This window comes from Bubalus bubalis, chromosome 3 (genome assembly GCF_019923935.1).
Source record: "Bubalus bubalis isolate 160015118507 breed Murrah chromosome 3, NDDB_SH_1, whole genome shotgun sequence".
NCBI lineage: Eukaryota > Metazoa > Chordata > Mammalia > Artiodactyla > Bovidae > Bubalus > Bubalus bubalis.
The window spans coordinates 14444699-14588877 of NC_059159.1; the positions used below are offsets into that span (position 1 = coordinate 14444699).

Here is a 144179-nt window from a genome sequence, read left to right on the forward strand (position 1 = left end):
GTTCCCTGACCAGGGATCAAACCCATGCTGCCTGCATTGGAAATGGAGTCTTAACCACTAGATGGCCAGGGAAGTCCCTAAGGGAAGGTTTAAATCTGGAATCCTCAGACTCGGAGCTCTGCGCTGGAACATGACAGTGTAAAGAGAGCCGGCTCTAGCTCCGGCCTGGCCCCTTCCCACCCAGGCTCTGATCTGCGCCCTAAGGAACCTGACAGACACATAGACAGCCCCTGCCTGCGTGGCCAAGTGTCGTCCCTCAGCCCCCACAGACAGCTCCCTTGGCTTGAGTCCAGGAGTGCTCACATCCTCACGGTGGTCTACCCTTGGGAGGACGAGCTGGGAAAGAGACTTGCATAGGCCCTGGGAGGTGGGTTCTGATCTGATGGGGTAGGGAATTCAGGTCTAGGAACCTAGAGTGAGGTACAGAAAAGTAGAGATACAAGGTCCAGGCAGGCATCCCTATGGCTTATGGAAGGCTTATTGGAAAGCGCATGGCTGAGAAGAATCCAGGTAGAGCCTTCCGAAACACAAGACTGGGACAGGAGCCGCTCTTGCCCCCAATAGAGAAATCTAGATTCACCAAGCGTTAGCAGTAAGGCATTCAACAGCCAAGCAGGAAGGTACCGGTGTTAGAAGTGAGTTTTTATTTAAATGATTTTAAAAAGCACAAGAAAATCAAGAGACCCCAGCAGCTTCAAGAGATGCAGGACTTCCCTGGTGGTGGAGTGGGTAAGAATCCGCCTGCTAATGCACGGTACACATGTTCGATCCCTGGTCCGGGAGGATTCCACATGCCGTGGGGCAACTAAGCCCAGTTCACCCCAACTACTGAGCCTTTGTGCTGCAGCCACTGAAGCCCACGTGCAGAGAGCCTGTGCTCCACAAACAAGAGAAGTCACTGCACTGAGAAGCTCGTGCACTGCAATGAAGAGTAGCCCCCACTTGCTGCAACTAGAAAAAGCCCATGCGCAGCAATGAAGACCCAGCATGGTCAAAATAAATGAATATATAAAAACAGTGCTTAAAAAAAGAAAGTGAAAACAAAGAGAGTTACAAATTCTAATGTGATTGCTAAGAACCTGAGCAGGAAACAGAGTCAGTTCAGGAAGTCTTACTAAAGGTCTCTTCCTGCCCCACTCTCTAGGTTTTTCTATGGTTCCTTTATGGCAGAAAGCAGCCCCATCAGAGCGAATGGACCCTACAGAAGAAAAAGTACTTAGAAGCAGGTGGGCAAAGTGGGAAATGGTGGACAGAGGAGAGGCTGCAGTTTCTGGAAGTAAATCTAGACCCTGTTGAACGAATTCAGGTAGCCCTTACCTGTTGAGGGTATGGTGACAGGTTTACTGTATTTTGCATGGTCAGGCAATCTGTTTTTAGCTTTACACCTGTACTCTTTCACTTCCACAGTGTTACTCTTGGTTATGTTAAATTCAGCAGGCTTCCTTACATCCTTGGAAATAACTGGTGATATGGTGATGTTTTTTTCAAAAAAAATATAATCGATGGGCAGAGAGCCGTTGAATGAGATGCAGCGTAGCGTTATATATCGGTCTGTTTTTGTTTGAATGACGCTAATGTTCAGCACTGGTGCAGTCACTGGGTCTAAAAAAATGAAAGTGCACATTAAATGGCTGAGCAGATTGGGTTCCCTCACTCAGTCCACAAACATGGATGGAAATCCTACTCTATTCCTGTCTGTTCACCCGAAGATGGACAACACCGCTCTTGTGAAGTCAAGCTGCTCGCAAGAAACTCCATGGGGAAAGATCAATAGGTATGTGGTTAACCCCATGTATCCTGGTATGAACCAGGCCCTGAGAAAGCCCGAGAGGGGAGAGCGTCTCTCTGCTTTGAGGAGCTGGAGTACAAACTTGCCTTTTATCAGAATTCACTATTTGTTTGTGGTTGATGGTATAATTTTGTCAAAGATCCAGCTCCAAGTATGTAGTTAAGAGGTGCTTTTAGTCCCAATCCTTGTAAGATAACAGTGTCTTTTTTTTAATCAAGAAAGTCTAAAAATATCATCTTTTCTCACAGTACTGTCATTTATAGAATTCAGCTGTACAATTATCTTCTAGTTCCTCCCCGAAACGGGAAGTAACCCTGATAAATAGAGTTAAGAGAAATTCTTGACCAGAAACGAGTGAATCTGGTGGGCTCTGTCAGATCATACCATACTTCATGGGAGAATCCAGCTCTGTAATTTGTTATATAGTTCTTTAATGAAACAGGATTATAGGGAAAGAAAGATAATCGTTGAGTATCCTTCATGTGTTGGGGTCACTACCCACATTACCTTGGTTCACTTCACAACAGCACACAAGGTGGACAGCATTATGCCCATTCTGCAGATGAGTCCATTGAAATTCAGAGGCCACATACCTAATAAATGGCAGAGCCAGGGCCAGCTCCCAAGCAGATACTTTTGTTTTTAACAATAGTGTGCCAATTTAATAACTGGGTGCAGAAACAATGAAACATGTTTCATTGTTTAAGTCAAAGGAAAGAAACTAACAAATTAGCGTCTTCTTGCTCCATCCCTCCCTCCCCTGAGCAGGAATCCCGGTGGCAGCATCCTTGACAGAGTGGTACCCAGGGATGGGAGCCTCAGAGAGCAACTTTGTTTGGGAATAGCATCAATAGACTGTTCTTCCTACGAAAAACTGAAATCTACTTCCTGCAATTTTCAGGAATTGACATATTCATGATGGAGCAGAGAGCATGGACTTCTCTCTGAGATAAGATGATTCAAACTAGAATAAGGGTTGATATCTAAATTTAGTGGAAAGATGTAAACTTCCCTCAGAGTTTGTAAAAGGACTGGTAAAGGGCATCACAGCATCATTGTGATTAAGGGAAGGGAGTTGTAACTCTTCCATAAATCAGTTGTTTTTTAAATTAAAGGAGTCCTTTAAGGCTCATTCAGATGCCACCTTCCCCATAAAACTTTTCCTAAACCCTCCAGGCGAAAGTTCTCCCTCTTCTGTCTCCTGCAGCACTTGATCCCATCCTCATACTAATATTTCTGCCCCTTATTTCATGATCCACTTGAATGTCTCCTGGCCACCTCAAACATAACCTTTTGAAACTGAACTCTAGTTAATCTGCTAGTTAATGAATCAATCGCTAGGTAGATAAACATTATTAAAATTATATTCTTTTTAAAAATGTTTTTATTCATTCAGTCATTCATTTAGTTCTTTTGTGCTAAGAACAGTTAACATGAGATCTACCTTCCTTTTTTTTCTTTTTTTTTTAAACGATTTTTTAACTGGGTCACAGATGATTTACAATGTGTTAGTTTCTGCTGTACAGCAAACTGAATCAGTTATACGTATATATACATCCACTCTCTCAGTTGCCATATAGGTCATTACAGAGTATTGAGTAGGGTTCCCTGTGCTATACAGTAGATTCTTTTTTTCTTTTTTTTAAATTGGAGTATAGTTGCTTTACAACGTGTTATTTTCTGCTGTACAATGAAGTGACTCAGCTATATGTACACATACAGCCCCTCCCTCTTGGACCTCCCTTCTAACACACCCCCATCCCTGAGCACTGAGCTGAGCTCCCTGTGCTATAAAGCAGGTTCCCACTAGCTATCTGTTTCACATGTGGCAGAGCACATACCATCAATCCCAATATCTCAGTTCATCCCACCCCTGCCATATTCACACATCTGTTCCCCGTGTCTCAGTCTCTACTCCTGCCCTGCAAATAGGTTCATTTGTACCATTTTTCTAGATTCCACACATATGCAGTAATACATGATTTTTTTTTTTCCTCTTTCTGACTTTACTCTGTATGACAGACTCTAGGTCCATCCATGTCTCACACCGGTCAGAATGGCCATCATCAAAAACTCTACAAACAATAGGGACTTCTCTGCTGATCCAATGGTTAAGAATCTACCTTAAAAAAAAAAAAAAAAAGAATCTACCTTGCAAAGCAGGGGACATGGATTCAATCCCTGGTTGAAGAACTAAGATTCCATGTGCTACCAGGCCACTGAGCCCAGGAGCCCAACTACTGAACCCCAGGGCTCTGGAACCTGTGCGCCACAGTGAAGGATCCTGCACGATGCAACAAGGACCCCATGTGCTGCAACTAAGGCCTGATGCAGCCAAATACATAAATAAGTACTTTTTTAAAAAAGTCTACGGGGACGACAGAGGATGAGACAGCTGGATGGCATCACTGACTCGATGGACGTGAGTCTGGGTGAACTCCGGGAGTTGGTGATGGACAGGGAGGCCTGGTGTGCTGCGATTCATGGGGTCGCAAAGAGTCGGACATGACTGAGCGACTGAACTGAACTGAACTACAAATGATAAATGCTGGAGAGGGTGTGGAGAAAAGGGAACCCTCTTGCACTGTTGGTGGGAATGTAAATTAATACAGCCACTATGGAGAACAGTATGGAGTTTGCTCAAAAAACTAGGAATAGAATTACCATATGACCCAGCAATCCCACTACTGGACATATCTGGAGAAAACCATAATTCAAAAAGACATGTGTACCCCAATGTTCATTGTAGTACTATTTACAATAGCCAGGACGTGGAAGCAGCTGATAGGTCTAATGACAGGTGAATGGATAAAGAAGATGTGGTACATATATACAATGGGATATTGCTCAGTCATAAAAATGAATGAAACTGGGTCATTTGTAGAGATTTACCTTTTTAAAGTTTTAAGTGCATAGTACAGCATTGTTAACTCTAACCAAAGTTTTATACCCATTGAACAACTTCTATTTTTGCCCCTTTCAGTAAACGACACCACTCCTTGTCCATCAGCTGATCACAGTAGACACCTGAGAGTCATTCTTGACTCCTTCCTCACCTTTACTACCTATGATTCCAAACCTAATCACTCAGCAAGTCCTGTTGTTTCTCCCTCCAAAGTCTGTTCTGACCCCGTCCACTCCTCTCCATCTCCCCACTGTTTATCTCCTGGATGACTGCAGAAGCCTCCCAGCCAATCCCCAACCTCTACCCTTGCCCTGCCCCACCCAGGAAGAATTAAGTTCAAAGATGATAAATGGGGTCATAGGCCTGACTTGGCTCTCCCCTCCCCTTTCCAGTCTCACCTGAGCTCACCGTCCCCTCATCTGACCTCCAGCCATACCAGTGGCGTATTACACCCTTCCCAACAGCCAAGTTCTTCCTCAAGGTGGAGCCCCCAGCACAGGGTATTATCCCTTGACTAGAGCCTTCTTTCTCTCACTGTAGCAAATCATTGCTCATCCTTCAGGGGTCCCCTGAAATGCCATCCCCTTAGAAAGTCCTTCCATAATTATCTTATCTGGGCTTCGGAGGTGGCAATAGGGGTAAAGAACCCATCTGCCGGGACTTCCCTAGTGGTCCAGAGGCTAAGACTCTAGGGGTCCAACCCCTGGTCAGGGAACTAGATCTCCATATGCCACAACTAAGACTCCTGGGCAGCCAAAAAACAGAACCCGTCTGCCAATGCAGGAGACATTAAGAGATGTAGGTTTGATCCCTGGGTCGGGAAGATTCCCCTGGAGGAGGACATGGCAACCCACCCCAGTATTCTTGCCTGGAGAATCTCCATGGACAGAGGAACCTGGCGGGCTACAGTTGATAGTCGAGTTGGACACGACTGAATTGACTTAGCATGCACACAACTACCCTATCTAAGGAAGTCACTCCCCATTCACCACCCACTCCCCAACTTTTCTCCATCACTGTGCCAGTTTCTTTTTCTTTATAACCATAAACACAGTTTGTGATTATGAATTTATTTGACTGGGTATTTGGGTTTCATGCCTCCTCAATTAGACTATAAGCTCCACCAAGGCAGGAACTAATGTATATCCAGGGCTTGGCACACTGGGGATATCATTAAATATTTGATGAGTGGATCAAAGAATGAATCTGTGTTCAAGGCTCATATCCCTTACTGAGTTGGGAACAAGACCTTGATTTAGGTATCATCGAAACTCTGGCAGCATGCAAGACAGTTATTCACATGGGGTAGGCACTCAATAGATGTTCAGTTTAGTTCAGTTCAGTCACTCAGTCGTGTTCAACTCTCTGCAACCCCATGAATCACAGCACGCCAGGCCTCCCTGTCCACCACCAACTCCCGAAGTTCACCCAAACTCATGTCCGTCGAGTCGGTGATGCCATCCAGCCATCTCATCCTCTGTCGTCCCCTTCTCCTCCTGCTCCCAATCCCTCCCAGCATCAGGGTCTTTTCCAATAAGTCAACTCTTCGCACGAGGTGGCCAAAGTATTGGAATTTCAGCCTCAGCATCAGTCCTTCCAATGAACACCCTGGACTGGTCTCCTTTAGAATGGACTGGTTGGATCTCCTTGCAGTCCAAGGGACTCTCAAGAGTCTTCTCCGATACCACAGTTTGGAAGCATCAATTCTTTGGCGCTCAGCTTTCTTCACAGTCCAACTCTCACATCCATACATGACCACTGGAAAAACCATAGCCTTGACTAGACGGACCTTTGTTGGTAAATTAATATCTCTGTTTTGAATATGCTACCTAGGTTGGTCATAACTCTCCTAGTCTGACCTAAATGAAGATGATACAGGTTTATAATCTATAAAAAAATTCTACCAGGCAGTGTAATCACTGCTGGAGACACATTGCAGGAAGCTAATGCATTTACTTTGAAGACAGGATGTGGGAAGACTGTACACCTGTCTGTGGGACAGATGCTCAGGAAATGAGGACTGGGGTTTTTTTTTTGTTTTTTTTTTAAAAACCATTGATTTAAGGCTTCAGCCTTGCACAGGAAGCTAGGGGTATACATGGGTTCCCTGATGCCCCTTGCATTGCTTTTTCTGCAAATCCAGGCTGCCCAGTCCAGCAGGAATCTGACCACCAGAGAATATTATCAGCGAGGACACTGCCCTCACATTATGCGCCACATCCTAGACCTTGTTTACATGGTTGTCTTTTTACATTTCTTTTACAGTTATGGCTTCAATTGAGTTTGTGTTCAAATTTGTCCTAAGATGATTGGTTCTTTCTTTCTTTTTTTTATTTAAATAAAAAAATTTTGGCTGAGCCACACAGCATGTGGGCTCTTAGTTCCCTGACCAGAGAATGAACCTGTGCCCCCTGCACTGAAGGCCTGTAGTCTTAACCACTGTACTGCCAGGGAGGTCCCTGAGATGGCTCTAATCCAGAGTCCATGGCATCCCTTATAGTCTTGTGCAGATGTTTGCTTCGGTAGTCTCCTGAAAACATCTCGGGGAAGGTATCCATCACTATCATTACATTGTTAAAATGGTTATACTCTAAAAAGCTAAGAATCATTGACCTAGAGTAGAGACATCCAATAGAACTTTCTGTGATGATGGATCTGTTCTGTGTCTGTGTTGTCTAATAGAACAGCCACCCCACACTCATGGCTTCTGGGCGCTTGAAGTGTGACTAACAAGATGGAGGAACTGCATTTTTTAAATTTCACCTAATTTTAACTAACTTGAATTGAAACTTAAATAACAACATGTGGCTAGTGGCTACCGTGCTGGAGAGCACAGACCCAGAGAATCACCCAAATACTCGATCAGTAAGCCAGGGGTCCTCTGTTTGGAAGACTCCAGGTACACATATTACCTGAAAACCCTCTCTTCCTCTCCCAGTAGTCCAATATCAAGGTCACTGTCATGGATGAGGCCATTAATGCTAGGCTGTGAGAGGCTTGGGGTGGGAAGATGGGAGAGAAAAATGTAAAAGTGATAAAATGTGGTTGGGGAGTTCCCTGGGGGCCTAGCAGTTAGGATCCTGGGCTTTTACTGCTGTGTCCCGGGTTCAAGCCCTGGTCAGGGAACTGAGATCCCACAAGCTGTGGGTAGAGTGGGGGAAGGGCAGGGAAAGAGGTGGCTAGGTGGAAAGAGTGCTGGCCAAAGGCCATCGTAAAGAGAAGGAGCTGGGGAAAGTCTGAGGCTCTGAAGGCCCTTGCCACAGGGTCCAACACTGATTCCAAGACTTCTTACTTGAATCTTCAGAGAAAAAGTCTCTTTTTGTGTGTATGCCTATATGACAAGAATCCAGAGAAAAGCATTTAGAAAGGATTTCAACAACTTTCTCAATTGTTGATGTAAGACTTTTAGTCTTAGGCCATCAGACTATCATCTGAAATGGCTAAACGTCTTTGGGAGAGAAAGTGAAATGGAATTATTAAGAAACAAATGATCTTGTTTCTTAAACAAGATCTCAGTAACACATATGCTAGGATTTTGAGAGAGTGTTAACCAGCAGAACAGAGAGTCCACCCTAGAACAGGAAATAATCCCCCCAAATCACAGGGCCCCTGAGTAACAAGCGTTTTGCTGCTGCTGCTGCTGTTGCTAAGTCGCTTCAGTCGTGTCCAACTCTGTGCAACCCCATAGACGGCAGCCCATCAGGCTCCACCATCCCTGGGATTCTCCAGGCAAGAACACTGGGTTGCCATTTCCTTCTCCAATGCATGAAAGTGAAAAGTGAAAGTGAAGTCGCTCAGTCGTGTCAGACTCTTAGCGACCCCACGGACTGCAGCCTACCAGGCTCCTCCATCCATGGGATTTTCCAGGCAAGAGTACTGGAGTGGGGTGCCATTGCCTTCTCCGAACAAGTGTTTTACTTACCGGCAAATGTGAAGTTGAATGGAAGACTGTATTTTGAACAGTTAGCAACTTGGACTTTGCATTTGTAGGGACCCAGATCATGGGCTTCTGACACTGTTAGGTTAAAAGTCACGGGTTCATCTTTTCCATCCTGGGTTTGCAGGCATTTCTCACCCCGAAACAAAAAATAGGTGATCTCTAGTGATTTGTTCTGTTGGAAACACGATAGAGATACATTCTGACCCCTCATGACTGTGTCCGTTTGTGAGTACAAACTTGGAGAAGGCAATTCTGGAAAACAAAATAACACAAGAGAAAGTCCTTTTTACCGTCCAATGATAATAACCCCACGGTTGTCAAGCCACATTTTGTGGGTCGAGGTGGCGGAGACCCTCTTTTCCTGGCGAACTTCCCAGAGGTGGGGGGCATTTCTTGCCTGCGCATCCAGGCTGGACAGTGTGTGAGGAAGTCTCCGCACCTTCAGAGGCCTCTCCCAGTGAGAGATGGGTGACCTCACCGAGCTCTTTTGTTCTGGCTTGGAACTTACTGGTCCCTGGTACCAAACAAGGCCACCCTATGACCATATTAGATCGAGACAAAACGACCAGATGACTCCTGTCTAAACACAGATGAGGATGTGAACATCGTCCAAAACACAAAAATGGCCAAATATCCCTCTAAACTGGCTAGTACGGTTGACAGCTGCTTCTTTATCAGTCATGGTTTTTGTCTTGCACTGCTTATCTTTCGGATAAGAATTATTTATTTTATTTTTAATTAATTAATTTATTTTACTTGGTGGATAATTACAATATTGTTATCGTTTTTGCCATGTATCAACATGAATTGGCCAGCACTTATACATGTGTCCCTCTATCCTGAAACGCCCCCCCACCTCCTTCCCCTCCCTATACTTCTAGTTTGTCCCAGAGCCCTGGCTTTGGGGGCTCTGCTTCATGCATCAGTCTCACGCTGGGTATCAGATAAGAATTACTAAGATGCCCAATCGTGTTGTTGTTTCCATTTGCTAAAAGAATCCAATTCAGGGACTTCCCTGGTGGTCCAATGGCTAAGACTCCATGCTCCCAATGCAGGGGCCTGGGTTTGATACCTGGTCAGGTAACTAGATAAATTTAAAAAGAGAGAGAGAGAATCCAATTCAGAGTAAACCCTGCTGCCTCAAATCTTCCTCCAAGTTACCTAACACAAATCTTATTCTGGGATGCCTCTTGCTCGTTCCCATGGTACACATTTTCCCTCAAAACCTAACTTTGTTCAACTACACATGTGTCTCCAATGATCTTTGGCTGAAGGACATTCATATTAATAGTTTTTAATCTCTAAAAAGTAAGGACTCTTTGGTAAAAATAACAATACTATTATCCCACCTGAAAATTAACAATATTTTAAAAATATTACCAGATATCTAGTTACTGTTCAAATTCCCCCAACTGTCTGACTTTTCTTTTAGGATCCATGATGGTCTGTTGTAGTTAGTTGAAATGTTTCTTATGTCTTTTTTCATCGATAGATCTTTCCGTCTCTTTTATTCCCCCGGTACTTTATCTGTTGAAAATAGCAAGTTGTTTGTTCTGAAGTGTTTTCCATGGTCTGGATTTCTTTAATTACATTCCCATGGTGCTCCTTTATCATGTTCTTCTATCTCCTGTCCAGAGGCTTGATGAAATTCAGATTAGCTTTTATTTAGCAAGAATGCAACTTAGAGGGTAGGTGTACTTCCATTAGGAGGCACATAATGTCTGATCATCTCTTTTTTTTGTTTGTTAGCAGGCTTTGATGATGGTTACCCAGAAACATTATTTCATTGAGCTTCTTAGGTGGCACAGTGGTAAAGAATCCATCTGCTTAGGCAGGAGATGCAGATTCGATCTCTGGGTGAAGAAGATGCCCCTGGAGGAGGGCGTGGCAACCCACTCCAGTATTCTTGCCTGGGAAATTCCATGGACAGAGGAGCCTGGTGGGCTACAGTCCATGGGGTCACAAGGAGTCAGACACATGCCTGAGAACACATGTGCACACTGATAATTTCATTAGAGGTTGCAAAATGGGGATATACCAATTCTTTTTCATTTATAACCCATAATTATCTAAAGAGAAATACCCTTGTCAACTCTTTGGTTACACTGTGGATCGGTTTGTCTAGAAAAGGGAGGATAAATACTAGATTCTCTTCTGTTATTGACCAATTTTAAAAAATAATGAGTTGGTTTCCTAGTATCTTAAAACAGTGAGATGTTTCTCCTTTATTATCGTTATTTTTGTTTAAGAATCATTGTGAACTCATAGATGTAAACATATTTGATGTGTCTCAACCTATTACACTATTTAAACTTATTTTATTCTTATAGCCTCTCTAAACGGCCTTCTGACTCTTTTTGCCACAATCCTAGTAATCTCTGATAGATTATGTGTTTGTATTTTATTATTTAAAAATGCCAAGGGAAGAAATAACCCTCATCAGAAAATCTAATGTTAAAATTTAAGATTATAAAAGAATTAAGAGAAATACACAGAAACATTTTTATATCATCTGTTGGAAAAGGTCTTCCAAGTAAGACCGACAAAACAGGAACCATAAAGAAAAGACTGAAAGAAATAACTATTCTAAAACTTTAAACTCTTCCATGGCAAAATTAAGACAAGTGGAAGCCTAGAAGAATGTACTTAAAACATAAATAAGCATCAGATCAGATCAGATCAGATCAGTCGCTCAGTCATGTCCAACTCTTTGCGACCCCATGAATCGCAGCACGCCAGGCCTCCCTGTCCATCACCAACTCCCGGAGTTCACTCAGGCTCACGTCCATCGAGTCAGTGATGCCATCCAGCCATCTCATCCTCTGTCGTCCCCTTCTCCTCCTGCCCCCAATCCCTCCCACCATCAGAGTCTTTTCCAATGAGTCAACTCTTCACATGAGGTGGCCAAAATACTGGAGTTTCAGCTTTAGCACCATTCCTTCCAAAGAAATCCCAGGGTTGATCTCCTTCAGAATGGACTGGTTGGATCTCCTTGCAGTCCAAGGGACTCTCAAGAGTCTTCTCCAGCACCACAGTTCAAAAGCACCAATGCTTCGGCGCTCAGCCTTCTTCACAGTCCAACTCTCACATCCATACATGACCACGGGAAAAACCATAGCCTTGACTAGACGAACCTTTGTTGGCAAAGTAATGTCTCTGCTTTTGAATATGCTATCTAGGTTGGTCATAACTTTCCTTCCAAGGAGTAAGCGTCTTTTAATTTCATGGCTGCAGTCACCATCTGTAGTGATTTTGGAGCCCAGAAAAATAAAGTCTGACACTGTTTCCACTGTTTCCCCACATAGGATTCTTTTAATATACGTAAGATAAACGTGTTAGTCGTTCAGCCATGTCTGACTCTTTGGGACTCCATGGACCTGCCCAGGCTCCTCTGTCCATGGGATTCTCCAGGCAAGAATACTGGAGTGGGTTGCCATTTCCTTATCCAGGGGATCTTCCCAACCCAGGGATGGAACCCAGGTCTCCTGCATTGCAGGCAGATTCTTTACCATCTGAGCTACCAGGGAAGCCCTAATATACATAAACCAATAGCAAGTTAATAAGGAAAAGGCAATCAAATAAATGGTCAAATAATATGAATAGGTAATTCTCTGAAGAAGAAATAGTGTTCGAGGGATGGCTTGGGTGGAGGAGGGGTTTAGACCCCTCAAAAACGCCAGCGATCTACACTTTGATCTGGACAATTAATATATTCTCAGTCTTATGTAAGCTCAGATTCAAGATAAGACCTCACCTCTCTTTGCAGCCAGATCGCCATCCCTAAATGTCTTTTATATGGGCATGCTAGAGCTTTTGTAGTCAGCAAACATGAGAAAGAAGCACAGCTTTATGAGTGACGAGGCAACCACGAACTAAAACAACATTGAGATATTATTTTTGTACTCATCAGATTGACAAAAATTTAAAAAATTGATTGTATCCACTGTCTGAGAGAGGGTGAGAAACTCACACTTAACCCATGTCTGTGGTCAGCGTTGGTGAACATGCACCAGTTCAGTGTGTTAGGAGGGCAACTGAGCATTAGCTGTAACAATTCAAATGGACATGGCCTTCAACACAGCCATTTCACTTCTAGGATTTTATCCTACATGAACTCACACGCTCATGTGTCCACAAAGGACGTTTACTGCAGTATGGTTTCTATGATAAGGCATAAAATAAGGGAATGATGGTTCAATGAATTATGACTAAGTCCTATTGTGAACTGCCATGCAACTGTTGAAAAGAAGGGAGCTAAATCTACAACTTCCTCTTAGAAAGAAGTCTGGGACGTGTTAACTTAAAAAAAAACAGGTCACAGAAGAGTTTGTTTGCTTTGATATTGGAGCGAAAAGGACTGTTAATAGTGGTTGCTTCTGGACACAGAGATGGGGGAGGGACTGAGGGGATCTATTTACAGCAGAACGTTTGTTCACCTTTTACAACGACCTGGGCTACATTTACTCATGGCTCCCCATGCACTCGGCTCTGTGCTGAGGGACAGGGCTTGTCTCAGTCTTCACAACAGCCCTCCCAGGGAGGTGCCTTTATTCCCCCTGCCCCCGACCCGCTTCACAGAGGATAGAAATTAAGCTTAAAGTGGTTTTCGTCATGTGCCCAGACTACCAGCTGGAAAAGGATAGAAACAAGGTTAGGACCGCAACAGCCTGGCTCTATGATGATAAACTGCCTCCCAGGATATGTTTTTAGTGTCACCTGAATTATTTTACAACAATTGTGGGTTGATTTTCTAATTAAAAAACAACAGAGAAAGAAAGAACCATTTCATTGTTTAAAAAAAAAACAAGCTCAACATTTTGTTTCTTAGTTTCAGGAAAGATTCTCTGACTCCCTCCCTAAAATCACTTCATTTTAAACAGTACAAAGTGGAAAAACTCTTCTCTTTGGCTGTTCATCAAAAAGCACAGAAGAACCTGCCCGTGACGGTGCGCGATTAAAGCTGACTGTCTCACCGTTTCGGTGAAAGCGGCTTTAGTACAACAGAGAAGTACGTGAAACTTACCATTTGTTTTTCTTATTCTTTCACAATCCAGTGCAGCCTTTTGAACTGAAAGAGAGAAAAGGAACATGAGAAAACTCTTCTTCCACATGACGTTTTGGTTTGGAGATTCAAGCTTCGAAATGGTAAGTGAGCCTCAGATGTGACAGAAAGAAAAATGCCCCAAAGAACGGCTGGTTTAAATAGCCCCACATTCTCTTGAATGAAATCGGGGAGGAGGGCAAAGGAGTCCTGATGGCCTCCCTGCCTCTCATCAGCGAATCACAGAGAGAACTTCCTCTTTTTTGACGAATTTAAAGAAATTGGAGTTGTGTGGACTAGCCTGATGTGAGAGGGATGGTTGGTGTGACCCTGTGCTCCTCTGTGAGCACATGTAGGCAGAGAGGGATATGGCAGGTTGCCTTTAATTCAGGCTGGCAGGGAAGCGGACTGTGAGAAAAAGAGAAGGTGTGGCTACTATGGGCTTCCCTGGTGGCTCAGTGGTAAAGAACCCACCTGCCAATGCAGGAGACCCGGGTTTGATCCCTGGGTGGGAAAGATCGCCTGGAGTAGGAAATGGCAACCCACTACAGTATTCTTGCCTGGAAAATCCACGGACAGAGTAGCCTGGCAGGCTATATAGTCCATGGGGTCACAAAAGGATCAGACATTACTTAGCAACTAAACAACAACAACATTGTCTTTATGCAAACCCACCTGATCATCTCTTTTTGGATTCAGCCTGGGTCAAAAGGAAGTGAGTGGAAAGTTTGGTTTAGTCTTGGGGAGCAATATTGGCTGTCTAGAGAGAGACACAGAGAAACGTGGCAGGAGAAATCCCTGACTGTGTTAAATACTGGCTTCTAGGCCCTGCTCCAGGCTTCCTGGGGATGAAACCTGGGGCTCTGAATTTTCTCCAGGGCCCCAGCAGCCTCAGTGTGTCTAAATTACAGCCCTGAAGTGGCTTGTGATTCACTTCCACCCAGTCCAGACTTCTCCTGACTCTGCCAAGTGGATGCATCTTTTACTGCCACCAGCGTGAAGTGGGGAGTGGGAAGGGGGTGAGGGGTTCCTGAGTGGCGGGGGCTGTGATTGGGCTGTGCCACTTGGGTTACTGGTTCTTTTTTCTTTTCTTATTGGTGGTTTTTTTTTTTGGCTAAGCTATACAACTTGTGAGATCGTAGTTCCCTGACCAGAGAATGAACCTGCATCCTCCGCAGTGCACGTGCAGAGTCCTAACCACTGGACCGCCAGGGAATTCCCAGGTTACTGACTCTTGTTGCCTGAAGGGTTGACCCTGAAGGCCTCTTGCGTTCTTGTGGACAGGTGCCCTCTCCGTGGGGAAGACACATCCCTGCCTGGGTGCAAGTTCTTCCAAAACATCATCCAGTCTCCAGTATTAACTTGCTCCAGGGGCTCCTTGCTTGGGCTCCCCAGGTTCCCAGCCTGTTGTGGTCAGTCATGCCCAGCCGCACACCACTGGGGGTCTGAACAGAGCCCAGGGCTTGCTGCCATCACCCCCACTTCCTCCCTGTCTGCTGCCACTGTCTGGAAGCAAATCATCTTAGCCCTCAGTTTGTAAAAGAAAAATGCAAAGTTAGCCCTCAGTTTGTAAAAGGCCTTTATTTCCTTCCAATAGTAAAAGTTACTTCTCAGGCACCCACCCTTCCAACAAAGACAGCACTCAGTGACTTCAGATGGCAATATTGGTGGCAATTTCTCTCACTAAAGGAGAGGGAGGGAAAGCAGTTTAATCTCTGGTGGCATAACTCTCAACGCCAGAATTTCTGCTAAAGGGAATCAGAGGTTTTGGTTTTGACATTTCCCACCAGTGTCTTATCCATCCTGGCCTGAGAACTGTCATGCCCAGAAGGATGGGGGCTCTTTTAGAAAAGCTGACGTGTCTGGGGCATTTCTGCATGTGGAACTTTCAGCTCAGGCAGGAAGCCTGCAGACCGCAACAAAAGAAAGCAGATAGCAAAGACAGCAAAGGAAACTGGAGGAAGTTCTTCTTAGGGCTGTTAGTAAACGTTACTAGGAGTACCTTATCGAGGCCCCCCAAAAAGGATCATAGTTTATCAAAGATTACACAACAAATCGGATAGAAAGTCTCAAGTGGAAAAAGAAAAAAGTTCATCCATGGACCTGACGCGTTGCATAGGGCCCAAATCATGACGAATCTGCACTATCATGGTCCACCGAAATTCATCGTATCAATTACCTTTCTAGTTGCGGCACACAGGCTTCTCGTTGCAGTGGCTTCTCTTGAGGCGGTGCACAGGCTCTAGGGCACTCAGGCCCCAGTAGTTGAGGCATGTGGGCTCAGAAGCCGTGGCTCCCCGGCTCTAGAGCACAGGCTCAATGGTTGCGGTGTGCGGGCTTAGTTGCTCTGAGGCATGTAGGATCTTCCTGAATCAGGAATCAAACCTGCATCTCCTACATTGAGAGACAGATTCTTTACCACTGAACCACCTGGGAAGCCCTATACCCAATATTTCTATTATCTTTTATTTCTAAATCACAAAAAATCATTTAATCCATTGGTTTAATTTCATTTATGCTCCCGTGAAAGTGAAAGCGAAAATTGCTCAGTCGTGTCCAGCTCTTTGCAACCACATGGACTACAGTGCATGGAAGTCTCCAGGCCAGAATATGGGAGTGGGTAGCCTTTCCCTTCTCCAGGGGATCTTCCCAACCAAGGGATCGAACCCAGGTCTCCCGTATTGCAGGCGGATTCTTTACCAGCTGAGCCACCAGGGAAGCCCAAGAATATATGCTCCCATATATCTTTACAAATACCATTTAGTAGTGTCAGGATTCTATAAATTTAAATGACTTTAGAATTAAGTTATTTTCATTTTGCCCTCAAATAACAAATGCATTTTAATATTATAATTTATTTTAAGATATTATATTTTTCTCTTGGAATTAACATTTATTTTTGTTTTACTATAAGAAATCATGCCATAGTTCTTCATTTTTATAGTATCTTTCACTTCTCTTTCATTTATTAAATTAATATTATAAATCTAAAAGTATTAAAATCTCCACTTGATAATAAGACTAAATAAATAGATAAATAAATAAATAGATTTATAATAAAAAAATCTCCATGTGAAAAGATGCTAAACATCACTCATCATCAGGGAAACGCAAATCAAAATCACAGTAAAACATCACCTCACACCTGTCATAATGAAAGTGAAAGTCACTCAGTTGTGTCTGACTCTTTGAGACCCCGTGGACTGTATCCTGCCGGATCTCTCTGTCTATGGGATTCTCCAGGCAAGAGTACTGGAGTGGGTTGCCATTTCCTTCTCCAGGGGGTTTTCCCAACCCAGGGACTGAACCTGGGTCTCCTGCATGGCAGGCAAATTCTTTACTGTTTGAGCCATCAGGGAAACTCACGTGTCATAATGGTTGTCATCAAAAAGACAACAAATAACAAGTGTCGGTGAGGATGTGAAGAAAAGGGAACCCTCATGTGCTGTTGTTGGGAATACAGATTGCTGCCGCCACTATGGAAAACAGTATGGTGGTTCCTCAAAAAATTAAAAATAGAACTATCATAGAGATCAGCAACTCCACTTCTGGGGCATTTCTGAAGAAAACAGAACACTAATGTGAAAAGATATAAGCATCCTTATATTCACTGTAGCATTATTTACAACAGCCAAGCTATGGAAACAACCTAAGTCTCCATCAATAGATGAATGGATAAAGAAGATGTAGTATATATATATATATATATACACACACACACATACACACAATGAAATATTACTCACCCACAAAAGAATGAAATCTTGCTGTTTGAGAAAACCTGGATGGACCTAGAGGGTGTTATACTAAGTGAAATAACTTACAGAATATGATAAGTCAATTGCACTTCAAATTAATAAATATTTATTGTATCTATGTAATATAATATAAATATAATGTAATATAAAATATAATAAATAGAAGTATTAAAATTTATCTTAGAATATCCCTAATTAGGGCTCCTCTGGTGGCTCAGACTGTAAAGAATTCTCCTGCAATGTGGGAGACATGGGTTCGATCCCTGGGTTGGGAAGATCCCCTGGAGGGGGGCATGGCAACCCACTCTAGTATTCTTGCCTAGAGAATCCCCATGGACAGAGGAGCCTGGCAGGCTATAGTCCATGGGGTCGCAAAGAGTCGGACACGACTGAGCGACTAAGCACAGCACAACACATCCCTAATTAACCATAAAACTCCCTAAAATATTTACTTTTCCAAATATTTTACCACTTCCATTAAAATGAACATGTAAGAGTTCAAAATTTCCAAACTGCGACTGTTGTACCACAAATTCTCTGTAAAGTCCAGAAGCCTTCCAATTTTCATTGTCTTGATTCTCAAGTCTTGAGACATAATACGTAATTCTCTCTAATGTTTGATGAAAGAAGGTAAATTAAAAGTTTGTCAGAAAAATACTTTAAGATTGACATGATTCACATCTTTTTTTGGGGGGGTCTCAGTTGTGGCACTCAGGATCTTCCATCTTCACTGGGGCATTAGAATCTTTAGCTGCAGCATGTGGCGTCTAATTCCCTTAATTGTAATTGAAACTGGACCTCCTGCCTTGGAGAGAGTCTTAGCTACTGGACCACCCGGGAAGTCCCTCACATCTTTAACCACCTCACCCATCGGTGACTGTGGAGGGTTTGACCCCATCTGTCTGAGGACAGGTTCCTGAGCAATAGAGCCTGAGACAGGCTTCTTGAGTATGTGGTTTATTGAGGGAGTGCTTGAAGGAGAACGGACGGGGATGGGCACATAGAACAGGATGTGGGAAGAAACTAAGCAAAGATAGGGTCCTTCTGAACTTGACCCATTGTCTGCTCCCTTGGGGTGATGTGGGGTGTGAGTTGTGCCCTGGAGTTTGGTCCATCTGGTGGCAAGACACCCGCACCTTCCCTCCACTGTTCAGTCATGGTCATGGGCCTGGGGGGATGTGCCGGGAACCACCCAGGCATCTCTGGATAAGCTATCCCTCAGAGAGGATATGCCGCTCTGCCCAGTCAGTCGTGGAGGGAGGGAGCTAGGCTTCTAGCCTACCACCAAACTAAAGGGTCTAGAAACAGTTTCTAAAATCTTGGCTGACACTCCAGATTTCCCAGACTTTTTCTTTACCCTGCTCTAGTACTCCCACCATGCATAAAACCCAGTAACCATATTTCTCAAGCACTGACAGTAAAATTTGGATATAGTATTTTACATGTTCCTCCCCTTTAAGAGATGAGCAAAAATAAGCAACTATTTTTGAAGACTTGAATATTACATTTTGATTTAAAAATACATGTTAGGAAGTAGTTGAAACTGGGGGGAAATGATGCAGATTTTATTGCCTTAATTTATAAATTTTCAAAATGTGTTTTATTTCAATAGTGACATTTTATAACAAGTGGAGCCATTAATTTAGGTCACAATGATACACACATGCTTTTTTATTCTTTTTTGAAATTCCATTCATTTTATGTCTAAAAATACTTAATTACTTAAAACTATACATTAGATTGTGTTAAAAGTCTGATAGCAGTTTCTGAATATTGTCACTTGTTTCATAGATATAATTTTGATGTTTTAACTTCCAGAATTTTTATTATTCAAATACAGATTTAAGATTTTTTTTTCATTATTTTCCTCACTAGAATTGTAGAATTTATTAGAGCAATGAGCTTTGTCAGAACACGATTACCATTCTGATGAAATATATTTAGTATTTTCAATTTTTTGCATCATAACTTCTGAGCCCCATCTATTCACAGCACAACTTCTGAGTCCTGTTCATGTTTTCTGTTCGAATAATCAAATTGGTTTTCATTCCAGAAATAGAAATCATTTGCTTTATTTTGTACTGCTTTTTGTGCAGTGTAAAAAGACATTCTGGGCTGTTCTGATCTGAGCAGAAGATGTTCTGGGCTGCAGCTCACTATTTCTGATTTGTTCCCATAGATTCTGTACTTGATTGAATGGTGCCCCCTAGACTTCACACCCGCCTAGCACCTTAGAATGTGAGCTTATCTGAAAATCAGATATTTGCAGATTTAATCGGTTAAGATGGCCTGCATGTGCATGTGCCAAGTCGCCTCTGTCGTATCGTACTTTTTGGGACCCCATGGACTGTAGCCAGGCTCCTCTGTCCATGGAATTCTCCAGGCAAGAATACTGGAGTGGGTTGCCATGCCCTCCTCGGGAATCTCCCCAACCCAGGGATCAAACCCGTGTCTCCTGCGGCTCCTGCAATTCAGGTGGATTCTTTAGCGCTTAGACACTGGGGAAGCCAAGATGACGTTGTACCAGGGTCCTTATAAGAAGGCAGCTTTGTGATTCTTTGAAGGGGTTGGAGCTGACAGGGACTTTGATAATTTCCTCTTCTTCTCCAGTTCTCCTGTATCATGATGGCTGGGCTGCTGCTGAGAGGGTTGTCTGTTCCTGGACCCTGGAGTGATGACAAGTGACCTCTCCTCTCCCCTCTCAGGGAGAGCGGTGCTGAGGATTCTGGGAATCCAGACAGTTCCCAGGGCAGTTGTCAGTCTCAACCTCCTTGTTGCTGAGACTTGCTCCACCTGCCCACAGCTGGGAATAGTCGACTTTGGTGTTCATGCAGGGCACCAGCCAGTTGTGGGGGTCACCACTCAGGAACAACACAATGTGAATGGATTCACCAGGGTCTTTTCTACTTGGGTTTGCTGTGCTCTCATCTAGAGTGTTTCAAAGACTGAAGGGAAGGATCTAGCCAGGAACATCTAGCCAAGGGTCAGCCCACCAGATGCGGGCCAGTTCACCCCATCCTCGTAGTAACCCTGTGAGCTGTTCTGTTTCACAGATGGAAAAACTGTTCAGGAACAGAACAAGGTCTCCAGCTGACAGAGGCAGATCTGGGATATTAACCAAGGTGCTTAGGCACACAGAGCTACGCAGGTTGTTGTTGGAAGACTAAACACATTGCCCTTCTCCCTTGCATGATCGGGCTTCCCTTGTGGCTCAGCTAGTAAAGAATCCGCCTGCAATGTAGGAGACCTGGGTTCCATTCCTGGGTTGGGAAGATCCCCTGGAGAAGAGAAAGTCTACCCTTAACTCTAGTATTATGGCCTGGAGAATTCCATGGACTGTATAGTCCATGGGGTTGCAAAGAGTTGGACACGACTGAGCCACTTTCACTTCACTTGCATGATCAGTGAGGGAAACACAGATCCACCCTCAACAGAAATTCACTTTAGTGTATGTTCTAACCTTTATATTCTTGGAAGAAATTTGAAGTGGCTTCTACAACACCAGCTAACACCAGAATTCCTGCATTCACATCCAGACCTATATGTGCAGTCCTAGAAGCTTACCTGAAGCTACAAGTGTCCAGGGGCATCCATGCAGTTTTGCTTGTAATCATGAAAAACTGCAAACACCTAAATGCCTATCAATTGGGAACAGGTTGTTTAAATTATAGGATTTTTTTTGACATTCTGTTATTTTGTTAAACAGCTTTTTGTGTGTGTGTGTGATGTAATTCACATACCATAAAATTTAAAGTTGTTCAGTGTTTTTTTTTTAATATAGTCACAAAGAGTTGCAAACATCACTACATTCTATTAGAACATTTTTATTTTAAAAAATTAATTAATTAATTTTAATTGGAGGCTAATTACTTTGCAATATTGTGGTGGTTTTTGCCATACATTGACATGACTCAGACATGAATGTGCATGTGTTCCCCATCCTGAACCTCCCTTTCACCTCCCTACCCATTACATCCCTCAGGGTCATCCCAGTGCACCAGCCCTGAGCACCCTGCCACATGCATTGAACCTGGACTGGCAATCTATTTCACACATGATAATATACATGTTTCAACACTATTTTCTCAAATCATCTCACCCTCACCTTCTCCCACAGAGTCCAACAGATTGTTCTTTACATCTGTGTCTCTTTTGCTGTCTCACATATAGGGTTATCGTTACCATCTTTCTAAATTCCATATATATGCATTAATATATATATACCTATATATATATGTGTTGGTGTTTTTTTTTTTGTTTTTTTTTTTTTTAACCAGGGGAAAGCGCGAACGCAGTCCCCCACTACCACAAATTATGCAGTCGAGTTTCCCACATTTGGGGAAATCGCAGGGGTCAGCACATCCGGAGTGCAATGGATAAGCCTCGCCCTGGGAAAACCACCTTCGTGATCATGGTATCTCCCCTGCCAGGTAAGTATGTGTTGGTGTTTTTCTTTCTGACTTACTTTGCTCTGTATAATAGGCTCAGTTTCATCCACCTCATTAGAACTGATACAAATGCATTCTTTTTAATAGTTGAGTAATATTCCATTGTGTTTGTGTACCACAGCTTTCTTATCCATTTGTCTGCCGATGGGCATCTAGTTTGCTTCCATGTCCTGGCTATTGTAAACAGTGCTGCGATGAACATTGGGGTACACGTGTCTCTTTCAATTCTGGCTTCCTTGGTGTGTATGCCCAGCGGTGGGATTGCTGGGTTATATGGCAGTTCTATTTCCAGTTTTTTAAGGAATCTCCACACTGTTCTCCATAGTGGCTGTACTAGTTTGCATTCCCACCAACAGTGTAAGAGTGTTCCTTTTTCTCCATACCCTCTCCAGCATTTATCATTTATAGACTTTTTGATAGCAGCCATTCTGACCGGCGTGAGATGGTATCTCATTGTGGTTTTGATTTGCATTTCTATTAGAACATTTTTATTACCCTGAAAAGGAATCTCGTATAAGATATTTTGGAGCCATTAAAAAAAATCCAAGTTCTATGTATTTAAATGAAAATATATTTGTAATGGGCAAAAGGTTCAAAAAAGCACGTTGCAGAAAATAAGTGCTATTCCATCTATTTATAATATCTATATCTACACATGTTTATATGGTTTTTCACTCATTCATTTATTTATGTATGCACAGTCCTCTGGAGAAAGAAATGGGGAAGTTTTATTTTCAATCACTTTTACGTACCATTTTTATGCTATGTATTTTATATAATATTTTTATATCAATGCTCTGTTTCCACTGGAAATATTTTAATAACCAAAGGGCAAAATAAGCAATGGGGGTGTCCCAAGCTGATAAAGAAGTGGTTGGTACAAATGTAAAGGTAAAAAACATGATTTTTTGTGTGTCTAATTTGATATTCCATTGTGTGTTAGATGCTCAGTCATCTCTGACTCTTTGCGATCCCATGGACTGTAGCTCTCCAGGCTCCTCTGTCAATGGGATTCTCCAGGCAAGAATACTGGAGTGGGTTGCCATTCCCTTCTCCAGGGGATCTTCCCAACCCAGGATCAAACCCAGGTTTCCCGCATTGCAGGCAGAATCTTTACCATCTGAGCCCCGGGGAAGCCCCTTCCATTAGATGGCGCCATTGTAAAAGTTTTACATTAGATATTCCTTTAGATAAAATTTTACGTTAGATATTGTAAAAATTTTACATTGGATATTCCATTAGATGGCGCCATTGTAAAATTTTCTGTAGCTTCAAATCAGTCATGGAAGGAACAGACACACTCATTAACTATTTGTCTGTGAAGACTTATTATTATTTTTCCTTGCTTTTCTTTTGTCACTTGAAAAAGAAAAAGTTTAAAGCACTCTTCAGTAATACCCTATTATTTCAAGTCAATGGGAGTAAATGAAATGAGATACTTTTTAAAGAAATTTAGGTCATTAGATGAAAACTACTGCCAAATGCATTTAAAACGGGCACTTAGGGACAAGTTGCTTTCTCTCAGTCCTGAAAAAGTTCACCACTGATATCCTGATTACCAGAAATGCAAAATGCTATCTGTTACTTTGAAATTTCCAGACTTCTGAGCAGGTTGAGATTCCTACCTTTTCTCCACCACCAACTCCTCTATTATTTCTTAACTAAATCTCATTATTGGAAAGATTTTGCCCATACGGTAATAGCATTTACTAAGTAGCTAAAGGTTTTTCTATTTTCTGTTTCTGTATGTATGTATTTGATCAGTTGAAGTTCTTGATAGACAAAGGGACAAGCTTGCTGGGTTGATATAATTCCAGCCAGAAGCTGGAGGAACTCGAACTGGGCAGTAAGAGCAAGGACCCTGGCTGGGGCCGGCCCCGACCAGCCTGGCACTGCGGACAAGTTATGGTGGGACTGGGTCACACTCATGTAAATCACATGTTGCCCTGCAATAAACGCCAGTTACTATCATCAACATCTTATTCAGTGTGTGCGGCCGTATCTTCAGGCAGATACTGATCATGCCAGTTGAGCCCTGTTGGTCTGGGTTCACCTGTGGGCTGATGAATAGATTTGAGGAAGGCTGGGGTATGGCTGGGGAGTTGTTTTTGTGGTTTTGTTTTCCTCCAAAAAGGTTTATTGTTTCCATTTGGTCTAGGGATTGCTATAAAGTTCCAGGGCAATTAAAAAGCTGGCTGCAGAAAGGCTTCAGCTGTTATAAGATTTAGTTTAAACTCTTTAAGTATTTTGGAGAAGGAAATGGCAGCCCACTCCGGTATTCTTGCCTGGAAAATCCAATGGACAGAAGAGCCTGGCGGGCTACAGTCCACGGGGTTGCAAGGATTAGACACATCTTAGCGACTAAACCACTTAAGTATTTGCGTGAAGAGTTTGGTTTCATTTTTTCTGAATGTGAAACCACAGAGAGACCGGCCACCCCATATGCAGTTTGGATTGCATTGTCCCACCACACACCTCACAGTCACGGTGTGGTGAGTTCTGTGGACCCAGAAAGCAGGCCTCTGGGCTGCAGTTACGTGGATTATTTCAGTCTCTCTCAGTGTTTGCAGACTGCCGGGGCAGCCCGGCTTTGGTGAAGGTCGAGAGCCGCCTGGCCTGGCCCCGAGAGGGGAGCCTTTCCAGGCCCAACCAGGGCAGGCAGGCAAGGAGGATGGGAGGGGTTCTCAGGCGATCTGAGGGGCCGATCAAGGACCCCACACGCCTCACAGGGTGAATGCTGATGCCTGGCTTCCTGGGCCCAATCTTGGAGTGACTCCACTAAGTGAGATAGTGTGTGTCAAGCTCATACACTCGCACTGTGCCTGGTGTGGACGCGGCAGCTGAGAGCAGGCTTCTGTGAATTCAGAGTTCTTCTGACACATACTGCTGAACACCCCACTGAGGGCTACAGCCGCTCCATCTGAGGGTTTGCAACAGAGAAGGTCCCGCGTTAAGACAGCTGATCCTTCAGCAGCCTGTGTTTACTGAGCACGAAAACGCTGTATGCCAGCGTTTTCTAAGTGCTCTGTATGTGTTAACGTCTAATCCTCACCAGTGCTAGAAGGCGGTTACAGTGAGTCCCTGCCATACGGACCTTCAACTGGCGAACTTTCAAACACTCAAACGTGTGTTTGCATGTCCAATCACGTGACTTAGTTCGTGTGTCTGGCGTACACTGTCACGTGCGTGCATCCTCTACAAGTACTTGTGCTTTGGGGTACTTTATGGTTCCGTGTAGAGTACAGTAGTACAGTGTTTTTATTTTAAGCCCAGGATGTCCGGAAGCAAGCATAACAGCAGTGGTGATGTAGCTGGTACTACTGTATTTTTCAAGGTACTGTACTGTAAGATTAGAAACGTTTCCTTTATTTTTTGTGGGTTTTTTATATGTATTATTTGTGTGAAAAGCATGATACACCTATGACAGTACAGTATTATATAGCCAATTGTGCTATTTAGGTACCTAGGCTAACTTCATTGGATTTACGAACAATCGGACTAAAGGCATCCACTCTCAGAACAGAACTTGTTTGTACGCAGGGGACTTGCTGTGCTATCGTTCTCTCCATCCTGCCTGTGAGGAAGTGGAAGCTCAGAGAGATCAAGTCCCCTGAGATCGCACAGCTCGTCTGGCCCTAGAAGAGCATTTTCTTACTACTCCTCTGTGCTGACTCACATAGTGTTGGGGTAAATTCTGTGGGGGCCCAGAAAGTGAGGTGTCTGAACCATGGGGAAACCTTCCCAGACATCTTGCATGAGGGGTTAGCTGACCAGAGAGTAAGGGAACAGCATTCCAAGCAGAGGGAATGGCATATGCAAAGGTAAGAGGCAAGAGAATAAACAAGGCTCAAAGAAGAGTAACCAGCAAGGCTCGGGACAAACATTTCAGAGCGTTTCCAAAAAACTGGAATTTTCCTTGGGAAATATAGTCTAACTTAAGCAAGGGAAAGAGTCAGGTGAGAGCCCTGAAGACTTTCAGGAGCAACTTGCAGCAAGTGTCTTAACTTGGTGAGTTGTCTCTGGCCCATCTCCCTCCCTCACCAGGCCTGTTCTTCTGTTGCAAAAGGCCAGTACTACCCGTATGTGTGCGGCTCACATAATAGAACCCAGGATCACGCAGGGCTTAATGTGGGATAGGTGCTCATGATAAGTTGTGTCTGACTCTTTGTGACCCCATGGACTGTAGCCCACCAGGCTTCTCTGTCCATGGGATTTCCCAGGCAAGAATATGAGAGTGGGTTGCCATTTCCTTCTCCAGGGGATCTTCCCGACCCAGGGATCAAACCTGCATCTCCTGCTTTGGCAGGCAGATCCTTTACCACTCAAGCCACCTGGGAAGCCTGTGAACTGGAATAATGTGGGTGGCATACATGGGGGAGCTTAACAGTTGGCACGTGGCCACTCAGGTGTAACGTCCTGCTGGGCCAATGTTCACCTTTAAGAGGAGCCCAAGCCCCTTCCCTTCAGCTCTCAGCAGTGGAGGGTTTTCCAAGTCGATTTCCATCTAGCTGTGACCCCTCCCTCTTCCTCTGCCTGTGGTTCTGGAGTCTCAGCCTGGAGAGGCGCCAGGCTGCTACCAGACTCTGGAGCTGGGACAGTGTTTGCAGGGGAACCAGAGGAAAGGAAAAATCCTGTTGCCGACTCTCCCCCTCTGGCTTCCCAGTGATTTATCACTATGGACACTGAGCTCTTTTCCTCTTTGCTGCTGGCTGGCTGGAGGGGGGCACACATTGTTGGTGCCCTGGCTACGCAGATCAGCAGTTCCTTCCTCTTTCCTGTTGCAGAAACGCCACGGTCACCACCGTTGTCCAGGAACAGCAGCTCACACCTGAAGAGCTCGGTCTTGGGGAAAAACAATCCCATTTGATTCCCCAGGGGTTGTGGGGGGAAACAATGCTGGTGTGAGAACAATGCAGCCTCCAGGGCTGAACTGGGGCCCTGTCTTTCCCCTTCCTTCAGCTTTCCTTGCTGCACTTTAAAAATGGATTTACAGGCAGATGCAGGTAGTCCGCATTGTGTTAGGTGGCAGTAAACGCAAAGTGCCTTTGTGGGGGCTGAGCCTTCTTTGAGGGCACACGGAAGGCAGATGTGGATACAGGGAGATGCAGATGCAGGCCAGAGGGCATTCAGAGGAGACTTCGTACCTGTGTCATCATCCATCACTTCCACTTTCCCGTGAGTTTCAGGTACCGTCAGCTGGAGGCCTAGTGAGAGCTGGCTTTGCTGGGGTCGGTCCAGGACTCAGGATATTCCTTAAAGGCTGGTGCCTGGGGGATTTCCCTGGCAGTCCAGTGGTTAAGATTCTGCTCTTTCACTGCAGGAAGCAAAAGTTTGACCCCTGCTTGGGGAAATAAGATCCCACATGCCACATAGTGTGGCAGCCAAAAAAAAAAAAGGTTGGTACCCTGAGTCTGACATCACACATACTGGGGTAGGTCCTGGTATAAGGACACAGGGCATGTGGTGAATGGGGACCCCAGAGACCATGAAGGAAGCTACCTGGCCAGGAAGTCCTGAGACAGTGCCTGGGCCACTTGGGCTGCACGGGCAAGTTGTGGCCAGCCTCAGGGACCTTGTTTGTAAGTTCACCTAAGGGATGTCTCTCTTGGCCTAAACCTATGGGGGGAAGAGGATTCTAAGGACACCTCACATTTATCCATTTCACTGTTCAAGAGGTCCATCAGGAATAACCATCTACATGAAACTGGTCTTGAAATTATCCAAGAAGGAAACACTTCCTTAGGAGAAGCTCGTGCATTTTAGCTAGGACAATGTTCAAAACCCCTTTACCTCCTCGAACATCCACGTCTTTCCTAGGTCTCAAAATATTCCTGTTCTCTTTCCATCTTGAAGGTTCTTTTATTGGGGAGAGGATTTCTAAGTTTCTTCCAGATTCTAAGTAGCAACCTCAACATTCATGTTTTATTTTTGTCAGGGGAGCTGCCTGAACCCCCAGACCCCAGGGGAGCCCAGCCTTTAGGGAAAAGCAGACGTTGACAGAGGTAGACCTGCCAAATACCTTCAGAGCCACTCAGCTCACCTCTTCTTCTCGGTATAAGAGAACGAGCGTCTGTAAGGAGGACATTCTACTTCTCTCTGATTCTCCCTGTACGCTTGTGGGCTGGCAGAAATGGAGGACCCTCGTGCCATGCTCAGCTACCTCCTCACTGCCCTGGACCTCAGGAGAACTGGAGGGGCCACCCCATGCAGTAAACTCCCCAACAGCACCTTCGTCAGGGGGCATACAACCAGCACTGGAATCCTTCCGGGACAGGGAACCAGTCCATTTTTTAAAAATAGCAATTAAAAATATATTTATTAATTAATTCATTTTTGGCTGCGCTGGGTCTTTCTTGCTGCATGTGGGTTTTGTCTAGCTGCAGCTAGCAGGGGCTGCTCTCTAGTTGCTGTGTGCGGGCTTCTCATGGCTGTGGCTTCTCTTGTTGCGGAGCACGGTCTCTAGAGCATGTGGGCCTCAGTAGTTGTGGCTTGAGGTCTCAGTAGTTGCCATGCACGGGCTCTGGAGCACATGCTCAATAGTTGTGATGCATGGGCTTATTTGCTTTGCCGCATGTGGGATCTTCCCAGACCAGGAATTGAACTTGTGTCTCCTGCACTGGCAGGCAGATTCTTTACCACTGAGCCACCAGAGAAGCCTGGCAGGCAGGTTCTTAACCACTGGGCCACCAGGGACATCCTTTAATAGCGATTTTTATTGAGCTAATATTAGATTCTTGTACATTTGTAATACATAATGACAGCCCGTAAAATATATTTTAACCAGGTTTCCGCAGTGGTAACATCTTAATGTTGCAGTATAATGTTACAGGACCCTGACATTGATTCAACCCACCTATAGGATTTACTCTCCCAGTTTTACTGTTACTCATTGTGTTTCAGTGTGTGTAAAGTTCTTAACAGCTTTATCACCATGTAGGTTCAGGTATCCATCGCCGCAGGCAGTACGCAGTTCCCAAGCCACAAGTGTCCTCCTGTTGCCCTTCTTTAGGCACACCCATTCCCTCCCTCGTCCTCACCCAACCTCTGGAAACTGCGCATTTGGCCTCCATTCCTAAACTTCTGTTATTTCAAAAATGTTATGCAAATAGGATCGTATTTAGGGGACTGGCTCTTTTTCACTCAGCCTATGTATTTTCCTGGAGATTCATCCAAATTGTTGCCTGTATCAATAGTTTGTTCCTTTTCTTTGCTGAGGAATATTCCATGGTGTGCACGTAACCAACATTTATTCACTGAAGGATATCTGGACGGACCCCAGTTTCTCCAGAAAGCTGAAATGACAAATAGAGCTGCTGTGAACATTCACACAAAAACTTTGTGAGTGTGTGATCCTACATTTAAATTTTCTCTGGGCAGCTTTTCCATTTTTTAAAATATATACAGTTCTAATCGAAGAAGATCCTTGAGGTCTGTGAGGGATCTGCTTGAGATCCGTGTGTTCTCACATTCTCAGAGTTGGAAAAGTTTATACAGGCTCCTGGCTCGGTCTTAAATCACATGAGCCTCACGTCTGTCCGGGAGCACAGTTTCCTGTGCATAGTCTCATCCTCCAGCTTGGCTGCCTTTTTTATTGGGATGTATTTGTTTTAATTCTGTTTAATCAGGTAATGAAGCTGTAAAGAAACAGGAAGCATTAAGACAGTTGTATATAAAACACGGTGAAGGATGGCATCCTAAAATAACCTGGGTGAATAAATATCTTGTATTCCATGCACTTCAGCTTTTGTAGGCTTTGACCCCTTCGGTCTTTGTTCTAAGCCAAAGATTTCCCTATGGTGGTGCATTTCAAGAAGCCCTGAAATGTTTTTCTTCCAGAGGCATCAGGTGTGAAGTTCAGGGCTTAGGTCTGGAGTCAGGCAGCCTGTGTTCCAATGGACATAAACCGCCTGTGGGATTGTGAGCAAGTGTACTAACCTCTTCAAGACTCTTGTTTCTCTCCTGTACAGTGAGGATAATTCTAGCATCTAATCCACAGGATTAAATGAGACAGTCCATGAGGAGTACTGAGTGCTCAGTACATTTTAGTAGAACCTCCCTCTCCCAATCTCTTGAGAACAATGCTTCAAAAGCCTTCACTGAAGGTTGTCTGAAGGGGGCTGTGAGGGAAAATTACATCTCTCTGCCCAGAGAAAAACTTCCTGCAAGTTTCCTGTACTGAGATTCTCCCTCAGAGCCAAGCTGCCACTGCCCCCACCGAATTAGCCAATTGGCCTCCCTCTGTCACCCTCGCCCCCAGATGGGCCCCTTTCTTCCCCAGGTAGCTGTTGAGATTTCGCTGCGTTTCCTTGGCGACTCTGGTCATTCTGCTACCCCTGGCTGGCACCCCACCCCCGAAGATGAAGACTGAGTGCTTGGGCTGCACTCTGCTTTCCTTCTTGTCTTTTCTGTCTCTTCCTGTCACGTTTGCTGTTTGGTTGGTCAGACGGATCCACTTGGGTTTCCACAGCAGGGACACAGATGACTTCTCACGGCATCTGGCAGGTGATGCCCAAGCTCCGTGAACAACTTCATGGGTCTTCTCAGCATCCAACCGGAGTGGTGATCCCAGCCCCACTTACGAGCAACGGAGGCCACTTAGTGACCTTCAGGATGAGGACAACTGTCTTCTTTCCTTTGTTTTCAACCCTGGCAATCAGCAGGAACACTGCTCTGACTCTGCTCTGACTCCTGGCGTTGGCTTTGACAAATATTTGGCTCTGAGAAGCTTCATCAGTAAGATGAAGAAATGCGTAGTAGCCGGTTTTCCCCTGGACAGAACAGGTCTGCCCACCTGGCTGCTGGAGTTGGATGCAGAAGAGACTCCGCAGCCCTCTGGAAATGTCTCCCCCCTTCTCAGCTAACTTTCCTTCACTCGCTGTGTCACAGAGATCTAACTAAAATAGATCTCCCTATAATTTCTACTGAAAGGTTAAAAAATAAAAGTCCCATTCCTGTTTTGCATAAAACCAATGCAATTGAGAAATGCAAATCATTTGAGGTGATATCACCTCACACCTGTCAGAATGGCCATCAGCAAAAAATCCACAAACAATAAATCCTGGACAAGGTGTGGAGAAAGGGGAACCCTCCTACACTGTTGGTGGGAATGTAAATTGGTGCAGTCACTTTGGAGAATAGTATGGAGGTGCCTTAAAAAACTAAACAGAGTATGATCTAGCAATCCCACTCTGAAGCATATATCAAAGAAAAACATGGTTCAGAAGAATACATTCATCCCAACGTTCATTGCAGCATTGTTTACAATGGCCAAGACATGGAAGCAACCTAAATGTCCATCAACAGAGGAATGGATAAAGAAGATGTGATACACACACACGTATATACAATGGAATATTACTTGGCCGTTAAAAAGAATGAAATAATGCTATTTGCAGCAACTTGGATGGACTTGGAGATTATCATACTAAGTGAAGTAAGTCAGACAGAGGAGGACAAATATCATATGATGGCACTTCTATGTGAATTCTAAAAAAATGATACAAATGAACTTACTTACAAAGTAGAAACAGACTCATAGACTTGAGAGAATTGAGCTTATGGTTGTGGCAAGGGAAGAGTGAGGGGAAGGATAGATTAGGAGTTTGGTTTGACGTGCACACTGGTATATTTAAAATAGATAATCAACAAGGACCTACTCTAAGAAATAAGTAAAATTTTTAAATGAATAAATAAATAATTCAATATTTAAAGATAATTATCAGATCTTCCCAAATCTTCCTTCTTGGTCTTAACATTTCCACTTCCTTCAAATGCTCCTCTTATGATGTGGTTTTTGAAGGTCCCTTGCGTCTGGCATTTTCATCACCCCTCCATATGGAGGGTGTCATCCCCTGAACTGAGCGTGTGTGACAAAATATAGTGGGGCGGTTTTCTCCCCTCTTCTGAACTCTTTACTTTCATTAATGCCGTCAACCAGGATGGCAGCCACGCTCCTTTCAAACTCATCAGTCTTTCCACTACGTATCCTGCTGTTAAGCAACATGTCTGCTGTCGTCATCCTGTATTTGCAAGGCCAGGTCTGAGGAACTTTAGCTTTCTATTGTGCATCATCATTTGGCCCATTGCACCCTCCTAGTGACAACTTTTTACTACTGACCCTGTCGTTTGGCCTCTTGGGTATCTCTCTCTCAGTGCTGTGTCATTCAGGGATCCAGTCAGCATGTTCTCAAGGCCTCCTAGAGCCATGTGGCACTCCACTATGGGATGTCTTTTTTTTTTTTTATGTCATCTTGGATCAGTGATGCACCACTTCTGTGAACCTTTACTTGCTTAGTTACTTATTTATATTTATTTTTTGGCCATGCCATGTGGCATGTGGGATCCTAGTTCCCTGGCCAGGGATGGAACCCTGCACCCTCTGCATTGGAAGCACAGAGTCTTAACCACTGGACCGCCAGGGAGGTTCCTACAGATATCTTTTGAATTGACTTTGATCAAAACTCTTTGGATCTAATTGTCCCACACATGATAGATGCCACACTCTTCTCCATGAGGACCCCAGGACACACCTGGTCAGACATCTTTCTGAAATCCACAAGCCCTACACCTGCAGGATTTACTCATTCAACAATCTAGTAACTCTAACAACAGAAGAAACCAGGTTAATGTGTCCTGACCTACTTTTAGAAGATATTTGCTGGGTTTTGGTCATTTCTACTTCCTGCCTGGTAACTGAAACTGCTCTCTGCCAACCTGTAACAGTTCTGCTCTGATCTGTACTATCTATTGGGTGCTCGAACCCCATTTCAGTCGCTTCACTGAGCATCTCTCATCCTGTCCGCTCCTCCTTCATGACTCTGGCCTCATCTAGCCCTTAATACATGACCTAACTCCTCCTGGGTGTGACCCTCACCGGCCAAGCTGTTGGGTCTGGTCTAGACTCCCTATTCTCCACCCTTCCCTAAATTTATTCCAGCCACAGAGGTCTGGGCCCCCTCTGTATATGTGTGTGTGTGTGTGTGTGTGTTTTATTTGATGAAGCCTTTATTGATGTTCTGCACACAGTGAGAGCCATAACTTATTAGGAAAGATTTTAGGAAATGCTTAGATACAATGTAAGGTTTTTATATACCTAATAAATAATCTGCTGGACTTACTTATTTAGGACTGCACTGGGTCTTCATTGCTGTGTGCGGGCTTTTCTCTAGTTGTGGTGTGGGGCTTCTCATTGTGATGGCTTCTCTTGTTTCTGAGCATGGGCTATAGATTTCGGGCTTCAGTAGTTGTGGTACAGGGGCTCAGTTGCCCCGTGGCACGTGGCATCTTCCTGGACCAGGAATCAAATCTGTGTCCCCAGCACTGGGAGACAGATTCTTAACCACTGGACCACCAGGGAAGTCCCTGCTGGAGTTTTGTACAGGCCCTTGTGATCTGTGGGTTTAGGATTCCTTACCTCCACCCCGCCTCCTTTATTAAAACTCAGTACATTTTCTGGGTTTTAGGCTAAATATGAGAGGGGGACAAGTTTGCCTCCCCTCCCCCCACCTCCATCAGCTGGAGGTCCAGCCCAGGAATAGCACCAACCTGCTTGGCCCAAAAGGCTGGGGAGGTGAAGCCTCTTAGGCAAGAACCATTGTTTCCTTTCAAAGCAGGGGATGGAGGGGTCTGCTGAGAACCAAGATGAGAGGGCCCTCACAACTCCTGATCTCTGCTTCCTCTGCGGCTGCCCTAGCCAGATTTCCTGTTAAAATTGAGCTGACACATAGATGATTACGATAAGAAATGGAAATGCACTTATGCTGACCCCATGAAAGCCAGTTGGGCTGGCTACCCACACACAGGCTAGACTGAGAACCACTCCAGTAGGCAATGTTTTAAGTACTTTGAAGTGTTTTTCTTTCTTAAACTCCTAGAGTCGATGTGCAGAGGTGAGCAAGTCATAGAGAAATGATGGGAACAGAAGCCATCAGCCAACATTCCTATCTCCTGCCTTCTGTGTTTCTGCTACTTCTCCTCAATCCCTAATATTAATATTAAAATGTTAGGAGAAGGGTGGGGACTTTCCTCGTGGTCCAGTGGTTATAAATCCGCCTTCCATTGCTGGGGATGAGGGTTCCATTCCTGGTTGGGGAACTAAGAACCCACGAGGCGTGGACCCATGCACTGCAACTAGAGAGCCCGTGTGATGCAAGAAAAAAGCCTGCATACTGCAACAAAAGACACAGCACAGTCAAAAAAATAAATAAGATAAATAAAGTGTTAGGAGAAGGATGGATTTCTAAAGCCCAGAGCTTTAAGAGAACAGGTTGGAAAAATGGTGGCCGCTTTGCTCTGGGCCAGGGCTTTCCTGGTCTCAGATGGTAAAGAATCTGCTTGCCATGCAGGAGACCCAGGTTTGATCCCGGGTCAGAAAGATCCCCTGGAAAAGGGAATGGCAACCCACTCCAGTATTCTTGACTGGAGAACTGCATGAACAGAGGAGCATGGGGGTTACCATCCATGAGATCACCAAGTCAGACACAACTGAACTGAAGCGACTTAGTATGCACACAGCTATCCAGTCTAAGGAAGTCACTCCCCATCCAGCACCCCTCTGACTTTCCTCCATCACTGTGCCAGTTTGTTTCTTTACAACAATCAACACAGTTTGTGGCTATGAATTCACTTTCTTGGGTACTTGGGTTTCATGCCTCTCCAATTAGACTATAAACTCCACCAAGGCAGGAACTAATGTATATCCAGGGATAGGGCAGCCTCCTTTCCAAACCCCTGGCGTGGAGGGCCAGGGCTTTGTCTTTCCTGGAGCTTGGCCTGGTGCCTGCTTGGACTGAGAGATGCCACCCTTTCTTCTAGGGCATCATTGATACTTCATCCTGATGGGGCCTGGTCTCGAGCAGAGCGTTCCTGACACTCCCTCTGGTCTGCAGCTGACTCAGTGCCTTATTTCCTGCTCTGTGTCCCTCTGTGCTCGTGATCATTTGTGTCCAACCCTTTGAAATTCATTGGACTGTAGCCACCAGGCTCCTCTGTCCATGGGATTTCCCAGGCAAGAATACTGCAGTGGGTTGCCATATCCTTCTCCAAGGGATCTTTCCGGCCCAGGGATCAAACCTTTGTCTCCTGTGTCTCCTGCATTGCAGGCAGATTCCTTACCCATGAGCCATCAAGGAAGCCTTTGTTTTCCCCTCATGTCCATTCAAATACCCAAAAAAGCAAAAATTTGGAATGGATGGTGTTAGCCCCTGGAAGTTCTGGCTTTTCTACTCGTGACTCCAGGTTAGCAGAAGCATTCCTGACATGGACTGCTCCTCAGAAGGGGTCCTGAGTGAGGGCTCTCAGTTAGCATACAGGGTGCCCAGTTTCATTTGAGTTTCTAATCAACAATGAATAATCACTGGGAATGTCCCATGCAACATGTGAGACACGCCAAAAAGTGATTTGTTGCTTCTGTGAAATTAAAATGTAACTGGAGGGACTTCCCTGCTGGTCCAGTGGCTAAGACTCCTCACTCCCAATGCAAGAGGTCTGGGTTTGATCCCTGGTCAGGGAACTAGATCCCACATCCTACAACTGAGAGCCAATTCAGTTCAGTCACTCAGCTGTATCCGACTCTTTGTGACCTCATGGACTGTAGCATGCTAGACTTCCCTGTCCATCACTAACTCCCAGAGCATGCTCAAACTTGTGTCTATCGAGTTGGTGATGCCATCCAACCATCTCATCCCCTGTCGTCCTCTTCTCCTGCCTTCAACCTTTCCTAGCATCAGGGTCTTTCCTAATGAGTCACTTCTTCACATCCGGTGGCCAAAGTATTGGAGCTTCTGCTTCAGCATCAGTTGTTCCAATGAATATTCAGTACTCATTTCCTTTAGGATTGACTGGTTTGATCTCCTTGCAGTCCAAGGGACTCCCAAGAGTCTTCTCCGACACCATGGCTAAGAGCAACTGAGACTCAGTGCAGCCAAATAAATAAATTTTTAAATTTTTTTAATTAAAAAAATATGTAACTGGATATCAGGTATTATTATTTCCTGTCTCTGGCAGCCCCACCCTGAGCTCACCCAAGAAGTGATTACCAGGGGCCTCCTGGGAGGCCTGGCCCACTTCCAGCCCAAATCACCTGTCACCTGAGGCGAGAACATATGTGTGGGTTGAAGCTGCTGCCCACCCACCCCGTGGGGGATCAGACCTTTTAAACCACCACACACACATTTCCTCCTTCACTTCTGTGGGCTCCCCAGTATCTTCATGGCTGTGCTGGTCTCAGCTTGCCCTCTCCTTAGGGTTGAATCTTGCCTCCTGGTGCGAGGGAATGACATTGGCCTTCTCTGCCCCTCAGGAGCCTAGCTCAGTGTGGAGGCCGGCCATCTGGGGCTAATTTGACGCCATGGCCTGTGCATGGCCACCGTACGTGATGACTGTTTGCATCAGTTGTGCTCCCAGCTCATTCACTCATTTAGCAGAAATTTATGCAGGGCCACCTTATATCACAGGCATTGTGTTGACTGCATGGGGACTGGGGTGAACCCAATAGACCCATGCCTGGGGAGATGCTTCTTGTACATTGAATAGATAAATATGAGGTTACCAACAGTGATAGGCGCCAAGAAAGAGCTCCAGAGTGCATGTGCCACAACTAGAGAGCCCCTGTGCTGCAAATACTGGAGCCCATACACCACAGCTAGAGAGTCCATGCCTGGCAACAATCCCCCATGACGCAACCAAGTCCCATGTACCACAGCTAGGACCTGATGCAGCCAAATAAATAAATTAGAAAAAGTTAAATGGTGCAGCATCTAACACGCTGTGACGCACACAAAGTGAAGTCTCTATTTTTTTAAAAAATGCCCATAGCCATGAATCATGATACAACCCTGTCTCCTGTCAGTGGAATGGAGGGGGGCCACCAGCGGGAGATGGAACAGCATTGACCACTTCACAGTGTCCCACCCTGACTCCCTTTTGCCCAGCCACCCACCTTTGCAAGGGGCCAGACTGGGGGCTGTGAGGACAACACCTGGGTGGGCACGGAATTAGGGGCTTAAGCTCACGAAGACAGCTGATTTACCAGAAGGTCAATTCAGATGGGGCAACCTGGGGCCCAAAGCAGACCCTACCACTACTGTGATCATTACTCTTGTTTGTAATGTTACTACTTTCATATTTGTGCTCCATGGGTTAAATGGGCTTTCAAATGCTAACTTACATTTTCTCTTCATAACCAGCCTGTGAAATGGGTTGAGCGGGCATCAGTTCAGTTGAGTTTAGTCACTCAGTCGTGTGGGACTCTTTGTGACCTCATGGACTGCAGCACACCAGGCCTCTCTGTCCGTCACCAACTCCCAGAATTTACTCAAACTCATGTCCATTGTGTCGGTGATGCCATCCAACCATCTCATCCACTGTGGTCCCCTTCTCCTCCTGCCTTCAATCTTTCCCAGCATCAATGAGTCAGTTCTTCGCATTAGGTGGCTAAAGTACTTGAGTTTCAGCTTCAACATCAGTCCTTCCAATGAATATTCAGGACTGATTTCCTTTAGGATGGACTGATTTCCTTTAGGATCTAAAATTTCCTTTAGATCCTTTTGGATCTCCTTGCAGTCCAAGGGACTCTCAAGAGTCTTCTCCAGCACCACAGTTCAAAAGCATCAATTCTCTGGTGCTTAGCTTTCTTTATAGTCCAACTCTCCCATCCATACATGACTACTGGAAAAACTATAGCTTTGACTAGATGGACCTTTGTTGGCAAAGTAATGTCTCTGCTTTTTAATATGTTATCTAGGTTGGTTATAACTTTTTTTCCAAGGAGCAAGCATCTTTTAATTTCATGGCTGCAGTCACCACCTGCAGTGATTTTTGGAGCCCTCAAAAATAAAGTCTGTCACTGTTTCCACCCTTTCCCCATCTATTTGCCATGAAGTGATGCGACCAGATGCCATGATCTTAGTTTTCTGAATGTTGAGTTTAAAGCCAAATTTTTCACTCTCCTCTTTCACTTTCATCAAGAGGCTTTTTAGTTCTTCGCTTTCTGCCATCAGGGTGGTGTCATCTGCATACCTGAGGTTATTGATATTTCTCCTGGCAATCTTGATTCCAGCTAGTGCTTCATCCAGCCCAGCGTTTCTCATGATGTACTGTGCATATAAGTTAAATAAGCAGGGTGACAATATATAGCCTTGACATACTTCTTTCCTGATTTGAAACCAGTCTGTTGTTCCATGTCCAGTTCTAACTGCTGCTTCCTGACCTGCATACAGATTTCTCAGGAGGCAGGTCTGGTCTGGTATTCCCATCTCTTGAAGAATTTTCCACAGTTTGTGGTAATCCACACAGTCAAAGGCTTTGGCATAGTCAATAAAGCAGAAGTAGATGTTTTTCTGGAACTTTCTTGCTTTTTTGATGATCCAACAGATGTTGGCAATTTGATCTCTGGTTCCTCTGCCTTTTCTAAATCCAGCTTGAACATCTGGAAGTTCACGTACTGTTGGATCCTGTCTTGGAGAATTTTGAGCATTACATTACTAGCATGTGAGAAGAGTACAATTGTGCAGTAGTTTGAACATTCTTTGGCATTGCCTTTCTTTGGGATTGGAATGAAAACTGACCTTTTCCAGTCCTGTGGCCACTGCTGAGTTTTCCAAATTTGCTGGCATATTGAGTGCAGCACTTTCACAGCATCATCTTTTAGGATTTGAAATAGCTCAACTGGCATTCTATCACCTCCACTAGCTTTGTTTGTAGTGATGTTTACTAAGGCCCACTTGACTTTGCATTCCAGGATGTCTGGCTCTAGGTGAGTGATCACACCATCATGGTTATGTGGGTCATGAAGATCTTTTTTGTATAGTTCTGTGTATTCTTGCCACCTCTTCTTAATATCTTCTGCTTCTGTTAGGTCCATACCATTTCTGTCCTTTATTGAGCCCATCTTTGCATGAAATATTCCCTTGGTATCTCTAATTTTCTTGACGAGATCTCTAGTCTTTCCCATTTTATTGTTTTCCTTTATTTCTTTGCATTGATCACTGAGGAAGGCTTTCTTATCTCTCCTTGCTATTCTTTGGAACTCTGCATTCAAATGGGTATATCTTTCCTTTTCTCCTTTCACTTCTGTTCTATTCACAGATATTTGTAAGGCGTCCTCAGACAGCCATTTTGCTTTTTTGCATTTCTGTTTCTTGGGGATGTTCTTGATCTCCATCTCCTGTACAATGTCATGAACCTCTGTCTCCTGTACAATGTCCGTAGTTCTTCGGGCACTCTGTCTATCAGATCTAATCCCTTGAATCTATTTCTCACTTCCACTGTATAATCGTAAGGGATTTGATTTAGGTCATACCTGAATGGTCTAGTGGTTTTTCCTACTTTCTTCAATTGAAGTCTAAATTTGGCAATAAGGAGTTCATGATCTGAGACACAGTCAGCTCCTGATCTTGTTTTTGCTGACTGTATAAGGCTTCTCCATTTTTGGCTGCGAAGAATATAATCAATCTGATTTTGGTATTGACCATCTGGTGATGTCCATGTGTAGAGTCATCTCTTGTCTTGTTGGAAGAGGGCGTTTGCTATGATGAGTGCATTCTCTTGGCAAAACTCTATTAGCCTTTGCCCTGCTTCATTCTGTACTCTAAGGCCAAATTTGCCTGTTACTCCAAGTGTTTCTTTTGTTTTTTTTTTTTTTTTGCTCTAAGTGTTTCTTGACTTCCTACTTTTTCATTTCAGTCCCCTATAAGGAAAAGAACATCTTTTTGGGGTTTTAGTTTTAGAAGGTCTTGTAGATCTTCATAGAACTGTTCAACTTCAGCTTCTTCAGCATTACTGGTTGGGGCATAGACTTGGATTACTGTGATATTGAATGGTTTGCCTTGGAAATGAACAGAGATCATTCTGTCGTTCTTGAGATTGCATCCAGGTACTGCATTTTGGACTCTTTCGTTGACTATGTGTCTCCAGTGTGAGTGGGCATACTATTCCCATTTTATAGGAACAGAAAGTGAACCTCAAAACACTAACCCTACTGAGCTACAGAGAAAGAACTGGAAACCCAGGCTTCTGATCTCTGTGTTAGTACATGTCTGTGAGGTAACTTTCAAGTCTGGCCAACGTGGGGTTAGGCCCACTCGTTAACTGGCCAAGGTTAATTAATCAGACCTCCGGTCACAGGCCAGTCACAGCTCGCGGCTGGGGAAATGACTAATATCTTATTTCCTATCACTGTAGGCATGAAACAGATCAGGGGTTGGTTCTCCTGGGTGCCCGTGGCCCTCTGACATCCTTGTTGCCTGTCTCTTCCTCCCACACCCACCCCAGCTTCTCAGAAAAACCACTTTCTGAAGTTAAACCCACCAGGCAGCTTTTTCAGGCGGCTAGTGGATTGCAGTGATTTGGATCTGTGACATCCCTGGTGTTTGAAGGCAGAAGCACAGCATATAGACAGCATCCTGTCCTCCTGAGAAGAGAGAGAAGAGAGCAGTGCTGTGGGAGCAACGGGTTCCCGGGTGAGCTCGTCCTGCTTGGTGGGCACTCCTGGGGTCTCCATCCTTGGCAATGTGGGAGTCAGTTTCTTGATTATTTACCAAGGAGTTAAAATAGTTATGTGAAATCTTTTTTTTTTTTTTTTCTGATTAAGGAATCCACTAAGAACCAGAGGAAGGAACGGGAAGATACGTGGGGGCCACACACATATAGAAAGTCAGCTGATTGCCTATTTTTAAAAAGGTGAAATAGAGAAAAATTCCTTTACACCTTTTGATTAATTAATTAGACTGCATTGGGTTTCAGTTGCTGCATTCAGGATCTTCGTTTTGGTGCACGGATTCTCTAGTTGTGGCGTGCAGGCTTCAGTAGCTGTGGCCCTCAGGCTTAGCAGCTCTGTAGCATGTTGTATCTTATTTCCCTGACCAGGAATGGAATCCTTGTCCTCTGAATTGCAAGGTGGATTCTTGAGCACTGGACAACCAGGGAAGTCCCTCCTTTTATACATTTTTAACTTTGATTAAGACATTCAAACTTTACAAATGAAAACTTAGGGGCATGACTATCTTTTCAAGGAATGAAATAAATGATGGAGACTATATGCTTCAGTTCTTATCTCACAGCCAAGGCACAAGAGAAAAGGAAGAGATTTCCATGAGAACTAGAAGGAGTGGTTCCCCTGGAAAGACAGTGAGAGTGAGACAAACAGACAAACCCATGGAGAATGGTGAGGGAGGCTCTCCCATGAGGACCCACAAGTCCTGTGAAGAACCAGCCCCGTGTCGCCTTGACTCTGGGCCTTAGCCCAGGTCACCCTGCTGTGCTGCCTGGGTCGGGGTAGGGGATGGGTACAGGAGTTGTTTTATTTTGTTATTATTGTTTTAAAAATATTTATTTACTTGACTATACCAGGTCTTAGTTGCAGCATGTGAGATCTTAGATTTTAGTTGCAACATGCAGAATCTTTAGTTGTGGGCATACAGGCTGTTAATTGCATCGTGTGGGATCTAGTTCCCTGACCAGGGAATAAACCTGGGCCCCCTGCAATGGAAGCATGAAATCTTAGCCACTGGACCGCTAGGGAAGTCCCTGCAACAGCCATTTCAAATGATTTCCAACACCCTGATACATTCACATGATTTAAAAACTAAAATGGACACAGTTTATAATGAAAAATATACTGAAAACTATAAAACTGCTGAGAGAAAGTAAAGAAGACAAATAAATGGAGAGATATGCCATGTTCATGGGTCAGATACTCAGTATTGTTAGGCCATCAGTTCTCCCCAAATTGGTTTCCATGAATTTCAGTGAAATTCCAATAAAATTTTTGGAAGGCTTCTTTTTGGGTTGAAATTGAGAAGTTGATTTTAAAACTATATGGAAGGATGAAGGTTTTAGAATAGTCCAAATAACTTTGAAAAGGAAGAGAAATGTTTGAGGAGTAACACTACCTGACTTCAGGATGTATTTTAAAGCTACAGAAATCAAAACTGGATGGTACTGCATAAAGGTAAACCCATAGATCAGTGGAATAGAATACAGACTCCAGAATATGTGTGCTCACTATGGACAACTGATTTTCAGCAGAAGTTCAAGGAGAATTAGCTGGACAAAAGACAGTCTTTTCAACAAACAATGCCAGAACAATTGGACATCCATATGCAAAAAAAAAAAGAGAGAGAGAGAACTTTGATCCACGTCTTGTATCATGTACAAAAGTTAACTCAAAATAGATAATAGATTGAAATGTAAAAATATAGGGGAAAAATTTTGAGACTTTGGTAGGCAAAGATATTTTAGACTTGACACCAAAAGGAAATCTGATCCATTTAGATGTCGTACATTAGATGTGATCCATAAAAGGAAAAATGGATAAATTTGGCTTCAGTCTTAAAAACTTAAAGCTTCTGCTTATCGAAAGATACCATTAAGAAGATAAAAGACAGGATGAGATGGTTGAATGGCATCACCGACGCAATGGACATGAGTTTGAGAAAGCTCCGGGAGTTGGTGATGGATAGGGAAGCCTGGCGTGCTGCAGTCCATGGGATCAGACACAACTGAGCGACTGAACTGAAGAAGATAAAAAAACATGCCACAAGCTAGGAGGAAATATTTGCAAATCCCATAATTGATAAAAGACTTGTATCCAGAATATATAAAGAATTCTAAAAGCACAACACTAAGAAAACAAACAACCTAACTAATAATAGGCAAAAGATTTTAATAGACCCATTAAGTAACAAATAAGCACATAAAAATATGTTCAATATCATTAGTCATTAGGAAAATGCAAGTTAAAACCATAATAAGAAAGCACTATGCTCCCCATGTGGCTCAGTGGTAAAGAATCCGCCTGCCAGTGCAGGAGACTTGACCCAATCCCTGGGTCAGGAAGATCCCCTGAAAGAGGAAATGTCAACCCACTCCAGTATTCTTCCCTGGAATATTCCATGGACAGAGGAGCCTGGCGGGCTATAGTCCATGGGTTCACAAAGAGTTGGACATGACTGAGAGCATGCACATACACATGCTCCCTATTAGAATGGCTAATTTGGAAAGATTGACCTGCCACTGTTAGTGAGGATGTGAAGCAAGTAGGACTCTCATACGCTCCTATGGGAATGTAAAATGGTGTAATCAGCATAGTAAACAGTTTGGCTGTGTTTACCATAAAGCCTAGGCATTCCGCTTCTAGCTATTTACTCAAGTGAAATGAAAGGATGTGTCCAGATAAAGGCTTGTTTATAGCAGCTCTATCTGTATGAGGTCAAAACTGGAAACAACCCACATGTCCATAAGTGGGTGAATAAACAAACTGGTATTTTCATGCAATGAAAGGTTACTTGGCAATACAAAAAAAAAGGTGAAGTATTGATTATGCTGATTGAAAGAAGATAACCACCACCCCCCCCCCCCGCCAAAAAAAAAGCAATAAAAAAGTACATACTATCTGAGTCCATTTATATACATATTAGAGTTAGCTCTTTGTCTGTGATGGGAGTTGCAAATATTTTTTCCAGTTTGTAGTTTTTCTCTTGACTGAACTCTTTTGGGAGGATGGTGGGCAAAGCAGAACTTTAATTCATAGAGTATAATTTGCCAACATTTCATATTATGACTTCTTGATTTTAAATCATAGTTAAACCAGCCTTTGCCCAAGGCATGAGGAATTCTTTTATGTTTTCTTCTAGAACTTTTATGTTTCATTTGTACCTTCAGATTGGTCTATTTGGAATTTATTCTGCTGCGTAGTATACACTGTAGGATATAGTTTTTCTACTTTTTTAAAAAACAGTAACACATTTTTTGAAATAAAGCTTTATTTTCTGTTGGTGTGTTCTAAAAGTACTAGCATTGTATATGAAACAATGACTAATTTTTGGACGTTTACTTTGGAACTTAGGGCCGTGGGGTGGGACATTTATCGCTCTTGCTTAAATGTCACTTTGAGAAGCAGAAGTTGCTTACTCTACAGTAGGTAAAAGTCACCTTTGACACCAACATTTATTTTATTACTCATGACGTTTCCTTTCTTTTCCTGCCAAATTAAAGTTTGGTAGATGGGTGGGGGTGATTTCCAATAGGTTGCCAAAGAAGACAGTTTATAGTGGGGAGTGGAAAATACAAAACAACAACAACCAAGAAAAAAAAACAGAAAAGAAAATCCTTTCTGCACGCATTGCCCTCTGACAGCTCTTATCAAAACGTCCAGATTTACATGTGACAGTATTCAAGAGTACCTTTTCCGAAAGTAGCACTGTGACCCCCCAAGGCAATGATACTCTCTTTCCGACCATACAATTAACTTGTCCTCTTTCAGCCAATCAGCCACTTTACTAGTGTTTTTTGATCATTTACTAGGCAACAGGCACTGGGCCTGCCACCATGGAGCCAGCGGTCTGCTTGGGGAGGAGGGAAACACGGTAGAAAGTGTCTGAGAAAGGAAGGCGAGGGGGCCCAGAGGAAGGGCAGCTCAGTGTGGGGAAGACAGGGGAGGATGCTGAAGGATTGATGCCTCGACTGAGTTATGATGAATGGGTAGGAATTTGTCAGAAAAGGAGAGGGGAAAGGGTACCAGAGCATTGGCAAAGTCACAGACATGTGATGTGTTCTGGGAACTATAAATTTCAGCAACCAGAGGGCAGGGCAAGGAAGGAAGAAGTGAGAGACCAGGCTGGAGAGGTAAGCAAGGGCTGGGCTGTGAAGGATGGGAAACGGACTTTCTCTGGAGGGCAATGGGGGGAGGGCATTACAGGGACTCCCTGACAAACCTGTAATTCAAAAAAAAAAAAGTCAGTCCTCTCCACTCCATGCCCGTGTCAGGAAAGGCAGGAGGTCCAGACTTGGGCTGTGTGAGAAGAGACCCCTTGGAGGGGCCAGAGGAAAAGCAGAGAGATATGCTGAGTGTGCGGGGAGAGAAGCCCTTTGTGGGAAGGTTGGAGAAAGGGAGGGAGGAACCTCTCAGGCTGCCATGAGAAGGGGGCCCCCAGACCTAGTGGAGACACAAAGAGGGTCAGGAGCGCTGAGGCAAATGTCACTCACGCCTCCCCCCCCACCCCAAACAAACTGAACAAAGCAGCTGCGCTCAGTGGCCCCTCAGGAAGGCCAGTCATTTCCTGAGGAGATATGAGGCCGCCCAGGCATTGTTCCCGGTTTCCAGCATGGCTGCCATTACCTGACCAGCGCCTCGGCCAGTGTGTCCGCAGCGCCTGGAGAGGCTCCCAATCGTGGTCTCTGCTTTTCACAGGGCAGGTCTCTCAACTGTGACTCCAGAGAAGTGTCTTCTGCCCCCCGGGGCATGGCCCCAAAGCAGAACTAACCGCCAAAGTCTCCGCTCCTCTCAGGATGCAGCTGAGGTGGACCCAGCGGGGCATGATGTGGCTCGGAGCCCTGCTGACCCTTCTGCTCTGTGAGTTCCCACTCTTGCTCAACATCACTTAAGCTTTTTAAGAAGGGAAGCTCATGAAATCAACGTGTTTCTCCTGTCTTTTCCAGGTTCAAGCCTCAAAGGTCAAGAAAACTGTAAGTCGTGAGATTCCCATCTAGCTTCATTACCTCTTTCTGTGACTCTTTCTGCTTGTTGGGATTGGTGGGTGAAGAGAGGGGTGATTAGAAAGTGAGTGATTCCACAATTTGTTTTGTTGTTGTTGTTGTTCTACCATAAATTTCTTTCTTTTTTTATTTTTAAGATTTATTTGTTATTTATTTCATTTTAGTTTTTGGCTGTGGGGGGTCTTATCGATGCACTCAGGGTTTTCTAGCTGTGGTGAGTGGAGATTACTCTCTAGTTATGGTGCGCGGCGGGCTTCTCATTGTGGTGGCTTCTCTTGTAGCCCACAGGCTCAGTTACTCCTCAGCACGTGGGATCTCCCAGATCAGGAATCGCACTGCTGTCCCTCGCATTGCAAGGTGGATTCTTAACCACTGGACCACCAGTGAAGCCCTCTACCATAGCATATCTATTTTTCATATCCCCAATTGTTTTTATTAAAAAATGAGATACAATCAACTTGTTAGATTCATGAAGTCAGAACAGAGTTTAAATTGTCGTTCTGACTTCTCTCCTAAATGATCTAAAACAGGTTAGATATCATCTCCCATCTATCCATGAGGCTATGATATCTAACATACCTGCAAATTATCTGCAAAATACGTGTAATATTTTGTTCTGGGGCACGAGAAGTGGGTTTTTGCCTGACTTTGAAATCTGGCTTTGAAATCTAGGGCTGATTTGAATCATTAAGATAAGCAGGTTTTGTTGTGCTTCATCTGGGACCCAGTGAAGTAAGGGACTGGGCGGGGTCTGGGGACTGAATAGAGGCAGAGCTCACAGAATGAGATCCCCTTGTCAGAGGTCACTTCAGTCGGCAGAAGCAGGGTGACTGGGTTGCTGCTTGGAGATGCCTTATGTGTGTGGTGCCGTTTGCTGAGCCCCGGCTTGGAGCAGTCACTCGCATGGGGAGGGCTTAGGAGGCCGATCTGGCGGGTCTACTGCAATAGCCCAAGTGCTTCGAAGGATGTTTGATCCCCATGGCAACCCACAGAATCAGGATGTCCATTAGCTTCATAATCAGACTAATTGCCCGATGAAATCTCTGACCCTCAGAGGAACTTGTCCAAAAAGAGCCTGTTAGAACATCAGCAATAGAACCTCCCCTTCTCAAAACCCGATTGTCTGGAGTCTGGAGCCACAGGCTTGATTCAAATCTTTAAAGCTACTGTTACTCTGTCTCTTGGAGCCTTTTTTTTTTTTTTTTGAGGTACCTCTGTACTGTTATTTGTTTGTTTTAAAATTTTGTTCATTTTGGGCTGTGCTGAATCTTCGTTGCTGTTTGGGGGCTTTGTCTAGTTGTGGTGAGCAGGGGTTACCCTCCAGTTGCCGTGCCTGGACTTCTCATTGCGGTGGCTTCTTTGTTGCAAGAGCATGGTCTTTAGGAAGTGTGGGTTCTAGAGTGAGCAGGCTTCAGTAGTTGTGGTCATGGGCTTAGTTGCCACAATCCTCCCAGACCAGGGATCAAACCCATGTCCCCTGCCTTGATAGGTGGACTCTCAACCACTGGACCACCAGGGACGTCCCTCTTTGAGCCTTTTTCTCAGTCTGTAAAATGAATGTGATGAGTCCGTATGAGATGAGATTAAAGAGGTGACTCACCTGCCCGACATATAGTGGTTAGTAAAGTAATGGTTTATCATGGTTCTAGCTCAGGGCTTCCCCAGTGGCTCATCAGTAAAGAATCTGCCTGCAATGCAGGAGATTCGGGTTCGACCCCTGGGTCAGAAAGATCCCCTGGAGAAGGAAATGGCAACCCACTTGAGTATTCTTGCCTGGAAAATCCCATGGACAGAGGAGCCTGGTGGACTACAGTTCTTGGGGTCTCAACGACTCAATAAGAACAATGATCCTAGTTCACCGTCACCCTCATAGCTCCTCCTCTCTCTGTCCCCTGCAGCCTTGTGCCTCTGCTTTGGTCCAGACCACACCCTGCCTCTGGACATCTTCAGCTCTCCGTTCTTCATCCCTGTGGAGCCCTATACTAAGGTCACAGGTGTGGAGCCCTGTACCAAGGTCACAGGATAAAAATCTCTAGAATGACCAAGCCCCATACCAAAATGTCACGGTCCATGTGCATTTTGGAAAAGAATTTCCAGACATGAGGCAGAATGAGATGAGAAGAAAGTTTCTTAGAGTGGGAGACGCGGTTAGAACAGCAGGCTGTCTCAAGGGAGAGACATTTCTGAAAATCATTTCTCAGGCTAGTAGCCTGTTTTTATAGCCCCAGGACAGACAATTCCTACTGGAATGGTGGCATTAGGTGATTTGTTAGGATGCTCTGTGTGTGTGTGTTAGTAGCTCAGTCATGTCCAACTCTTTGCGATCCTGTGGACTGCAGCACGCCAGGCCTCCTTGTCCATCACCAACTCCTGGAGTTCACCCAAACTCATGTCCATTGAGTCAGTGATGCCATCCAACCATCTCATCCTCTGTGGTCCCCTTCTCCTCCTGCCTTCAATCTTTCCCAGCATCAGGGTCTTTTCAAATGAGTCAGCTCTTCGCATCAGATAGGGTGGGTGCTTTACCTAATATTGGGTCAGGGAACTGACCGGTTTAGATCCAGAGGCTCATGGCAATAGTTGCAGTGGGGCTTGGTCAGTCCCAGAGATTTTTACCCTGTGACCTTGGTATAGGACTCCCACAGTCCCCACCTCAGGGGGAAGTCAATCACTCCTTGCCCGGGTTTTCCTGAGAAAGGTCTTTGTAACTTTGGGGAAGGCCTCAGGCTCTCCGACTGCCTCCTCAGGCCTCCATCCTATTTTACATAAGGTGCCTGTGCAGGGTCACCGCTGGCTGATGGCAGAGCCAGGTGGGGGGCCTGGACTCAGGTCTACCATTCCTTAGACCACCCCCAACCATGTGCATGACCGGCCAGCCTGCTCCATGATTGAGGTGCTTGGTCGGCCCTGGCCCTTGCTCTCCTTTTACCTCGGGCCCCCACCCAACCCCAGCCAGCCAGTCTCAGGAGATGACCTCAGCTCCCTCTTCACCTACAACACAAGGCTGTCTGGAGGGAACTCCCTCCACTTCCCGCCCTGCCCCGGCTTCAGGCTTATCTGCCTCCCCACCCGTCCTCCTAGCTTCCCTCCTGGCTTCAGAGGCCATGTCTACCCCTCAGCTGGGTAGGGCCAGCTGGTCCACCTGGGCTCTGAGCCCATCCCTGGCATCACCCCCTCCCCCAGAATCTCACGCAGTCTCTGACTGATCCCCCTGCCCCACTTTTAGTAGCTACCCCTGCCTTTGTGGCTCTTTCAGTCTACAAATGTGATTAGTAACACTTTATTTTAGGAAAAATAAAAATCACAAACAACCCCCACCCTCACCATTTATCTTCTGTCCCCCTATCTATCTACTCCCTTCCTCAGTCAAACTTCTCTGAAGCCTTATTTCTTTAATTTAATTATTTATTTCTTTGTTTTGGGGCTGCTTGGTATTCGGAATCTTAGTTTCCTGACCGGGCACTGAACCCATGCCCTCTGCAGTGGAAGCGTGGAGTGTTAACCACTGGACCATCAGGGAAATCCTCTGAAGCCTGGTTTCTAATCACTTCTCAGTTGACCCTACCAGGTGTAGGTCTGGCTTTGGCCCCTACACCTCCTGAATCCTCACTAAGAGGAGATGCCAAATGCCGTGAACACATCCAGACCTTAGCCTTCAGGACCCCAGTGTTTGCACAAAGCCTCTTTCTTTGGCCTTGTAAATCCTCTTCCCTGGTGTTCGCCCACCTTTCTGATGGGGAGACTTGGACTTTTTCCCCAGGGAGATTTGGACTTTTCCAGAGTCTGATCCTCGCTGAAGCTCATCTCCTCCTCCCTCCCCCAACACACACCTCCACGTGACCACCCTTCAGTTCCACTCCAGCTCTGGCTGCTCCACTGATGGTCAGTCTTCCTCTGAGGCCATGGCTGACATTTCCTCCTAGTCATCCCTCAGGGTCCCTCAAACCAGCTGCAGCACCAGGACTTTGTTCCGCCCTTATCTTTGTCTGGCTTTGTCTCCTTTAGTCCATTGCACCTCTATCCTCCCGCCCAGGTACCTAATCCAGGAACCTTATCTTCTATGCTTTACCTCGATCCCCATGGCCAATCAAACAGGTCAAATACATATAACAAATATTGTTTTATACTTTTTTGGCTGCACTGCATAGCATGTAGGATCTTAGTTCCCTCACCAGGGATGGAACACATGCCCTTGCAGTACGCTCATAATGTTGTACAAACATCACCACTGTCCAGCTCCAGAACATTTTCTTCACCCTTAAAAAAGCGAAGTCCTTCTGCATCCAGTAAACATTTCTCGAGCCCATCCCTGCCCCTCGGCCCACTGCGTCTGCCCAAGCTCCGGCCGCATCAGCTTTCACCTGAACCTTCATGCTCGTAGTTACAGCCTCCCCTTCCAGCCCACAGTGATCTTTCTAAAGCTCCTGTCATCCTGCTACCTCCCACCCTTCCCAAGACCCTGAGGACAGGGCCCAGAGGGTCAGCATGGTGGACAAGGCCCTCTGTTCTGGTGCCTCCTGCCTGCCCCCACACTCCGGTTCCTATAACCACCTGTGCCCGGAATTCATTGATTTCTTCTGCCCCTGTGCTCTGGTACATGCTGTTATCCTGCCCCGAGTCCCCCACCCATCCCTTCTGTCCTGGTCCAAGGCTCAGTTCCGGGGTCACTTCCTTCAGACTTGCCTTGGCCTTTCCTGGGCACCCCTTCCTCCTGGCTTTACACCACTTACTCCAGCTGTCTGGGTCCCCACCAGCCCGCACGGCCTAGGACTGCAGGGCTGCTCTCTCATTCACCTTGTGATCCCAGCACCTGGCACCAGGGGCTCAGGAAATGTTTTCCTGAAAGAGACTCGAACTGAACTTGCAGGTGCCTGAGATTCAGGGGAGCTGGGTCAGCACACTCCATGCTGAGCATCACGGGTCACCAGGGCCTCCGTGCTTTGTGGCTCCCTGTATTTTCCTGATAGTGGCGGACAGTCCCTCTTCCTCTACCACCCACTCCCAGCCACCCACTTCTTTCTGAGTCATTTCCAGGTGGAGGGCTGAGGAGCTGACTGAGTCAAGATGCCTCATCTTCCCCAGAGCATCAGTATCCGCTGACCACTGGCCTGAGGTGGCAGGAAGCAGGGCCCTTTGTTTTAGGGTGTGGGGCCTTGGCGCTCTGGTCCCCCGGTGTGGGGCTACAGTCCATGGGGTTGCAAAGACTTGGACACGACTGAGCAACTAACACTTCACTTCTCAACCATGTCCTTTCATCACAGTTCTGAACCTTTGGTGTTCTCTCTCCAGAAAGACACACACTTGCATATAATTGGAGGTGGTTCGTGGGTCCCCTAACACCTCTCTGTGAACCTCGGGGAGGCCTGGATTGTAGCAATCACTCTGTTGTATAAGTAATGAGCCCTACACATAGTAATCTAGTTTGGCTGCTCCTGGAAAGTTTATTCACAAAGAGGATATTATTTTCCATATTATCTTAATGATCGCATCCCCGGTGGCTCAGCTGTAAAGAATCCGTCTGACAATGCAGAAGATGCAGGAGATTCAGGTTTGATCCCTGGGTCAGGAAGATCCCCTGGAGAGGGAAATGGCAACCCACTCCAGTATTCTTGCCTGGGAAATCCCACGGACAGGGGAGACTGGTGGGCTACCGTCCAAAGTGTTGCAAAGGTTTGGACACGACTGAGAGACTGAGCACACACGTGTCTTAAGAATCAGGTAGAGATTTTTGAAGGCTGTGTGGTGTATTTGTTACCTATTACTCCTTGACAAATTATCCCAAAACTCTGTGGTTTAAGATAATTTATCATCTCACGCAGTTTCTGAGGGGCGGGAGTCTGGGAATGGCTTAGTTGGGTGGTGCTGACTCCGGGTTTGTCTGGAAGTTGCAGGTAGAATATTGGTCAGGGTTATGGTTTACCTAAGGGCTTGTCTGATGCTGTGGATTCTACCTTTAAGCCCACTCATGAGGCTGTTCCTCACCATGTGGGTCTCTGCAGAGGGAGGCTCATGACATGGTAGCTGGCTTTGCACAGAGTGAGTGATCCCAGAAGAGGAGGGGGTACCCAAGAGGAAAAATGCAATTACAAACTAATCTCAAAAGTGACCTGCTAGCACTTCTGCAATGTTGTTGTTCCTGAGATCAACCTGGTCCGATGTGGGAGGAGCCCACTTGCGGGTGTGACAGTAGAAGGCAGGGCTCTGAAGACTGGAAACCGGAAGGGTGTTGGTGGAGGTGGTGGTCATGGTGATATAACTGAGGCTGCTGGTCTGTTGCATCAAGTCAATGAGCTGGGATTCGTATCTTGATATATTTTATAAATGCTTCCCCTTCTTCTGTCCTGCCTTCCCTTCTTATTCCTTGTCTGCTCCCACTGGCTGGCTGTGGAAGTGTGAGATCCCTACCAGTGAATCAGCTGAGTTAATTTATTAAGCAGATGTGTGTTAGGTTTGCTTAGAAGAACAAGGTGGTGGAAGAGCTTTATGTTAGTGAACGTCCTCCTCTCGAAAAACCAACTACCCAATGCTTTAGCCGAGTTTGCTATTAAGTGGTTAGACAATGGTAGAGCGCCCTAGGGCTGGTCAGTAGGAGACTCTGCCAGGGCTGGCGCTGAGGCTGGAAGACCTGGAGTGGAAAAGAGTGGTGAAGCGTAGACCATGAGCCCCAGGTGGGCAGAAACTGTGCCAGTCCCACCCTTCTCTGAGCCCCCAGCATTGGGTGCATGCCTGGCACAGAGACGGCCTCTCCAGTATCTGCTGAATGAGTGATGCTGAGGAAGTGGGAAGGAGATGTCAATCAGGGGCCAGGCACTGGGCAAAGCGGACCTGCCCTTCAGTGCTCTCAGGCACCTTGGTTTGGTCATTCATTGTTTGAGATGAAAATACCAGGGAAGCCAAGTATTAGTGTTCCTTCTTTATAGGAGGAGAGGTGGTGTCCTGGAAGGGTTAGATGACTCCCAGTGACACCCAGCTAATGGCTGTGGGACCAGGGGTTTGGACCAGGTGTGTCCGACTCTGCTTTCTTCCTGGTCCCAGTTCTGTGTGCCAGTGTATCAGGCATGGGTGTGCATTTCATTCAGATGACGACAGTAAAGTAGCCCAAACCAGAGGGGTAACTAACACCAGGGGTCTGGAGAAGTTGTTGTAATTCCCCTTAGAAATTTAAAAATATTTTGCTTTTTTAAAATTATTTATTTGGCTGTACTGGGTCTTCATTGCTGAGAGGGGTTTTCTCTAGTTGTGGTGAATGGGGGCACCTCTTTAGTTGCGGTAGCTTCTCCTGTTGAAACGCACGGACTCTAGGGCACAGAGGCTCGGGAGTTGCGGCTCCCGGACTCTAAAGCTCAGGCTCGGTAGTTGTGGCCCATGGGTTTAGTTGCTTCATCACATGTGGGATCTTCCCAGATCCAGATCAGGTATCGAACCTATGTTTCCTGCTTTGTTAGGGGGACTCTTTACCATTGAGCCACGAGGGAAACCCTGTTTTGTTTTGTTTTTCCCCTGAAAAAAATTTACTAGAAATATGACTTCAAGAAAGAGCTTTAGAGAGCACAAGACTCAACAGCTGGTTTTATACCTGTGACTTACAGAAGCTAGTTATCATTTCCAAAGCACTTTGTGCCAGGAACTGTGCTCCAAGGACTTAAGCTCAGCTTCTCATTTACACTTACTATTATTATGTCCATTGTGACCTCCCTTGGTGGCTCAGTGGTAAAGAATAGGCCTGCCAAGTAGGAGACTCAGGTTCGATCCCTGGGTCGGGAAGATCCCTTGGAGAAGGAAACGGCAACCCACTCCAGTATTCTGGTCTGGTAAATCCTATGGACAGAAGAGTCTATTGGGCTACAGTCCATGGGATCGCAAAAGAGTCGGACATGACTTAGCCACTAAACAACAATGTCCATTGTATGGATAAGCAAACTGGGGCTTAGAGAAGCTCAGTAACTTACCTAAAGCCACACAGGTTGTGTTCAGAGATGGGATTTGGTCCAGGAAGTCTGACTCTGCACCCATCCCCTGCTCTCTTGTATCTCCTGATAGAATCACTGTACAAAACAGCATCACTTAAAATAAAGAAGGTACTGAAGGAGTAGGGAGACGTGCCTGTCCTTACCTTGGAAGGGAATGTATTAGTTGATGGGAAAATAACATGGTTAAAAGAAACTTCTGTTCTGAGTGCTCACCCAATAGGCTTCTCAGACCAGGACCTGAAAGACAAAAGAGGGAGTTCTGAAGATTAATGCTGTAAGAAATGCATCTGAACAATCACCTTGTTTCATCTCATGACTAATCAGATGCCATTTTTTGTTAAGATGCTCAGAAATAAAGGCACAAGGATGGACTGTTCTCTTCAGTTAAAACCTGGGACATGTTGAAGTTAAATTCTAAGTTGCTCAAAAAAGATTTAATGTTATGAAAAGAGAGAGAAAGAAAGACAATTTTTTTTGTTTGTTTTTTTGCCATATCTCTGGCTAGCTACCTGGTTATACCTTTTGCTATCTGTAAAATGATTTGGGACCACTTATAAAAATTATGTATATTACTGTTCAATAGAATAAAATAAGGAAATCAGAGTGAGAAGAAAATTAAGGCAGTACAATAAAACTATGACTCTTTCAGCACAGAAAAATGCATCCCAAAGGTTGCTACAGGTAAAATTTGGGGCTTGTACTTCTTAGCAGTCAAAGTGAAAAACGGAAGCAAGATCCATGAGAAAATGTGGTTTCGAGTTCTCACTCATCTGGTGAGGTTTCTGATTCCATCAGCTAGAAAACATCAGCTGAGACTGTGCTAATTTGGTCAGGCTAGGGTGGGGGGATGGAGGGGTTGTGGGGTGGAGGGGTTGGGGGGGAGGGTGGCAGAGCATTTCTTGCGTGTTGCCATGTGATTTCAGAACAGTGGTAGCCATCACTTACCCACAATTACTGTGTGCCAGGCACTGCGCTGGGTGCTTTCTACTCTTCTGTCTTACAACAACCTACTATGTACGTATTGTAACCTCATTTTAGAGATGAGGCAGTTGAATTCAGTGAGGTTAGTCACCCAAGGTCACACAGTAAGTGATGACCCAAGACTTGAGCGTTCCTCTGCCCCAATCCTAGGCTCTGTCCAGGGCCGTGATGTGGCAGCTCATTGGCCGCATGCATCTCGTGGACATGTTTTAGTTGTCACACCCTGAAGCCTGCCACCTTGTCATGGCGGGAATATGAGCCACTTAGTACCAACTGCCCTGTGCTTGACCCACCGCACATAGTCATCACCCGCTTGGGACCCCTGGACGCTCTATTGTGCAGGAGGTGATGATACCCATCTGATGATGATGGTGATGTTGTTCCTGAGATAACAGATGGGTGGTTCTGCTCTCCTCCCCCTCGGCCCTTAGCCTTTACCATCAACAGCATCCACATGCAGATCCTGCCGCAAAGCACGGTGCAAAACGGGGAGAACCTGACGCTGCAGTGCCTCGTGGACGTCAGCACCACCTCGCAGGTCAAGCCTCTGCACCAGGTGCTGTTCTACAAGGATGATGTGCTGCTTCACAACGTCTCCTCCAAGAGAAACACAGAGAGTCATTTGATTCCCCGCGTCCGGGTCTGTGACTCAGGGAGATACAAATGCACCGTGATCCTGAACAACAAGGAGAAAACGACGCCAGAGCATGAGGTGTGGGTGAAAGGTGAGAGCCTGCAAAAGAACACGGTTTGGGACGGTGAATCACAAACATGTGCTGTGGCCAGAAGAGTGACTGAATGAGTCACGACACACCGGACCTCCCTGCCGATCCACCACCCTTCTCACTTGTGTGCTTGACGTTTTTCCAACCTGGACATGCAGGCAGTAGACACGCTCCTGATACACCAGGCTTTTCCTTACCTCCTTGCCTTTGCACGGGCTTCCCTTGTGGCTCAGCTGGTAAAGAATCCGCCTGCAGTGCAGGAGACCTGGGTTCAATCGCTGGGTTGGGAAGATCCGCTGGAGAAGGGAACGGCTACCCACTCCAGTCTTCTGGCCTGGAGAATTCCATGGGCTGTATAGTCCATGGGGTCACAAAGAGTGAGCGACTTTCACTTCACTTGCCTTTGCACATGCTATCTGCTCTCCCTAGGACTCCCTCTTCATTTCCTCTCCTCATGAACTATCTCTCCTTGAACACTCAACTCTTCTCTGACACTTTTCCCAAACAAAATTGATCTCCCCCAGGGACCTGGTCCTTATAGCTCTTGTCCCTCTCTGCATTCAGAGGTATTTGTATAAAGGTCAGGACACTGGGTGTTGACACTGGATTCTTCAGTTCCTCTGCTTAGTTTCGGTCTGGACAAGTCCTTTACCTTCTCTACACTTTAAAATTCTCATCAGTGAAATGAAGATAATAATACTACCTCAGGGAGTTACTGAGAGGATTAATAGATTCTGTGTTGGTAAAGATAGGGCAATTTCCAGCACATACTGAGTTTCCAATAAGCTACAATTACTATTTCACTCAATAATGCAACTTTCTCACACATCTGGTTGCTCTCCAGACTGTGAGATCCTGAGGAAAGAGGTGGTGTTTAGTCTTTTTTTCTTAAAATATATCTCAAAAAAATCTGGCTCATAGTAGGCACTCAATAAATGATTGTGGAATAAACCCAGTTGAAAAAAGCAAGTAGAAATAGAGATGGAGAAACAAGAAAAATGTATCATTGGGGGAAATTTGGGTCACACAGTTCCATCCATCCATTCTTTCATTGGTTTACTCTCTCAAGAAGCATGTCCCAAGGTTGCAAGTCAGGAAAGAAAAAAAAAAAAAGGTGCTAGACATGAAAATGCATCAGGCAAATCCTAACTCTGGATGCAATTACAGTCCTGGAAGGAAGAGATTTATTTAACAAATCACTGCAGTCCAACAGTCATTTGATCTGACTGCCTTGGGAGCACAGCAGTGAGAAGAAACAATTTGGCCTAGAGGGGTTAGGGACGGCCTCCCAGAAAATGGACACGGGGTTCAGATACAAAAGATCACATAGGAATTATCTTAATGGCCAAATGGTGCCAAGGACAGAGAAAAGGGATATAGCATAAGAGTGAAAGTGCAGAGTCTGAGAAAGAAGTTGCTCTCCCAGCAGAGTGCCCCTGGGTCCACTTCCCTGACCTCTGTAGGCAGGTTTTCATTTCTTGTCTCTAAAGTCGAGATCACTGGGTATCTCTGCATACCCTTGAATGTTGCTTGTTTTGAGGATTAAATGGGGAGCAGAGGAAGTGACCCAGTGTTGGATGAATGAATGGCCCACCATGTACTAGGTGCTTGGCCAGACCATCCTTAGAAAGAAATAATCCTTTCAGCAAACAGGAAACAGGAAGAACCAGTGGGCAAGTGTTTGGGGGCATTTTCCTCTCAGAAGTATATGACCTCTGACCACCTTCCCGTCAGGCTTTGAGGCTCACACGGGAGGACATGACTGTGTCACCCTCCAGGCCGGTTCGTCCTCTGGACATCTCGGGCTTCCCGTGGACCATTGCGGCATGGCTGGCCAGACATCCCTCTGTATCACCAGGGGCCACAGGGAAGCAGAGCAGCACTTCAGCGTCTCCACTGGGGACAGGGGAGGAGCCAACAGGTCCCTGTGTTCACAGGAGTGATGAGGAAAGAGTGGCAGGCCAAGACTTTGGGAAATAGATGTTGAAAAGAAATGTGCCAGAAACTTGGGATGATTTAATGGACACAGTTTGTGAATTCAGCCCCGTTCTTCCTGGACAGCGGCTGCCGTAACTGTCATTTCGGCATCTTTGAGCTCACTCCTGTCATCAGAACAGTCATTCATACCATTGTTACTTCCAGTAATAACAACTACCACTTATTCAGGCCCTCACAAGACAAGATAAACGGTTCTGAGCACGTCACATGCATTTCATTTTACTCCTGCAAGGGCACTGAGAGAGAGATCAGCCTGGTTCCTCCCATGTACAAGTGTTGATGTTGGAGCTCAGAGAGGTTGGGTGGTCCGGTGACATTAAACACAGAGCCAGAATCAGAACTTAGATCTATCTGACTCCACAGTTGGCCTCTCTAACTCTTTTTTTTATGATAGGAGGTCTTTGAGGCAGACCAAAGACAATCCATTCATTCATTAACCATTTATCAAGTGTCCATTCTGATGAAGACCCAACAATGAGTACAACATGATCCCATCCCTTGATCCCTTCTCCTGGGGATCTTGTGGGGGGGCAGGCAGGGGAGCACCTTCACCAGAAGTGACAGCAGAGGTGGAGCACATGCAGATCTCCTCCCCAAGAGGACAGCTCTCCGTCTCTCCCTTTTCTTAAAAAAAAAATTTATTTTTATTAATTTTTTTTTAAACACCAAAAGCATTTTGTATCTGGCATATAGCCGATTAACAAAGTCGTTATAATTTTAGGTGAACAGTGAAGGGATTCAGACATAGATATACATGTATCCATTGTCTATCTCTGACCTGGGCGGGTCAAGGAAAAAGATTCATGGGTGATGGGGGCAGGTGGCACATTCAGGAAGAGGCAGGTTTAGGATACGAGCAAGTCTGTCTGACTCCAAGATGGAATTCATGGCCCTTGGACCCCGGGGCCTGGACAGGACAGCTCATCTCAGCCAGACTCTCCCAGCTCCCTCTAATCTGACCCTGGCTCACCACCTGCTGTATTTTCCCCTCCAGCCCTTCCTCTGCTCTAGACGGCCCTCCTGAAAAGCCACTCATATCCCTTGGCACAAGCAGATCCCGAGGCCCTGAAATGCCTGTCCTTGGCCCCCATCTCACTTCATCTGTCCAAGTAACCTCCTTCCTCCAAGAATCCTCTCAGGTCCTATTCCTTTCTAGGATCTTCTCTGACTCCTCAGGCAAAGAGGGACTCCTCCTTTCCCAACTGCTCCCTCGGTCACTGTCTCTGTGAGGCACTCTAATTCCTAATTATTTTCAGCTTTGCTTTTTAAACTGAGGCCATACCTGCCTCCTCTCCCTGCACCACCCCCCGTCTCTGGCTGTAAAGTCACACAGACCTGGGGGTGAGTCTCAGTTGCTCTGGGGCTTGAAGGCTGTAAGCTTCTGGGTGAGCCTTGAACCTCTCGGACATAATTTTCTCTTTCCTGCCCTCCCCAGAGATTTACTATGAGAATTACAAAATGGAGTCATGGGTAGAAAGTTAATCCTAGCTTGTCGTTGGCGTTCAATATATTGCAACAACCACCACAGTAAGACTGATGAATACTGGCAGCCTTTGTTTTGTTCTTAACTATGTTGGTTGAGATGACTTGACTTCCCAGTGGAATTATAAACTTTGAAAGCATCAACCACATCTTAGACATAGTCTATATATTTTTCCAAAGTACCTCGTGTGGTGCTCAGCACATACATACTCAATACTTACCTGGTGGGTAGCACCGAGGTTCTGGGAGCAAAAGGACCATCAGATGGGTCAATCCCAGTGACTAGGCTGACGGGTGGCTTGGCCGCTGGAGCAAACACACTAATGACCTTTCTCTTCCCCCGAAGGAGTGTCTGATCCCAGGGTGACGCTGGACAAGAGGGAGGTGATAGAAGGTGGAGTCGTGGTGGTCAACTGTTCTGTCCCAGAGGAAAAGGCTCCTGTACATTTCACAATTGAAAAATTCGAACTAAATGTAAGGGGCGCCAAGAAAAAAAGAGAAAAAACCTCTCAGAACCAGAATTTTGTGACGCTGGAATTCACAGTTGAGGAGCAAGACCGTGCCATACTTTTCCAATGTCAAGCGAAGATCTTTTCCGGGTCCAACGTGGAGTCCTCCAGACCCATCAAGAGTGACCTGGTCACTGTGCGGGGTTAGAGTCCTACTTCCTTTCTATCATTCTTCCTGGTTTGCTGATTTGGTCTGGGGAGAAAGAGCCCAGAATTGGAAAGGGGCTCAGGCCTTTGCTGCTCAAGACTGTTCTTGGTTTATTATTATTATTTTCTATTGGAGCATAGCTGATTCACAGTGTTGTCATAGTTTCAGGGGAACAGCGAAGGGACTCAGCCATGTGTATACATGTATCCATTCTCCCCCAAACTCCCCTCTGGTCCACAAAACACTGAGCAGAGTGTACGGTATGGTAGGTCCTTGTTGGTTATCCATTTTAAATATAGCAGTGTGTACATGTCCATCCCAAACTCACTAACGATCCCTTCCCCTCATCCTTCCCCACCCTTCTGCAACATTTTCTAAGTCTGTGAGTCTGTTCCTGTTTTGTAAGTAAGTTCATTTGTGTTTCTTTTTAGAACCCACATACAGGAGACATCATACCATATTTCTCCTTCTCTGTCAAGGCTGTTCTTAATCACTTGATATCTTTCAAACTTTTTGACTGTGACACAATTTAACTATATACGCATATGTATTTCCAAAGAATTCTTAACCTTCATACATGATGCATTTTGCTATTTGTCTTTCTATTCTATTTCCATTTCTTAAAGCACTGGCTGAAACTCACTGAAACGCTATCTTGTGTGACCTGCAGCTTGGGAACCGTGACTTTAAACCATGAGGATCAGACGTCAGGAAGTGGGGTCTGGAGGGGATCCAGAGGAAAGGAGGGGCAGGTCCTCAGCTTTTGCCTCCTGCATTTGACAAGGGATTTCCCCCTTCTACCCCTCCTTCCATCACTGAGAGGTTGGAAATAGCAAATAGGAAACAGATGAGGTGGCCTGAGAAGTGCTCTCAGGAGAGAAAGGCTACAGCAGAGGGGAGCCAGGGTCTGAGTGTCCGGGACAGAGAGCTCAGAGCTCCAGGTCAGGCACCCAGCAGCTCCCAGTGGCCTGAGAGGGGAGCACGGGTGAAGCAGGAAGAAGGCAGGGGAAGGAACAGTTTACCGCAGAAAGCCTCAAGTGTATTCAGGATTGGAGCCCTACAGCTTGTTAAGTGACCATCAGGGGACTTCCCTGGTGGTCCAATTTTGGGAATCTGCTCGTCCAATGCAGGGGACTCGGGTTCAATCCCTGGTCAGGGAGCTAAGATCCTGCAAGCCGTGTGGTGTGGCCAAAAAAATAATAGAACAACAATTAAGAAAAAAAAGGAACTTCTGCTTTTGGAACCCTCACTTTTACCCATTGTGTGTACATAATGCTATATTGTATGTGTAAATATTTCCTGTATAGTATTATGTGTGTATATGTATATATATAGTATTATGTATATACAAACATTTTTTTATTGTAGTTCATGGTGTGGGTTAAATTTTAAGAAAATGAGGTACTATATAAAGTGACAATTCTTCACAGCAAGTACCAACACTTAGAGAAAGTCCCTTGTATGTTCTTCTAGACTTATTTTACTCATTCATCATGTGCACACGCATTTTTGACTTGTTTATCTTTGTTTTTACCAAAAAAAAAAAAAGAGAGAGAGAGAGACCTGTCAAACATTCTCTTATAATTTTTCTTAACAAATACAGTATAGATGTACTTTTGTCCATATCAAGAAATACAGATCTTTATCATTTTAGTGACGACTCAGAATCCTGTTGTAAGGATATGCTCATTTCATTTTAGTTTTTAAAATTAATTTATTTTTTACAAGTGAACGGAAGTTTTATTCAGGGAGGGAATACACTCCATAGATAAGAGTGTGGGCCATCTCAGAAAGTGACAGTCACCTGCCTCATTTTATGTTGATGGACATTTAGGCATTTTTTCCCCACTTGTTTGCTCTTAAGACAATCTTGCAGCAAACATTCTTGTAACTTCTGTAGTTTCATGAGTATTTTATTATTTTTTATGTGTCAAATTCTTTTTTATTGAATTATTTATTTCTTTATTTTTGGCTGTGCTGGGTCTTTGTTTCTCTAGTTTCAGGGTGTAGGGACTACTCTAGTTCTGATGGGCAGGCTTCTCGTGGTGGCTTCTCGTGGTGGCTTCTCGTGGTGAAGAGCGTGAGCGCTAGGGCACACAGTCTTCGGTAATTGTGGTACGAGGGCTTAGTTGCCCTGTGGCATGTGGAATCTTCCTGGACCAAGGATCGAACCTATGTCCCCTGCTTTGGCAGGCAGATTCTTAACCACTGGACCACCAGGGAGGTCCCTGTGTCAAATTCTTGATTCAAATGTTTTGTGCATTTTTGGTATTGAAAAATATCACCAATGCGCTCCTCCAAAAGGAAAAACATTTCCATCAGAAGTGTTCATTTTCCCACATCCTCATCAACACAGTACATTATTGATGTTTTCTCTATTGATGTTTTCTCTTTTATTGACTACCTTGTGAGCAGCTTGCAGGATCTCAGTCCTCAGTCAGGGATTGAACCTGGGCCACAGTAGTGAAAGCACAGAATGTTAACCACTAGACTGCAAGGGAGCTCCCAATATTTTTGTTATTTTTGACAGTCTATTATAATTGAGGCACAGTGGCATATCACTACTGTGATTTGTATTTTTTGGTCTTTAGTGAGGTTGAGTATGCTTTTTACATTTGTAAATGTATGCTTTTACATCCCTTCATGCCTCCCTATTCACATACACTTGCCCATATTTGCCTACTGCTCCTGACTGATTTGTTTGAGCCCTTTATAAATTAAAGGAATGAGCTCTTTGTCAGGTGCTATGCAAAAATTTACCCAGTTCGTCACTTGTCTTTATTTTTTACTTCCATGAAAAAGCTTTCAATCTTTAGTTGAAATCAAAGTTATGCATCTTTTTTCCTTATGATATCAGTTTATGCATCTTTTTTTTTTTTTACGGTATCCAGTTTTGTGATTCATACCTAAAGTTCCCCCACGCTCCAAGATTACTAAAGCAAAAAATGCACCTCTGTTTTCTTTTACTGTTTCTGTGGTTTAATTTTTTTTTTTTTTTTTTCCTCTCGTGCATTTAGATCTCTGATACATTGAGTTTGGGTGTCAGGAAAAAATCTTTAGTTATTATCAAGCTACCCCAGAGGATATTGTTGAATGTGCTAAAAGATGCGGTCTCTTTTTTTGACTCTTACTCAGGAAAACAAACTCCTTTTTTTTTAATGATAGCTTTTTATTGTGAATTTATATGACTTTACAGTAAAAAAAAAAAAAAAAAAAAACAAAAAAAAAACTAACAAATATTAAAGTAGTAGGTCACTTTAAATTTACTGTTTGCATTCTTTTAATGTTCTTATCTGTATTTTACATGGCTGTAATTGGTGTATATACTCCCTTACGCTCTGCTGGGTGTTTTGGTGGAAGCAAAGGCCTGACTCTACTTCTCTCACCGTGTCCGATCCCTAATGTCTGACCCATATTTTATTAAAACAGTGTTTTTCAAACTGCATGAGTCATGAAATCAATTTAGTTAGTCACAACCAGCATTTTTAAAAAAGAAATAGAATACTCAAAAACACTTTGCAGGGGCATATGGCATTATTTAAAAATTTATTTCCATGAAGCTGAACTTTAGGAAGCAAGGGACTATCTAGGCTGAAATGCCAGAGGTCCATGAAGTGGTATGAGAGTTACCTAGAAAATCCTTGGTGGGCAGGAGAAAGGTCTAATTCTCACTGCTGTGATTATTTCTGAAGTCATCTGAAAAATGTTCTTCAGATGAGATGTAGGTTTGACCTTTGGGAAGCTCAAAGTTTGAGAAATAAAATGAAGAAGAAGGCTGAAGATGTAAGAGTGAGCAAGAGGGAGGGAGCAGCAGAGCAGCCTAGGTGAAGGTTTTTGAGAGGAAAGGTTGAATTTTTTTTAATTAATAAGGAAAACTGGTTGGCATCCAGAAGCACAGAAAAGGGGAGGGAAGTGCCTTTTCTCCTCACCCAGATTTGAACCTAAGTCCAAGCAGCCTGTCCTCTTCTCCTAGAATCCTTCTCTAATCCCAAGTTCCACATCATCCCCGAGGGAAAGATCACGGAAGGAGACGACCTTCAGGTCAAGTGCACCGTTCAGGTGACGCACAAGGCCCAGTCATTCCCGGAAATCATCATCCAGAAGGACAGGGAGATTGTCGCACACAACAGCCTCAGCAGTGAGGCCGTGTACTCCGTGATGGCCACGACAGAGCACAACGGCAACTACACGTGCAAAGTGGAAGCCAGTCGCATATCCAAAGTCAGCAGCATTGTGGTCAACATCACAGGTAGGGTTGCTGGAGGGCGTCGGCATGTGGCGGGCTCACGAGGTTTCAGTGCTGGAATCTGGGCTGGGCAGTGAGAGCTGGTTCTTCTGCTCCCGCTGGTCTGAATGGATGTGCTCAGGCAGGGCCGTGGTGCTCATGGGGAGAAATTCAGTGCAGAGCGAGTCAGCGGTCCGCTGTGGTTGCTTGAGGCTGCAGGCTGGGCCGTCAGTCCCAGCCGGGCCATTCAGTACATCTGTGACCTTGAGTGAGTGACTGACCGTCTCCTTACCACAATTCTAACATTGTAGCGATGATAGCAATGCAGGACTGTAATAAGGACTAAATGCCATCCATCGCTGTTCCTACAGAGCCGCATACCGAGCAAGCACTCGGCAAATGTTAGCTGGTGTTTCTATTATTATGTCACATTTTTCTTCCCTTTGTGCCAAGTACTGTGCTAGGTCTCTTTATCCCTGTGGAGGTCCTAAGACAGGGTCAGGAGCAAGAAAGCATTCAGTTCAGTTCAGTTCAGTCGCTCAGTCATGTCCGACTCTTTGCGACCCCATGAATCGCAGCACGCCAGGCCTCCCTGTCCATCACCAACTCCCGGAGTTCACTCAGACTCACGTCCATCGAGTCAGTGATGCCACCCAGCCATCTCATCCTCTGTCGTCCCCTTCTCCTCCTGTCCCCAATCCCTCCCAGCATCAGAGTCTTTTCCAATGAGTCAACTCTTCGCATGAGGTGGCCAAAGTACTGGAGTTTCAGCGTTAGCCTCATTCTTTCCAAAGAAATCTCAGGGCTGATCTCCTTCAGAATGGACTGGTTGGATCTCCTTGCAGTCCAAGGGACTCTCAAGAGTCTTCTCCAACATCACAGTTCAAAAGCATCCATGCTTCAGCGTTCAGCCTTCTTCACAGTCCAACTCTCACATCCATACATGACCACAGGAAAAACCATAGTCTTGACTAGACTAGACTCAAAAATAATAGTCAAAGTTCCTCTTTGTTGAATACTCTTTGCCTGGTTTACATACATTTTCATTTCAAGCTCATAATTATGCCATAAGGTAGGTATTATGATGCTGGCTTTATGGATGTAGAAACTGGAGCTGAGAAGTCAGGTCACCTAATGATTACAGGATTGCTGAGTGGCAGAGCAAGAGTTACCCCCCAGTCTGTTAGATTTCCAAATCCACGTACTTAGAAAGTTCCCTGGATGCCTTCCTTCTTTACCTGGCTTTACTTTTCATTTACTTATTTAGTTTAATTTGGGGGCTGTACTAAGTCTTCCTCAGAGAAGAAAATGGCAACCCACTCCGGTATTCTGGCCTGGAGAATCTCATGGACAGAGGAGCCTGGAGGGCTATAGTCCATGGGGTCACAAGGAGTTGGACACAACAGAGCACGAACAAACACACAAGTCTTCACTGCTGCGCTCTGGCTTCTCTAGTTGCAGTGCATGGGCTTAGTTGCCCTGCTGCGGGTGAGATCCCTGACCAAGGATCAAATCCATGCCCCCTGCAGCGGAAGCGCGAGGTCTTTTTTTTTTTTTTTAGTTTAATTGGAGGCTAATTTCTTTACAATATTGTAGTGGTTTTTGCCATACATTGACATGAATCAGCCATGGGTGTACATGTGTTTCCCATCCTGAACCTCCCTCCCACCTCCGTCCCCATCCCTCAGGATCATCCCAGTACCAGCCCTGAGCACCCTGTCTCGTGCGTCAAACCTGGGCTGGCGATCTGTTTCACATATGATAATATACATGTTTCAACGCTATTCTCTCAGATCATCCCACCCTTGCCTTCTGCCACAGAGTCCATAAGACTGTTCTATACATCTGTGTCTCTTTTGCTGTCTCGCATATAGGGTCATTGTTACCATCTTTCTAAATTCCACATATATGCGTTAGTATACTGTATTGGTGTTTTTCTTTCTGACTTACTTCACTCTGTATAATAGGCTCCAGTTTCATCTACCTCATTAGAACTGATTCAAATGTATTCTTTTTAATGGCTGAGTGATACCCCATTATGTAAATGTACTACAGTTTTCTTATCCACTCATCTGCTGATGGACATCTAGGTTGCTTCCATGTCCTGGCTATTATCCACTCATCTGCTGATGGACATCTAGGTTGCTTCCATGTCCTGGCTATTATCCACTCATCTGCTGATGGACATCTAGGTTGCTTCCATGTCCTGGCTATTATCCACTCATCTGCTGATGGACATCTAGGTTGCTTCCATGTCCTGGCTATTATCCACTCATCTGCTGATGGACATCTAGGTTGCTTCCATGTCCTGGCTATTATCCACTCATCTGCTGATGGACATCTAGGTTGCTTCCATGTCCTGGCTATTATCCACTCATCTGCTGATGGACATCTAGGTTGCTTCCATGTCCTGGCTATTATCCACTCATCTGCTGATGGGCATCTAGGTTGCTTCCATGTCCTGGCTATTATCCACTCATCTGCTGATGGACATCTAGGTTGCTTCCATGTCCTGGCTATTATCCACTCATCTGCTGATGGGCATCTAGGTTGCTTCCATGTCCTGGCTATTATCCACTCATCTGCTGATGGACATCTAGGTTGCTTCCATGTCCTGGCTATTATCCACTCATCTGCTGATGGGCATCTAGGTTGCTTCCACGTCCTGGCTATTATCCACTCATCTGCTGATGGACATCTAGGTTGCTTCCACGTCCTGGCTATCATAAACAGTGCTGCGAGAAGCACAGGGTCTTAACTGCTGGACGGCCAGGGAAGTCCCTACCTGACTTTACTTTTCAAAACAGCTTTTACCAGGAAAAAGAAATGTACTCTACCTCTCCCTGTGTATTGTGTATCTTTAGGCAGTAGAATGTTAAGGTGGTGAGGGTACTATGTATTTTATCCGGTGCTATATTGCTAACAGCTGAACAGTACCTGGCACACAGTAGGCTTTCAATACATATTTGTTGGATAAACAGATGAGCATCGGGTGACAGTGTTCCAGAGGCAGAGAGAGTCAGCACTTTTTGGTTCCCAAGTCAAAGTGTTCATTCATTCATCATTCATTTGCTCATTTACTGAAAGCCTCCTCTGTGTCAATAGAGACTGTACAGTCACAGCGACAGTCCCCAGCATCATAGGTAGGCTGCCAACTACCCAGCTAGGTGACTGGCAGGTGTTGGATTCTGCTGGTCTATACCAGGTTGACTCCTGCTAGCGATTTAGTTTATTATTGATAATGGCAAATATTTTGATGGCACATATTTTTTAGATAAAATATAATTATCTTATTAGAGAACAGTACTCAGTTCAACATATATTGAGCACCTTCTGTGTGCTGGGCAACTTTGGGGACCTAGGAAGCTGCCCTATGCAGCTTTGAAGAAATTCACAGACATAAATAGACGATGAGAATATGATGCAATGATCAACTCTGTTAAAGAGATGGTTGTATGGTCATGGGAGCAGCAGGGACCACGTGGCAAACACAAGGGCAATTTCAGGGCTTAGAGCAGCACTCCAACCCCTCGGACCAGGCTACTTTAGGGAAGCATGAGGCATCTTTGGACCACAGGATACTATTGTTGTAGCTGATCCCACATCAGAAGTTTGAGTCACGCTGAGTATGCGAGTCAATCAGAAGGTGAGGCTCCCTGGCCCAAGAAAACACAGTGTCAGGCTCGGCCGGCCCTTCCCATTCCCTTAGTCTGATGCTCTGTGCTCCTGTTCCGTGTAGAGCTGCCGGAGCTGTGCCAGGGCTGGCAGGCAACTCCCCCACCTTCAAGTGCTGCAAGCCTTCCCACTTCTGCAGCCTATTCTCCACTCCCCTGTTGCTATCAAGCCTCACTATGAGTGGTTCTATAGAGTGATGTTGGAGGCTCACAATAATTTTGTGGACATCGAGATCATTGAATTAGTAATTTGTCTTTGGCTTGAAGGTGGGTTTCCATCACCTCTCACTGTTCACATTTTCAGGCCCAGGTGCTGCCAGGACTCCCTGTCCTGTCATCTCATCTCTACAATCACACCCTCACGCTGGCCCTCACAGCAGGATGTCATAGGGCTTCCCCAAGCATCTCTGCTCCAATTCATCCTTCAACTAACCTGTAGGACAAGCACCTATTTGACTTCATTATTCCTGGGCTTCATTATTCCTTGGTGGCTCAGTTGGTCAAAAACAACAACAAAAAAAACCCTGCCTGCCAATGCAGGAGATGAAAGAGACCTGGGTTTGATCCCTGGGTCAGGAAGAACCCCCGGAGAAGGGCATGGCAACCCACTCCAGTATTCTTGCCTAGAAAACTCCATGGACAGAGGAGCCTGGCAGGCTACAGTCCATGGGCTCACAAAGAGTTGGACACGACTGAGCACACATACATGCACACACACACACACACACACACATACACACCTTCACCTTGACTCCAGCCCCTTCCAAACATCTCACCCGACTCTGCCTGGAATATTCTTTCTGCTTGGTCACTGGAAGACCTCTATTGTCCTTAAAGACCAAGCCCCAGATCTCCCTCTAGGAGCCTCCCAGGAAGAGTCCCATGGCCACACTTCAGTTCCCATCACACTCTTCTGTCTACAGGTCAACAGTCACTGAAAAGATTTAGCATCTGTCTGCATCATCCTGGGTGAGCTCTGGAAGGTCTGTGGCTCAATTCATCTGACAACACTGATACTTAGCACACAGCCTGGCACGTTATAGGAACTCAGTAAATATTTGCTCAGTGAGTGAACAAAAGACTTATCCTTATTAACCCTAGTGATGGTCCCGCAGTTCTGTTTACATCACCTTATTCCCTAACATCTCATTCTTAATTCTAAACCATTGTCCACCTACCCCAGCAAGATGTTTTGTATTTTTTGCATTTTTGTTTATTTTTTTAATGTGGAATCATTTCTGTAGGATTCTTCCTGAGGTTTTTTGGGTTTTTTGTTTTGTTTTGTTTTGTTTTGTTTTTTACTTTTTTGGTATTTGTCCAATGAAATTGTAAGGCCCTTAAGGAGGTAAATTTCTTTTTTTTTTTTTCCTACTCCTAACCTGGAGCTTTGTTTTATTTCCTTTGGCTGTGCCTGGTCTTAGTTGTGGCACGCTGGATTTTAGTTGCCCCTCTTCGTTGTGGCATGTGGGATCTAGTTCCTTGACCAGGAATCGAACCCAGGCCCCATGTATTGGGAGCATAGAGTCTTAGCCACTGGATCACCAGAGAAGTCCCCTAACCTCGAGCTTTTGATGGTGATCTGAAAAGAGGTAAGTCGATGTTCATTATATGGAAGGAAGGAGGGGTGGAATGTGCCTCAATGAATTAATTATTAGGCAATCACCTGACTTACAGTGTTATTTTATTCCCTATCAAGGAAACTAAGAAAACACCGCATACTGATTATAATTATGATGGAAATGACTTCCATTTCCATCCATGGAATATCAGTGATGACCACCACAGCGTTGGTTTTTACTTCCAAACCTGTATGGCAGATTAAATCCTAAATTTAGAGCCAAAGGTAGAATTTGACCCCTGAGTCCTGATTGCATTCTCAAACCCCTAAGGAGGTTTTCTAAGAGAAATTTCAAGTCTCAGTCTCTTTCTCAATATGAAGATAGTCTCACGTGCCACCGGCTCCTTCTTCCTTCTGCTTCAAGGGTCATAAATAACCATGGAGTCTGTGTGCATTTGCTTACATGAAGGAGCCAAGTCTCCACAAAGGTTAAGTAGCTAATTAGTAATTCCTCTGTGGCTGAAAACAAACATTTACCATTATTATAAAATACTGGTGTTCTTCAGGGAATATTTGTATTAGGAGATGATGAAACTTCTTGAAAGTCAACCACAGTCTTTAGTACTCTCGACATCCAACCTACATTCTGATGCTGATGACTCCTTCCAGTAGCATAGAATGTTGGAGCTTACCAAGTACTTGGGCTTGGGAGGCTTCAGGCGCCATCTTCCTGCTCCTCCATGGGAAGTGCTGGAGGAATGGTGGCCAAGCTGCCGCTTCTCCTCAACTCTACAGCATCACTCTGCTTCAAGCCTAGACTACATTCCCTCCTGCTTCCAGTCTGGGCCCCTCCAACTCCATCCATTCTCCTTCCAGAGATCTCCTTACAGAACACATCTGAAGCTATCCCCGTGACCCAGACCGTCCATGGTTCCCGTTGTCCCGAGGGTATATTCCACACTTTTTAAAATGTGATTCTCAAGTTCCTTGAAGATCTGCAAGCCTTCTTTTTCTTCTCCCACAGCGTACCAGGCTGTCTGAACTTTCAGGTGCTTGAACCTTTTGCCAGACCTTCCATATGTTATTCTCTCTTCCTGTGATACTTTCCATCTTTGCCTGGATAACTTATCCCAGGAGTTTTCTCCTGATTCTTCAAGCCTAGCTTCCATGTCCCCTCTATAGGCTCTACCACAGACACTATCTGAAGAATCGCCCATGAGACTTAAGCACTTTATAGAGTCAAGGACTGTTTCTTTTTTACTGCTGCCTCTCCTCTGCCAAGCACAGAGATGGCCTGAGATAAATACTTGTGGGATGAAATGAATGAGTGGATGAATAAATGAGTGAATGCCTGAGTCATTACTTGCCACATTACAAATTGTCAAAGTTTTCTAATCCATGTCTGTAAGATAAATTGGATTAATGAGGGAGGGAAAACTGCCATTGGAATCCCAGGAGAAGAATGAACCCCGGCTCGTGAATTGTGTGATCATCAGGTTCATGAGACGCAAAGGGAAACTTTGTGCAGGAAGTGGGGAACTGGTTCTCCCAGAAGCACCTGGGCCACAGTCCTCTCCATACAGGGGACTGGGGAGCAGGTACCCACAAACATCTCACCCCATTCCCATTCACTGTTCTTTTCAGAGCTGTTTTCCAAGCCTAAGCTGAAGTCTTCAGCCACACATCTGGACCAGGGCGAAGATCTGAACCTGTGGTGCTCCATCCCAGGAGCACCTCCGGCCAACTTCACCATCCAGAAGGGAAGCATGACTGTGTCGCAGACTCAAAATTTCACCAAGAGAGTGTCAGGGTGGGACAGCGGGTTATACACCTGTGTCGCGGGTGTTGGCAGGGTGTTTAAGAGAAGCAACACAGTCCAGATAACAGTGTGTGGTGAGTACATCCTCGCTGGCCCTGAGAGCCTCTGGACTGAATGGGAGAAAGGGAATTTATCTCCAGCCACCACCTTCTCTAGTCTGAAGATGATTCAGACTGAGGCAGGATAAAAACCCAGGGGATGGGGGAGGGGGATTTGGGGAGAGAGGAGTAAAAACAAGAGGCTGAATGGCAGCAAGTGGGTACTTCTTCTCAGGGTACAGGTCAGATGCATCAAGATCAATGTTGTTGGCAAAAGTCACATTTGTGGCTTTGTTGTGGCTGTATGCTGATTAAGTGGCCTCCGAATCCACAGGATTCTGCTGCTTGAACAGGCACTCACCCGAAAGGTCAGGGAGGAAACACTGCTTAGTCAACGCTAAGCTTTAAGATTTTACTTTTTTTTTTTGCCATCAGTTCAGTTCAGTTCAATCGCTAGGTAGTGTCCGACTCTTTGCGACCCCATGAATCGCAGCACGCCAGGCCTCCCTGTCCATCACCAACTCCCGGAGTTCACTCAGACTCACGTCCCTCGAGTCAGTGATGCCATCCAGCCATCTCATCCTCTGGCGTCCCCTTCTCCTCCTGCCCCCAATCCCTCCCAGCATCAGAGTCTTTTCCAATGAGTCAGCTCTTTGCATGAGGTGGCCAAAGTACTGGAGTTTCAGCTTTAGCCTCATTCCTTCCAAAGAAATCCCAGGGCTGATCTCCTTCAGAATGGACTGGTTGGATCTCCTTGAAGTCCAAGGGACTCTCAAGAGTCTTCTCCAATACCACAGTTCAAAAGCATCAATTCTTTGGTGCTCAGCCTTCTTCACAGTCCAACTCTCACATCCATACATGACCACAGGAAAAACCATAGCCTTGACTAGACGGACCTTTGTTGGCAAAGTAATGTCTCTGCTTTTGAATATGCTATCTAGGTTGGACATAACTTTCCTTCCAAGGAGTAAGCGTCTTTTAATTTCATGGCTGCAGTCACCATCTGCAGTGATTTTGGAGCCCAGAAAAATAAAGTCTGACACTGTTTCCACTGTTTCCCCATCTATTTGCCATGAAGTGATGGGACCAGATGCCCATGATCTTCGTTTTCTGAATGTTGAGCTTTAAGCCAACTTTTTCACTCTCCACTTTCACTTTCATCAAGAGGCTTTTTAGTTCCTCTTCACTTTCTGCCATAAGGGTGGTGTCATCTGCATATCTGAGGTTATTGATATTTCTCATGGGAATCTTGATTCCAGCTTGTGCTTCTTCCAGCCCAGTGTTTCTCATGATGTACTCTGCATAGAAGTTAAATAAGCAGGGTGACAGTATACAGCCTTGATGTACTCCTTTTCCTATTTGGAACCAGTCTGTTGTTCCATGTCCAGTTCTAACTGCTGCTTCCTGACCTGCATACAGATTTCTCAAGAGGCAGGTCAGGTGGTCTTGTATTCCCATCTCTTGAAGAATTTCCCACAGTTCATTGTGATCCACACAGTCAAAGGCTTTGGCATAGTCAATAAAGCAGAAATAGATGTTTTTCTGGTAAATGGGATCTTAGTTCCCTAACCAGGGATCGAACTTTTGCCCTCTGCAGTGGAAGCTTGGAGTCTTAACCACTGGACTGCCAGGGAAGTCCCTAAGTTCCAGTTTTTGATGCCTCTCCTGGCTTACCCAAAGGGCTGGGACCCCTACTGGGTAGAAGTAGATACCTGGAGCACTTAGAGCCGGGCTTCTCAGACTTGAATGTGCACAAAACACCTGGCTACAGCGCAGTTAGATTGGGGTCAGGCTTTGTGTCTTTCACCAGCGTCTTGGAGATGCTGGTGCTGCTGGGCCCCGGACCACACTTTGAGGAGCGGGATGTGAAACGCCAGTCAAGCTGTTGCTGTCACTGTGCTTCTTCAGTAGTCATGGTCCTTCAGTTGAGCCTTCAGTGTAAATCCAGCCAAGGTTTTAGTCTCAACCGAAGCAGGATTTTAGCGGTCATCTACCGGATAAGGAAATAATATACAAGACAAATGTGAGTCATTCCATTGTAATTCTTTGTGTTGTTGTAGTTCTTGTGAGGAGGTCATTTCATCCTATTAGCTTTATAAATAAGCTAATTTCTAAATAATGGCCTAGTATAATTCTTGTTTCTGAGGCATGAAACTTACAATCAGGAGAGGCTGAGGCACTGAGAATTTGTTTTAAAATATATTGTTGGATACTTGTTACATTTTTTTTTAACATTTCCTTCTATCTTTCTCAATACAAAGAAAGAGATATGAATGTGTGTGTATGTGTGCATCAGATATGTGAAAATAGAAGCATATATTTAGGGGGTTATAATGTTTTTCCTGAATTTGTGTCATCCCTTTTTGTTTATATTATTCTTTCCCTCTCCCTCCTCAAGAATCTTAAAGGAGTCCCCTAAAGGTGGATATGGCCGCAGGCATTTTATTTTATTATTTTTTTTTAATTAATTTTTATCGGAATATAGTTGATTTGCCACGTTGCATTAGTTTCAGCTGTATAGTAAAGTGAATCAATAATACATAATAGATATCCACTCTTTTTTATATTCTATTCCCATATAGGCCATTACAGAGTATTGAATAGAGTTCCTTGTACTATACCATAGGTCCTTGTTAGTTACCTCTTTTATATATGGTAGTGTGTATATGTCAGTCCAAGTCTCCCAATTTATCCCTCCCAACTCCCCACCCACTTCCCCCTGTGGTAACCATAGGTTTGCTTTCTACATCTGTGAATCTTTTTCTGTTTTATAAATAAGTTCACTGGTACCATTTTTTAAGATCCCACATATAAGCAATATTATATGATATGTGGCTTTCTCTACCTGACGTCCTTCACTAAGTGTGGCGATCTCTGGGTCCAGGCAGGCATTTTAAATTAGAGCAATGATAGAGAAAGCCAAGCCCAGAGTTTGCAGAAGGAACACCTTGGGCTGGATGTCTTGTCTCAGATTGTTTCTTTCTCTCTCTCTGTCATTCTAGAAATGCTCTCCAAGCCCAGTATTTTTCATGACTCCAGGTCCGAGGTGATTAAAGGACAGACCATTGAAGTCAGTTGTCAGTCCGTAAACGGAACGGCGCCTATTTTTTATCAGCTTTCAAACACAAGTAAGCCCGTGGCGAATCAGAGTGTGGGCTCAAACGAGCCTGCAATATTCCGAGATAAACCCATGAAAGATGTAGAATACTGGTGCAGTGCAGACAATTGCCATTCCCACAGCAAGATGTTAAGTGAAGTTCTGCGAGTCAAGGTGATAGGTAAGTCTCTGTGCTATGAGAAGAATCCATGGGGGACTGCGGTTTTAGTTCACATTTTCAAAGGTTTGGGAGTGGACAAGAGAAGTGGATGATACTTGTGCAAAGTCCATAAACATGACACGTGCCAAAGCAGGACCAAAGCCCAAGTAACTGGGGCTGGAAAATATCTGGTGGTTATCCGTGTGGCTGGCATCATCTATTTTCAGAAACTTTCGAGTGAACTGTTGAAATATAAGTCAAGTGTCCCAACTTGAGGAAGCACAAAAGTTGTGCTTTGGGGTTCCCTTAGCATTTGCTCCTTTTCATTTATTTATTAGGCTGCGCTGGGTCTTATGTGCAGCATGTAGAATCTTTAGTTGTGGCATATGGGATCTAGTTCCCCAACCAGGGATCCCACCCTGGCTGCCTGCATTGGGAGAGCAGAGTCTGGATCACCAGGGAAGTTCCATTTGCTCCTTTTTATAGTGTGATTTATTTATTTTGGGTTGTGCTGGGTCTTCATCGCCGTACGTCTCTTCTCTAGTTGTGAGTGGGAGCTCCCCTTTGTGGCAGAGCGTGGGCTTCTCATCGCGGTGGCTCTTCTAGTTTCAGAGCAGGGGCTCTAGGCACTCGGGCTGCATTAGCTGCAGCTCCCGGGCTCTAGAGCACAGGCTCAATTGTTGAGGCACACGGGCTTAGTTGCTCTGCGGCATGTGAGATCTTCTCAGACCAGGGATCGATCCTGTGTATCCTGCATTGGCAGGTGGATTCTTTACCACTGAGCCAGCAGGGAAGTCCCCGTTTGTCCCTTTTTAGATGAACTGACAGTCCTCTCTGGGAAATGTAGACCAGAGCTCTTCTCTACCATGGATGCTGGACCCCTGGCAGGGCAAATTCTGTCATGTGTGGAAATTTCAGCGGTCAGAGCTGCAGGCCAACAGTCACTGGGACTCTCATACTCCAGAGAAATATACCATTGTCCTGGGGTGAATAGTTTTCCTTGAGCCTTGGTCTCGTACCTTTCAGAAGGCCTTAGGAGTGCCATTACTTGCAGCTCTGAGATGTTCAGCATCTTATTGTAAAAAGCTTAATAAGGCTTCCTCTTCTCCTTGTTGTTTAAGGACTGCTTATCTGCACGTGCCATGAGGTGGACATCTTGAGTTGGATAGTGATACCTCCTATAATTTTTTCTCGGGAGGGGCCATACTAGTCGGCTTGCAGGATCTCAGTTCCCTGACCAAGGATTTAGCCCATGTTCCCTGCAGTGAAAACCCAGAATCCTAATCTCTAAGCCATCAGGGGACTCCCTGATTCCTCCTACTATTAATGTATAGCCTAAGAGTAACAATGTGGGAGGCCTAGGTTTGATCCCTGGGTTGGGAAGATCCCCTGGAGAAGGGAAAGGCTACCCACTCCAGTATTCAGGCCTAGAGAATTCCATGGACTGTATGGTCCATGGAGTCACCAAGAGTCAGACACAACTGAGTGCCTTTCACTTCACTTCATTGAGTAACTATACTTCTCAAATGAGCATTGGTAGCTAATAAGCACCTCATGCCATAGGTCATAACAACAACAACAAAAAAGATATATTCTTTGTATCTCCTGATTAAATAGTGAAGAAACATTTTAACGTATTTGAATAGTAATGCAAATAAATATTTAAAAAATGTTACCAGGCAACACATTATTAACTCTCCTGCAAACTCTCCTTACAGTGATGATAATAGGAATTAAGGGCATGAAAATATCATCTGGCTTGAGTGGGAAGAGCTGGGCCAGGAACTAGGGCTCTATGATGGGTAGGCGGAGAGGGCTCAAGATGTTCTCTAGCCTAGTCAAATAGGTGATCAAAAGGCTCCGTGGGGCAGCTCAAAAGGCTGGGGATGGATGACTGGAAAGTAAGGTTGGGAATAGAGAGTCATTGGATATAAACTTGTAGAGTAACTGAGCCTAACCGTGAAGGGCATCAGTTGCCAGTCAGAGGAGCTGGGGCTTTGCCCTGTGTGCAGTGAAGAGCTAGAAGGAAGGAGGGCATGCTGAGAACTGGGTCTTTGGAAGATTCACCTGCTGGTCGCATCAGTTAGAAGGGGTGGGGACTTCAAACCTTACAGTGCTTTAAGAAGCTAATGTAGAGGCCCATGTGAAACTCTTGGTTTTTAGCAGGTCAGTATTGGACTTCCCTTGTGATCTAGTGGTTAAAAATCCACCTGCCAATCAGGTTGGATCCCTGGTCTGGGAAGATTCCACATGCCATGGAGCAACTTAGGCCATGGGTCACAGCTACTGAAGCCCACATGTTCTAGAGTCCACACTCCAAAACAAGAGAAGCCACCTCAATGAGAAGCCCTTGCACCCAACTAGAGAAAGTCTGCATGCAGCAACAAAAACCCAGTGCTACCAAAAATTAATGAATTAAAAAAATAAAGTGGGTCAATATTAGTGGCTAATGTTTATGAGCACCGATCATATGTCCAACCCTCTGTGAATTATGTTAGTAAATTAGTCCCATTCACACTTACAATAGCCATGTAAGCACCATATTCATATCATCCTTATTTTACAATGAGGCAACTAGGGCTTAAGATAAACAGCTGGTGGCCAGTAATGCTGGGAATTTTGGCCAGGCAGTCTGGCTCCTAAGCCTGGCTTGTCACCACCTCCTTGTGTTTCACAAGAAGAGAAGCTGTCAGGTCAGGCTGCACCATTCAGGAGCCTTCCTTGTGATCAACTCCTGCCATCCCACACCAGGCCAGGTGCTCTCTTTTGTTGGATCAGCAGCTCCATGGTCTGGCCACCCCCTGCACTCACAAGAGGGTGGTTCATAAATCAGATCTTGGTCTGCTGATCAGTTCATTCTCCCACTAATAGTACTGTACTTGGGAAGACAGTTTAGGCTCAGAATTTTGGTGGCTAGACATGGAATAAAAGGGGCTCTAGGAGGAAGGTGAGTTCTGCTCAGATCTGCTGGGAGTGAGAGGCTGGCAGGGCTTCTTGGTGGAAATGCACAGGTTAAAGTCAAGACATGGAATTCAGGAGAGTAACCTGGACTAGAACTATGTATCTAAGCTTTAGATGCTGTGTGTTTATGCATTAAATGTGCAAATAGAAGCTATCATGTAGGTGAAATCACCAAAGATGAGAAAGGAGATGGCAAACTGAGGACTGAATTTTGCAGAATGTCCTAATTTAGGGAGCAAAAATTGATGAATAAAGAGGAAATGGCAGGCGAGGAGGTAAGAGAATCAGAGTGAGGCCTCACGGGAGCCCAGGGGAAGCTGAATTCCAAAGGAAGGGCTGGGTGACAGGTAAGAGCTGTAGGAAGGCCAAGGACTGAAAGACAGGAAGAACATCCAACATGGATTTGACCTGCAGGAAACTCGGGGATGAGTTAGTTGGGAATCAGGTGACCTTGGAGTTTCTTCAAAACCAAAAATGCAGTGCAGTTTCAGAAGCAGAGGGACAGAATTCAGGTTCCCAAGCTCACAAGGAAGTGGGAAATACGGACATGAAAGCAACTGGTTTAGATCATTCAGAGGAGGAGAAAGACAGGACAAGCGCTAGAGAAGGCAGTGTGTCAAGGTTATTTGCTCATAAGATCTGGAAATGCCCTGCATCTGGGTTAAGCAGAGGGAGAGAAATCACTCACACACACACACACACACACACACTCACAATCACATATACAAACTCACCCAGAATAGACCCCAACAGAACACATAAGCTAATTGTATAGTTAAGCTGAGTGGTCAGTAATACTGGATTGGCCAAAAGGTTTGTTGGAGTTTTTCCATAACATCTATGTCCAACCCAATACTTGAGGTGGTAAATGAAGCGGGGTGGTGGTGGTGTCCCTAGCCTCTTGTGTCTAATCAGCGTGTGAGGACAGGTGTCCATTGCTGCCCTTCTGGGCTCATTGGGGGAGTACAGGGCAAAGTCTAAGTCCGAGTCATGATTACAGAAGGCTGGCCGTGACCAGCGGCCGTGTCATGCTCCTCCCCTTGCCCACTTCTCTGCTCAGCACTAATCCTTTTCCTGCCTTCCAGCCCCAGTGGATGAAGCCCAGCTCATTATCTTGAAGAAGGAGGTGGAGCCTGGGGAGTCCATTGAGCTTTACTGCTCCGTGAACGAAGGATCCATTCCTATCACGTACAAGTTTTACAAAGAAAAGGAGAGCAAACCCTTCTACCAAGACACCATAAATGCCACCGAGATCATTTGGCATGAGACCACGGCCAGCAAGGAGCACGAGGGACAGTATTACTGCACGGCCTCCAACAGAGCCAACCTTTCCAAACACGTGATCCAAAGCAACACACTGACCGTCAGAGGTAAGAGGTCTCAACGGCAGAATGCAGTGCAAGCTGCAAGCTCAAGGCCAGAAAGCACATCTGAGAGGAGATGGCTGGGAACTTAGTGCATCTTGCTATGGGCCAAGGGACCAACATCCACTAGGCTCTTTGGTGGCAGGTAACAAACCTCCACTTAAGTTAAGTATGAAAGAGGAAGTGATTATTATAAGGAACTAGAAGGATTTCACACAGTCCTCATTACAAACTTCTTGGTGCAGAGACACCAATTTGGATCAAGCGTCCATCCATGGACCGCCTATGGTCGAGGGGAGTGGGGCATGCAGAACAGACACAGTTAGAGGGGCCCACCTGGGTGGGTAGAGGATGATGTATAGAGAGGGAAGAGGGGTGAACAGACAGCTTAAAAAGCATCTTCCTCAGTCCTACGTTCCCCTCAGGTCACCACTGACTCTATAGCAGAAACAAACATTTCTGCACCTACTACAGAGTCCCTCAGAGGTAGATGCTCAGTGAAAGACACGAGTGACAAGGATATAAAAATCAGTCTTATATGTTGCTTAAGTGACGTGAAGTGAAGTGAAAGTCACTTAGTTGTGTCCTACTCTTTCCAATCCTATGGACTGTATAGTCCATAGAATTCTGGCCAGAGTACTGGAGTGGTTAGCCGTTCCCTTCTCCAGGGGATCTTCCTGACCCAGGGATCAAACCCAGGTCTACTACATTGCATGTGGATTCTTTACCATCTGAGCCACCAGGGAAGCCCATTTGTTGCATAAGGCTGTGCTATTTCTTACTGGCAGAGGGATAAACATATATTTTTAAATTTTTTTTTCTTTTTTTTTCATTTCCAGTCTATCTTGCCCCCTGGAAGAAAGGACTCATTGCGGTGGTGGTCATCGGAGTGATCATTGTCACCTTGGTACTTGGAGCCAAATGCTATTTTCTGAAGAAAGCCAAGGGTGAGCATAGTCCTTTCATTCCATCCTGCCAGGCTGCCCTGCCAGGGAACCTGCCATGGAGGTGAGGGGCCTCAGCCTCATGGGAAGCTTGTGCCCTGGTCCAGTGGGAGCCGAGGGCATGTGGCTGATGACGCTTATTTTACTCCTGGGGTGTCACCTTCCTAACCAAAGACATTGCCTTTGGTGGGTATGAGCTTTTACTGCCCTTTGGAGTTAGCCAGGCATGAGTGAAAGCCTTTGCTTTCTGAGTTGGGCTCCCAGGAAAAGACGAATTTGGGGGGAATGTTGCATCTATGTGTGATCAGAAGTAGCTCTTCATGTGGGGCTTTGGCCACACCTAGTTCTACAGTTGGTAGAGTTGGGCATGAGTGGAGACACCCTCCACCGCACCCCCCAACACACACACACTGAATGCCTCCCGGTCAATCTTCTGCTTGTGCTATGATTTCTACCCTGTACTTGGGGTTATCCATACATAGAAGGGAAGCCAGGATTATCCACTGACAATGAGGAATCAGTCAACTAAGCAAGACTCAAGCAAAAGGGCACAGCATCAGTAAAGTCTGCAAGAAAATAATAATAATAATTTTTTTTCAAATTTTGTTTATTTATTTTGGCTGTGCTGGTTCTTCATTGCTGCATAGGCTTTCTCTAGTTGCAGGGAGAGGGGGCTATTCTTTGTCGCAGTGCACGGGCTTCTCACTACGGTGGCTTCTCTTGTTGCAGAGCAGGGGTTCTAGAGTGAGCGGCGGTAGCAGCTGTGGCTTGTGGGCTCTAGAGCACAGGCTCAGTAGTTGTGGCGCACGGGCTTTGTTGCCCCCGAGGCATGTGAAATCTTCTGGGACCAAGGATCGAACCCACGTCCCCTGCACTGGCAGGCGGATTCTTTACCACTGGACCCCCCAGAGAAGCCCTGCAACATTTTTTTTTTGAGATAAGGCAGGTTCTGTCGGAGACCCCTGGGTTGCTGCCGGGGACAGGAGGGACCACATGAGATGAGGTGGGGTTTTTTCAAAGCAGGAAGGGGGCAGCCCCTCTGGGAAAATGGTCTTCAGGGCAAACCGCTTCCTCAGGGTCAGTCTGCCCTTTGTCTCAGGGACAGTCTGGCCATTGTCTCAGACCAGTTTGGGATTCAAAGCACGGGGATTGATTTAACCTTTACTTTGGGGAAGGTCTTGGAGCAAAGAGATGGTCGCCCATTTATCTGGCTCATCTGTTTCCTGTGCTGTGATCTTCCTCTTTGCCACACTCCACGAAGGGAAGCTGCTCCTGGTTGAAATAGTTGAAATGTCCAATTTCATGGGAAATGATGTGAAATCTCTTGGTATAAGACCAAGAGAAGACCTGCTTTGTTTATTTGTTTGTTTTCCTTTTTAAAAAAAACTGTGACTATATTTGGCTTTCTGTTCTCTCTTTTTATGGGTGTTCAGTCTTCAAAAAACAAGTCCAATATGGTTGAAATGAGTGTTCCCATCTGATGTGGATGTGGGTTCTTTATTCTGACTTTGGTTCTTCTCTTTGTCTTTTAAAGCCAAGCAGATGCCTGTGGAGATGTCCAGGTCAGTGTCTTTTGGAAGAGGGGAGGCTGATCTGTGGGTGTGGATAGACTCATCTGGCAAGGATTTCTGTCATTAGGAAGTCTTCAGTGGTTCTTGGCAAACTCAAAAAATTTAGGACCTTGAGTGTGAGCTATGGAGGGATGTGTGTGTGTGTGTGTGTGTGTGTGTGTGTGTAAGATTGCAAACTGTCCTTCAGGAGAAGTAATGGCTTTATTCTGAGATCATGTCCTTTCTACACGTTTCCTTATGAAATTATCATGGTGGTAGATGGAATTAAAAATTTTTTAACTTAAATGGCAAAGTAGAGTTTCCTTAAACAATGGTTGTACTAGTCTTACTGTTCTTGAGATCTAAACTCCCCAAATATGGAAACAATCTCTCTGTTCCTGAGAGAAAACGTTAACACAGGATAAGGAATCCCCTCCCGACATGGGATTCACCCAACAAAGGATTCCTCGTGTTCGTGCATCCTTTGGTCCGGACACTGATTTCAATGGCAAAAAGGTTTTTGTCCAATAATCATAGAACTGGAGAAAGCATGAGTTCCCAATAAGAGAGTAAAATTTTCCTCATTGCAGATAACTCCTCCCGGTTTTTCTCATGCACTCTTTGACTATGTTGTTAGTTTGGAGTTAGAGCCAAGAAAAATGTTATTTCTTTTTCCTTTTTTTAAATTTCAATTTAAGGCCAGCCGTACCGCTTCTGAACTCCAACAATGAGAAGACATTGTCGGATGCCGGTACTGAAGCCGACAGACACTACGGTACTGTCATGGTTTTGTGCCGTTGTTAAGAATTTTTCCCGGCTTGCTCCCCATCTCTTATCCTTCTGAGAAGCAGAATCCGTGGGTGGTAGGGTGAGGTTGAACGGGAAACTCTGGCTTCAGGCAGAGGCGCCTAATCTAATCAGTCATTGGGTGGTGGGCTAGGAAGCAAAACAAAAACGTCAGAAGAAAGGCAGAACACAGTGTTCTAATTTCCCCACCTTTTAAATATTCCAAGGAACGAAAGGTGGGGAATAATTACAATGCTGCGGACAACCACGTGAGTTCTTTGCAAACGCGGGACACTGCCCTCGTGTAATCATTTTCCACTTGTAAGATAGAAACCAGCTATGAAATGAAGGCACTGGTAAAACATCTCAGATGAAATTATTTCTTGCAAGCACAAGGCAATTTCAAACTTGCCACGATGGGAAACGCATTTAAAGATTTCACGGTTAGCAGTTGTACTTAAAGAAATGGTACAATCAAAGAATACTTAGTCGTGCGGTTAAGTGCAAGCTTGAGAGTCAGCTCAACTCAGAGCCAGTCCCGGGAGTCCTTTTCTTTCTTTCTTTTTTTTTAATTTGTCACCGGCTGCACCGGGTCTTTGTTACTGCGTGCAGGCTTTCTCTGGTTATGGAGCGTGGGGGCTGCTCTCTAGTTGTCATGTGCAGGCGTTTCATTATGGTGGGGTCTCGTTGCGGAGCGTGGACCATAGGGCTTGCGGGCTTCAGCAGTTGCTCAGCATGGGCTCAGTAGTTGTGGTGCGTGGGCTTAGCTGCCCCACAGCATGTGGGAGCTTCCCCAACCAGAGATGGAACCGGTGTCCCCTGCATTGCAAGGTGGATTCTTAACCACTTGACTACCAGGGAAGCCCCAGAGAGTTCTTAATCCCATTAAATCTTGGAGAAAATTATTCAAGCCCTTAGCAGGGGTGCTGGCTCTTTCCCAGAGAGGGGCATGATTACATCACATGAAGAGTTCTGTCCCAGATAGGTTTGGGAGTTGAACACTTATGTTCTTTTTTAATTTTGTAACAGTGTCCCACAAAATAAGAAATTTTTAGAATACCCTCTTTACAGGGAAGTCTTGAGAAATATTTTGAGAAGAGCAATTCCTATTGTACAGAATCACAAACTTTTTAAAAAGTAAAATAAAATATTTGTCATAGTAAAAGTAATGTGCCAATAAAGAGAAGAGAGCAAATATGTCATTTGAGAAACTCCATTCAGAAAAATTTGGTGGATATTTAGCAAAAAGTAATCCAATACTATACAGAAAATACCTCTTTCTGGTATTAAGTGGGTTCTGTTGGTAATATGTATCATGTATACATAAGTATGGGCTTCCCTGGCGGCTCAGACGGTAAAGAATCTGCCTGAAGTGCAGGTTCTATCCCTGGGTTGGGAAGATCCTCTGGAGAAGGGAATGGCTACTTATTCCAGCATTCTTGCCTGGAGAGTTCCATGGACAGAGGAGCCTGGCGGGCTACAGTCTGTGGGGTAGCAAAGAGGTGGACATGACTGAGTGATTAACATATATAAGTAATATATGATACTTTAAATACTGATACTTATATTAAAATAGAATTTCCTCTCAATTTTCCAAAATGCAGGAACTACTACAGTTCTTATTATATTTTTCTCTGCATGGATTATTTTAGCTTATAAGTATATGTTCGTAATCACAACATGCGTACATGCTCAGTCGCTCAGTTGTCTCCTACTCTTTGCAACCCTATGGGATTTAGCCCACCAGGTTCCTCTGTCCATGGAAATTTCCAGGTAGGAGTACTGGAGTAGGTTGCCATGTCCAACTCCAGGGGATCTTCCTGACCAGGGGATCAAACCCACATCTCTTGCGTCTCCTGCATTGGCAGGCAGATTCTTCACCACTGCATCACCTGGGAAGCCCAGTAATCATGATAGTAATTAGTAAATACATAATGACATGGAATGGAAAACCATGTGCTCTTCAGGGATAATATTTATAGCATTCATAAGAATTCTTTCTAATAAAGAACAACTTGGTTAAAAAAAAAAATCAAAGAATTTTTCCCCATGCCCAGGTGGCAGCCTGAGGTACTGCAGTATCTTTAAACCATGTTCTCATGGACCCAGTTCTCTAGATAGAAAGGATTAGTTCACCAGTATCTTTCATGCTTCTTGGCACTGGCTCATCCCTTCTAGAATTAAGCTTAATTTCTTTTGAAACTGCTTCTAGTGAACAATTCTGAATTTTGAACCATTCATAAATAGATGTGGACATCACACCGGTTTTAGAAAGACACCACACTGCGGGTTGGATGGGGCCCAGGGGCACTGGGAGGGTATTCAGAACCCAGATACACTGTGGTTGCCAACTGTGCTGAAGAATTTGGCCTGGACTTCTCTTATTAGTGGCACTGAGTCGTTTACAATTTATGTAGAAAACTAGGAACTCCATGGTCTCTCACAATGATTGCTGTTTTTCAACTAGGTTACAATGAAGATGTTGGAAACCATGCAATGAAGCCATTAAATGAAAATAAAGGTAATTGTCTAATTTTTAAAAAATTAGAAATCTTTGTTTTTATATCAAAGATGCCTAGGAAAAGAACTAAAACTGTTAAGACCCCATGGCTGTTTCCTCACCTCCTTTAAATAGAGATGGCTCTTGGTTTTTCCAAAGACACTATCTAGCATCTGTTGTTACTTGTCTTAAAAGTAAGCAGCAGTGTTATTTTATTTTTCATTTGTATTTTTCATTTTTATTAGACATTTAGTAGATACAAAATAATGTTTATAACATGTGTAAAATTTAAACAATAGCAATTCAATAAATACCTACCCATTATCCTTAAAGAAAAAAAAGACCATTTCTACTATGTGTATTTCTCCCCACCCCAGCATCTTTAACACTTTTTCTTTTGCCAGCTTTACTGAGATATACTTGTCATATAACATTGTATAAATTAAAGTGTACAATGTGATGATTTGCAGTAACTCTGTATTGGAAAAAACACCCTGTGCCTCTGCTATTCAAGAGAGAAAGCTTCCTGACTTGTTTAGTAGCCCATTCTGAAATCAGAAAGTTCCATTTTGGGTGTAACTGGATTTCCTATGCTTACGCCTCACACTCTTCAAGCACTTTGAGGCTGGGGGTCCCGTTCCTCATTTCCTGAGATCCTCACCGTCTTGGAGAAAGCGTTCTGTGCCTGTGGTCAAGGAGAGGGCTTCTAGAGGTAACTGCTGTGACCCATGCTGGCTGGATTCTGGATCTACTTTGCAAGTCCGCCCACTGCGGTGACATTGGGCCTGACCCGGAGGCCCTTCCACACCCTGGGAGCGCAGGCTTCCTCACCACGTCACCCAGCCTCAGCTTTCTCACCCACTTCAGTTCAGCTCAGTTCAGTGGCTCAGTCGTGTCCAACTCTTTGTGACCCTGTGAATCGCAGCACGCCAGGCCTCCCTGTCCATCACCAACTCCCAGAGTTCACTCAAACTCACGTCCATCGAGTCGGTGATGCCATCCAGCCATCTCATCCTCTGTCGTCCCCTTCTCCTCCTGCCCCCAATCCCTCCCAGCATCAGGGTCTTTTCCAATGAGTCAACTCTTCGCATGAGGTAGCCAAAGTGTTGGAGTTTCAGCTTTAGCATCAGTCCTTCCAAAGAACACCTAGGACTGATCTCCTTTAGATGGACTGGTTGGATGTCCTTGCAGTCCAAGGGACTCTCAAGAGTCTTCTCAGCCACTTAGAGTGGCATTAACTGTGTGTCTGGTTTTCCCATTAAAAAATACTGATTAATTTGATCATATGAGTAGAAACCTCTCGTGTGGCCTGAGTCCCCACCCCACCACCCCGGACCCAAGGAGACCCTGTCTGACCACAGGCTGCTGTTTTCTTTCGAGCAGAGCCTCTGACCTTGGATGTGGAGTACACAGAAGTGGAAGTGACCTCCCCTGAGCCTCACCGAGGTAACGCCAGCCTGTGAGGGACCCCCACATCATGCTCTCTGGGTGTAGACGCCGGACTGGACTGTGCTGCGGCCCTGGGACAAGAGTCCAGTCACCCTCGTCACTCAGGAGGGAGGTGGCCAGCAGACAGGCGGGCTGAACATGCCCGAGGCAGGAGCAGTGATCCCCGTCCAGACTTGGAGATGTACAATTGCATTATCATTTCAGTTCAGTTCAGTTCAGTCGCTCAGTCATGTCCGACTATTTGCGACCCCATGAATCGCAGCACGCCAGGCCTCCCTGTCCATCACCAACTCCCAGAGTTCACCCAGACTCACGTCCATCGAGTCGGTGATGCCATCCAGCCATCTCATCCTCTGTCGTCCCCTTCTCCTCCTGCCCCCAACCCCTCCCAGCATCAGAGTCTTTTCCAATGAGTCAACTCTTTGCATGAGGTGGCCAAAGTACTGGAGTTTCAGCTTTAGCATTATTATTTACCATGCTACTAAAGATGGGTGTGTTTTATTGAGCAGTTACTAGGTGCTAAGACATGGGTGTGTCGAGAGACTGTTTGTAGGCTGCTTCACCCCTGGGTGTTTGAGTGTCCTTCCAGAGGGAGCCCCCTTGCCCCAGTCCAGCATCTTCCTTAAAAAAAATTGCTTACAGACTGAGCTTGTGTAAATGAAATGCGTCTTTGAAGGAGTAAGCAAGGGCTTGGCTATTTAAGGGACAAAGGCTTTTGAAAGCAGAGACTCTCTCCATGGAAACAGTGGCACCAGTATTGTGTGTGTGTGTGTGTGTGTGTGTGTGTGTGTGTGCCTGCTCAGTCGTGTCCGACTCTTTGCAACCTTATGGACTGTAGCCTGCCAGGCTGCTTTGTCCACAGGGTTCTCACAGGCAAGAACACTAGAGTGGGTTGCCATTTCCTCCTCCAGTGGATCTTCCCAACTGAAGGATTGAACCCGCATGTCCTGTGTCTCCTGCATTGGCAGGTGGATTCTTTTACCACTGAACCACCTGGACTTCGGGTTTTGTTTTTCTGTATGTGGTTCTCCTGGCAGGCTGGTTTGGGGGACCAGCTCCTGGCTCTGGTCCTGCACTGGAGAGACTGACTCAGGGTGAGTTAAGTCCACAACAAGTGCTAGAACATCAATCTCAGTTGCTTCTGGCACCACAAAAAGACACACATATCCACCTAAGCCTCCTCAGCTCCCCCAGAGGCTGCCACACCAAGGAAGCAGCCATCCAGCCTTCCCGCCCTGCTGGGAAGCTCATTAGGGCTGTTGCCAAACACCCCACTTCCTGCTGAGGCTGAGGCCAAAGCGTGTTCACTCACCCTGGCACGCCCGGGGCTGCCTCGCAGACCACGCTTCTGTTGCCTCAGCCAGAGCCACTCGCTGAGGGCATTCTCTGGCTCCATCATCTGGAAGGAGTTTGGGGGTCCTTCCTTCCTCCTCTGCTTAGCTCAGTTCCAAGTACCATGTCTGCAGATGTGGGTGTGGAACCTTCCAGGCAGGGCCATCCCCTGGGGCTGGGTGCTGCCCAACAGAGCCACGGTGCCCGTAAGTCTCGGTCAGCCTGGCCCCTGGAGTTGATACTGCCCATCTGCTGGCCTACACAGGGCATCCCAGTTCTATATCTAGGCTGGATGGAGGCAGAGGTGGGGGCCACGGCCAGCCTGAAGTTCTCTCCCTCTTATTGTTTCATGGTAAAGTGATTTGCTTGTTGGGTTAACAAATTAAGGGCCTGTGATGGAGCAGCCCCAGCACAAGCAGTGAGGATGACATATGTGTCCCCCTCTCATGGAGGTGTAGCCTCTGAGGGAGTCAGGGAAACAAGGAACTGATGAGCAGATGGTGGTGTTGGGTTAGAGTCAGAGCTTGCAGGAAGAGTGGGGAGTGAGGAGAAGGCCTGTAAGGTGGTTCCTCTTCTGGGTGGTCCCAGAAGGCTGGTTAGAGGGGTGGCCTTTGAGCTGGGGCCTGAAGGGCACAGGGAAGGTGGCCCTGCCAAGAGGAAGGAGAGCTAGGAGGACTAGGAGATGTGCAGGGCAGTGGGAGGTGGCCTTGAGTTCGGCTCATTTAAAGATCTGAAGGAAGACCTTAAAGAATCCTTAAACGACACTTTTGGACCCTTAAATGTCTGCAGAGTGAGTGAGAGGGAGCCAAGGCAGATGCAGCTGGAAGGACCGGGTGGGGCCACCAAAGTTCTCTTTCTACTCTAGTCCACCGAGACTGGACTGGGGGCCTTTGGAAGCCTTTAAGCAGCCAACTTCCTCCTTTAAAAATGATCCTGTGATCCTTAGGGATGGTATGGAGGGCGGATTAAAGGGAACAAAAACTGAAGCCAGGCGAGAGGAGATAGGGATGGAGCCAAAGTGCTGGCAACGGATAGATTCTGGATATATGTTAGAGTCAGGCCATAGCCCTGGACAAGACATTCTTGGCCAGGATGAGGGAGACAGAATTTCTACATGTTTCTTGACTGAACAACCACGTGGATGTTTATGATGCCTGTGATTGGGAGCACAGGCTCAGGGGGAATCTGGTTCAATTGGGTTAAAAGTGAGAGTCTGAGAGGGTGCAGGGCAGGGCTCTGCGGCTCAGAACTGAGACTGGGTGGGTTGTGGCCAGTGGGACTTTAGGGAGGCGCCTCGCCAGCCTTCCTGGGTCTGGTCTGAGGTTCCCCATCCCTGTGCCTCGTGGGCTCCATCCCATGAGTCACAATTCACTTCCTCCTAAGGGGGCTTCAGGCTTAGAAGGAAAAGGGAAGCACAAGAGGTCAGGGCTGCATATGCATGGGAAAAAGCCCCTTGTCCTCCACGCCCCACCAAGCACTCAAGCAAGACAGTGATTGCCCTGGGCTCTGGCCTTGAAGATCTCTCTCTTTTTTTTTTAGTATTTATGTATTTATCTGGCTGCGCCAGGTCTTAGTTGCTGCCTGCAGGAGCACGCAGAATCTTTAGTTGTGGCATGTGGGATCTAGTTCCCCGACCAGGGATTGAACCTGGGCCCCCTGCACTGGGAGCTTGGCGTCTTAGCCGCTGGACCACCAGGGAAGTCCCTGGCCCCTCGAGGTTCTCATCCTGGTCCCAGAGGGCCAGGCCCCACCCTTACCCTGTGCTGGCTGGGCCAGAGTGGGGTGGAGTGGTGAGGCCTCTACACGAGGCCTCGAAGGCTCTGGGTTGAAGGAAACTGAAGCAGGAAGAAGGAAACAGGGCTTTGTCCTCGGAAAAGCAAGGACATTTTCCATTCCTTGGAGAGGCTTTCCACGTTGGCAGCATCTGGTTTTCTTGCTTGCAGGGAGGGAGGGAGGGGTTGAAGGGACAAGAGGATCCCCAGGACCGGATGAAGCAGGGGTGCTTTCATGCCCAGCCATGGAGCTGCGAGGTCAGAACCCCCGGGGGAACTTTCCCCAGTTTGCACAAAGGTGCTGAGTGGGCTGCAGGGGCCTCGGCACACTGGGATAAAAATGGGAAATCTCTAAAAGACTCCAGTTGTTTTCTGGGCCCAGCCTCCTTGACAGCTAAGGGACAGTGGGGGAGTCTGGCCCGGGATGGTGTCTGCCTGCTCTCTCCTGCGGGTGGGGAATGGGCGTTACTAGGCAGGGAGAAGACTGTGGGTTCAAGGCCACTGGTAGACTTGACCTGGTCTTGGCCAACCCAGTTCCCTATTGTCCAGGCCTCCCTCCTCTACAGACGGGATGGAGGAAGGAAAGGGGACCAGTCCAGCTCCGACCATGGCTGGCGGCTGCCCAAGTGGTCACTCGCAGGTGGAGGAGGGGTGGGAAGGAACTCGTTAAATCCCGGTTTGCTGCCTGTTTGCTCTGAGACCAATTGCTGGGAAAACCCCATGACGTTGAAGCCATCTCTTTCTCTGTTGAACAGAGAAAAACAGAAGCCCAAACAAAGCCCCTCCGGAAACATCCCTGACGGCAGAGACAAACAGCCTGTTGGCCTGGTTTAGTCATTAGCGGGCAGCTGCTGCCACGGAGCAGCCCGAGGAGGTGGGGAGCCCTCAGTGAGCTGCAAACTTCGTCCACATGCCCAGGGGAGCCAGGAGGGCGGGGGTGGGGAGGTTCCACGGGGGCAGCTGCAACTCTGACAGCTCAACCAAGAAGCAAAACCTCCCTGTGCCCTGGCTGATGCACAGAGTGATGGGATGAAAGGGAGCCAAGTGCAGCTCCTTGGATCCAGAGGGTGTCAGAGCGTCCCCAAGGTGACCAGAGGTCCCTTGGGAGCCCCTTATGTGCCTGGGCATGGTGGGTCGCCCAGAGTGTGCAGGCCCCCAGGCTTGGCTGTACAGCCCCTTCCCTCCCTCTGCTGACCCCATTGTGGAGGAGTGCACTGGTGCAGTGTGCAGTGATCCAGAGCCTCCATCACAGCACTGTTTGCACGCCGCCGGCCCCGGAGCCTGGAGTTCCGAAAGCTGAAGCCAGGTCCCCACTCCGTTTTCTTCTTCCACCGTGCCTGGCACACAGTAGATGTTAGGACCGTGTTGAAAGAGTGACGTGTCCAGGCCTGACATTGAGTGGAGAGTCCCTCAGGGATGGGGTAGACACCACCCCCCACCCCGCCCTGGCAGATATGGGGATCACTGCAGCTCCCCTCTACACCCCCAGGTCTCATGCCATGGAGAGAGAGTGGAGAGTGGTGTGGGTATCTCTGCTATCCTCTTGGAGAAAGATGGGTGTCCCGGTGGGGGGTGGGGGGTGTCTTGTAGCTCAGCCACTCTGCTGGTGGTGCCCTGGGGGAGTCACTATGATGCCTTCTGCAAGGTCCTGACACCCCACGTGCCCCAAGTTCAGCAGCTGAACTGAACTGCCTCCCAAGCTTTCTCCTAGCATTCAGGTCATGACCTAGGAACCACCACATTTGTGCGTGTTGTGAATGATGGTGATTTTCATCCTAAGACCTAAAACTTCAGTGATCAGGCTGATCATGTCAAATCTTCTGGAAGGTCTGAGACAGAGACCCCCGCAGGGAGTCTCTTTTGTCTTCACTATCCCATCAAACCTTATAGATGCCTCCAGGTAGATGTGCAGGGTCTGGAATCTGGAAGAGCACAAGACCCAAGACGCTGCCCTAGAGGAGCAGGGGGTCCACCAGGGGAGACAGCTGTGGAGACAAGTAGGGTCAGTGTCATGGGCAAGTGTCCCCGAAGTGCTGTGGGAGCCCATGAAACTGCCCAGGGCCCAGGAAAGAGGGGCGTATGTAAGGGAGAATGTAGGTGTGTGAGGGTGTGTGCACCCAAGTGTAGGAGCAAAGCCTGTCCTGGGGCTTGGAAGACGAGGAGGAATGGGCCAAAACAAAAGGTCCTTGCAGTCAGTGGAGGAGTGCAGGCAGGGTCAGGGCATGGGAGAGGGGAGTCTGCTGAGTTGAGGGTGTCTTGGTATAGTTAGAATCAATGTATGTGCCCTGGCCATCTGCCACTGAGGAAGGTGACGTCCAGGTGGCACTGCCCATGGTGGTAGGAAGCGTCACCCAGTCTGGGGTTCCGTTTCCTGATCTGTAGAGGGGGAATCCTGGCCACAGAGCACCAGGTGTCTTTCTATAATAAGGCCTCCTGGTCCTTTGTGCAAATGAGAGGGAAGTGGCAGGCTCCATCCTGAGGGCGTGAGTGTGTGTACAATGCATGTAGATACACTGTGAGTGTGTGCACAGGAGTATATACACAACCTGTGTATGGACGTCAGTTTAAACAGATGGCCGTACTGGGTGTTCTTTGTCTCCCAAACCCTTGAGTCTCCTCTGGGTGTGATCTACACCTTAAGTTGGTTATCTTGTCTGCTGTTCAGGAAGAGTCCAGACCAAAGGATCTCAACCCTGTCTGCATATTAGAACCCCTAGGAAGCTCTTCCCTGGAGGAGGGCATGGCAACCCCCTTCAGTATTCTTGTCTGCAGAATCCAGTGGACAGAGGAGCCTGGTAGGCTACAGTCCATGGGGCTGCAAAGAGTCAGACACAACTGAAGCAACTGAGCATGCACAGGAAGCTCTTAAAAGACCAGTGCCAGGGCCCACCCTGGACCGTCTCAATCAGAATCTGCATTGAGGCCAAGATTTTCGGCATCTGAAATCAACCAGCCCAGCTGTCTAGTGTTGTGAGCGGGTCTCCGCTGGTCCTTAGAGTCTCAGTGATGCCCAGGCTCTAACCCAGACTTTCCCAAGGGTGACTGGAAGATCCTATCCCAGCCTCCTGGGATGGGGCTGGCAGAGCAACTGGACACAGGGTCACAATGGCAGAGAAGGAGGGAGGGGGCCACAGAGCTGAAGACTCCAGGTGTGCATGGGGGGCACCTCTACCCACACCCCCAGGGTCCAGGGTCCCACAGTGGCTTGTCGGTCTCATACTTCCAGGGTGAGAGACCTAGATCTTCCAGGAAGTGGCCTGGGCTCAGTGCTGACAAGGACACCAGGGGCCGCTGCAGACAGCACTCATGGGGCAGGCCATGGGGTGGACCATGGGGTACCACCTTGCTTGGGGCACCCCAACATTCTCCTGCTTCAGCAGTGGCTGACCTGGCTGCTGACCTGTGCCTGGCCCCTTTCCAGGTCTGGGAACAAAGGGCACGGAGACGGTATACAGTGAAATCCGGAAAGCTGATCCTGGTGAGTGAGAGTCCCCCACACCCCCAGCCTGGGTCGGGGGGAGGGCACTTCCTATAATTTCATCCATGGGATCTCGGGTGTGGACCGGGGAAAGAAGGTACAAAGGCGACCAAAGAGAGTGCAGCGTTGGACTGGAGTTGTCGACGGTCTCTCCCCACCACCCTGAAAAAGTGGCCATGTGTATTATTTATGTAGTCGCTGCACACTTACTGAGGGCCGGCTGCATGCCAGGCAGACAGAGCCTCACTCGTTCACGCCCAGCTAAGGGCAGGGTGGACTGGAGCGTGTCCTGAGCCACTGTGTGCTCACGAGGTACCCAGCAGCGTTCCGGGCACTCCTGACCCAGACAGAGGCAGCGCAGTCCTACCTGCCTCTTCTCAGGGGCCTCACCCGCTCCTCACACAGGCCCTGGTGCGCCAGGCTCCTGAAGGCCTCAGGCAAAGTCAGACCTTTGCTTGGAGGATATTAGCTACATCCTTTCGAGGAGCATGCTGACTCTGGGCGAGGGAGGCGGGTAGGGATTCACTTCCTCATCCTGTGATTTCTGCCCAGACCCCGCCTCACTCCTTGCCTTCACTGCTTCCTCTCAGAGAGCTTTCCCCAGGGCTGGGCAGACAAGGAACTTCGGCCGTGCCTAACAGTCTCATTTTTGTGTAATGATTCTAGTTCATTCTCATGAAATGAAATCCACAAAGAACCACTTTTATGTATTTAATTAAAAAAATTTTTTATTGGAGTAGAGTTGATATACAATGTTGTGTTAGCTTCAGGTGTACAGCAAAGTGAATCAGTGATACACATACATACATCCACTCATTTCAGATGCTTTTCCTATACAGGCTATTACAGAGTCTAGAATAGAGTTCCTTGTGCTATACAGTAGGTTCTTATTGTTCCTCAGTTGCTCAGTTTTGTCCAGCTCTTTGCAACCCCATGGACTGTGGCACGCCAGGCTTCCCTGTCCTTCACCATCTCCCAGAGTTTGCTCAAACTCACGTCCATTGAGTTGGTGATGCCATGCAACCATCTCATCCTCTGTCACCCCCTTCTCCTTCTGTTTATTAGTTATCTATTTAAAAAAATTTTTGTTCAAGTATGGTTGATTTATAATGTGTTAGTTTCAGGTGTACAGCAAACTAGAATCACTCCCAACAATCTTGTTTTTTGGTGTAATTATTCTATTTCATTATCATGAAACGAAATCTACCAAGAACCCCGTTTATTTATTTTTATTTCTTCATTGAAATCTAGCTGATGGACAGTATTATGTTACATTCAGATTTACTATATAAAGGTTTGATATTTTATTATTAAATGATCACCACCTAGTAACCATCTGCTCCCATACAGAGTTATTACAATATTATTGGCCACCTTCCTTATGTGATATATTACACTGAAAATAAGTCACAACCCAAAAAGCACAAACATTCCGAGGGAAAACAATCACTATGCAGATAGCTTTCTCTGTACAATAGACCTCTATTTAAGTGGATTCTTTGAAAAGGAATTACTCAAATAGGCTAGGAAACTTCAGTAAAGCCTGGCTACACCAAGGGCGGTCCACGACAGGTAACAACGGTGGTCTCAGGCCCAACCCAGACCCACAGAATCAGAATCTGTACTCCCAACAAGGTCCCACGTATTTCTGATGCTGCCAATATTTGGAAAGCACTGTCTTACCTCAAGAGTCTACTTGTTATCTCAACTAGGAATCGCCCGTTAATCAATCTTTTAAAAGGTGGTATTTTCATGATTAGATCAGAAACTCAGCCCTGGGGGGAACCTGACACTGACCGAATAATTTTTGAAAACCATTTCCTGGGGGATTTTTAGCTTCAGTATCTCATTTTGCATTCTTAGTATTATTCAGAGCTAGCAAAACACAAATTCAGAAACAGCCTCCCTCTGTTCTTCCAGTGTAACAGAAAGCTGAAATTCAGAGAGGGCTCAAGGTTGGTCCTGTCGGGTACTTGTATAAAAATGCCCTTTGCTTTCCTCATGGTCCCTGAGAAGGTTTGCTTTCAGTTGCTTTGGTTATGCAAAAACTCAACATTTATTAAGCGCTTACTGTTGGTGCTAAGTGGTCTATATGACATTACCTCTTTCAATCCTACACAATAAATCCCATTTTTCAGATGAGGATACGAGTCTTAGAGAGCTTAAAACAGTTCCCCGAGGTTAGTGCTAGTTCCCCGATAACTCAGTTGGTAAAGAATCTGCCTGCAATGCAGGAGACCCCGATTCGATTCCTGGGTCGGGAAGATCCGCTGGAGGAGGGATAGGCTACCCACTCCAATATTCTTGGGCTTCCCTTGTGGCTCAGCTGGTAAAGAATCCGCCTGCAATGTGGGAGACCTGGGTTCAATCCCTGGGTTTGGAAGATCCCCTGGAGAAGGGAAAGGCTACTCACTCCAGTATTCTGGCCTGGAGAATTCCATAGACTATACAGTCCATAGGGTCACAAAGAGCTGGACACGGCTGAGCGACTTTCACTGAAAACCGGCCCACCCCAGAGCTGGATTCCACACTCCTGATCACCAAATGAGTTCCTTTGGTTTTGAGGAAGGGCAGCTGGTGAAGAGTGGAGACTGCAGGAAACCGAGGCTGCAGGAGGCCTGGGCTCTTGGGTCACCTGAGGCCACCCGGGGAGGCCCCAGGCTGCTGGTGAAGGTCACACCCTGTGTGGATTCCCAAGGGCTAGTGTCTAGGGACCCTGCAGATTAGCCTGACAAAAGACAGATAATTAACAAGAAAAAGAATGAGGGAAGCTCCTGGAAGGCTTGCCTCTGTTGATTCTTATTTGCCTCCAGCTCAAAATGACCCTTATGCCAAAGTGGCTTATTTTAGGGTGACACACTCTGATTTTCTACTCTGCTTTAGGGCAACTGTTCTAGTGAGTTTTTTCAGGGTCCCCAGGGTGGTTCTAGATGCCTGAGTTTTCAGTCCCCAGCTGTTGGAACCCGACTGCTCCCGCCTAGCTGAAACAGACCATAAGCTAGACCATAGAACCCAACCCAGTAGAGATTTGAGGTGGCGCAGGGCCCTGTTTTGCTGGCAGACATTTGAGCCCCTGCTCTGGTACTGCCGCATCACCAGCTGTGCAACTCTGACCAAGATGCCTCACCTCTCTCAGACTCAGTTTCTTCAACTATTAAACAGAGAAGAGATTAAATAAGAGAAGGGGATGAGACAGCAGTCCAACTCTTTGCGACCCCATGGCCTGTAGCCCGCCAGGCTCCTCTGTCCATGGAATTCTCCAGGCAAGAATACTAGAGTGGGTAGTTATTCCCTTCTCCAGGGGATCTCCCCAATCCAGGGATCGAACCCGGGTCTCCCACATTAAAGGTAGACTCTTTACCGTCTGAGCCACCAAGGGAAGCCCATTCTTACCACGGTGAGCAGTCAATCCATTTTAGCTAAAAAATGCATAAGGAAAACTCGAGCCATAGAGTTCAGTGCCTGGCCCAGCGCAAGACGAGAGCCAGCTCCGGACTCCCGGGCCAGGGCACTCCCGTGGCACCCTCTGGGTCATCAGGGGTCAACTGGGGCTTGGGTCTCTCTACAGTCTGGTGTCTAACCTGGCAGCCAGCTCCTGTCAGATGGGTAGAGGGAGCCCTGGGCCTTGTAGCCAAAACCACATCGTTGCTGCAAAAGCCAGCGTCTTGGAAGCCAAGGGAGTTCCTCTTTTTGAACATTTCCCACTTGTCTGCTGCCCAAAGGAAGAGGCTGGGAGCCTTGGTTGATTCCTCTTCCCTTTTCTTTCTTTCTTTTCCTTTATCAGCTGCTCAAACCCATCACAGAGTTGATGGAGGCTCCATTATTATTCCTGCCCTACAGATGGGGAGATGGGCCTAGAGGTGACATAGCTTATTCTGGTCCGTGGCAGAGCAGGGATGGGGTGCAGGGAGCCTGGCTGCAGCGCGATGCCCTTCACAAGCTTCATGTTCCCTCTCTGTGTTGCCAAACCAATTGGTTTCCACTGTCATCAGCTTGATTAGAGCATTCAACTCTGTTGCTCTTTACAAGGTAAGAGTAACAGCCTGGTGTGGTCTGGGTGACCCCAGGTGAGTCAGGGAGCTTCTTGGGACCTCGGTCACCTTCTCTGTGGAATGAGGGGCATGGGCTCGAATCTCGATGAGGGCTTCTGCAGGCGGGTTAAAACACACGTAGTTTGGCACCACCCTTAATTCAGTAGGTTGGGAGTGGGCTGAGAACTTGCATTTCTAACAAATTCCCACGTGCGGCTGCTGTCAGACCAGGGATACGCTTTTAGAACCATTTTCTAGATGTTCTGAGTTCTGCTCTGGTTCTCATTCAAAGGGGTAGAGTCTTCCTTACTCCCCAGCAATCCTGGAGTGATTGTTCTGGACTGGCTGGTAGAGATAACCCAGAAACTGTGTGTGTGTGTGTACTTTAAGGGGAGGGTGTGACCCACAATAAAAATAAAAGGCCCCAGTGGAAGTAGGTCTCAGTGAGTAAGCCGAGTACAGGGCGGGGTCTTGTCTGACCTTTCCTTCTTAGTGTTTCATTCTTCCCCACCTTAGCTTCTCAGTTTCCCATCCTCTTCCAACACGCATCACTTCAGGGCTGGCTATTTTGGGAAATGGCTCACAGGACGTAGTTCTGGCACTTAGACTCCCTTTTTCCCCTGAGTGATACAAAGGAAAACTGCTTGTCTAGATAAGCCAAAGGGCATCGGGCAGGCCTGGCCCCAAGGAGCAGCTCTAGGGTGGAGCTCTGGGTAGGACCAGGGCCCTGGAGACGGTGTTGGAGGCTGCAGGCTGAGGAGTGTCTGGGTAGCTGATGGGCTATGGGAGGTACCAGGTCTTTGAGATCTTGGCTTTAGGCTCAAAGCTCAGTTTGTTTTTAACTGTAAAAATACATAGCACTTGCCATTGTAACCATTTTTAAGTGTGTGTTTCAGTAACACTGAGTACAATCACAGTGTTATACAACCATCACCACGATCCATCTCTAGGACTTTTTCATCTTTCCTAACTGATACTCCTTACCCACTAAACGATAACTTCCCAGACCCTGCCCCCCAACCCCTGGCAATGACCATTCTACTTTCTGTCTCTGTGAATTTGACCATGTTCAATTGTTTTAATCTGTCAAATCAGGGGATTGAATGAATGATGTTAAGTGGCCTTACAATCATAACATTCAGAGTCTCAGTGTCCTGTGTTTGGAAGTGATGGTCATTTGTCTATGCCTTGGTCACTCCCGACCCATGCCCTGGAACTTGTTGATGAGGGGTGGGGACTCAGTCACTTCTAAGAGTCACCCCCAGGTCCCTCAGAGTCCACCCTAATCCTTTACCCATCCTTGACTCCAAGTTTGCCCTTCAAATCTGAATTAAGTCCTGGGTCTCAGGACCCATTGTACTATGTTGCTGCTGCTTTTGTGTTGGTCCAAGGCCAGCCTGGATGCTTCTCTGTATTGCGGCCCAATGGAAAACATGTTCAGTAGGAGCCCTGGGGTTTGATCTCAGCTCCACCTTCATCAGGTTGTAGGACTTTGCCCCATCCCCGATTCTTGTCATCAATTAGTTTCCTTGTTGTTGTTGAGTTGCTAAGTCCTGTTCAACTATTTGCAGCCCCATGGACTGTAGCCCACCAGGCTCTTCTGTCCATGGGATTGCCTAGGCAAGAATACTGGAGTGGGTTGCCATTTCCTTTTCCAGGGGATCTTCCCAACCCAGGAATCGAACCTGAGTCTCCTGCGTTGGCAGGCAGATTCTTTACCACTGAGCCACCAGGGAAGCCCAGTTTCCTCATTAATTCTCAATAAAATGCCCTTGGCCTCGGTGGAGTTGCCGCAAGGTGAACATCTCGGTGTGTCTCAGGAATGCACACGGCCGTTGAGTGGATAAGGGCTGTGGTGGGCAGGTGAGTCCTATAAAACAAGGAGGAAGGAGGCAACTCTTCCAACTCCTTACCTCCCACTGAATCTTGACCACAGTCTTGCACATCTGCTGTTCTCTTGTTTTTCTGATAGTTAAAAATGTATTGAAAAATTCAAATTAATTATTAATATGTTGTTAACAGTGGCTCAAGCACAAATGGCGCTGTGTTTCTTCTTACTCTTAACTCTTCCAACACCTGAAATAATCATTTTTAGGAGATAGTGAAGGACAGGGAAGCCTGGCATGCTGCAGTTCGTGGGGGTGCAAAGAGTCAGACACCAACCACTTGGCAAACTGAACCACAGAGTTCTAATTATAGTAGCATAACTAGAAAAATTTGATATTAAAGCTTATTTTCCCATTGGAGTTACTTTGGTTTTTATTTTTTTTACACATATACATGTATCTACTCTTTTTCAAATTCGTTTTCCACTTAGGTTGTTACATAATATTGAGCAGAGTTCCCTGTGCCAAAAGTTTGTCTGGGTTTGCCACACCAGCGTCTAGACTAACCCAAAAGAACTTTTTGGCCAACTTGCTGACACACACGTTTTCCTGTCCCAGCAATTAACTCTTTGTCCTAGGCAAGGAAATCTCTCCATCTTTGAGCTGCTTCACTTTCCAGCCATTAGACCATTCTTTGCTACATGTTCCCTGCCTATTAGGGAGGAAAGGAGAGGGTTTCTCAGAACTAAGAAGACTTTATCAGAAGAGACCAAGTTGAAGTCAGCCTCAGGAGAAAAAGAGAACCAGCCCCGAAGACACAGCCGGAATTAATGGGTGGAGAAGGAGATCTTGCCTCTCAGGAAACTTCAGCGTTCTCGGGAGTGGAGAAAATGCTGACAATTGCCTCATAATTTAGATCTGCAAGCTTAGCACTTTAGGTCTTTCAAGTTATTTCCTTTCCACTTATTTTGCCCGAGATTAGGATTTATCAGCAATGCATGCTAAGTGCCTCCAGTTGTGTGACCCCATGGCCCGTAGCCCACCAGGCTCCTCTGTCCATGGGATTCTCCAGACAAGAATATTGGAGTGCATTGCCATGGCTTAGTCATCAGCTCCACTCAGCCTGGTTGAGCCTTGTGTGAACTGGAATTCCTGGCTAGCCCAGGAAGTTTGTACCTTCACTCTGATTCAGCACTTGATGGTTTCAAAGGGCTCCAGCTTATCCTGAAAGTACTTTATAAAATGGTTTGCAGTTCATCCAAAGCATAACTTATTAACATATATTTACTCCAGTTTTAAAGACCGGAGCATAAGTGGTTTCTCCTAATTAATTAACAACACAGTCATTTCTTCCCTATGAGAGTACTCAGGCCTAGGATAAGATTTGCAGTTTAGGGCAGTGGTTCTCAGCGCAATAGACCTTTGGCAGTGTCTGGAGACATTTTTGGTTGTCATAATTTGGCAAGGGCTGGGGAAAGGGGTTGCTCCTGCATCTAATGGGCGGCGGCCAGGGATACTGGTAAACATCTTATAACACACAGGACAAGCCCCATGACAAAGAATTATCCAGCCCAGGATATCAGTAGTGCCAGCATTGAGAAATTCTGGTTTAAAGGAATTAATTTCCTGTGACTCCCCCAAGACAGGAGCTGGTTTTCCTCCCTAGACGTCGTGTGTCCCTCCTTGGAGGTATCCTGGGCACCTCCCTCCTGACGACTTGTGGTTCTAGGGAGAGATGCCAAGTCCTGCTCCAGACACTAACCTCTGTCTTCTGGGCCTCGCAGGGCCCACCTCCTTCACTCAGCCTCCCTCTTCTACTTTCTCTTTGCCTGGAATTCAGACTTCCAGGCTTCTTCTTAAGGGAGCAGAACTCCAGTAGACCAGGGAGGGGCTGGTCATGGAGAGTCATGATCAGAGGAGGGCCCTGGGCCATGCCCTCTCTGAGAGGGAGGAAAGAGCACTTGAGGGCCTGTGCCCACTCCCCACACCCATCTTGAGAGGCCCAGAGCAAACTATGCCCATGGGCACTGCTAGCTCGCCCCCAGGGTGGCCTCTGCTACTTCAAAAGATAAAACTTACTCCATTAAAAAAAAAAATGGACACTACCCACCAGATTCTAGTACCAACAACAAGTGTGTGTAGCTTGGTGCTCCATCAGTATTATCGTATAATCAGTGTTATTATAAGTAAGTAAGTAAGTGAAGTCGCTCAGTTGTGTCCGACTCTGCGATCCCATAGACTGTAGCCCACCAGGCTTCTCTGTCCATGGGATTCTCCAGGCAAGAATCCTGGAGTGGGTTGCCGTGTCCTTCTCCAGGGGATCTTCCCAACCCAGGGATCGAACCCAGGTCTCCCGCATTGCAGGCAGACACTTTAACCTCTGAGCCACCGGGGGGAAGATGTTATAATAATACATTGTGAATGTGTTATTATAATACATTATCAAATATATTACATTCAAATGTTGGTATTCCAAGTCTGTATTGCATTAGGAAATGAGGCTCTCGCCCTCGTGGATCTGATTCCAGAAGCCTTGGGGCTCTGAAGTAGCGGGAAGCATGGGGTCCTTTGGGTCCTCCAGGTCAGGTTTGGCTGGGGGTGGGGTGCTGCCCACAGTCTCACTCAATGTGTGGAAGTTCACACAATGGCTTGACTTGTTGGTCGGGCTGATTCATCCATTTGGCCCTTGACGCCTGCCTCTGGCCTAGCCAGGACAGAAGGGGGCCCCTTAGGAACTCCTGGCCCTGTTCCCTCTAGAAGAGACGCACAATGGAGCTGTGATAAGACAGGGTTTGAGGGGGAAGTGGACTGGTGGAAACAGGATATTTTTAAATTCAAGGAAGAAACAGAAGGTTGTCACTCCTGTTGTGACAGTCGGGCCCCGGGCAGCCAAGGTTCAGAAGGGGCTTGAACTTGGGGGCAGCAGAGGGGACTGGGCACAAACCGAGGTCCCCACGATTGCCTCTCAAGGAAGAATGAGGATTTGGGGGTGAGGAGGAGGGTATGGCCCTCCACCACCTTCAAGAATAGCAACCACCCCCAAAACTCTCATTTCCCTTGGGCCTTCCCCAGGATTCCATGTCTTCAGAGCTAGGGCCATAGTGGGCTATTTGGGATATCAGCCACAACAGGTAGGCCACCCCCCCATTCAGAAACTCTGCTGTTCGTGGAGTCTGGTCCTGTTCAAGGGCTAATCACAGCCCTCTCTCGCTTCTTGTAGTAAAAACCATCTCTAAGTAATGCAGGTGGTCACTCACCTTCAGTGGAAGGTCTCCTGTTCCCCTGGGCCTTTCTCACCCTCCTTCTCACCTTCTGGACAAGTCTCGGCATGCCCCCCAGCAAGAAGACCGTGTGATCTCCACACAGTTGGCACGATGCTCCCTTCCAGGGCAAGGGGATGTGGCGCCCTGCCCTTCAGACAGCACTTGAACTCTATATGCCAAGGGCATTGGCCTTGTTTATGCTTTCTGCTCCATGGATCCCACTCCTGGGAATAGACAAACTAGTATGAACCATGGAAATAGCTTTATTTCCAAAGAGGATACTGGTGGCATCATATAAAATAGCAAAAACTTGGAAAGAACCTGAATTTTTAAAAGTAAGGAACTGGTTTAGTAAACAACTGCATACTTGTGGAATAATGACTAAATAGCTGCTAACAATTATGTTTCTAAAATCACACCATGTGTAAAAGAGAGGCTCTAAAATGGCATAGACTAGATAGTTATAACTTCCCCCACCCCCCCAAAAAAACACAAAAAACTCTACTCTTACTGGAAAATGACTGGAAGACATTTCAGTCAACCATGGAACCAGAGACAATTTTTACCTGCTTCCTACTTTTCTGTGATTTTCAGGTTTCTTTTTTTCCCTCTAAAATAGCATGTGCTACTAAGTTAAAAACAAAAAAAAAACTGTTTAAAATGTCAAATGGGCTGCCAGGGACTTTATATGCTTGTCACATGGAGCCACAGGGTCCTGGGGAAGCTACCTGGGGGCAGAGGAGCCATAAACCTGGGCACCCAGGAGGCGTGAGGGCTGGGGTCTCCTGCACGGCCAGCCCGCGCCTCCCCTCTGTCTCTTTCCTTGGCCTGCCCAGCCTCTAGATGTTGGCATGGGGAGCCTAACTCTCCTCGTGCTCTTCATCCTGCTCACCTTTGCCTTATCCTTTGTTTTGCAGATTTCGTGGAAAACAGATATTCTGTAAGTACATGTTTCATATGCATTATTTTTTTTAAAAAAATAGTCCATTCAACAGTAAAATATTTCCAGGCTTACTCCGTTTTCTGCAGCCCCTGCAAGGACACCCCTGGACTAGCCTTGTCTGTTTTACCCTAGAACCCTGGGCTCTTCTGACCAGCCTGGTGCTCAGGCTGTCGGATTTTCTAGGCCTGCTGTGGTTTTGAAATTCTCTCCCACCGTTTCCATCATTCCTTCGCAGGCCGCTTAGGACATGAAAGCCTGGAAATGGCCTGCAGTGTTGGAAATCTAGGGTGCTCAGTTCTAGATGAGCAGAGTCCATATTCCCTCTGAGTCCAGGTCCTTGGCGGGTGACGGGGGTGGGATGGGCAGTGCAGATTCGGGGGGTATAGTTACCCTCACATACCAGACCCTCTGCTGTGGGGGACACGGAAGGTCTTTGACCCAGTGAGGAAATCAGGGGGATTATCTCAGGTGAGAAATTTGCTGCTCCAGAGACCACAGAAATAGAAGCGAGGCGCTTCATGCTGCCTGGTTAGCAGCCTCTTCCCCAAGGAAAGGGTCATATGGATAGGCCATGAGGAACGAGCTCATTACAGCTGCGTCCAGGTAGAAAGATCTTCAGGGGCTGAGGTCTGAGGGCTGGGGAGACGGCGGAAGCTCTGACAGCAGGATGGGAGCAGACGAGGGTGCCTGTGAGGAGTGATAGGGGGAAAGGTGAGGTAGCGCTTGCTTAGAAAAGCCTCAAGTACCTCATCATGAGGTTTCATTCTGTAGCTAGTGGAAAATTTAGGAAGCTTCCACTTGACAGATAGGAATGCTTAAAAGAAGTGCAGAAGGGGACTTCCCTAGTGGTCCAGTGGTTGGGACTCCACACTCCCAATGCTGGGGGCATGGGTTCAATCTTTGGTTGGAAACCTAAGATTCTGCATGGTGTAGTTAAAAAAAAAAATGGCGCAGAGGTCCAAGTTCAAGTTTTGCAAAGACCCATCTCCCCCTATCTTCCACTCTCCACCTCTTTATGAACTGCCCAGGAGCATAGAAGTTAACTGGGCAGTTAGCATCTTAAGGAATAAGGTGTTTGCCTCTCAAATTGCTTCTTTAAGGTCTGGGAAGAACTTTCAGCAAGATTGCTGGTAGCCCCTTCCAATGGTCCCCCAGCTTCCTTTGTTTTGCCTGAGTCTGAATTCTTGTAAAACAGAGAACTCATTATGCCTTTGACAGACAGGAAGCTGCTGACATTCTTGTGATGGAGGAAGGCTATCAATTTAAGGAAAAGAGGAATGAAATGAATGTCTTTTTCTAGCCTAAGCCCCCTCAGATTTCTGAAATCAGAGACGATTGCATTTGAAGGACACTGGGGGTGTGGGGGGAGGTCAATTTAGAACAGAATAGCTTGCCCAGGGTGACCCAGCTTGTTAACTGCAGAGCCAGGGCTGGAAAACCTACGTCTCCAAGCTCCCCAGCCAGTCCACACCACAAGACTCCCTCCAAGAGTGATGTCACTGTCCTGGCCATCACAGCTCTGAGAGCGTGGAAAGTGAGAACTTTGCTCCATGGACCTTGTGGGACCCAAATAAAGAGATATTCTGCTGCTGCACTAATCATGGTGTGTCCACCCAAGGCAGGTCTGCTGGACCTCAAGACCGACTTATTTACTTTGTCTTCAATCCAAACGATCTCTCTGGACAGAGGCTCTGAGCTCTAGGACAGACAGAACTTTCCATTTGCCCAGAAGCTGGCCCGCAGGCCCAGGAGTCTGCTCTTGAGAGCTCACCCATGGCTGGTCCTGCCCCCCAAAATAATTAAGTCTTTTGGCGGGAGCACAGGGATTCCCAGCCGTTGGGAAAGGCATTTGGAATCTTGACGCGAAAGCATCTTGTTTATAAACGACACAGGTATAGTTTCCCTAATAATCAGCTGGCAAGGGTCAGGAGAAAATTAATTGAAATGCCCAGAAGGAAATGGGAGGGGATTTCCTTCCTGAAATCAAACCTGGCGATCATTCCCAGTTGTTTAATAGCCATTGCTTCTGAAAACATATTGGAGGAAATATCTTAACAATGAGATAGCCGCTTAGCCAAATACTAATTTAGTATTGTTTGACTTGCTTCAATGGCACATTCTGACTTCATTTTTCCTCTGCCATTTTTGCCTTGTTTATAAATCGTGTTTGTGGCCCAGGCAGACAGATAACGTGAAAGAGAACAGCCTGTACTTAAAGGGATGAATCTGAACCTGCGTGGCTCTCAGGATCTTGTAAATAACTTGCCTTCTTACTGAAAAAAAAAAAAAAGGCAATTCCTAGTTACAGCTCACCTCCTTCCTTCCCGGGAGCCAGCAGACAGCTGGAATACGATGGGAATGGCCCAGGATTTGGGATCAAAAGACTGGGGTCTGGGTTCCAGCTCTCCAGTCAAGCCTAAGCTTTCCCATCTATAAAATGGAGATGGTGATGGCAATAGCAAAACAGCAACGTCCATCTATTAAGGGGTTTCTTAGGGCTTCCCCCGTGGCTCAACGGTGGAGAATCTGCCTGCCAGTGCAGGAGACAGGGGTTTGATCCCCGGGCTGGGTCGATCCCCTGGAGAAGGAAATGGCAACCCACTCCAGTATTCTTGCTGGGGAAATCCCATGGACAGAGGAGCCTAGCAGGCTATACAGTCCATGGAGTCGCAAAAGAATCAGACATGGCTTAGTGGCTGAAACAACAACAACAGCAAGAAGCTTCTTAAGAATGAGAAACATTTCTTAAATGAGAACTACTTGTGCAAAGTACTTGCAGATTGAAAACTATCATAGAAAACCTAGATATCTATTTTAAAGTTCTTTTCCTCAGACACTCTGGCAGCATAGGGTATGGATGAGGAATTTACTTTGCTTGGCCCTAAAAGGCCCCTGTCACATGAGGAGAATGTAGCAGTTGCTTACCCAAGACCCAGGATTCAACTCAAGCCAACCTTTGACTTAGGAAGCAGAGCCCCACATTAAAACTTGACCCTTCCCTGATAGCTCCTTATTAGACATGTCACTTTGGGCAGATTTCCTAACCTCTTGGGACCTTAGTTGCCTCAGCTATAAACTGGAGGAAATAGAACCCTTTCATTTGGTTGTTGTAAGAATTAAGCAGACACCCAGCACAGATCTGGTTCATTGGAAGTGCACAGAAGGGGCACATTCGAGAAGCAGGAAGTAGAAATCCCAGGAGTGTTAGAAGCAAAATGACCCTTGAGACTGTCCACACCATGTTCTGGCCAAAAGTGGGCTGATTTCTTGGCTGTTCTCATGTGCCTGACAGCTGGGCTCTGATTTAAAAGCAAGCAAGCACAGCCTTGGATGGAAGTGTGTCAGCCTTTAGTTCAAAACCCCCAAAGTCTGGACAACTGTGGCCCTGCCCTTCCCATCTCTGGAGCTGTTCCTGCAGCAGCTCCCTGAGCTCACTTCCCCTGGAAAGGGCAGCGGAGGTGTCTGGTGGAGGACTTGGTCCAGGGCCTGCAGAAAGGCTGGACACCAGGGTCACTCCTCCGGGCCAAGTGGAGGAAATGGAGGAAGGGGAGCTGCCAGGGCTGGCAGGCCTCCAGCCCCCAGGGGCCAACACAGCTCTCTTGGCCTGCTTGCGTGGGTCTCTCTTGGCAAAGGAGGAGACAGAGCCTTGGCCTTCCAGCTGGAGCCCCACAGACCTGCATCCTTCCGAGAGGTTCCTCGTTCTGGCAGGACCAGAACGAAACAGGGACTCCATCTCAGCCAACCCTCAGGGAGACAGACAGAACCCCATCATGGTGTTCCCAAGACCCAGGCCAGTCCCCACAACTTCTCCTGCCTCCCTGGATTCCACCTACTGCAGGGTACCCTGTGCTCACAGAGGGCCCAGTGTCATGCACTCAGGTGCTGCCTGCTCTTCCAGACTCACTGTTGCCCTGGGCCCCTCTACTCGGGAATTTCCCAGCATGCTCCACTCTTGTCTCTTCACTCCATCCATTCATCAAAATCCACCCCTCTCATAGCCTTTCAACTCCTTCTGCAGGTCGTTAGGACCTCTTCCACTCTCTACTTCATGGCAGTGTTGTTTGTCAGTAATTGATAAGATAGAAAACTCTTGGGGGCAGTTTCTTGCATTCTCAGCAGGAAAAACAGTGCCTGGGTCAGACGGAGGTCCCCTCATGGAGCGGTGTGTAGGTAACACAAATACCATGTGGAACAGTCAGAGAACACTGTAAGCTGGCACATGGAATTAAAATTTTTTTTTCACTTTTATTGTGGCGAAATACACACAACATGAAGTTTACCATCTTTCAGCATACCATTAATTCAGGGGCATTAAGTCCAATCTCACTGTTGTGTGACCATTGCCAAATCCACAGAACTTTTCATCATCCCAAACCAAAAGCACCTGTTGAGCCCTAATTTCCTGTTCCTCCTGCCTCCCAGAATGGCAGCCACCGTCCTACTTCATGTCTCTAGGAACTTAGCTCTTCTGGATACCCCCATTTAAGTGGAATCATACACTGTTTGTTCCTTTCATGTCTATCTTATTTCACTTAGCATATTGTTTTCAGGGTTTATCCATGTTGAAATGAATCAGAATTTCATTCTTTTTAAAGGCAGAATCATATAATTTAGAACTCTTTTAAAAGTTTAATCATTTGAGTTTGCTCTTTCATTTTTTTAAATTTAAAAACAGACCTCTGGGCTTCTCTGGCAGTACAGTGGTTAAGACTCAGGGCTTTCACTGCAGGGGGACACAGGTTCAATCCCTGGTCAGGGAACTAAGATCCTGCAAGTCAAGAGGCATGACCAAAAACAAACAAACAGGCAAACAACAACAAAAAAAACCAAAACAGACCCAGAGAAGGTTAATTTAGAGATAGAGTTGGAGTAAGACACCTGGTGTTTCTTAGTCTTCCTGTGTGGGTGCTTGATGAAATTTTTGAGAGTCTGCTGTGTGGCGTGTATGTGGGGAACAGAGGCTGCAGACCCCACAGAACAGTCATGGAGAGAAAGAAGAATGAATCTGGGCAGGAGCTGCCCCCGCAGGGTGGGGGGTGCCCACGGATGACGGTTCTTCTGTGCAGTTTTGGAGAAGTGCTGGGTGCAGTTTTGTGTATCTTTCCACCAGGCCAGTCTTCAGTCTTGAAGGGTGTGACCATAGCGTGTCCTGTCTCTTGTCACTGCAGAGAACGGAAGGCTCCCTTGACGGATCTTAGGACTCCGTGAGCACACGCGCCTCCCTGGGAGGATGCCCACATTCCGAGAAGAACAGATGATTCCTGTATCGCAAGAGTTTTGTGCACTTATTTATGGACCTGCCCTGCTCCCACCGAACGTAGCAATTCGTCAGGCCAAGCCACCAGTTTTTAAATCCATCTTAACTACTTTTATGTTGGGTATAAAGAGCTAACAGACGGGCTGGTTAGTTTCCCACACAGCCTGCCTCCCAGCAAGTTGGAGCATCCTCAGGAGTGGAGAGTGGCAGCCAGAGGTTCAGGGTAAACTGGCCATTGGGATATTTTGAAACTTGAATATTTTGTCTTGTGCAGAAATTGAGAACTTGTCCAAGTACCCTCATGTACAGAAGCCAGTTTCTGTTTTGTAGTCAGTTCCCCCTAGAGAGTGGCCTAGCTTAGGGGCTAGTTTTTCTCTTTGCCTTTGGTCCTTTGAGGGTCTATGGTTCCAGGCAGTCCTTGTTCCTTGGAAGTGCTCGGCTCAGACTGGACAGCTTCACCCTGTCCTCTCCATGACCTCTCCTGCCACAACTGGGAGAACAAAGCTGCTTGGGAGCAACTCTTTTGAGATGCCAACTTGAAGACAAGGTTCATTTCTGGGCAATGCACCAAATAGAAAATGAAGTTGGACAAAGCACAGATGTTCTTAGGCTGGTTTTCTATCCCCTTTCTTTCTTTTCCTCTACCACGCTGAAGGCCAAAGGACAGAAAGATGGCTGCCTCCAGCAAAATTTTTTTTTTTAATAGAAAAATGAAATGCATATTTTTCTTACTAATTTTTTGTTATTTATTCCTTGCTAAAAGGAATGGTCTCCCGAGGTCCTCAGGTGTTTCTGATGGTGTCCTGAGTGTGGACGAGGGGCGGTGGCCCTTCCGTGGCGGGATTGCACTGGTGAGCATGCCCCGCTGAAGCCACCTTCCTCGTCCTCCTCAGCTACACAGTGCAGGGGCCCTGCGGGGTGTTGTATTAAATAAATCTGATCTTCACTCTTCACAGACCCGTGAGATGTCATTTTCTGAGAGGCCGTACACATACAGAATATCTGTCATGCCCGAGGACTCCTCCATCAAAGCCTAGGAGGCCACAGAGAAAACCACGCAGGTTCTGTCTGCAGGCCAGGGCCTCCATGGCCTTCGCTGAGGCCAGAGGTAGACACACTGAGTCAGGCACACTGAGTCATTAATATCCATCAGGGGCTACTTCAGTGTTGGCTTCGCAACTGAAGCTTGCTTGCTAGGCTGTTATCAGATTGAGCAAAAACAGTAACAACCCCCACCCCACCCCCACCCCCACACCCCGCTGCCACCCAAAACCAGGATGCCTGGTTGCATTTGAATTCCAGATAAACAACAAATAATTTTTGAGTATAAGTATGTCCCATGTAGGGCTTCCCTTGTAGCTCAGTTGGTAAAGAATCTGCCTGCAATGCAGGAGACCAGCATTCGATTCCAGGGTTGGTAAGATCCCCTGGAGAAGGAAATGGCAACTCACTCCAGTATTCTTGACTGGAGAATCCCGTAGACAGAGGAATCTGGCAGGCTACAGTCCATGGGGTTGCAAGAGTTGGACACGACTTAGCGACTAAACCACCAACCACTACATGTCCCATGTAACATTTGGAACATACTGACACTATAAAAACATTCATTTATCTGAAATTCAAATTTAACTAGGCATCTTACATATCTGGTAACCCTACTGGCAAAGCACCCTCCCACCCCTCAAAACCTCCAGACCCACCCTCCCCTGTGGCCTTAGACCAGACCTCCCCACCCACAGGCCAGGGCCTCATCACAGCTACACCACCACCACACCCACCCCAGCTCCCCTACCCCCCACCCCCTCCTCTGGGCCTGAAGGTTGAGATCTGAGAACGTGTCCTGACTCTGTCAGCCTGCAGCTGCAGAAACTTGAAGGAGCCTCTTATGTTCTTCATCTTTAAGATAAGATGGTTAGACTAACATTTGGAGGGTTTAGGTTCTTTTCAAGATATGATGGAAGCTATGGACACACACATACACATACAATGTTGTATCACAGAGATGCTGTAGTTTCCCAGTGTTCAGGGCCATGGACTCAGGGCAGGGACTGAGGATTAGACCAGGGGTCCCCAGCCTCTGGGCCGTGGACCGTTACCTCCTGTCCGATCAGCGGCGGCGCTGGATCAGAAAGAAAGTGCACGATGAATATAATGCGTTTGGATCATCCGGAAAACAACCCCCACCCCCGGTCTGTGCAAGAATTGTCTTCCATGAAATCCGTCCCTGGTGCCAAGAAGATTGGGGACCACTGGATTAGATGGTCTCAACAGCCTTCAAGCCTGATAGTCAATGTGTCGGTGATTTGGGAAGCGCCCAGAGCCCCCTTGTCAACCCCTCGATCCCTTGTTGCCATCAGAGCATGGCCGTTGCTATGGAAACTGGGGAACCTTGTTCACACTGCTTATGATTTATTTATGGAGCATAATTGGGTCTTTATTTTTCCCCTCAGTCTACATGTCTGAGGAAGAGAACATACACACACACTCAGGGATCTTTCTTTCAGGATATTTAATGGCTAAAGTCTCTCTAAACCCAGCTTCCTGGTTCCACTGTCCTAACCTGATGTCAATCATCTAAGCCTGAGCTGTCTCTTAAAGGGAGGGCCCAGTCACCATTTCCAGGAAAGAAAGGACATGTTTCTCGGCTTGCGAAGTCATTAGTTAGAGCTCCCTCTTGTGTCCTCATGTTGCCATAGATCATTAGAGAAGAAACCACTTAGAAAAGACTGAGGAGAATTTTTTCCCTCTTCTGAGAACCCACAAGAGGTCAGCTATCCATTTCATAAGCACATACTGAGCGCTCCCCCAGCAGGAACTGACTGACCAAACTCTCGCACCCCAGCGTAGACTCAAGATGGGCGAAGTGACCCCAAGGTCAGCATACATTCATTTATGCACGCAGTGGTTTTCTACGAGGGTGATTTTATCTCCCGGGGTCACTGGGCAGTCTCTGGACACAGTTTTGGTTGTCACAGTCGGGTGGGGGTGCGACTGGCATGTTGGCGGGTAGAAGCCAAGGATAGCATTAAGTATCCTGCAATGCACAGGACAGCCCCTGTGATAGAGGAAGATCAAGCCCAGCATGCCCAAAGTGCCAGGGCTGAGCAGCCCTGCAGTAAGTCGTGTATTCACTCAGCAAGCTTGTATCCATCCATCTGTTTTCCTGACACTGGTGGGAATAGGAAGATTATAAGAATCACATGGTACCTGATCTCCTGTACAATCTAGTAGAGAGAGAGGTGAATAGAGAGTCAGTTACAACAGCGGGACAAAGGTGGTGATGGAGAAATTCAAAGGAAACGGGGACACGGGGCAGGGAGCTCCTAACAAAGACTTTGGGGGATCAGAGAAAATGGCCAAGATGAAGCGTCTAACTGAGGGTAGGCAGATGGTAAGCAGGTGGAAAAGGTGCAGTGAGGAGCAAGGAGCAGTACCAAAAACGGGGGAACACATACTCAGGCCTCAAGACAAGGGAGAGGATGGTGTTCCCAAGGAATACCAGGGAAACAGCCTGTCAGCCCTGTGACCCAATCAGTCCTCTTCAAAAACACACCATGTCCCCTGAGAATTTCTGCTAGGCATCCCGTCGGCCTGACCCAATCTTTGAGAGTCTTAAGGAGAAGGTCCCCAAAAGTTGCTCAGCTAGAACTCAGTTTCTGAGCACAGTTGTTTTTCAGAGGCGTCATCAGTGGCTCAGACAGTAAAGAATCTGCCTGCAATGCAGAAGACATCGGTTTGATCCCTGGGTCGGGAAGATCCCCTGGAGAAGGGAATGACAACTCACTCCAGTATTCTTGCGGGGTGAATTCCATGGACAGAGGAGCCTGGTGGGCTACAGTCCATGGTGTTGCAAAGAGTCAGACACAACTGAGCAAGTAACACACACACACACACACACACACACCAGCGTCGTTAGCATGTTGGAGAGAAAACCTCTGCCATAGGTCAGATTTGACCCTTGCTCACTTACCACCATGAGCCTCAAGTTGAGAAGGTGAACTGGAGGGAGGTGGCTGCCCAACAGGACAGTCTTCGTAGCTGGGGCCCACAGGGCAATGGGGGTAGGGCATGTTGTCTATGAGCCCCCAGGAGTGGCTGAAAAGAGTTGTAAGAGTATATGGTACTCTGGCACAGAGAGTACATAGCTTTGATCAGTTTCTCAGAGACATAATCCAAAAAAGGGTTAACTAGGAAACAATTTAAAAAACTCATACATTCTCCATATGATTTAACCTCAGTTGAAAAACCCAGAAAGTGGGACTTCTCTGGCTGTCCAGTGGTTAAGGCTTTGACTTCCAACGCAAGGGGTCCAGGTTCCTTCCCTGTTCTGGGAGTTAAGATCCCATGTGCCTCGGGGCCAAAAAACCAAAACATGAAACAGAGGCAATGTTTAACAAATTCAATGAAGAATATTTAAAAATGGTTCACATAAAAAATCGGGGCTTCCCCAATAGCTCAGTTGGTAAAGAATCTGCCTGCCATGCAGGAGACCTTGGTTTGATTCCTGGGTTGGGAATATCCCCTGGAGAATGAAAAGGCTACCCACTCCAGTATTCTGGCCTGGAGAATTCCATGGACTGTATAGTCCATGGGGTCGCAAAGAGTCAGACATGACTGAGTGACTTTCACTTCACATCAAAAAATATTTTGAAAAGAAAACCCAGAAAAAGGTCAATCCATTTCCTATCAAAGGGTCTGCTTCATGGACAGTTTTAAGTCCAATGTCTTAAGAGAGTCTTGCCTTGCCTTGAAAACATAGCTCAGAATAAAGAAATAAATAGTGATTTCAATGTTCAAAACAGACAGTCTCATCTCTCAAAAGTAATAACCTATTAGACTGCACTGGAATACCAAAGGAATAAGCAGTAAATAATCTGAAAAGCTTCTGAGTCCAAGGTGTTTCTAAAGCCTGAATTATCCCTTCATACATGTCCTAATTCAATAGGAAAAGAATATTTCAGTGTAAACTTTAACAATGAAGAGAGAAATTCTTCCCATGTTCAGAGAGGCTGAAAGATGCTGGAAATAAATAAAATTCTTCAAGAAAAGTAAAAGGCAAGTTGGAGTGGGAAATTGGCTACCAGTTGACTCCACAACCGTGGCGATGTCACACATCCTGCAGTTCTCCTCCAAAAGAAGGCGTATTAGGGACTTCCCTGGTGGTCCAGCAGCTACGACTGCATGCTCCTAAGGCAAGGGGCTCAGGTTTGATCCCTGATCAGGGAACTAGATCCCACGTGCCGCACCTGAGAGTTCACATGCTTCAATTAAATATCCTTCATACTGCAATAAAGATCCCACGCCACTAAGACCTGAGTGGAAAGAAGAGAGGAGAAGAAAGAGTGGGAGAAGAGGAAAGAGAAGAAGGCGTGCCCATCTAGCCCTCGGAACCTGGTCCCACAGAAAGTCTCTGCCACTCCCTGTCCAGCACCTATACCTTCTGGGTGGGAGCACCACTAAGACCCAGTGCAGCCAAAAGGAAAAGGAAGAAAGAAAACGGTATATTGGACTGTCCTGGTGGCTCAGTGGTAAAGAATCCGCCTGCCAGTGCAGGAAACGTGAGTTCAATCCCTGGTCCAGGAAGATCCCAAATTCCTCCGGAGTGACTAAGCCCATGTATTACAGCTACTGAGCCCCTGTGCCCTGGAACCTGTGCTCTGCACCAGGAGCAGTCCCTGCAATGAGAAGCCCACTTGCTGCAACTGGAGAGTAACTGTGAATCACTGCAGCTGGAGAAAGCCTTCGTGCAGCAGCAAAGACCCAGTGCAGTCAAAAATAAATAAAGGAATGAATACATTAAAAAAATTTTTTTGAAGAAGAAAATGATGTATTAGTTTCTTAGGGCTGTCATAGCAGATCCCCACAAACTGCAACTCAAAACAACAGAAATGTACCTTCCCAAGATTCTGGAGGCGAGAAGTCCGAAATCAAAGTGTCAGCCATTCCAGGGGCCCCCAGAATCTCCAGGGAAGCCTGCTTCCTGGCTTCCTCTAGCTTCTGGTGGTCGCTGGTGATCCTTGGGGCCCCATGGCTGCTGCTCCACCCTAAGCCCCACCTCTGTCATCCCGTGGCCTCCTTCCATATGCCTGAGTGTCTGTGTCTTCATGTGACTGGCCCCTAAACACACCAGTCCTTCCTTGGGTTTAGGGCCCACCCTAGCCCACTGTAACCTCATCTTAACTAATTACATCTGCACAGATCCTGTTTCTAAAGGAGCTCACAATCTGAGGGTCCAGGTAGACACGAATTTGGGTGGAAGAGGGGGACACCAAGGCAACCCAGAAGGAATTGGACAAGATGACCTCGCGTCCTCGTAGCTCTGACTTTCCATGTGTTTCAAATGCTCACGTAAAAAGAAAAGCATGACAACAAGGATTTACCTTCAGATGACTTTTTTTCCTAAATATTTTTTTGATGTGGACAATTTTTTAAAAATTGGAGTACAGTTGCTTTATAGTGTTGTGCTGCTGCTGCTAAGTCACTTCAGTCGTGTCCGACTCTGTGCGACCCCATAGACGGCAGCCCACCAGGCTCCGCCATCCCTGGGATTCTCCAGGCAAGCGTTGCACTAATTTCTTCTGAACAACAACCTGACTCAGCTCTGAGTGTACACACACCCCCTCCCTCTTGAGCCTCCCTCTCCCGCACATCCCATCCCTCTAGGTCATCACAGAGCCCTGAGCTGAGCTCCCTGTGCTATACAGCAGCTTGATGGGACCATTTTTATTGAATTTGCTACAATACTTCTGTTTTGTGTGATTTTTTTTGGGGGGGGGTGGCGTTTTTTTTTTTTCCTGGCCACTAGGCATGTGGGATCTTGGCTCCCTGACCAGGGATGGAGCCCATACTCTCTACATTGGAAGGTTGAAGTCTTAACCACTGGACCACCAGAATAGTCCCCCAAATAACATTGTTTTAAATTAAGGTAAACATTGGTGTATAACATGTTTCGTGTGTACAACATTATATTTTGACTTCTGTATTCGTTGTGTATACATACAGTGTGCTCACCACCAAAATTTCAGTTTCCATCCATCACCTCCAGTTGACTTCCTTTACCCATTTCACTCTGCCCCACACCCCTTCCCCTTTGGTAACTCCACTCTGTTCTTTGTAACATAATCTTCAGAGCCTTCTCCGCCTGGTGTTCTTTCACCACGCCCTGTTCTCTTGTGCTTCATGTCTCTGCCTCTGAAAATATTATTTAGTTTCTTTCTCTAATCTTCCTCCAAGTTCTCCCTCTCACCTCTTATCCTTTCTCTGATTCCAGAACCAAAGTTTATATATTTCTTACATGAATAGATGAGTTTCATATTCCTAGTTATTTATTTTGAGCCAATGCATGGAATTTTTTCTCTCTCTTTAGGGGAAAAAAAATGCCTCCCAAAGCCTGCAACGTTGTTTTCTATCTATATCTGACCTTTGGTGGATTATTTTTCCGAGGAATTTATTGGATTCATTAGGAAAAACTCCCCAGTCGCTGCCTTGCTTCCTCCCAGTCCTGGGATGTGCTGGTTTTCCTGGAACCTCTTGGCACAAGAGGGTCTGGTTTCATGCCAGAAACTATTCCACTAGTTTTCTGGTACAACCAACACTCCCCTCCCCGAGCGAGGAAACCTCCCGCTGTTGGGACTTTGAAGGAGCCTGGGACAGGGTCCTAGAAAGAGGAAACAGAATGGATTTTGGTGCCTCCAAAGTGAAGGCGAACCCCAAGCCAGGATCTGACACCATCTGGAGAAGCTCTGTCACACCACCAGCCACTCAGTGAAAGATGCTGAGTGGCATCTTTCGGGTTCAAATTCCAGATTACTTCTCTGGCAAGTCAGTTTCAGAAAAACAAGAAGGCAGAAGAGGCTCTTTGGGGGTTGAATTATTTAGAAACAGCCTGGGGCTTCCCTGGTGGTCCAGTGGTTGAGAATCCGCCTGCCAGTGCAGGGGACATGGGTTCGATCCCTGATCCGGGAAGATCCCACATACTGAGGAGCAACTAAACTCTTGTGCCACAACTACTGAGCCTGGGCTCTAGAGCCCAGGAGCCGCAAATACTGAGCCCGTGTGCTTCAACCACTGAAGCCCGAGTACCCTACAGCCTGTGCTCTACAACAAGAGAAGTCACTGCCATGAGGAGCCCACACACCGCAACGAAGAGTAGCTCCTGCTCGCTGCAACTAGAGACCCCTCATGTAGCAAAGAAGACCCAGCACAGCCAAAAATTAATTAATTAAAAAAGAAAGGAAGAAATAGCCCAGAAGGGTTAAACACGAGGCAGGCATGTGGTCCTTCTGATGGGCCCCTGTGGCAGGGCCAGTCACCAAGGCTCAACTTGTCTTTAGTTTGCTCTGGGATCCTTCGGCCCCTGCCACCAGGCACAGCTCTAGGAGGTCCAGCTGAGGCCCTGTGTGTGCCCCTCACTTCAAGGAAGGTAGTAGTTGGGAGGAACAGAGGGGGAGCAGCAAGCAAAGGAGAGTCCCCCAAACTGGGGAGGGTGCTCTGTCCCTATGAAGGAGTCTGGTCCCTCAGGGAAGTGTCTGATGGCACAGGGTGTCCAGGGAGGCTGGACGCTATGCCTGGGACTTGCAGCCTTGGCCAAAATCCCCTTACACCTCGCATAACAGGGAGCCTGGGGAGTCACCAGTCTTCTCAGAACCCTGGGAGCCCAAATCACAAGGAGCTTGAGCAGGGACCACAGCCAGAATCCCTTCCCTTCCCGTTTTCCAGGAACCACATGATCCTTCCAGATTCTTATGTAACTCCAGGCAGAGAAGGGATTTGCCGACTGAGGCCAATGTTAAATTTCACAATAGGCTGGCAGAATGGAGGCCCAGGAACAGACTTGATTTCATTTCACGATAATAAAATAATGTGATGTTTGTTGCAGAGCCAAGTTTGAGGATGATAAGTCAGGCCTTCTACACAGAACTTTTAAAAAACATATTTATTTCTATATTTGGCTACACTAGGTCTTAGTTTTGGCACTCCGGATCTTCGATTTTTGTCATGGCTTGTGGGCTCTAGTTCCCTGACTAGGGATCGAACCCAGGCCCCCTGCATTGGGAGCATGGACTGTTAGCCACTGGACCACCAGGGAAGTCCCTTACGTAGAACTTGGAATCATGCTCTTTGAGGCTAGTGTGCAGGACCATAGAGCCTAGCTGGTGAGTGAGCCTAACCAGCCATTCCATCCTCACCTTTCTGGATGTTTTAGCAAGAAGCATTTTCTCAGTATCTGTTAAGGTGCAGATCCTGTGTGAGATTAGAGGATGCATCAGAGAACCGATATATGCGGCCTCTGGGGCTTGTGGTATTTTGCTCACACTTTTGGTCATGTTTGTTTAGGGGGAAAGTTGCTAGAATGTTAGGGGTTCACAGGAGGTATTCCTTTCTGGTGTTAAAGGTCTATTTGGGAAGTGTACCCCCAGATCTGGAGAGACTGGGAATCATTACAAAAGGTTTTTAAATAGGGACATTTTTTTAAATCAATTTGCAAATGCAGAAAAGACAAGTTCATATGAAAGTCTGCAATTGTTTTGTGTTAGTTAAAGAAGGATCCTCAAACTTGAACAGGTTGGGACCTGTTGATCTAACTGTATTCAACTCTGAATTTGTCAGAGTTCCACTTGCTGTCTTTCAGGGACACAGCTGTCCAGCCCTTGGTCCATGACCAAACATGAGTAGACAGGGACATCCCTGGTAGTCCAGTGGCTAAGACTCCACACTCCCAATGCAGGGGGCCCAGGTTTGATATCTGGTCAGGTAACTAGATCCCACATGCCACAACTGAAAGATCCCACATGCTGCAACTAAGACTCAGTGCAGACAAATTAAAAAAATACCACATAAGTAGACATGTGTGAACACCCACAGGAGCCTGGGATGACACATATGCACACATACACATGCACAGAGCAATAGAGAACAAAGATGGCCCCTCTCTGCCCTTGAATAGATCGTGTGCCAAGACCAACACAGGTGCTTCTCTCTGTTTTGTGGGAGGTGTTGGCATATGGGGATGTGATATTGAAAGCAAAAAGTGAAAATCTAGGCAATGTGACTCCAAACAGTCCAATATATCACCTTTGCTCATCAGGGCTTATTCAACAAGCAATGAGCACCTGGTTTGTGCAAGGCTTTGCACATTCCACAGCTGTGCAGAAGATGCCAAGGTAAGCAGACACCTTGAAGAAGCAGGAGCCTACAAATAACCAACACAGACTACAAGCCAGTTACAAGCTGACCCAGCCCTCAAAGATGGCGCCTTCCCCACCCCCTCCACCACCCCCCCCCCTCCCCGCCCTCCTGCCTTTTGCACACAGCTGGCTCTGCCAAACCCAAGCTGGTCTCTTCTTTCAAGACGGATGCAGCTAATCCGTGTAGTGGAAGCAGAGGATTCCAGGCCATTCAGGCAAAAGCCCAGAGTTGGTTTGGAGTAGAATCCAGCCCCAGGTGGGCCCACCACTTGATATATTGCAGCGCAGGGTTGTGTGGCAGAACCAATGCCAGGTGGAGAAAGAACATTCCGTGTGTGTGTGACACAGCTGTGATGGGCAGAAGCAGAGATGGTAGGGCTCAGTTGAAGATGATTTCTTTTTCTTTTTTTTTAATTGAATTAATTGTTTTATTTTTGGCTGCACTGAGTCTTTGTTGTTGCTCGGACTTTCTCTAATTGCAGAGAGTGGGGGCTACTCTCTTGTTGCAGAGCGTGGACTCTAGGGGCTGTGGCATACCAGCTTTGTTGCCCCGTGGCATATGGAAGCTTCCTGGACCAGGAATCAAACCTGTTTCCTCTGCACTGGCAGGTGGACTCTTAACCACTGGACCATGGGAAGTCCCATGATTTCTATTTAAAAGTTTACCAGGGACTTCCCTGGTGATCCAGTGGCTAAGACTCTGCACTCCCAATGCAGGGGGCCTGGGTTTGATCCCTGATCAGGGAACTAGATCCCACATGCCGCAACTAAGACCTAGCACAGCTCTTTATTTGATAACTAGATAAATATTTTAAAAAAAAATAAAATGACTGAGCCCAGGGGAACAACCCACAATATAATGATGTACAACTGTAAAAAGAGGAAGTACATTGTTGTTAAAGGAAATGGTCCGGCCACTCTTCCCCGTGTACTGATGAGTATGGCACTCATCACATTTCTTGTAGTTATTTGTTTAGATGTGCTTATTTCTGTCATTAGACTGTGAATTATTTTAAAGGGGTTATCTTTAAATAATTTTTTGAGACAAGGAATCTATAAGAAAAAACATATTATCATTTATTAAAATACAGGATATTCAGCAGCTTTGTAAAAGAACTGGGTTTTGAACAAGCATTGACAGAACACAGAGCAATTGTCCTTACTTGATGGTGGAGGACAGCTTCCTGGTGGCCCAAGAGGTGAATTTGCTGGATACTTCTTTTGGATACAAAATACACCCTAGCAAATACTTTCTGCAACTTAAATAAACAGAAGTGACTTTCCCTCTTGTCTTCTCTGTCCTTGAGCTAGCTGGGTCTAGCGGGGTACCCTCTGGGAAAAAAAGAAAAAGGATTCTATTTATAGTGCTTGGTGTATTCTCATGCTTCTGTCTCATTTGCTCAGTTGTGTCCGAGACTTTGTGACCCCATGGACTGTGGCCTGCCAGACTCCTCTGTCCATGGAATTTTCCAGGCAAGAATACTACAGTGGGTTGCCATTTCCCACTCCAGGGGATCTTCCCAACCCAGGGATCAAACCCTCATCTCCTGTATTGATTCTTTAACACTGTGCCATCCAGTAGAAAATAAATATCTCCCTGCCACTGAACATATGAAAATTCAGTCCATGAATTGCCTCTGGTTCAATGTTTGTCAAAGATCTGAGACAGCAAATATTTGTAAAAGGTATTCCTAGACAGGTTTACTGGGGCTTCCCAGGTGGCTTGGCAGTGAAGAATCCACCAGAGATGCAGGAGCCACAGGAGGAATGAGTTTGATCCCTGGGTGGGGAAGATCCCCTGGAGGAGGGCATGGAAACCCACTCCAGTATCCTTGCCTGGAGAATCCCACGGACAGAGGAATCTGGTGGGCTACAGTCCATAGAGTTGAAAAGTGTCAGACACGACTGAAGTGACTGAGCACACAGACATGTTTATGCATGTTTTCTTCTAGATTCTTTGGTTTTCATCTTTATTTTCAGGTAGAGCATCAGAAAAGAACTCACAGGAACCATAAACGTTATCATCGTGTGGTTTAACGTCACGCTCTTAATGTTCCCAGATAAAAGGATCACATTCTTCAATGAGGATTTTGGGGGTTTTCGTAAACAGGAGCCCACCTGGGGCCACTGGATGTCACACAGAGTTCTCTGGGCTTGTGCTGAATTCCTCCTGGAAGTGCGTCCCTGCTGAGCGTTCAGACATTCTTAGCACAGACAAGGAATACTCTGCAGCCCCACGTGCTTCCTGTTTGACTCGGCTGCCAAAGAATTCAGAGCCAAATTCTGTACCCCATTAGGGCAATTAACTACCATCAAGGGCTTGTTAAAGTCAACTCCCTCTTCCTTTAGATGTTATCGCTTCCAACTTGATTCCTAACTGTTCTGTTTTATATGACATTTCATCTCTTCGGCGGCTTCAGATCCTTTTGGGAAAAGGCCGAACACAAATAATAACAATTATGATGGTAGCTTAAAATTTAACTGATAGAAAAAAAAAAACAACAAATGGAAAAAGAAAAAAGGAAAAATTGACTGATACAAACAAGTCCTGCTTTTAAATTATATTCATTTAGACAAACTGGACAATCTCCCTACAGTCCCTGAGATCCTCGCCCATGTCTTTATCATGCTCAAAGATCTGGAGCTCATTTCTTCATCAACTGAATGAGGGGACTGGGAGCTGCCGCCTTGAAGCTCTAGTTAAGGAGCACAAATATTTTCTTGTGAACTTACTATGTGCCAGACACTGTTCTGGGTACCGGGGGTATATCAGTGAAGAAAATAGACAGAGATCTCTGCCCTCGTGGAACTTAGATTCTAGTACAGAGAGAGAAATAAGCAATTAATACAATAAGCATATTACATGATACATGAAAAGATGGTAAGGGCTATAGGAAAATAGCTGAGCAGATTAAAGGAGAGAGGAAATCCCTGGGGGCAGGGGGCAGTGTTCAATAGGGTAGTCTGGGCAAACCTCGATAAGAAGTGAGATTTGGCTAAAATATGGCACGACTGAACCTACCTATGAAAGAGAAACAGACTCGGAGACATAAAAAATGGACTTGTGGTTGCCAAGGGGGAGAGGGGAGGGGAAGGGAAGGACTGGCAGTGTGAGATTAGCAGATGTCAGCTATTATATATGGAATGAAAGAACAAGACCCTACTGTATAGCTCAGAGAGCTATAATCAATGTCCTGTGATAAACGGTAATGGAAAATAACAGGAAAAAAAGAATGTCTATATGTGTATAACCGAATCGCTTTGCTGTACAGCAGAGATTGGTGCGACATTGTAAATCAACTATGTGTGTGGGTGAGTCACTCAGGCGTGTCCGACTCTTTGTGACCCTGTAGACTGTAGCCTGCAAGGCTCCTCTGTCCATGGAATTCTCAAGGCAAAATTGCAGAGTGGGCTGCCATTCCCTTCTCCAGGGGATCTTCCTGACCCAGGGATAAAACACAGGTCTCTTGAATTGCAGACAGATTTTTTTTTACCATCTGAGCCACTAAGGAAGAGTTCAGTAAAAAAAAAAAAAAAAAAAATATATATATATATATATATATAAAAAACAAAGAAGAAGAATGATATCTGGAGAAAGACTCGAGGAAGCTGATGGAGTTGGCCAGACAGAAGCATGAGTGTGCAGGCAGAGAGGACAGCTAGAACAAAGGGGCTGTGGTCAAGAAGCACCAAGGCCAAAGGGCCGGGGAGGAGAGGGGGAGGGAGGGAGAAGGGAAGGAGAGAAAAAGCAGGAGATAAGACCAGCTTCATTGCTGGCTCTGACAGGAAAATAAAAGTTGCCTCATCGATGGCTCAGATGGTAAAGAATCTGCCTATAATACAGGAGATGCAAGAGACGCAGGTTTAATCCCTGGGTTGGGAAGATCCACTGGAGAAGGGCACGGCTACCCACTCCAGTATTCTTGTCTGGAGAATCCCATGGACAGAGGAGCCTGGCAGGCCCCCGTCCACGGGGTCACAGAGTCACGGACATGACTGAGTGACTAACACTTTCACATTTCAAGTGTCAATAGATATGATTCTTCATATGCTTTTCCTAACCCTGCTCCTCCAGGTGTGTTCCCCAAAGCAGCAGCATCAGAGTCACCCTGAAATTTGTTAGAGAGGCATAATCTTAGGACCTACACCAGCCCCACTGAATCAGCATCCTGATGAACAATATCCGGGTGTTGCTGGGAGGACATTCTTAAAAGGATGTTGTTGTTGTTCAGTCGCTAAATCACATCCAACTCTTTGCGACCCCATGGACCGTAGCATGGCAGGCTTCACTGTCCTCCACTGTCTCCTGGAGTTTGCTCAGGTTCATGTCCATTGAGTCGGTGATGCCACCAACCATCTCATCCTCTGTCGCTCCCTCCTCCTGCCTTCAATCTTTTCTAATGAGTTGGCTCTTTGAATCTTGTGGCCAAAGTATGGGAGCTTCAGCTTCAGCATCAGTCCTTCCAGTGAATAGTCAGGGGTGAATTCCTTTAGGATTGACTGGTTTGATCTCCTTGCAGTCCAAGGGACAAGAATTTTCTCCAGCACCACAGTCCAAAAGCATCAAGGTATCTTGAAAGGATACCACATTTATAAATATACAGGCATTTTATTTCCTTTTAATTTTTATTAAAATACAGTTGATTGGGACTTCCCTGGTAGTCAAGTGATTAAGACTTCGCCTTCCAATGCAGAGGGTGTGGGTTTGATCCCTGGCTGGGCACCTAAGATCCCACATGCCTTGTGGCCCCAAAATGAAAACATTAAACAGAAGTCATATTGTAAAAAGTTCAATAAAGACTTTAAAAAATGGTCCACATTTTTTAAAAAATCTTAAAAAAAAAAAGAAATATAGTTGAGGTACAATGTGTGTTTCAGGTATATGGCAAAATGAGTCAGTTTTATATGTGTGCTTTTTGTTTTGTTTTCAGATTCTTTTCCATTGTAGGTTATTGCAAGATATTGAGTATACTTCCCTGTGCTATATAGTAGGTCTTTGTTGGTTATCTATTACACATACAGTAGTGTGAATCTTTTAACTCCAAACTCCTAAATTATCCCTCCTCCCAATATACAGGCATCATAAACATGCTTTACCTAGTAAGTGCTTTATTTGGTTGAGACAATCAATCTTTAAAACAAGGATCCTTTCATAAGGGCTGTTGAAGGGCAAGAGCTGCTCAGAGCGTCACCTAGTGGTGGCATAAGAAAATTCACATCTCTTGCAGAATTCAGTATTGTGTTTAAAGTAGTCGTAGTTTTAACACAATTGGCTTGGACTTCTAAGTACCTCCATATCAGAAAAGACAAAAATGGGTTGAGGAACATCTTGAGATTAAAGGGTACTTAAAAAAAGACTGGACAACTAAATGCAACCCGTGATCTTGGATTGGATTGCAAATCTTTTTTTTTTTTTAAGGAGTTGCTCAGGGACAATATAGGGCCAATTGGGAATATTTGAATATGAAATGTATGCAAGATAATGCTATGCTATGCTAAGTCACTTCAGTCGTGTCTGACTCTGTGCGACCCCATAGATGGCAGCCCACCAGGCTCCTCCGTCCCTGGGATTCTCCAGGCAAGAACACTGGAGTGGGCTGCCATTTCCTTCTCCAATGCATGAAAGTGAAAAGTGAAAGTGAAGTCGCTCAGTCGTGTCCGACTCTTAGCGACCCTATGGACTGCAGCCTAACAGGCTCCTTCGTCCATGGGATTTTCCAGGCAAGAGTACTGGAGTGGGGTGCCATCGCCTTCTCCAATGCAAGATAATAGCAAAGTGTTAATGTTCAATTTCCCAAGTGTGATAATACACCATGGTTATGCAAGATATTTGCTTAGTATTAGGAATAAAAAGTCATGAAGTCTATACCTAAATTTCAAACAATTCAGCAAAGATTACACTTAATACATAAAAAGAGAGTGAAATAAAGCAAACGTGCAAAATGTTAACAACTAGTCAATCCAGGTGGAGAATATACAAGCGTTCATGGTATTACTTCTTGTGACTTTTCTGAAGGCTGGAAAGTTTCTGAAATTAAAAATAAAAGGAATCACTATCATACATGGACACATTTAAGTCACAAGGAACTCCTCCAGGAGACCTGGGACCAGTGGACCAAGTGGTAACAGCTGGGGTAAATTTGAACCCTAGCCCACAATGGTTATCTCTGTTTCTCTGGCTGCTTTCTCTGGAGAGATTGAAGACCAAACCTTTGGGTGGATGGAGAGCAAAGTGATGGAGCCCCAAGGAGCAGAGGTGAGAAGTTAGCTCAGGCCTGGGTACCCCAGCCTGGCTGTATCATGGGCTCTGTTTCCCCGCTATTTCATGTCTTCATTCTGTATTATTTTAAATTACAAACATGGTGCGTATTTATTGTGGAAAAAATACAAACAATATAGAAGGATAGAGAGTAAAATATGAAAACTCTTGTTAAAACCGTTTCCCTGCTCCTGTGCACTCTGCCTCGGAATAACCAGGGTGAAGAGGTCCTTCCAGGCTCCTTTCTGTTTAGTGATAAACCCTGGTTATGCACATCCATGTAGGCAAGTTTTGTGTGGATTTACCTATTTATCCACAGCGTCTGGCATATGAGTGAGTGAGTGTTAGTCGCTCAGTCATGTCTGAGCCTTTGCGACCCCATGGACTGTAGCCAGCCAGGCTCCTCTGTCCATAGCATTTTTCAGGCAAGAACACTGGAGTGAGTTGCCATTCCCTTCTCCAGGGCATCTTCCTGACCCAGGGATTGAACCCTGGTCTCCTGCATTGCAGGCAGATTCTTTACCCTCTGAGCCACAATAGGCCCTTATTAAATGCTGTTTGAATAAATGATTTCCTTTCACAGAAATGAGATCATTCCGAGCATGTTTTTTTCTCCAGCTGTTTTCATTTAACAGTCGATATCCTCCCACCGTCTATATAGGTTTAGTCTTTTTTGCTTCATTGTTTTTTTTAAGATCTCTTTATTTATTTTACTTTTTGACTGTGGTGTGTCTTAACTGCTGCACTCGGGCTTTCTCTAGTCACAGCGAGCGGGGGCTACTCTTCATTGTGGTGTTCAGGCTTCTCATTGCAATGGTTTCTCTGGTTGCAGAGCATGGGATCTAGGACGCACAGGCCTCGTAGTTGTGGACTGAGGGCTCTAGAGTGCTGGCTCAGTAGTTGTGGCCCACGGGCTTAGTTGCTTTGGGGCATGTGAGATCTTCCTGGACCTGGGATTGAACTCATGTCCCCTGCATTGTCCGGTGGATTCTTAAACACTGCACCACCAGGGAAGTCTAAAAGTCAAGGGCGTTAAGCACCATTCTAGGTGGTGGGCAGTCAGCAGCCCCCTGCCCACCAGGTGGGTGCGAGCGTCTAGGGTACGGGAACCTGCCCGTTACCTGAGATTCCGGAAAAGAAGAAACTAAACTCAATGTCTACATACCTCAGCAGAAGAAAGAGAGACAGAGACACAAAGACAGAGAGAGAGAGTGCGCGAGAGAGTGAAGCTCTTCTAGCAAAACACACAAGCAGCATAAGCCCTGGAAAACAGATGAAGTGACGGGTGCTCACAGCGTTCGTTCGTTGGCAAAATTACTAAGCACGCACAAAAAGGAACTAATGACTGTGCGTTCCCCGGCTTGATTAAACAGTAATTACACTTCAAAAGCTTGCTAAATGTCCCTCTTTAAAAACCACCCAGCTAGGCAATTTTTCTTTCACATTTAATAGCAACTATTCTTGTATTCTTTCTTGTCCAAAATGGCCATAATAATGGGGGCGTGGTGGGACAAACATCTTCACAAGCTGCTGGCGGGAGAGGGGAGCAGCACCATCTTCCCAGAGAATAACTCCTCCGAGAGCCTGAGAACCCTTCCTGCTTTGGCGCCATCATTCCATTTCCAGGAATCTCTCCTAAGGCAATCAGTAGACCCACAGATGAAGATTTACTTACAAAATTGTTCATCACTGTCTTGTTCATAGTTCAAAAACATGGGGAATCACCTCAGCAGTGATGCTTGATGAGGGATTCATTTTTTCTTTTTTTGACTGCACCATGTGGCTTTTGAGACCCACCAGGGATTGAAGCCTGGCCCTGGCCATGAAAAGTGCAGAATCCTAATCAGTGGATTTGCCAGGGAATTCCCAGTGCATTTTATTTTCTTTATTTTTAAATTTGGCTTCACCACACAGTGGCGGCTTCCCTGGTGGCTCAGACAGTAAAGAATCTGCCTGCAATGCAGGAGACCCTGGTTCAATCCCTGGGATCAGGAAGATCCCCTGGAGAAGGGACTGGCAACCCATTCCAGTATTCTTGCCTGGAAAATCCCATTGACAGAGGAGCAGTCCATGGGGTTGCAGAATCAGATACCCATGCACATGCCATGTGGGATCTTAGTTCCCCAACAATGGATAGAACTCTCAGCCCCTCCACTGGAAATGTGGCATCTTAACCACTGAATCGCCAGGGAATTCCCAAGGGATGTCTTTTAGAATCAACTGGAAGTTTATTAAATACATGTGTGTGCACACAAACACACACTGGGACAGAAGCTGGGTGGTCCAGCTGCAGTTTGAGCATCTCTATTTTTAACAAACTCATATAGGTCCTTCTTATGCTGTTTTGATGTAAGTTTGAGAACCATTCACCCTGATCCCTCTAGGATTATGGGTTAGTTCAATCAGTTCAGTCACTCAGTTGTGTCTGACTCTTTGTGACCTCGTGGACTGCAGCATGCCAGGCCTCCCTGTCCATCACCAACTCCCAGAGTTTACTCAAACTCATGTCCATTGAGTCGTTGATGCCATCCAACCATCTCATTCTGTCGTCCCCTTCTCCCGCCCTCAATCTTTCCCAGCATCAGGGGTTTTCCAATAAGTCAGTTTTTCACATCAGGTGGCCACAGTATTGGAGTTTCAGCTTCAACATCGGTACTTCCAATGAACATTCAGGACTGATTTCCTTTAGGATGGACTGGTTGGATCTTCTTGCAGTCCAAGGGACTCTTAAGAGTCTTCTCCAACACCACAGTTCAAAAGCATCAATTCTTTGGTGCTTAGCTTTCTATATAGTCCAACTCTCACATCCATACATGACTACTGGAAAAACCATAGCTTTGACTAGATGGACCTTTGTTGGCAAAGTAATGTCTTTGCTTTTTAATATGCTATCTAGGTTGGACATAACTTTTCCTCCAAGGAGCAAGCGTCTTTTAATTTAATGGCTGCAATCACCATCTGCAGTGATTTTTGGAGCCCCCCAAAATAAAGTCTGCCACTATTTCCACTGTTTCTCCATCTATTTGCCATCAAGTGATGGGATCGGATGCCATGATCTTAGTTTTCTGAATGTTGAGTTTTAAGCCAACTTTTTCACTCTCCTCTTTCACTTTCATCAAGAGGCTCTTTAGTTCTTCTTCACTTTCTGCCATAAGGGTGGTGTCATCTGCATATCTGAAGTTATTGATATTTCTCCTGGAAATCTTGATTCCAGCTTGTGCTTCATCCAGCCCAGAGTTTCTCATGATGTATTCTGCATATACGTTAAATAAGCAGGGTGACAATATATAGCCTTGACGTACTCCTTTCCCGATTTGGAACCAGTCTGTTGTTCCATGTCCAATTCTAACTGTTGTTTCCTGACCTGCATACAGATTTCCCAGGAGGCAGGTCAGGTGGTCTGGTATTCCCATCTCTTGAAGAATTTTCCACAGTTTGTGGTGATCCACACATCCAAAGGCTTTGGCATAGTCAATAAAGCAGAAGTAGATGTTTTTCTGGAACTCTCTTACTTTTTCGATGATCCAACAGATGTTGGCAATTTGATCTCTGGTTCCTCTGCCTTTTCTAAATCCAGCTTGAGCATCTGGAATTTCATGGTTCATGTAATGTTGAAGCCTGGCTTAGAGAATTTTGAGCATTACTTTGCAAGCATATGAGATGAGTGCAACTGTGCCGTAGTTTGAGCATTCTTTGGCATTGCCTTTCTTTGGGATTGGAATGAAAACTGACCTTTTCCAGTCCTGTGGCCACTGCTTAGTTTTCCAAATTTTCTGGCATATTGAGTGCAGCACTTTCATAGGATCATCTTTCAGGATTTGGAATAGCTCAACTGGAATTCCATCACTTCCACTAGCTTTGTTTGTAGTGATGCTTCCTAAGGCCCACTTCACTTTGTATTCCAGGATGTCTGGCTCTAGGTGAGTGATCACACCATCGTGATTATCTGGGCTGTGAAGATCTTTTTTGTACAGTTCTTCTGTGTATTCTTGCCACCTCTTCTTAATATCTTCTGCTTCTGTTAGGTCCCTACCATTTCTGTCCTTTATTGTGCCCATCTTTGCATGAAATGTTCCCTTGGAATCTCTAATTTTCTTGAAGAGATCTTTAGTCTTTCCCGTTCTATTGTTTTCCTCTATTTCTTTGCACTGATCACTGAGGAAGGCTTTCTTATCTCTCCTTGCTATTCTTTGGAACTCGGCATTCAGATGGACATATCTTTCCTTTTCTCCTTTGCCTTTCACTTCTCTTCTATTCACAGCTATTTGTAAGGCCTTTTCAGACAACCATTTTGCCTTTTTTGCATTTCTTTTTCTTGGGGATGGTCTTGATCCCTGCCTCCTGTATAATGTCATGAACCTCCGTCCATAGTTCTTCAGGCACTCTATCAGATCTAATCCCTTGAATCTATTTCTCACTTCCACTGTATAATCATAAGGGATTTGATTTCCACCCATCAACAGAAAATTGGATTAAAGATTTACTGAGCACGGCCCCGCCCATCAGAACAAGACCTAATTTCCCCCTCAGTCAGTGTCTCCCATCAGGATTATGGGCATTTCTTCTCTAAATATATATCATCAAATACATGTGTATTTTTTCAGATCTCACAGTGGGCTTGAGTGACTTTTATAATCAGAAAGCTGTATTAAGAAAATAGACCAGAAGGCAGCTAAGGAGGTTTGGCTGGCAAACAACTGATGTGTACCAGGCCTTGTGCGTGGTGTTGATTCTGAAATAAAGCAAGCAAGGCCTGCCCTTCTAGAAGCTCACAGACCACCACAGAAAACAGCTTTGGGGAGACAAATGTTTTTTGGAGAAATGTGTTGTACTAGAGGTAAGTTCGAGGTACAAGGAGTGATTCGCTCTGGTTAGAAGCCCAGGAAATCCCTTCTGGGATAGGAGACATTTCAGCCAGACCACCTTGAGGAGGAGGGGAGGAGGAAACGGCATCGCAGACTCAGGGCGGGAACAGCTCATGTAAAGGCGCATAGGCAGGAGCGCCCTGGCATGTTAGAGGAAACCCGAGCATTGAGGAGTGGCTGGAGCAAAAGGCTGACACAAGGCACAAGAGGAGGTGAAACTGGAGAGGCAGCCGAGCCCAGCCCCAGGGCTTGTGGGGCCTGAGCTGGAAGGCAGGTGGTTCCCAGACTGTGTGCCGAGGAACACCAGTCCTCCTGCAGGCTCTGATGGATGCTCAGCGCAAAGGGTTCCATGGCAAAATCACTTTGGAAAACTCTAGGTTAAAGTGTTTTGTTTTTTTTCCCCCCTTTTTTTAAAAATTGTAGGACACACGAAAGCCTTTAATATATGCCAGGGATTCTCTGAGACTGGGCAGCCTAGGGAGCGTGCCCCAAGTTTATTTAAGGCAGACTGATCACTTCTCCCCTCCATGTACATTTTACTGGTGGTGTTGTTTTAAAGAAAATTTATTCTATCTTATACAGTGATGTCCCCAGGGCATGGTTTGGGAAACTTGGCTGCGGTCAGTAGGAAGCCCAGGAGAGAAAGCAGTGACATGGGAAGAGCTCAGACTTAGGAGTCACCAGACCTGGGCTCAAGTCCCAGTTTCACTGTTTACCAGGTCAGTGATCTTGGGCAAGCTACAGAAGCAAATTGCTTCCTTAGTGAAGTAGGACTAATAATGGGGCTCCCCTCATAGCTCAGTCGGTAAAGAATCTGCCTGCAGTGCAGGAGACCCAGGTTCGATCCCTGGGTCGGGAAGATGCCCTGGAGAAGGAAATGGCAAACCACTCCAGTGTGCTTGCCTGGAGAATCCCACAGACAGAGGAGCCTGGCGGGCTACAGTCCATGAGGTTGAAAGAGTCGGACACGACTTAGCAACTAAAGAGAGAGAGAGAGGCTTTGGGAGGTTAGTGAAAGAATACCAGCTATGTGGTAGATGCCCCACATGTTCTCAGTAATTGACAGTCATGCTGATAATCTTCTCATCTGTGTTTTAGGAAGATCCCTTGGCTTGGAGGGTTGCCAGCCAAGTTCAAGCCTGGAGGCAGGGGACTAATGAAAATGCCCTGTGGCTGCAAGAGGCAGAAAATCAAGGGACTGGGTGGCTAGATGGAGTTAAAAGGGGAATATTGGCAGCATCCTGGGGTTTGCGAACAGTGGGTCTGAAGATTCGTGGGGCTTTGAGCGGGGATGGAAAGTCCAGGGGGAGCAGCATTTTAGAGAGGAAAATAATGAATTTGTTTTCTAACTCTGACTCTTCTGCATGTTTTAAAACTGGCTCTAAAAGCTACTCCTTGATTTATTTATTTTTTTAGAATTGTAGACACAATGATTACTCCCGGTTTCAAATTGCATTTCACCGTTGTTTTTCTTTGCCAGACTCAGAGGGTTTTTATTATGTCTTTTCCCCAGCCTGTAATAACAAAAGAAGAAAGAATAAATTTTAGGTGGGAAAATTAGTTGCTCAGCTCTGGCCTGAAAATTACCACGTATGAGTATGTCTAGGTGCTGTCATGGAAGAAAGATTCTGTGGTTCCACAGGCGTGGGGCGGGAGTGGAAATGGACGCCAGTGGCACATAGATGTTTCCACGCTGGGGACAGCAGTGTACCCCCTTATGAGCCTGTGGGTTCACCACGGAGCCGCCACTGTGGTAACAAGACGACCACGCCAGATATTTTGCTTAGGGTAGATCTGAGCCTTGTGACCTCCCAGGTAGACAGGTCAAAACAGCACCATTTTGAGAATTTCCCTGGTGCTCCAGTGGTTAAGACTCTGCGCTTCCCATGGAGCAGGCATGGGTTCAATCCCTGGTCTGGGAACTAAGATCCCACATGCCATGCGGCATGGTCAAATGATTTAAGAAAAAAAAAAAAGAAAGCATTATTTGTCTCTGAGGATACTGAGGCCTAGGAGGTGACGTTGCCTGCCTGAGGTCATATAACTAAATAGGGTGCAGCTGAGATTCCAGTTTGGGTCTTTCTGCTTCCAAAATGCAAAAACAATAATAATAAACACACCAAAGTGCAAACTCCACTAAGCCATTTCTACGTGTCTCTGGAGGATACAAATAAGATGCTTGGGACAGCACCTGGCACATACTAGGCGTGCAGTCAAGATGCTCCTGTTATAATTGTTATTCCTAAGATTCAAAGAAGGTGGCTACTGGTGGCAGAATCTGAGGGCTACCATGAGGCCACCCCACCCCCAGCCCCAGAGGTAACAGTAGCATATGTTTGTACTCGGTGTTCTCCCCAGCATTTCCCTTAAGCCTAATAGCACTTGCAGCAGGAGGGAACCTTTTTCTTCTGTGTCACTGTGGGAGTTTTACAGGCAAAGGAATGAAAGATTTGGCCTTGCCTCGAATCCCCCAGTAAGGACAGTGAGACTCGAACTCGGATCTCCTGACTCCCGAGCCCTCCCTCACTTGTAGAGCATTCACTCCAGGGATGGTGTCTTCAAGTCTCTCTCTATTCTGTCTTCCTGACACCTTCTTCTCTGCAGGTCAAATCTCCCTCTGCTTCTATCATATAAAGACACTTCCGACACATTGAGAGTCCACTCAGATAAATGAGGATAGCTTCTCCATCTCAAGAACCTTAACTTCTTCACATCTGCAAGGATATTTTTTTGCATAGAAGGAGCATCCACAGGTCCAGGGATTCAAATTTATATGTATTCTGGGGCATCATTTCTGAGCATACCCCGATGGCTGAATAAATTCATGTATCTGCTACCTATCCTCCAAGGATCTGGGGATTGAGAGTTGGGAGGGGAGTGTCCTGGCAGAGAAAGGAAAAGGTGAAGAAAGAGGAGGATGGGGTTGAGGTCCTGAGTAGGCTCAGGCAGCCCCTCTGAGTTTTAGGGGTGATGAATGAGCAGTCAGGACACTCACTGGATGCCCTTGGGGAGGGGTCAGCAAAACATTGAGCACCCATGTCAGCTGACCCATCATGGACAGAGTCAAAATAATGGTGTGGTCCATGGATCTTAATGACCAGTTTAGGTCCCTGGACCACTGGAAACTTCTTGAGTGTCTGCAGAGGTGCCCACTTCGGAAACCCTCTTCTGTATCATCACACACTGGCCACAAGTCTTTAAGACATGACCCCTGTCACCACAATTGGCCTGGCCTCTTCCTAAAACCCCTCAACCCCCTCTGTACATCTTTCCCAGGGAGCATCACTTTTGTAGATGGTGCAGCTTATCTTTGTCTTGGGTGTTCACCTGGATTCACTCTGGGAGGGGATAGAGGACTGGTTTGAACCCAGAGTTTTAACTACACCTCACAGGTTCTTTTTCACGGTTTAAGGGTTGTATCTTTTATATTTTAAATTAATTTTTATTGGAGAAGAGCTGCTTCAAAAAACTGAACCAGCTATACATATACGTATATCTGAAGAAGGGCATGGCAACCCGCTCCAGTATTCTTGCCTGGAGAGTTCCATGTACAGAGGAGCCTGGCAGCCACTGTCAATGGGGTCGCAAAGAGTTGGACATGACTGCCTAACACACACATACATATGCTAGATCACTTCAGTCGTGTCCGACTCTGTGCGACCCCATAGACGGCAGCCCACCAGGCTCCTCTGTCCCTGGGATTCTCCAGGCAAGAACAATGGAGTGGGTTGCCATTTCCTTCTCCAATGCATGAAAGTGAAAAGTGAAAGTGAAGTCGCTCAGTTGTGTCCGACTCTTAGCGACCCCATGGACTGCAGCCTACCAGGCTCCTCTGTCCATGGGATTTTCCAGGCAAGAGTATTGGAGTGGGGTGCCATTGCCTTCTCCGGCACATACATATGTCCCCTCTTTTTGGATTTCCTTCCCATTTAGGTCACCACAGAGCACTGAGTAGAGATCCCTGAGTATACAGTAGGTTTTCATTAGTTATCTATTTTCTACATAGTCTCAATAGTGTATATACGTCAATCCCAATCTCCCAATTCATCCCATCCTCCTCCAGGGGTTGTACCTTTTAAAAAGTATTATTATTTAAAGATACCCATCTGTAACAACCACAAAAAAAGAAACAGGCTCACAGACACAGAACAAAGTAGTGGTTATCAATGGGCGGAAGAAGCAGGGCAAGATAGGATAGGGGACTAAGAAATACAAACTAGCAGGTGTAAAATAAACTACAAAAGACATATTGTCCGATACAGGGAATATAGCCAATATTTTACAATAACTATTAAAGTAAAGTAAAGTGAATTCGCTTAGTCATGTCCGACTCTGTGCGACCCCATGGACTGTAGCCTACCAGGCTCTGAGGAGCCTTTCAGTCCATGGAATTTTCCAGGCAAGAGTACTGGAGTGGGTTGCCATTTCCTTCTCCAAAATATTTCTTTGAGCCCCTTTCTTGGGTGGGGAGGGGGAGGCAAGAATACTGGAGTGGGTTGCCATCCCCTTCTCCAGGAGATCTTCCTGAGCCAGGGATTGAACCCGGGTCTCCCACATTGTAGGCAGACGCTTTACCGTCTGAGCCACCAGGGAAGTCTGGAGTATAAACTTCAAAAATTCTGAAAAAAAGATACTCATCTGTATGGAACAGTAACAATAATAATAGTTAACATAATCACTGCTAATAATAGCCTTTGTGTGTTACACACTGTTTTAAGAGCTTTGGGCTTTGCATATATAAAATAATTATGTGTGTGTGTGTACTACTCACTCAGTCGTGTCCGACTCTTTGGGACCCCACGGACTGTAGCCCACCAGGCTCCTCTGTCCATGGAATTCCCCAGGCAAGAATACTGGAATGTGTAGCCATTCCCTTCTCCAGGGGATCTTCCTAACCCAGGAAACAAACCCAGGTCTCCCACACTGTGGGCAGATTCTTAACCATCTGAGCTACTTGCTGCTGCTGCTGCTAAGTCATTTCAGTCGTGTCCGACTCTGTGCGACCCCATGGACCAGGCTCCTCCATCCATGGGATATTCCAGGCAAGAGTACTGGAGTGGGGTGCCATTGCCTTCTCCCTGAGCCACTTACTGGTAGCTAAAATAATTATAATTAAATGGAAATATAAGTATAATTAAATCATTATCATAAATAATTTAATCTTCCCTGTACAACAACCCTGTAAAGTAGATACTAACATTATCTTCTTCATCTCACGGGGGAAGAAACGGAAGCTTAGCAAGGTGAAGGGGCAGATGCGGGAGGAAATCCCCCTCCGGAGTCCTGCTCTTATCCATGAGGACATATGTGTCCCTTCTGGATGTTCTTGAAGCAATGCCACAGTCAGGAGGAAGTTTTCCAGACTCCGCAGGAAGAAGACAGAGACCGGCAATTCCGAAAGGAAGAGCATCTGAAGAGTCCCAGGTCCCCACACCTGCTGAGCTTTTGTCAGTTACAGATTCCCAGCCCTTCATCCCCCACAGACTGCCTGCATCAGAATTTCTGGGTGGAAGCATCAAGATTCATCATGTCAACACCTCCCCCCACCCCAAGTGGTTCTGATGCTGTTGATCCAGGTGCCAGCAATCCAGAACCTCGGGTCTGCTCCTCCCAGTTTACAGGAAGGGAAACGGGTTTGGTGGAGCTGAATGACTTTAACGAGGCCCTGCAGCTGGTTTCGCCCCTTACAAAACAGGGTTGACCCAGGGAGGATCTGAAGTGGGTGGAGCTATGACAAACTCAGGTGTGGCTCTTGGGTTCTCTCTGCTGATCTTCTGGTGGGCAGATGCTGGCTAGGTTTCTTCTGCACAGGCAGGAAACCCTAGGGCAGGGGGTCTCTTCTCTGAAGGTTGGACACAGTGGAGATGAGTTTTCAGAATGGTTCATACAATAGTTCTGAGATGGGTGAGCTAGATTGGTGGGGCAAGTATAATGGGTTCGCGAGTCACATGAAATCCTTGAGCCATGTTTCTCACCTGAGGACAATCACATGATGTCCCCAAGCTACCCCTGGCCCCATGATTCAGATAGAGCTTGGGTTGGAAGTCCCATGGCACAAGACCCAGCGTGACATTTCCACTCCCTGTGGGGCGATACAATCGTCCGTTTAATTTCTTCATTGGATTTTTGTCTAAGAGTAGTTGCTTTGTTTGACCACAAGGGAGTGCTAACAGACTTGGTGGCCACAAGTTTGGGGCGTGGAAAACATTGAGGGCTTTAAAAAAAGGAAATCTCAAGACTGCTCCCTCCTTAATCCATCAAAACAACTTTTTTTTCTATTCGGCACTTAACAATTTTTATGCAATGAACTTACATTGTCTCTACAAAATAAGAATGATGGGAGATGAGAATCACCACTCTGATAAACTTGTTATTTTGGTATACTACCTTTTTTAAAATTTTAAATTTATTTATTTTAATTGGAGGCTACAATTAAATATTACAATATATACAATATTGTATTGGTTTTGCCATACATCAACATGAATCCACCATGGGTATACACGTGCTCCCCATCCTGAACCCCCCTCCCACCTCCCTCCCCATACCATCCCTCTAGGTCATCCCAGTGCACCAGCCCCAAACATCTTGTATCCTGCATCGAATCTGGACTGGCGATTCGTTTCTTATATGATATTATACATGTTTCAATGCCATTCTCCCAAATCATCCCACCCTCTCCCTCTCCCACAGAGTCCAAAAGACTGTTCTATACATCTGTGTCTCTTTTGCTGTCTCGCATACAGGGTTATCGTTACCATCTTTCTAAATCCCATATATATGCGTTAGTATACTGTATTGGTGTTTCTCTTTCTGGCTTACTTCACTACCTTTGTATACTTTCTTGACATGGTTGTGGTTATATGGTGGTAAAATTGCTTACTGGCTTTTAAATTTGATACTGTAATAATTTTCTATATTACTACAAGTTCTTCAAAAACACATTTATTGCTGCATATTATACAGTGATCATATAATGAGGGCTCACTTGGTTCCAGGAAAACACTTTACTGAGTGTTTTACGTGTATTTGTACTTAGTCCTCATTCCATGAGGTAGATACTGTTATTACTCATATTTTATCTTTGAGTAAAGAGGATGCTTCAAGAAAACTTGATAATAAATGGTGGTGTGAAATGTATTATGTCTAACATCACTGTCTTTCTCTAATCACAATGCTTGTTCATTGGGTATAACCCAAACTCACTTAATCATTCACCTAGGGTGTCCATTTCACTTATTCCAGCTTTCATTATTATAAATAAAGCTGCAGAAAACATCTTTTATGTATAAAGGTTTTTCTGGATTCAGGAAATTTTCTAGAAGTGAACTTACCAAGTCTAAACATTTTAAGGCTCTTGATAAATACACAGCACCAAATCTCTTTGTGTTTGTTTTTATATTTCTTTCTTTCTTTTTGGCTGTGCTGGATCTTCGTTGCGCACGCGGGTTTTCTCCAGCTGTGGCGAGAAGGGGCTGCTCTCCAGCTGTGGTGTGAGGCCTTCTCGTCGCAGTGGCTTCTGGCTGCAGAGCACGGGTTCTAGAGCACTCGGGCTTCAGTACTTGTGGTGCGTGGGCTCAGTCGTTGCGGTGTGTGGGCTCCTGAGCCCTGGCTTTGGTACTTGAGGTGCACAGGCTCAGTTGCCCCAAGGCATGTGGGATCCTCCCAGATTAGGGGTCAAACTGGTGTCCCCTGCATTACAAGGCAGATCCTTAACCACTGGACCATGAGGAAGGCCCCAAATATAAATTTTTTAATTTCAGGAAAACTTGAACTCTGACCAGATATTTTATTTTTTTAACTTTTAATTTTATATTGGCATGTAGCCGGTTAACAATGTGATAGTTTCAGGAGGCCAGCAAAGGGGCTTAGCTGTATATATGCATGTGTTCATCCTCTCCCAAACTCCCCTCCCTAATAGGCTGCTAGCTGGATATTTTATGACACTAAGGAACTGTTGCTACTATTTCTATTTCTAGATGTGCTAATGGTACTGTGGTTACCTACTTTTAAAGAGCCTTTCCTGGTGATACATAGTAAAGCACTTACAAATGAAATAATATTGTATAGAATGTAGTTTAAAGTAAGGGAGGAGTGGGGATTGATTAAAAAAAAAGACTAGGTGTGTGTCGATAGTTGATAAAGCTGGGTTATGAGTACACAGGTGTCAATGATGCTATTCTCTCTACTTTGTATATGTTTGAAAATTCCTGTGACAAAGAGTTTAAAATATAGCAATAAAAATATCTTGGAATCTACAAGAGAAGACAGCCTATTATCTCCTGTTGTACCCAGTTAGTGAGAAAGGCAGAAAAAAAGAAAAAAGATGGCTTTCTACCAACAGAATAATTTTGCTCATATCCCTCTTTCCATCAAACCGAAGTTAAGTTCTCCCTAAAACCAAAACATATCAACTGATTTTGTTTTGCTAAGATTTTATTTTTAACAGGATTATAGAGCTGGAAAGAGTCTTAGAGATCTGGTCTTCATTTTTTTTAAAAACTTCTGAGAATCGTCTTCTGAATTATAATCAATCCTCTTATGACAATTTCACACACACACTTCCTAGCCATCATTTGGTGCAGCCTTTGTTAAGTTTCTGGAATTGGCCAGCATTCCCTTTCACGGGGGGAATTTCACTCATTATTTTATTTTTTTTGGACACACTGTGTGGCATGACGGATCTCAGTTCCCCAACCAGGGGTAGAACCCATGCCCCCCTGCAGTGGAAGTAGAGAGTCTTAACCTGTGGACCACCAGGGAAGTCCCTCATCCATCATTTTAAGTCTAAAAAGCCATATATTTTGTTTTATGGACACAGGTGTTTTTGGAGACTGTCTTCTGGGAAAGGTCATGGCATCAAAAGGAAATAGTTATACTGCTTGGCACTTGGCACTCACACCGCACTGTGGTTTTATCCAAATCCCCTCCACCCTCCCGCCCTCCCTGCTCTTCCTCCTGTGGGTTGGCACCTTCTATCTACCCTCCTGTGTTCTTTCCACAAGACACACAGGCCTCACCCAGACAATTCTGCCAGCAGTCAGGTCTGGGCTTGTCAACACAGCACTTACTCTGGGCAGCTGGTTCTCAGGGAGGTAAACTTGGAAGAGGATGTTGATGAAAGCCTGGGAACAGCATGGTGTCAAGACCAGAGGTCTTGGTTTTTTATCAGTCTTCAGGAGTCCTTAATATATGGAATCAAAAACAGACAAACAAAAAACAAACTCAAGAGGATACAGAAGAACTGGGGACTTCTCTGGTGGTCTAGTGGTTAAGAATCCACCTTCCAATGCTGGGGACATGGGTTCAATCCCTGGCTGGAGAACTAAGATCCCACATGCAGCGAGGCAACTAAGCCTATGTGTCTCAGTGAAGACTCAGCACAGGCAAAATAAATAAAAGAGATACAGAGAACACACTTGTTGTTGGTAAGTCATCTCCGACTCTTTGCGACCCCAAGAACTGTAGCACACCGGGCTCCTCTGTTTTCCATTATCTCCCTGAGTTTGCTCAAATTCATGTCCATTGTGTCGGTGATGCTATCTAACCGTCTCATCCCCTGCCGCCCTCTTCTCCTTCTGCCTTCAATCTTTCCCAGCATCAGGGTCTTTACCAATGAATTAGCTCTTTGCATCAGGTGGCCAAAGTATTCAGCTTCAGCATCTGTCCTTCCAATGAATATTCAGGGTTGATTTCCTTTAGGATTGACTGGTTTGAGCTCCTTGCAGTCCAAGGGACTCTCAAGAGACTTCTCCAGCACCACAGTTTGAACAGACTGGTGGTTGCCAAAGGCAAAGTTGAGGGTGGGTGAAAGGGGTCAAAAGGTACAAACATTCAGTTATAAAATACATTAGTCCTTAGGATATAATATACAGGATTATAGTACTATACTGTGCTGGAGTTTATAATCCTGTAACAAACATTTGAAAGTTACTAAGAGAATAGATCTTAAAAGTTCTCATCACAAGAAGAAAAAATTTTGTAATGATGTGTGATGATGGATGTTAACTAGACTTGTGGGACTGTTTTGCAATATGCAAAAGAGAAATATAAAATATAGAATCATTATGTTGTATACCTAAAACTAATATCATGCTATATGTCAATTATATCTCAACTTTAAATTAGGCAAGAAAGAATGAAATAGGTGCTTAGTAAATTTCAGGTGTCTTCAGCTTTTACTATATGAGTAATTAGAAATGTAAATTTTATTATAAACCCTGGATATTCTTTAAGTCTTTAAGAAAAGCAACTTAGCAAAATTTAGCATGCCCTCTCCTGCTCTGTCCCTCCAACTTAACCACAGAAATGGGAATTTCTAGCTATTCTTATATATTGCATGTGATTTAGGAAATAAAGTATTTTAAGGCAGAGAGAGTCCACTCCCTTAAATACCACAACTGCAGAGTTTTATTAAGTTCAGTGGATGTTAGATGTAGTCATCGGAGCCACCACCCTGCCCCACCACGTATAGGAAGGATTTTTGTACTTTCCCCCAGGCTTTGGACTTCATGGGAAATAGATGGGGAACAGTGGAAACAGTGTCAGACTTTATTTTTTGGGCTCCAAAATCACTGCAGATGGTGACTGCAGCCATGAAATTAAAAGACGCTTACTCCTTGGAAGGAAAGTTACGACCAACCTAGATAGCATATTCAAAAGCAGAGACATTACTTTGCCAACAAAGGTCCGTCTAGTCAAGGCTATGGTTTTTCCTGTGGTCATGTATGGATGTGAGAGTTGGACTGTGAAGAAGGCTGAGCGCCAAAGAATTGATGCTTTTGAACTGTGGTGTTGGAGAAGACTCTTGAGAGTCCCTTAGACTGCAAGGAGATCCAACCAGTCCATTCTGAAGGAGATCAGCCCTGGGATTTCTTTGGAAGGACTGATGCTTAAGCTGAAACTCCAGTACTTTGGCCACCTCATGCGAAGAATTGACTCATTGGAAAAGACTCTGATGATGGGAGGGATTGGGGGCAGGAGGAGAAGGGGACGACAGAGGATGAGATGGCTGGATGGCATCACTGACTCAATGGACGTGAGTCTGAGTGAACTCCGGGAGTTGGTGATGGACAGGGTGGCCTGGCGTGCTGCGATTCATGGGGTTGCAAAGAGTTGGACACGACTGAGTGACTGAACTGAACTGAAGGATCAGACTAGAGGGTTTCTAACTCTTTCTTTTTTTCCCTGGTGCTGTGCTATTTCTTCTTCTCTCACTCTCTCTCTCTCTCTCTTTTTTTTTTTACTACTGGCAAGGGGATCTTAGTTCCCCAACCAGGGATTGAACCTGCACTCCCTGCAATGGAAGCACAGAGTCTTAACCACTGGACCACCAGGAAGTCCCTGCTCTCTCCCCACCCCCTTTTTAAAATTTATTTGGCTGTGCCGGGTATAGCTGTGGCATGAGGGCTGTTAATTACGACATTCAGGGTTGCGTTCCCAGACCGGGGATTGAACTTGTGTGCCACAACTGAGACCCAGCACAGTCAAATAAATAAAATATTAAAAAATATATATATATCCCAACTCAGCAGGCAGGAACTTTCTTTGTTCTTTCCTTCTGGCAGACCAGGCTGGAGGCAGTCGGGACCTGTCTGAACTCTAGCTGGAAGCGCTTGTCTGTAAGAGCCAAGTGGAGAGGAGAGCTGAGAGGTGCTTCCCCGGGGCAGGGAGGGCCCTTCACTGGCTCTTACTGGACATCACTCCTTCAGCAACGAGTGTTACGAGGGCCTCTGATGGGCCTGGTCTTGCAGAAGGAGGGAGAGACATATCTCATCCCAGCCCTCCCGGAACTCACCATCCAGGGGCAGAGACGCTAATAATTCTTGAGTCACTCTTTGGATAAGTGTCACAAAGGAAATAGTCAGGACCAGAAAGATCTAGGCCACGCTGATTTACAACCCAAGGCGAAAGGAGATGGGTTGCCAGGGTGACGGGGCTCAATTTAATCTTTAGAGAAGGAAGAGTCTGAGGAATTCCCTGGCAGCCCAGTGGTTAGGGTTCCACGCTTTCACTGTTAAGGACGCTGGTTAATCCCTGGTCAGGGAACTAAGAGCCTGCAAGCCAGGCAGTGTGGCCAAAAAAAAAAAAAAAGAAAGAAAAGCGAGAGTATGACTGAAGAGGTTTGAAAAGAAGGTAGTAATGTTGATGGAAAAAGTTGCCATTTGATATGCATGAATCTCCAGAAAGGGAAAAAAAGGCAAGGAATTTTCCAGGTTGTTCCCTGGGTGCTCTGTCAGCATAAGCATGGACCAGAATTACAGCAGACATATGAAGGCTACAGCCAAGCTCTTGAAAGGTCACTGAGATACCATCACAGCTTCAAGGGAGGTTTGAGCAATGCCAGCCTGACCCCCGGCTGTCACTACATGGATTGCTGCCCACCGTTGGCACCTCCCCCCAGAACTCCATCCATGTATGAGAGCCAAATCTTCTTATCAGGCATTTTATTTTTGGGCACCCAACTTTCCTCTATTGCGCAAACACCATTGTAACACCAGTAATGGAAAACGAGATAGGGAGAAAAAAAAACACACTTTCCTCTGCCAACATGTTAACTTTTCCATTTCCAGCTCTGTGTAAGAGACCAAGAGAACAGGCTCATGGGGATGTTGTTTGAGGACATCCCAGGGCCTGCCCTGACCAGCCTGGCCCCCAGGGACAGTTTGAGGTCCTGAAGTCTGATCTGTTGGACAAGCAACAGACCACTGGAAATGGCATGGAGGGAGTATGAGAGATGGACTAAGGGAAGGAGGACTGGATGCATAGGGAGGTGGCCAGTAGGTGTTGTGAAAGGATTAAATAAGGGTCAGGTAGGTCAGAGGAGTGACTCCTGGCTTGGCAGAGTGGAGGTCATCAATGATGTGACAAGAACAGTTTCTGGGGAGCAACGGAGGTGGAAACCGCTGGAGGAACAGCTTAAACAGGATGATGGGAGACGAAGAGGGGAACTCTTGAGAAGTTGTGCTGTAAAGGGCAGCAGGAGGGAGTCATGGACAAAAGGGAGGAGATTTTTCAGAAGAGAGATGCTAGAGCAAGTTTGTATATTGATGGACTGGATGTGAGCAGAAAAGAATGGAGTCTCAGATAACTCATTGTTCTTTTTTTTTTTTTTCAAAGTAGGCTTCCCTGGTGGCTTGGTGGTAAAGAATCTGACTGCCAATGCAGGAGACTTGGGTTTGATCCCCGAGTTGGGAAGATCCCCTGGAGAAGAAAATGGCAACCCACTCCAGTATTCTGGCCTGGGAAATCCCATGGACAGAGGAGACTAGCAGGCTATACAGTCCATGGGGTCGCAAAAGAGTCTGGCATGACTTAGCAAACCACATAGCTGATTAACTGCGTTGTGTTAGCGTCTGCCGTGCAGCAAAGTGAATCCGTTATATACATCCACTATTTTTTAGATTCTTTTCCCCTATAGGTCATGACAGAGCACTGAGTAGAGTTCCCTGAACCATAAATAGTACTATCATATATAGTCGTGTGTATATGTCAATCCCAATCTCCCAGTTTATCCCTCCCCTCTGCCAACTCACTGTTCTTGATGTTCTTGACTCCAGCAAGTTAGTGGGTGGGGGGTGGCGCTATTGACTAAGATGGGGGTGGGCAGGGACCAAGGATTCCTTTTGGGGACTTTTAACATGAGATGATTATCAGACATCCAGGAGAGACCTAGCAGGCAGTCAGGTAAGGCTGGAGCATAGAGAGTGTTTTCTCCTCTGCTCTGAAAAGCATGAAAACTATAGCATGGGCTGGGCCTGGGATGAATGAAGAGCATCATGGCTTCTCCCAGCCTCTGGAAACTGGGTGACCTTCTAAGGCTTGGGACAGATGCCTTCACAACTTAATGACAGAAGTCCTATGAATTATAACAATCATGACGATGACTAGGGGATGACTTACAGCCAGGAAAGACCAGTTGCTCTTCTGAATAATCATTTAAGTGGGTCACACCGTGATTGCTCAGAGGGCCACGAGAGACCAAGGCAGGTGCAGGCGGGTGGGAAGGGTGATTAGCAAATGCATGTGTGTGTGCTCAGTTGCTTGGTTGTGTCTAACTCTTTGTGACCCTTCGGACTGAAGCCTGCCAGGCTCATTTGGCCATGGAATTTTCCAGGCAAGAGTACTTGGGTAGGTTGCCATTTCCTCCTCCAGAGGATCTTCCTGAGCCAGGATTCGAACCTGCATTTCCTGGGTCTCTTGCATTGGCAGGCAGGTTCTCTTCCACTGCGCCACCTGGGAAGCCTGATGGGAAAATGGCAGGGAGGCAATTCTGATTCCACCAGTAAGCGGGGTTTGCTTTGGGCCTCAGGCTAACTACTCGATTTTTCCTTCCTTTTAATTTGTCTTTGTATTTTTTATAGCTGTGATAGAGATCTATCACCCCAAATGGTTGTAGGCACCACTAATAAAATTATGGAGCCTCTATGGCTATCAAAGGTACCTAGTAAACCAGAAGCTGAGCACTATTTCTCAGAAGCAGAGACTTGGTGTCCTTTCCAGGAGACTTAGTGGGGCCCTGGATACTGTGAAAGAGGTCAATCATTTTCTAGCCCAAAGATAACAATAGGACTTAGCTCTGAGGATGAGTGGGTAGACAGTTCTGTCTGCATTTGCTCCGTTCTTTGCCCGTGCGCCTGATGAGAGTGTTTCCAGTTTCCTCTGGCTGAACTGAGCAGGCGCTATCTGTAAGGGCGAAGGGCCTTCGCTAATCTCTTCTTGGCAGCTTACACATCCTCATGACTGAGATCACCAGGAGAGCATCCTAAGGGCCTGGGGCATGTGTGTGCACCACAGACAGAAAGAAGGAGCTGGTGTGATGAGAGAGAGAGGCCGAGGACACTGGAGTCTTCCTAAAGAGTAAAGAGAGGGCTTCCAGGTGGCTCTGTGCTGTGCTTAGTCGTTCAGTCAGGTCCAGCTCTTTGCGACCCCATGGACTGTAGCCCTCCAGGCTCCTCTGTCCATGGGGATTCTCCAGGCAAGAATACTAGAGTGGGTTGCCATGTCCTCCTCCAGGGGATCTTCCCAACCTAGGGATCGAACCCAGGTGTCCCAAATTGCAGGTGGATTCTTTACCGTTGGAGCCACCAGGGAAACCCAGGTGGCTCAGTGGTAAAGAATTCACCTGCCAATGCAAGATACATGGGTTCAATCCCTGTCAAAGAAATAGATAAATAAACATTTTAAAAAAGAAAAAGAAAAGCTGTGTTTCCCACACTCCAGGGATTGGTAGAGCAAAAGAAACTGGAGGACTGATGATCCCCTTCCTAGTGGGATGTACATATAACGCTATTTTCTGAGCCAAGGAAAAGGTGACCACCCCTCAAACGGGCGTTTTTGTACTGGGGCAACACAAGAGAATAATTGATGCTTTCAAACTGTGATGTTGGAGAAGACTTGAGAATCCCTTGGACTGCAAGGAGATCAAACCAGTCAATCCTAAAGGAAATCAACCCTGAATATTCACTGGAAGGACTAATGCTGAAGCTCCAATACTTTGGCTATCTGATGTGAAGAGCTGACTTATTGGAAAATACCCTGATGCTGGGAAAGATTGAGGGCAGGAGGAGAGATGGTTGGATAGCATCACCAACTCAACAGACGCGAGTTTGCACAAACTCTGGGAGATGGTGAAGGACAGGGAAACCTGGCGTG

General features: G+C 46.0%; 2 protein-coding genes and 1 non-coding gene across 7 annotated transcripts in view; 1 reads left to right on the forward strand and 2 right to left on the reverse strand.

Moving 5' to 3' along the window:
• MILR1 (mast cell immunoglobulin like receptor 1) overlaps nt 1–13942 on the reverse strand; it is a 21790-nt gene extending 7848 nt beyond the window's left edge. Inside the window, exons 1-3 of one of the 2 annotated variants that reach the window (XM_006049440.3) lie at nt 13658–13942; nt 8617–8886; nt 1318–1602 (exon numbers count right to left, since the gene is read on the reverse strand). In XM_006049440.3, the coding sequence (XP_006049502.1) occupies nt 1318–1602; nt 8617–8886; nt 13658–13745 (643 nt within the window). In that variant the 5' untranslated portion in view covers nt 13746–13942. The remainder of the gene's footprint in view (nt 1–1317; nt 1603–8616; nt 8887–13657) is intronic. The other variant, XM_006049438.3, reaches the window with a different exon arrangement.
• Nucleotides 13943–21707: 7765 nt separating this feature from the next.
• Nucleotides 21708–21871, reverse strand: LOC112584164. The gene has a single exon (XR_003108506.1). It is a non-coding gene; the product is annotated as a U1 spliceosomal RNA (small nuclear RNA).
• A 22483-nt stretch (nt 21872–44354) lies between these two features.
• PECAM1 (platelet and endothelial cell adhesion molecule 1) lies at nt 44355–108169 on the forward strand. Of its 4 annotated transcripts, XM_044938761.2 has the most exons (17): nt 44355–44504; nt 45070–45231; nt 45318–45344; nt 54757–55050; nt 58877–59182; nt 63161–63436; nt 70289–70537; nt 73504–73779; nt 77805–78089; nt 78923–79030; nt 80562–80589; nt 81276–81352; nt 83831–83884; nt 85247–85309; nt 91838–91894; nt 101932–101954; nt 107126–108169. In XM_044938761.2, the coding sequence occupies exons 2-17, from the start codon at nt 45168–45170 to the stop codon at nt 107153–107155; spliced, it is 2217 nt and encodes a 738-aa protein (XP_044794696.2). In that variant the 5' UTR covers nt 44355–44504; nt 45070–45167; the 3' UTR covers nt 107156–108169. The 4 variants fall into 4 exon arrangements, with proteins under 4 accessions (XP_044794696.2, XP_025135607.3, XP_025135608.3 ...); XM_025279822.3 differs by lacking the exon at nt 44355–44504 and having other exon boundaries at nt 44959–45231; XM_025279823.3 differs by lacking the exons at nt 44355–44504; nt 101932–101954 and having other exon boundaries at nt 44959–45231.
• The last annotated feature ends 36010 nt before the right edge of the window (nt 108170–144179 follow it).

Coding starts and splice junctions, on each gene's coding strand:
- PECAM1 (XM_044938761.2), top strand. CDS start 45,168: ATGCAGCTGAGGTGGACCCAGCGGGGCATGATGTGGCTCGGAGCCCTG. Junction 70,538..73,503: donor AGTCCAGATAACAGTGTGTG/GTGAGTACATCC, acceptor CTGTCATTCTAG/AAATGCTCTCCAAGCCCAGT. Junction 85,310..91,837: donor CTCCCCTGAGCCTCACCGAG/GTAACGCCAGCC, acceptor GCCCCTTTCCAG/GTCTGGGAACAAAGGGCACG.